The sequence below is a fragment of the Canis lupus genome, chromosome 33 (assembly GCF_003254725.2).
Source record: "Canis lupus dingo isolate Sandy chromosome 33, ASM325472v2, whole genome shotgun sequence".
Lineage (NCBI taxonomy): Eukaryota > Metazoa > Chordata > Mammalia > Carnivora > Canidae > Canis > Canis lupus.
In genome coordinates, this window is record NC_064275.1 from 3,467,166 (window position 1) to 3,611,344 (window position 144,179).

General features: G+C 34.5%; 1 long non-coding RNA gene and 2 other non-coding genes across 3 annotated transcripts; all 3 read right to left on the reverse strand.

Annotated features, from left to right (window-relative positions):
- Positions 1–1,728: 1,728 nt before the first annotated feature.
- LOC125754272 (uncharacterized) lies at positions 1,729–73,692 on the reverse strand. The gene is made up of 3 exons (XR_007408037.1): positions 73,589–73,692; positions 60,033–60,123; positions 1,729–1,940 (listed from the first exon to the last, which is right to left on the reverse strand). It is a non-coding gene; the product is annotated as an uncharacterized LOC125754272 (long non-coding RNA).
- A 33,065-nt stretch (positions 73,693–106,757) lies between these two features.
- Positions 106,758–106,920, reverse strand: LOC112641789 (U1 spliceosomal RNA). Its single transcript, XR_003124840.1, has one exon. It is a non-coding gene; the product is annotated as a U1 spliceosomal RNA (small nuclear RNA).
- Positions 106,921–125,657: 18,737 nt separating this feature from the next.
- On the reverse strand, positions 125,658–125,764 carry LOC112641693 (U6 spliceosomal RNA). The gene has a single exon (XR_003124777.1). It is a non-coding gene; the product is annotated as a U6 spliceosomal RNA (small nuclear RNA).
- Positions 125,765–144,179: the final 18,415 nt, after the last annotated feature.

Below are 144,179 nucleotides of genomic sequence, written 5' to 3' on the forward strand. Positions count from 1 at the left end.
AATAAAAATTAGTTAAGCAAAAATGGTTATCATATATATCTTCTCTCTTCCTTTTGAATGAACACAATGTTGCAAGAGTGATAGACCTGATAACAACCACAAAAAAAACCCCAAGACAGCTGTTGCCCATTTTTTTGGCAAATTCAGCAGAGAGGACATTGTCTTTGAATTGGGAGGTCATCAGAGTCAAGGTGGTGAAGACTGGTTTCCTTGATGACTCTCTTTTAAATTTAGGTTTTAAAAGAAAAAAAAATAAATTTAGATTTTAAAGCATCTGCAGGTATAATATCTGCACAGCCCAGAGCACCCACACCTGCCATCTCCCTACGTTCATCCTCCCCTGACAACCAGCTCTCTTCACTGGCTGAAGTGGACAGAAAAGCTCTCGACAAATAGACCACCATCTGCACACTGGCCCTCTGTTTCAGACATAGAATCATTTCACTTTGTTAAAGGAAATTGGGAATTCTGGAGAGTTTCCTGACTCTATGTCTTGGCTGTCTTGGTTGTTCCTGTGGGTGACATGATCATGGTGGTGACACCGCCTGTGTTAGTATGCGGGGCCGCATTGTTGCCAGGTTGCATTGTTGCTGTTCCAGCTGCAACTGGCTGTGCATTTGTACCAGAGAAGTGGTGTGGTGGGGCGGGAAGAACTGAGCTGTCCGCAGGCAGAACTAACCAAAGGGGTGTAAATGTTCTAAAGGAGGCATTACTGTCAAACATTTATATTCACTTATGGTTATGGCAAACAAATGATATAATATACTCTTTATGAGTCATGTAATTTCAAATCTACATGTGTTTAGTCCACGAAAGTGTTTATTCTCCCTTTAAGGAATACTGAAAGCATGTCATCTCTCGATGAGAAGAATTTGCTGGGGTGGGGACATGTGGTCAATAGGGGACAAGGGAACTATTGATATAATTAATACAGTTATCTCCACACAGCTTCATAACTCATGGATTTTGAGAAACTCTGTAGTCAGCTAACTTGTACAGTTATGAGGAAGATTGTCTTTCATTGATACAGGGACTTCCTCTGAATTATTTTCAATAAAGACTTAGCCAAATTGAAACAGATCTATTCTTAAATGTTCTGTTAATTCTCTGTCAAAATTAAATTATATGTGTGTGTGTGCGCGCGCATTTCCCATTAGTCCTAGGAAGACATGAGCAAATATAGAGAACTTATTTGATGTCTATTGTGCAAAACCCCACATATATATTAATATGGTTTAAAGAGCAATCGAAAAATAATAATCAAGTAGCCTAACTAGCAATATCCAGGATAATCCAAGATTATATCCATATTTTATGTTCAGCTGATATTTAGCCTTAATTCCATATCTGAAGCATTTACATGAGTATATAGATTAGTGTTTGACTGAATTACAATGGGCAGGATAATGGTCATCCAAAGGTGTCCATGTCCCAATCCTCAGAACCTATAAATTGGTTATCTTATATGGCAATGGGAATTTTGTAGATGTGATTAAATTAAGGTTGTTGAGAAGGGGAGATTATGGTGCATTAGGTGGGTAGCGTGAGGATAAGGACAAAATTCCTTATAATTCAAGAAAGGGGTAGAGGGTCCAAGTCTGAGAGAGAATGAAAGGTGCTACACTGATAGCTTTGACGAGGTGCCAAAGAACAGTATAGGTGGCCTCTGGAAGCTGGGGAAAAAAAGGAAAGAACTCTTTCAAGGACTGAATCTCCAGGATTCTGCCACGTCCTTGATTTTAGCACAGTGAAAAGCATTTCAGATTTCTGATCTGCAGAACTATAAGGATAATGATTTTATGTTGCTTTAAGCCACTAAATTTGTGGTAATTTGTTACATCAACAAGGAACTAATACGAACATCTTTAGAATGCCGCCTCTATAACAAGCTTCCCCAAATTCATTCCTGGTGGCCAGTGATCTTTTCTCTGCAGATGATCCTATATAAAATAAAGCAAAACAAAATAAATCCGGTTATTAATACAGTAATGGTGACTTCAGTGCTCCAGGCACTGTACTGAATGTAACATGCGATATCTCTGTTAATTACAGATTAGTTCTACTTTCACATGTGAAAACTGAGGCTCAGAGATTTTAAGCAGTTATTCCTACCTACGCTACTGATAAATGAGGGAACCAGGATTTTCAGTCCGATGATCTAGCTCCACATCTAAGTAGTCTTAATCATGAAGCATAATCCCTGTGGCTCTCTTGCTTAAGACACTAACCATTTTTGGAAGTCTCCTGAGGAATTAAAAAATATGCCCCCATGTACTAAACAAAAGCAAACATGCATATTCCTTGCACACAAATTAGAATTTTAACATATGCATGTCTAAAAATAAATTAATTGATATGTTTTCTTAGTTCTGCTTTGATAGATATCAGAGACTTCTGAAGAGGATGGTAGGACTGAAAATAATAGAAATAGTTGAAATTCTGTTTAATGAATAGTATGATAATCTAATGCCCTCCCTAGGGCAGTGCGATTGAACAACATGCCATTTTTCTCCACAGGCAAAAATTGATATACCCTGTGAAGATATTAACCCAAAGAAAATTTGAACTTGGGGCATCAGGACCAATCAGTCTCAGGGGAGAAAGTTCTGGGCTGGATATCCTCGAGGGGACCCATTTCCCCAGTTTCTTCTCTTCTGAATAGTGACCAGTAGCATATTGACCACTATGGATTGGACCTTTCCATTCAAACCTTCTTCGGGTTCGAGTAGCTGCTCTCCTCTCTTGCACACTGATTCCTAGGACTGGTAACGGCTCTCTACTAGCTACGGGTTATTTAATTTTCCTTGTTTGATGCCTGTAAGCCTGTTTAACAATGTAAATAACCACACTATCGAACCTGTTTTCATTGATCGAGTTAGAGTGTTCTGTCATTATTTTTTTTCCCCAGAGTAGTGACTGATAAAAATTTAAAAAGGTAAATATTTTATAAATTTATCCTATATTATCTAAGTCTAGTATTTACTTTGATTTCTTGAATGCTAATGAAGTACATATTTTCCTAGACAAAAATAGAATTACTGAACATAAATAGGAAGATATTTTCATTAGTATTTGATCAAGCCTGTCTACTTCATAAACAAGAAAACTGATGTTTATACAGGCAGAGGGATTTTACCAACTTGGCTAAAAAGAAAGAGACAGACAGGAAGATAGGAAATAGAGACAGAACATGTAATGTCATGAAGGCTGTTTTTACGAATCAGACCATGTCAGATTTCCTCCACATACTCCTGACATTTGTAAGGTTTTCATTAACTTCTATAATTGGTTTTAATGCAATGAAATGAAAAAAAAATTGTAATACTTATGGAAATAAGATATATATTTTAGTTTTAAGTGTAGGAAATGTAGGGTCATGATCATAAATATAAATTTTCATGACGTAATTAGGTGCAAATTACTATTAATTTGCATATCAATACAGAAGGAGGTTGAAATGATCAAACGCACAAGAGGAAAGTATGGTATATTTTTAATATATTGTTGAAAGTATACTAAACAATATTCAATGCAAAGTATTAATACTCATATAATTTCTGTCCATTTTTTAAAAGATTTTATTTATTTATTCAGGAGAGATACAGAGAGAGAGGTAGAGACACAGACCCCGGGATCACGACCTGAGCCAAAGACAGATGCTCAACCACTGAGCTACCCCGGTGCCCCTGTCCACTCCGTTCTTATTATCAAAGAGTGAATTGAGTTACATACATAATATAAGTTTTCAGGTTGGTAAAGTGACCAGCTAGAACGCTTATTAAAATGAAAAGCCAAAAGGAATTAGAAGACATTTAAAACTCTATTTCATCAATTTATTTTAAATTAGGTCTTGAAAGCTAACAATTAAGAAGCTTTGGATCAGAGGTGAAGGAACTATTGTTGTTGACCTTGATTAAGTTTGAAAATATTTATTGGGGTGATAGGAAGAAAAGTTTGGAGTCTCTTTCTGAGTGTCTAATTATTATCAGTATTTTCATAAATATTTTCCATGAAATTAAAACACATCAGATATGAGTTTAGATATGAGTTTTCTTTCACATAGATAAAGGCCATTTGTAATTAAAATAAGTGAGATTCTCTATAGAACAATTGGTTTAATGTCAAAGAAGGATATGGAAAATTCATTTTTCTCTATTAGAATTAAATGAAGTTGACATTATTTTTGCGAATTTAGACAATTACATTTCTAATATGGAAATGAGTAAATTATGTATTTCATTAGTTACTTTTGTTAAGTACCTTTCGTATTATGGTTTTCTATTAAACATTATTCTCAGGAAAGTCTTGAAATAATTCTTAACGTACAGATTCTTATAGTTGATCAAAAACTGGTAGTAATACCTCATAGAAAATAAGCAAAAGGAGTTTGCTTTAAGACATCCAAGACCAAGGATGAAATTGCTTTCTTAATGTTTTGTTGGAAAGTAGCCTGAATTTTTCCAAATGCAATTTAGGTATAGAAAAAAGCGTTTTTCTGGACCTAAATAAAAAAATTGCATAGTTCCAAGTGAAAATCCAGTTTCTTCTAAAACTGCTCTTCTATTTCTAAAATAATTTTCCTAGAAGCATATGTGTTTATTTGTATTGAGTAAATTTTAAAATGGGCTACCATACCATTATGTTTGGTCATTATTTTAAAATCTGCTTGAAAAATAGACACTTGAAAAGGACCAAATATAATTGTGAAAAATTATAGTTAGGAAATTCTATACAACAAATTCTTCTCTGCAAGTTCAGTAAATTAAAACATTTATATCAAATAAATAATTGTATTTAATTTCCAAAGTCAAGAGCTAAATTAAAATTTAATTTCAGTTGGGATGCCTGGGTGGCTCAGTGGTTGGGTGCCTCTCTTCAGCCCAGAGCATGATCCCGGAGTCCCGGGATTGGATCCAGTCCCACATCGGACTCCCTGCAGGGACCCTGCTTCTCCCTCTGCCTATGTCTCTGCCTCTCTCTCTGTGTCTCTCATGAATAAATAAAATCTTAAAAAAAAAAAGGAATTTAATTTCAGTCTGAGTCTTTTAGATCTTACATTTAATAGCCAGTAAATTTTAAAAACATGTATTTTTCACTATTATATACTGTGCTTTTATTTTTTTAGATTCTTAGGCTAAAAATGTCTTTGCCATTTTAAATAAAATATAACAGTGATTTATATTTTATTTTTCGTCAGACATATTTATATGTAATATACTTCTTGTTTTAAGCAAAGGAATGCAGCATGTTTGTTATTAGTTTGCTTGGATGGCTCTAACAAAGTACCACAGAACTAGTATGCAGTCTAGCGGATATTGATTATCTCACAGTTCTGGAAACTTAGAAGTTCTGAGATCAAGGTGCGGACACAGTTGGTTTCTTCTGATGGCATGTTAGGATCTGTTCCATGCCTCTCTGCTAGCTTCTGGTGGTATGCTGGAAATTTTTGGCATTCTTCGGCCTGTAAATGTATCACTCTGATATCTGTCTTCATGTTGACATGGTTCCTGCCCGTATGCATGTTTCTCTGTGTCGAAATCTTCCCCTGGTTTGTAAGGATACAGTCATACTGGATCAGAGGCACTACTAATGGCCTCATCTTAACTTGATCATTTGCAAAGACCCCATTTTGAAATAAGGTCATATTCACAGTTACTGGGGGTTAGGACTTCACATCTTTTGCAGGAGACACAACTTAACCCATAACAATATTTCAGAATGACTAATCAAGCAATCAGCTAGAAGCACTATCTGTAATAAGAGCTGTGAGAAAGAGAAAAAAATATATAAAATGTGACCTTATGACTTAGCACATTTATAATCTGAATTTGAAGGTAAGAATTGTCTGCATGCAAAATGAGAAATCAGAGAATAATGACTTCAAGTCAAGGGAAAAAATTGGTGAGGGGTGGCCTGCTTCTGTGTCTTTCTTAGCTTCCATAAACTTATGTTACTTACAGATGTGATGCAAATAATAAGAGCACCTGCCTTATCATGTTGCTGTGAAAATAAAATGCATTAACTAAGCAAAGATATCAGCAATATGCCCAGGTTATAATAAAGGGTTTACTTAATAATAATAACCATAATAATATAGCAGTAGCAATAATAAATCAAGAGCAATCGATGACCACCAAATTTTAGGTGGTTAAGTCATTAAAAATTAGATATCGGTGTGCAGTGGTATATTTCACAAAGGCTTCACAGTGCACGGAGTGAGGGTATTAATTGTGTTGATAGTTACTAAAACCAGTACAAATTCAGAATGCAGCATCTCTACTTGGCTTTTCTCACACACTCTGCTTTGCTTTTGAGTGCAGCAACTTATGAATCATCCTTACAAGTTAACAAGGTTTTCTGATAAATCACTGAGGGCATATTCCCCTTGAAATACTACTGCTCATATATGCAGCTAGTTTATTTGGATCCCATAAATTCTTTGGTCTAATTGGATAAAGGGTGAAATATTACTCAAAATCAAAAGAAAAAATGATTTTTTATGCATCAAAGAACAAAATTTAATGTGGTATTGAATATAATGTTTAAACCAATTTTACTGATAATTTGAAAGAATATTGAATATACTATAGGTGAAGAACACATTAATCCATCAGTTCTTTATCAGAGCAGTATTATAACTTTCCATCTGTTTTAATTTGTGTCTTTTACTCAGACATATTATCTAATTAGTTAGCAATTATGCTCTGGTCTGTGGTGTCTAAAAGTGCCATGAAAAAAGTTTAAATAATTCAACTTCAGTTGTAAAATTGCAATAAGCCAGGGTAGATTTTAAATTTGAAATTCAATTTCAACCTGGTCACAGACCGTAATAGAGAGCATAATGGAAGTGCTATGGCACCAGAGATGTTTTATTATTTATCATGGAATGTAAATGACATGCTGCACACCATCAACATAAGCAATTCACAGAAACTATATTATGGGCCTGAGAGTTATTTATTACAATAGGTGTTGGACTAGCATTGAAGGGTGAGGGTTTGCACTGTTCTATGAAATTGTATTTATTCTTTCCATCCACCAAGGTCACTCTAAGTGTTCACTGTTTTCAAATGATCTGTTAGTGTATAACATACATATTTCACTAAAAGTTGATTTTCCTCCTGCCTCTTTTTTGGACGCATCCCTTACAGTGAAGTTTCTTACATTGCTGGGATCAAGTTCCATGAACCAGTCCTGGATCTAGGTCATCACCTCAAAATTTGAAAAGGCACAGCAGTAAGTTTAAACATATTGCAAGGAGGACCACAGAGCTCCTTCCACATATGACACAGTCTTTGTACATGTGTACATGTACAAATAGTAGTATTTCTATAATCTAGAAATGATTATATCTTGGGAGGAAACGTAGCACTAGAACACACTAAGAGAATAAAGTACATAACTATAATTGGTATTTCATTCATTTAGAAGTAAAAATAAACTTTTCCACGAATTGCAATGCTTCTATTATCTAAATTGGAAGCTCATAAACCACATCTTCTTTATCCATTCATCTTTCTAACTCTGGGAAACGAACTAGGGGTGGTAGAAGGGGAGGAGGGCGGGGAGTGGGAGTGAATGGGTGACGGGCACTGGGGGTTATTCTGTATGTTAGTAAATTGAACACCAATAAAAAATAAATTAAAAATAAATAAATAAATAAATAAATAAATAAATAAATAAATAAATTGGAAGCTCTTTCTAGTATCACTACATATGGAGAACCAAATAATAATTAGTAGGATTCCTTTTTTTTTTTTAAGTAGGATTCCTTATAAAGCATCAATCTACAGCAAAAGGAAATGACTATTTTATTTTATTTTATTTATTTTTTAAAGATTTTATTTATTTATTCATGAGAGACAGAGAGAGAGAGTCAGAGACACAGGCAGAGGGAGAAGCCAGCTCCATGCAGGGAGCCTGTCCTGGGACCCGATCCTGGGTCTCCAGGATCACGCCCTGAACTGAAGGCAGGTGCTAAACTGCTGAGCCACCCAGACTGCCTGGAAATGACTATTTTAAAGAAATATTACAATCAGGCAATTATGAATCTTGTAAAAGAAGTTTTATCCTTTTTCCTGAAAACACAGTGTCTCTTTATCCTGAATTTTAATGAACAAATTGTTCATTTTTGAGCCAAGCCTTCCATATTCTGATTCATCCAGATAATCTCTTTTAATCACATATAATTTTTGAATCAGGGTTTAATAGGATAAATTTCCTCATGTGACACTATTACCATACTCTGTACATTTTTCATATTAAAATTAGGTCACTTGGATTAGAGTTTTGGGAATCCAAGACTTTAAAATTTCTTTCTTTTTTCAATTTTTTTAAATATAATTTTTTAAAATTTCTTTCATTCAGTCAATTGGATGGCTAACCACGTTGGTGCACGGATTTTAAAAGTTTAAATCTCAGGGGTTACCTCTTACTATATAACAATGAGAGTATATTTGTCTGCAGGACTTCAGATTGAGTACAAAAAAAAATGTGTCCTAGGATATTATAAAAGCACAAAATCCCATCAAAAGGCAAAGACAAAGATGAAAGAAATAAGAATTTACAGTGCAAGGCAATACAACCACAACCTCTACAATCGTAAGATTTCAACTATCCAGCAGTTAATATTGAGTGACAAATTAAATAAACATAATTTCACTTCTGAAATAATTTCATAATGGAAATTCAGATTGAGTCATGTTTGGATTAGGGATAGAGAAGTCACTCAGAAAATACATCTACACATCAGAAAATGATTATTATTCCTTGGGGTATTATATATTGAATTTGTAAATTACTAGATCTGCCCTAGTCTTTAGGAAAGATTTAAAAACAAAATTTCACTGCGTTAGAAGCAACAGCTAATATGTTTTAATTTAAAACCATCTTCTTCATTATTCTTTTGAGAATTTTCTTAATATTTTATTTTATTTTTTATTTTTTATTTTTAAAAGATTTTATTTATTTATTAGTGAGAGACAGAGAGAGAGAGAGAGAGAGAGAGAGGCAGAGACACAGGCAGAGGGAGAAACAGGGTCCATGCAGGGAGCCCGATGCAAGACTCCAGTGACTAAGGATCATGCCCTGGGCCAAAGGCAGACGCCCAACCACTGAGCCACCCAGGTGTCCATCTTAATATTTTAGAAAAAAAGACTTCCCATAGTCATCATGTACTTTCTTCTTTAAATTAAAGTTGAGCATCAAAATAATCTCAAATATTCAGCTTAAATACCAAATTACATACACTACATTCCTTATTACATGTTTATTTATTTGAGACAGAGCATGAGCAAGTGAGCAGGGGAGGGGCAGTGGGAGAGGGAGAGAGAGAATCTCAAGGAGGCTCCACACTCGGCACAGAGCCCAATGCAGGGCTTGATCTCATGACCTCAAGATCATGACCTGAGCCAAAACCAAGATCAGACTCAACTGACTGAGCTACCCAGGTGCCCCCCAAGTATGTTTATGGTAGCATTATATTTAATATATTGAAGGGGGCATTCTGCTTTGGAGAAAACTCAGGGTAACTTTTAATGGCATGGTATATTTGATCATTTATAAATAATACCAAAGGTAGTCGTAGCTAAGATTTTAAAATATTATATTCTTCAATTTCTCCAAGCAGTCCTTAAGTCAAGCTCCCTCTTTCTGTGTAATAAAACAATTTTGACATAGCAATATATATATATATACATATATAACATAGAAACACATATTTATGACATAGATATATTCTATATGTTAAATATAGTTTATTCTCTAAACGTTAATATGGGACAGTGAATTGATTTAAATAGTGCTACCTCCCTACCTCTCATTCCTATGCATCAATCTGCTGGATAGATAAACCGGGGATGATAAACTATGAGGCTACTGTTTTGAACTGGCAAGGATGCTAAAGAAAATGTAAAAGTAGATGCAGTGCAGAAATAATCTTTCTTAATTTGCTCCATCACATATCAAGTAGGATTAATAGGCTAGAAGCCCTTGCATTTATTATAATGCTCTGACATTCCATCTATCACATTGGAATTTCCTCAGGAAGGTGAAAACAGCACATCTCCTTCAATTTATCTTGTGATATAGTATAAGATGGCAAGTTGCTATTTTGTTCATTAACTTATAAAAGAGTTAAAGTTTCTGTAAATAGAAACTATAATGAATGTTCAAGATCATTTACTGCGCTGAAATGAACCTGCATTCCAATAGCAGCTCCGCCTCCAGGGATCAGTAAAACTCTGAAGATTGATAAGGGAAAAAAAAATAATTGAAGTTTTTTAAGGTCTTTTCTTCTCAGGTTAGGGGGTACCTATTAATTAAGAGCTAGGTACCGTGCTCCGTAGGAAGCAAAGATGAGAAAATGAGTAGTAAAGGAAGCTGGTTTCATATTTAAGTCATTTATTTTGTTTTTATTTCACTTAACCTCAAACTTAAAAAAAGGAAAAACACGCTGTATTCAGAATTAGCAGAAAACAATGGAATGATACCAGCTTTTGTCTGTAAACAGATTTCCAGCTTTTCTTGTTAACTAATTTATATATCTCCAAACCCGTACTAAGCTTTTATGCTGTAGTGTAACGTGTGCCCCTGAGCCAGAGGGTGACCTGAGGCCATAGGTGACACTGCAGGTGAGGTTGTCAGAACAGCTCCCTTTTGAGCAGAAGCCTGACCGGAATGGAGGGGGTGGGAAAGAGAATGCCTCCCCCAGAGGGGGTTCTGAACGAGGGGAACAGCAGGAGCAAGGCCAGGGCCCAGAGGGCCACAATTGACACAGTTGATCAGCAAAAAAGCCAATTAGGGGAAGGGTGAGAAGGGATTAGATAAGAGCGATGGCTTGTGTTTCGTTACCACAAAATAAAGTTTCTTTCAGATTTTAGGCAGAATGACTCCTTTTTTGCTATCAAGTAATTTTCAGCATCAGCTGGTTTGGAATGAATGGGACTGTAGATAAAATATCCCAAAAGTAGATTGTTCTAAAAATGCTGAACCTAAACACCCTACCCATTCCATGACTCTGGGAAGCCTGACAATCTGATCTCATAGACAAAAATTAAAGCTGGAGTCAGATCAAATCAGTAAGAAATGGATTTTGCTCCATTCTTGAACGAGAACAATGTGAAATGTCTGAGTTGGAGGGGGGTTTATAAGATTATAAAAGGTCAGGAGCAATCATTACACCGTCTTCCTTAAAATCCTTCAGAGCCTCCTCCGATGGCTGGCATTCTCCTTTCTCCCAACCCCTAATCTCATCTCACACCTCTCACTGCATTTTACAAAATTCTAGGCTCAATATATAAGTTATATCAATGTCCTTTAAAAAAATGGATTATGAGGAACAGATCTGTATTTGAGTACAGCCGTGTTGGTTGACTTGTTACTCTGAGGGTGAATGCACACCAGGGGAAGCAAGCCGCTTCCCAGTAACAGTCTTCACTTACATAGGAATTGTTTGATGTTGGGGGGTTTTTCTGAGGATTTCAGAAAGTGGGGATCTGCCCTGGATTGGATATTATCAGGAAATGGAGATAATGCTATAATTGGTATCTTAATATTTCTTATCTAGAAGATAGGAAGAACAATGTGAGGCTAAAGTTGTTCTTGCTAAGGAAGCAGCAGTCATTTAGATTAGGCAGAAATGGGGCTATTTGGCTATTTTTGTAGCTTGGACAATTTCTTTTTTTTTTTCTAAATTTATATGTGAATAGGGAGTGGTCTTGTTTTGTCTTGATCCACTGAGTTCCCGGAGGGGTCTCCTCTGATGTTGATGTTAAATTATTTATGAAGTAGAGCATGAGGGTAGAGCTGTGAGGGCCCTACAAGTTCTTAGCAACACCAAAGTCTTATACAAAGTACAAGGCTAGCTCCAGGCCAGCTCCTGGCTCTCAGATGCTACTTTTCTATTCTTTTAATGTATTTGTCAGGTTTGGGAAATAAAAGTGTCTGGCTTCATGGAAGCCCTCAACAATTCTTCTACCTATTTTCTAAGAGACTATTTAAGATGTATATTAAATCATTGAGGTAGACATTTGGGCCTGGAGATTTATTTGGGGAAAGGCTTTTAATTGCAGATCTATCTTCTTAAAATTAGTATTGAAAACTCAAATTTTCTATTACTTCTTTCAGTTTTTAAAAACTATGCATTTTTAGAAATGTATCCATTTCTTCTAAATTTTCAAATTATTTTAAAAATTGTTTCAAACATACTGTTGTATTTAGTACACATTTGTTATATTTTGGTGATATTTCCTTTAATATTTTATATTACTATTTTCTTTCTTTCACTTTTTCTTCTGATCATTCTGTTAAAAATATTTTAGTATTTTCAAGGAATCAAATCTGACAATATTATGACTTCATGATATGTTTGTCTTCTATTTTATTATTTCCTTCCTCTAAGTTCAGTGGGTATAATCCCCAGTTTTTATTTTTTAACTTCTTGAGCTGGGCACCTAGAACATTTCTCAAGGCATATTTTTCTACCTTGTGTATCTAAACATTTATCAGTTTATAACAAATTTTAATTTTTATTACTTAATTCAAAGTAGTTTATAATTGCCATTCGGTTTTCTACTTAGACTTTGTGTTATTTAAAACTGTATTTAATTTTCAAACATTTGGTGATTATCCATTTATCATGTAATAAAGATCTGGATTAATTTCTGTATTGCTATTGAACATTTTGTCATGAAGTTTCAATTTGTTGAGCCTTATCATCTACTATGTGATCTTATGAACATGAAAAGAGCATATATTTTGTCATTGTCAGTTGCACTGTTTTACATATGTCAAATAGTTTGTATTATTCAGAACGTCTATAACTGATGACTTTTTTATATTCTAGTGCTCTAGGTGTAATTTGGATTTTGTTCTTTTTCTGCTTTTAAGATTTTATTTATTTATTTATTTATTTGTTTATTTATGTATTTATTTATTTATTTATTCATGAGAGACACAGAGAGAAAGAGAGGTAGAAACAGGCAGAGGGAGAAGTAGGCTCCATGCAGGAAGCCCGATGTGGGACTCAATCCCTGGACTCCGGGATCACGCCCTGATCCAAAGGCAGATGCGCAAACACTGAGCCACCCAGGCATCCCTTCTGCTTTTATTTTTATTGATTTTTTTTTTTTTGCTTAAATATTTTTAAGATTGTGATAAGTTGTGTGCAAATTTTAAAATATATTCCACGTTGATTGATTCTTTTGCCCTCAAGTTGCTTTCTCTACTTCTGCTATGCCAGCAGGTCTCTATTTCTAGAAATGTATTATTTCCTAAAGTCTTTTTCAATTTTCCTGCAGATAGTGATTTAATGAAATACACTTCTCTGTCCTTTATGTCTTTTTTTTTGGGGGGGGTGCCATTTTCTTTTTTTTTTAATTTATTTTTTATTGGTGTTCAATTTACCAACATACAGAATAACCCCCAGTGCCCGTCTCCCATTCACTCCCACCCCCTGCCCTCCTCTATCTAAAAATAGCAGGTCTATTTTTAACTCTTTGAGGAACCTCCACACAGTTTTCCAGAGTGGCTGCACCAGGTCACATTCCCACCAACAGTGTAAGAGGGTTCCCTTTTCTCTACATCCTCTCCAACATTTGTTGTTTCCTGCCTTGTTAATTTTCCCCATTCTCAGTGGTGTGAGGTGGGATCTCATTGTGGTTTTGATTTGTATTTCTCTGATGGCAAGTGATGCGGAGCATTTTCTCATATGCATGTTGGCCATGTCTATGTCTTCCTCTGTGAGATTTCTGTTCATGTCTTTTGCCCATTTCATGATTGGATTGTTTGTTTCTTTGGTGTTGAGTTTAATAAGTTCTTTATAGATCTTGGAAACTAGCCCTTTATCTGATAGGTCATTTGCAAATATCTTCTCCCATTCTGTAGGTTGTCTTTGAGTTTTGTTGACTGTATCCTTTGCTGTGCAAAAGCTTCTTATCTTGATGAAGTCCCAATAGTTCATTTTTGCTTTTGTTTCTTTTGCCTTCGTGGATGTATCTTGCAAGAAGTTACTGTGGCCGAGTTCAAAAAGGGTGTTGCCTGTGTTCTTCTCTAGGATTTTGATGGAATCTTGTCTCACATTTAGATCTTTCACCCATTTTGAGCTTATCTTTGTGTCTGGTGCAAGAGAGTGGTCTAGTTTCATTCTTCTGCATGTGGATGTCCAATTTTCCCAGCACCATTTATTGAAGAGACTGTCTTTCTTCCAGTGGATAGTCTTTCCTTTATGTCCACCCATTCTTTATCTCTACATTTAAGGTATGTATATTATAAGCAGCATATGTTTCTTTTAAATGAATCTGATAATTATGTTAATTTACTTCTAAAATAATGACAAATACAAATGAGATTTATATCTATCAATTTACCATTTATTTTATTTGGATCACCTATTCTATGTTCCATTCTATGTTCCATTTTCTTTTCCTTCTTGACATTTTTGGTTAATGAAATATTTACTTATTATCAAAAGTACCAAGTCATGCTTGATTTACTAAAATCTAATGTGTAAAATAGATAGTGGCTAATAGAATAAAAGATGGTAATTATAAATTCCTTTTCTTCTCTTAAACACCTGCCATTCCACACTTCTAGATGTCAGTTCAGCCTGTCCTAGTGACTTATCTTGACTGTAAAATATGGCATAAGTGACACTGCAATTTCTGACCTACCTCCTAAGAGCAATGTGAGATTATATTTTTTCCTCTTAAATCTGGAACATTAACAACACCAAATTGGTGGGGATGTAGAGCAACAGGTATTGTCCTTCATCCCTGGTGAGAATGCAAAATGGTCCAGCTACTTTGAAAGAGAGGTTAGCGGGTTTTTTTTTTTACAAAACTAAACCTATTCTCACCATATGTTTAGCAATTGTGTTTCTTGCCAGGGGTTGAGGGGAAGGGAGGGATAAAAAGGCAGAACACAGAGGATGTTATTATACTCTATATGATTTTATAATGATGGATATATGTCATTATACACTTGTTCCATCCCATAGAATGTACATTATCAAGAGTGAACCCTAAGTTAAATTATGGACTTTGGGTAATTGTTAATATAGGTTCATTAACTATAACAAATGTACCACTCTGATGAGTAATGTTAATAATGGTGAAGCTATGCATGTGCAGGGGCAGGGAACATATGGGAAATATCTGTACCTTCTTTTTCTCTGAACCTAAAACTGTTCTAAAAAAAAAATAAGGTCTTTAAAAATTTTTGGAATATCTACGATAAGACAAATGGTTGAAAATTAATGGTGGCTCTTTTTTGGTAATCAACACAGTTAAAATACAGAAAAAAATTCCCCCAAAAGGAGGGCAATTGAGTTCCCTACATATTTTCAGACACTAGAAGTATATCTGTCTATGATATCAAAAAGGGATTCTATATTCAGTGGCAGAGTGGCACCAGCAAAATCAGCAGCATAAACAAACCTTCTTAATATTGAATTATCCCTATATAACAAATGTGTATATAATTCTCTCAACTAGAGTTTTTAATTTTGTCTGGAATAGATTGGTGAGTAAATAAGAAACCATACCAAAATGCAGAATCATTTCTATAAATGCGTCACTGAAATATTTTTAACTGTGACATTTTCATTAATCTCTGCTATAAATTAAGCAAAGGTAAGGCATAATGAATTTTATACAGCATGATTAAGCACCCGGATTCAGGATTAAACTCATTAAATTAAACTAATAATTTAATAACTGTATATAACTTCAAAAGAAAAAACTTAAATAGGATTTACAATTTTGGCAGCATACAATTTCAAGAATCTATTTTAATACATTAATATTTTCTTTGCAACAGGTCTAGATATTCCCTTATATACATTTTTCACATAATACACTGTAAGTATAGTAGATTTTGTACTCCATTTGTTCTTTATGTTTTCATCAAATATTTTTAATGGAAATATAATATATATTGAACATTAGTAATCATTATTATGTAATATTAATGAAGCAAAAAAATGTTCATCATGTTTTATCAACTATCAATATTCAAATTTACATTAACTTAAGCTGTAGGGTAAGTTCCACATTCAGGTTTCTATTTTTACTTATGATATAGATTTGGCATATAGAGAATCTTAACTCACAACTTTGGATCACTGGTAAAGATAGAAGAGTGAAGCTGACACTATTAAGGACTCTGAATCTTTAAATCAAACTGATAGTTTGAAGAGATTTGGTTTTATTTTTATCAAGTAGTCAATCTTCAATTCAAGCAGCACGTTATAAGTGTGAATGTTTTAGATTGGGAAATAGCAGGTAATGGATTTTTAATTAACTTTTTCTTTGGACATAGAAAATATTTATTTACACTTTGTTGTAGAAATACCATATGCTTGTTTAATATCCCTGACAACATATTTATGAGCATGTATATGGATTTTTTTAACCTCCCCTGCAGTTAATATCAAGTACTGTAAATATTATCTGTTGTATTTTGGATCACTACCTAGTCTTTACTATTTTTTTCTACCTAGTCTTTTAAAAAAAATCCTGATGTCTTATCTTAAAAGTCCAAGTCTTCTAGATATTGAATATATTTCTGAGATAACACACTTGAACAAAATTACTCGGAATCACATTACATGTGTCAATTTTCAAGTCACAAGTTGTTTTCTATCTTGAACTCCTATTCTTCTTAGTTGAGTATTTAAATGAGTCACTTTCAGAAAAACAAACAAAATTTAATCTAATTTTAGTAATTGTAGTAATCCTAGGTTTATAACTGAGTCACATTCAGGTATAAAACTCACATTTTCTATTTTTCCCCCCTCTCTTCCTAGTGTATAAATGAATGTACATTATACACACATATATACATTAACATATGTGGACTTATATGTTTATTTTCTGTAAATTATTTTGAACACTTAACTAATTTTTAGACCCTGGAAATACAGGATACAGATATCAATAAGTCATAAGCCCTTAATTTCAGAAGACATATTATTTGGGAAAACAAATATGTAAACAAATAAGTAAGAAAAACTCACATAGTACTCTGTAAGTGCCATACATAAAACTGAAGATCATGAAAAAGAAAGTGGAATCTATTTTGGAGATAGATATAACAGGACTATGTGACTGACAAGATAAAATGCATGGAAATAAATTAAATGTAACTTCTAAATTTTTCTAACAATGGTTGGTTATTGAGGCTGAAAAAAATTTGATAGATTGGTCTTATTATAGAATTCAAGAATTCTGTTTATAAGACTTAAGAGTCACTTTAACATTTTATTTGTGTTTTTACATTTTAGAAGAATTTAGTTGTAAAATTAACAGAACCACAGATCCTTTTTTTTTTTAAGAACCACAGATCCTTGCTATTGATTTGATTTAGGAGTGATAGGAAAACCCAAAAAGCAGCAAGTTGCTTAACTTGTTACTATTAAATAGAATGTAGAATGAAACAAAGATTATAGAGGCATTGATTAGAATCGAATAGATTAACTTGGGTGCATTATGTGAGCTTTTGCTGTTGTTCAGCTGCTAATCAGAGAAAGCCAAAACCAGTTATTTAATTAGGACAGGGGTTTCTTTTCCTTCAGTAAAATGAAGTCAGGAGACAGGGCTAGCCTGGCACTTTCATGATATCCACGGTCCAACTTCCTCTGGACGTGTCGCTGCACCATTTTGTGTGTGGCCTTCCACACTCAAGGTGGCATCCTCGTAGCTGAAAATAGCCATTATGGTTATTGCCATAATGTTTGTATTTCAGGCAGTCAGAAGAGAAACGTGGAGAGGAGAAAAAAAGATCTTTATATAAATAAGTAAATCTTCATTTTTAAGGACATTTGGAAACCATACCTGACTATCTGCTGTATACTACTGACCAGAATCTAATCTCAAGAACAATCATAGATTCTCAGAACCTGGAAACTCTTGATTTTTAGCAAGGTACATTACTGCCACAAATGAAATTATGGTTCTGCTAATAAAGACTTTTTCTTGTTAACACCATACATTAGATCCATCTGCCTTTTTGACATTTATACTTAAGTACAGTAAATATTTATTACCTTTGCACATATATTTGTAAAATAAATATTTAATATTTAATATTTGATTAATATACATCACTTAATATACCCAGAAAAGAATCTGTAATCTTTCCTCCCAAACATCTCCAACCATAGTGTTGTATGTCTTGTCAATTGGGAACACCCTTATTCTTCTTGCTAAAATTAAACAACGGGGAAATATGACTGGATTTTTCTTCTCGCATGCTACCTACTTGTACCTCTTGTTGGCTTGACCTCAGTACGTATCCATATTGCTACCACTTCCTATGGCTTCCAAGGCTAATGCCCTAGCCAAAACTCCACCTGGATTTCACAGTAGAATTCTAACTGGTCTATTCTAACTTCTGTATTAACAGGTTTATTATCAATATAGCAGCCGGACTGTGTAATCTTTTAAAGGTGCAATTCAGATTATGTCACTCCACTAGCTCTCTCTTACTACCCTCCAGCTCAATCATTCTGCTCTCAGCACTCGGTCTTCCTCAAAATTTTTTCAGCGGGACTTCAACAGTATCTATAGTGGAAGGTGTTTGTGTTGGCTAATCCTTCTACTTGAGGTTTTTTTGCCCTCAGAGAGCCTGTGGTTTGCAGCCCATATTTCTCAAGTCTTGGCTCCGATTTTAATGATCTAGCTAAGCCTTTCTCTGACTACCCTATTCTTAATATGATATGCTATTTCCCTGAATGGCATTCTCAATTCCTGTCCTTTTTCCCCCCCTTCATTTCACATATCATTATTCTTATACCAACATTCAGTTATTTACCCAGTTTGGGGTATGTCTACCATACTGGGAAGTGAGCTTTATGAGGGGAAGGGTTTTGTGTGCTAGAACCCCAGTGCCTATATTGCTTCTCCCATAATCCGTGTTAATAAGACAGTTAATAAATGGATAATTGAATAAAAGTGAATAAATAAAAGAGAAAGGAAGATTAGATATTGCATAATGGATACCATTCAATGCAACAGTTGGAAATGAATTTGAGATGCCTTTCAGACATGAAGACACTAATATTCTAAATATGAGCCTAGACTCAAGAGGAAAATTGGTATTGGAATGCTTTAGTGTATAGGTGGTGTTCAAAGTAATTGGTTAATAAATGGACGTAGAGTAAGAAAGTTTACTTTTAAAAAAACCTAAATATATACAGCACTCCATGACTCCTAAGAATTCTATTTAAAATCGTCTGTGTGTACAAAGGCAAATGTGTATTTTCTTTATTCAGGAAAGGAGTTTGAATTCGGTTATTTGTAAATTCCCACTCAAGTTGCCAAGTCCAGATCTCCCACAAAGACAAATCATCCACTACCACCTGGCACTGAGGCAACTCTAATCTCCTGGAGACATGTTTTAAATTCTTATTATTGGCAGTGTTTAAAGAATATTTCCTTGGATCTTTTCCAAATCTACAATTTTATAGATGTGAAGTAATAACAGAATATTCCAATAGTTGGTGTTTTATCTTTCAAATTCATTCATTTGAAAATGAATATAAAATCAGAGTAACCATTTTTAATTCAGGCTTCTGAAGGAGTAGTCTTATCTTTTCTAAGAAACTCATTAGAAGTTTCATAGGCTATGTGACTATGGGCCCACTTTCTAAAGTACTTATTAATAGAAGTGCATTCACTCAGCAATAGGTATAGCTTTTTCTCTGGCCATATAAAAGTAGGCAATTTTTATTAAATACAGAACCATCTTCAGGATTTCTAGCATATGCTAAAATAACCTTACTGATTTCACTAAATTTTATTTCTCTTTCCTTCCCTTCAGAAATACAGTCTGACAAACATTGGTTGGATATTGCTCTGTCTCATATATTTGATTTGGATAAGCCTGTCAGTCCACTTGTAGACTACAACAAATGCTGCAAGTTGGAACCGGCTGATTAAGAGGATAAATCTGCCTCATTTGTGGTGCTTATTCATCTACTCATGAAATTTAAGCTGCTAGATTCATTTAATTGAGTTCTTTACTATTTCGTCTGTGGTTGTATTGAAGTTACTCGCCATCCACCCGCCCCCCACCTATCCTCCTGGTGATGCTTTGGTAATTTTCCTAACACCATCAATAACAATTTCTCAAATATATCTTAAAGGGACCCAAAATCAGGATCTTTGTTGGACTCTTCCATCTGTTGCACTTTCAAGGGTGAAAGCAGAGCAATGGCCCAGAGCGGTTCTAGCTGCCAGGTTTGTGTATATGCAAATCTAGCTTTGATTGACATTTCCCACCAACAGCTGGTGGTTATACCACATTTTGGCCTCTGCATATGTGCCTACCAGTGATGCATTTTGGTATAATTGTTTTTATTTATGTGTTGCATATTCATGTTTTTATTTCTTATGTATTGTATGTTCATATTCATGAGGGTCTAATGAGCTTTGGTTGTGACCTTAAAGGTAATTAAGGACAAGTTGTACCCTTTGTGCAGAGCTCAGCTCTTGAAGGTCCCCTCATGGCTTTGAAGCCAGCTCTGAGGCCATGCCTCTCTGGCTCTGTTGTCTTTCAAGGTGTGGTTCTTAACCATTTGAGGTGGCACCAAGGTTATGGCCAGCACTGGCTTCTTCCCTCCTCAATCTTGTGTCATTAACTGCCTAACGTGTGGATTTCAGATTTCTTTCAGTCAAAAACTGTCCAGAATTATCATTCTCAAGTCGGGAATGTTAAGTTTTTGGGTTTTTAAAATTATTTTTAAAAATACTATCAATAATTTTGAAAACTTAGACTTCTTTTCCTGGTATCTTGTGTGTATATCAAGATCCCAAGCAGCACAGAGAAACATAATTTAGAATGTATAATGTTGACAGGGATGGAAAACTTGTAAGTCATTTAGTCTATTATAGAACTGAATGCAGGCATCATTTCCATAACATCACAGACACTAAGCAATCAGCTTTTTTCTTTTTTCTTTTTTTTTCTGTCATGAGAAACAGATGGTAGCAATAGATTTTACGCAATGAAACATCATTCCAAAACGAAACACGTTTATCAGGCTAAGAACCTAAGTGTGTTCATAATACTGACTGGACGATAAATAAGTAGGGGTCTATGAATCCAAACTAATTCCATCTTGAGTTTCCAGGAAGCCATTTAATTATTTGTAACTGAATCATATATTTGTACTATATACTTGTACTTTCTGCTGATACTTTTTTTTTAATTTATTTTTTATTGGTGTTCAATTTACTAACATACAGAATAACACCCAGTGCCCGTCACCCATTCACTCCCACCCCCCGCCCTCCTCCCCTTCTACCACCCCTAGTTCGTTTCCCAGAGTTAGCAGTCTTTACGTTCTGTCTCCCTTTCTGATATTCCCCACACATTTCTTCTCCTTAATGTTTCACATTTTTCTACTCAAATTTAGCTTTGTATCTTGTGTATGTTCATTTTATTATTGCCGCTGGAAGAGTAGAATTACACTTAACCCCCAAATTACCAAAATTCCATTATTACTAGTCTTCCATTTGCTTATCCTTTGGCTTACATGTGTCAATAAAATTTATGTCTGATGATTACTAATGCTATGTACTTTTATTGTCAAATTGATAGTTTTTATGACTATTTGGAATGGAGTTTATTTTCCACTTCTGTTTCAAGTTGATGATTACCAGAACAGGAATAAAATATTGATTTGTGTGTCTTTGTCTTGCATTCATCCACTTTATCAAATTACTTTATTGATTCTAGTAAGTTTTTAAAAATCTCTTAAAATTTCTGTATCTCAGCATGTAAAGATATTTTTATTTGTTATTGTATAATTTTACTAAATTCTCAGAAATTCATTTCAGTATTAAAAACAAGGTAAGAGTACATGTCAATGTTTATTCCACATAATCTTGAAAATGACTTCAGAATTTCACTGTTGTATTTCTTTCTGCTGATATTGCGAATAGTCTTTATCATTTGGTAAACTGTTCTGTTTTAGTTTAATTTAGAAATTTTATTAGAATAGCTGTTGAAATGATTCAACCTACATTTTACACCTCATTTATAAAATGCATATCTTCTATTTTAGTTGTTCGGAGGTGGAGGAGGTATTAAATAAATCAATTTTTCAAAGAATTGAGAAAAGATTAAATTTTTTAGTTAAAACTAAAAATTGGCAATCGTTTCCTAAAATCCCTTTACTAACACCAATAGGAATGTTTGAGTAAATAGTCTGTAGGCACATAAACATCTGACCATATACATCAAACGTTGCTTTCTAATAAATTTTTGCTAATTATGTATATATTATTTATTAATTACCTTTATTCCTTATATTGTAATTAAAACATTATATTGATTTTTGGTATACATAGGCATAGTTTATCTATTAATGAGTTTTATTCTAAATTACTAAAAGGAGCCTTACAAAATAAGTGTTACAAAAAGTAACTGAAATAAGTTTTTAGGAAGAAAGGAGTTGAATACTCACACACACACACACAAACATACATACATGGTAGTCACATATATGACTTTTTAAAAGTTTTAGAAATAATATTATTCTAAGGTGTAAAAATAATAGAGGGAAGTTTTCATTTTCATATGCTCTGAAATCATTTAAATAATTTTGGGAAAGACATCTTTTCTCAGTTGTAAAGCATGTAGTTCTGGTGTCTTTGTTTCAGTAAGTCTTTCCAGTCTGTTGCATTATTTTCTCTGTTGCATTATTTGGATGTTAAAGTTTCTGCCTCTTTGTGGATTGATTTTGGTAACTTACATTTTGCTTATAAAAATGTATTTTCTCTAAATTTTAAAAGATGTGTCCTGGATAATTACAGGCAGTATTTTTTTTTATAATCTTTCTAATAAAAAATCTTTCTAATAATGTCAGTTATATCAATAGTTATATTTAATTTCTTTTTAGGAATTCAACTAATTTTTATCTTTTCGATTTTTTAAAATTAACATTTTCTGTTTTTTTTTCTTTTCACAGCATTGTTTCAAAAGTAATATGTACAAGAGGAATAGAAATTTCTAGAATGTTAAAGAAATAGTTTTAGTAATAGAAAGTCTAGTGACTGCCTGCTTAAACCTATTTACACTCTTGTTCGGCAGTTAATAAATTTCCTTTTATCTTCTTTCCATAGCACTTTTGATTTTATATTTCTAGTTCTCCAGGGAAATGCTTTGAGATATTAAAAACTCATAAATTCAAAAGGAACAAACTGACCACAGGATCTTTTGTTTATTGCTCTAAGCTTCTTTGTTCCTGTTTCTCAAAGGCACAGAATAGGGGTGTGTGTGCATGTGTGTGTGTGTTTGTATGTGTGTATTTCTTAACTCAGACACTACTTCTTGTGACTTGTAGTGCAGATCAAAATTCGATAACCATCAGGTAAGTAATGATTTAAGCAGCAGAATATAAAGTGCTTAATTTGAAGGTCTTTCCATTCCATATAATTTCAGAATCTGCTAGCAATTATTATATTCTGAAATTCAGATGAAGAAAAAAGTTATCTTCAATAATCTTATATTTAGATTTAAATCTTTGATAACATAGTTTCATTAAAAACGGCAATGATTTTTAACTTCATTTTTGTTTTTTTACTTTCATCAACATAACTAGTATTTTAATTTTGTGGCCTTGCAACCAGATTTAATACAATGGTATAAATGAATATAAATCCACCATCAGATTTATTTAAAAAGTGTTTCAATACATTGGAACTTAATAGAATTCTCCGTGATGAGTCTTCTGGATGACATTTGAAATATTGACAAATAAAGATGAAGTAAAGAAGGACTTAATTTACAGCAATTGGATAAGTTGATCAGGGGCTGGCAATCGTTTCCTGTAAAAATATATCTGGAAAATATTTTAGGTTTTGTAGGTTTAAGGTCTCTGTTATAACTTCTCAACTCTACTGCTATAGAATGAAAGCAAGTATAGAGATTACTTAAAGAAATGGTGAGCTGTGTTCCAATAAAACTTTACACAAGGAAACAGACTATAGACCAGATTAGATGACCTAAACAACTTTTTTCCTCAAACAACTGAATTGCTGGATTAAAAGGAATGTTGAGCAATGACAACAGGAGGGAATTATAGAACACCACTTCCTCAAAATAAGAGAAATTGGAAAACCTGGAGATAAATGTTAACACATGCTTGGTTTGGGAGAATTTCCGAAAAAAAAAAAAATGCTATTGTCCTAAATCTCCTGGAACACTGATCTATTTTTTGCTCTATTTCACTTCCTATCTTCTAAAGAAACTTTTCTTTTGTCATCATTTTATATATATATATATATATATATATATATATATATATATGAGATATATAGAGGTATCTCTATATAGAGAGATAATGTGTATATATATAGATATATATATATACACACATATATGTATCTCTATATAGAGAGATAATGTGTGTGTATATATATGTGTATATATCATATCCTCAAAATATTTTGAGCTTTTTCTTTCCATTATGATGAATCTCCCATTGTAGAAGGTACACATGACCTTCATTCTGCAAAATGCAAATGCCATTGCTCTGTTCTTATCAGACTTTTGATTTCCTCAAAATTTGACAAGAGGGGATCATAACATCTTTATTCAGTTCCCCTTTCCTTTGGAACATCTTATACTCCAACATGACTGGGCTGTCATTATCTTTTCTTCATGTCTCCTCTGGAACTTCTGAATGTGTTGTCTGAGACCTCTTTATATTCCCTATCTATAAATTATGTTTAAGAAATCTCACCTAATTTCCTGGATTTAAAATGCTATATACAATCTTACAAATGCAAATTTTACTTAGATGGATTCCTCAGCCTTGACTTTACTTTCTACATCTAGTCAATATTTCTGTAACTTAAATTCCTAATAGGTGCATAAATTTTACACGCTCAAACCATGAAAGTTTACTCTTGTGCAGTGCCTCCCCATACTCACTCACCTTTCTTGATGTTCTCTCAGTCTTCCTCACAATAATCTCCACTTCTCAACCAACTAACCACTCAAACAAAAGCATAAAACATAAAAAAGTATAAAACATATTTTTGATTACCCTATTTTCCCATATATGTACATGTACATTAGATTTGATTAATAACATACCAGGCTGTCAATACATATTTGCTATATTATATACAATAATTCTAAAAATTAAATGATACAAACCAAAACACTCAATTTAGTAGATAAGCAATGCTTTAATCTACAGTAGAGTGTAGACATTATTCACTTAACTTTGTACTTGCCATCCACATATCCTCCCTTTCTCAAAAAAATAAGACTTAATTAATTTTATATTTGAGAGAGAAAGCTTTTATAGTAGCTATAGAGCATTTTATTAAGAACACAGATTATGACACAAAATGAGTCTAATTACATGGATTCTTTCATAAAGAAAATATCCTTAAACACTTGTATATCTACATTCAGCTAAGTATATGAAAAATACCTTGCAACTACTTTAGGAGGTGCACACATTAGTAGACAAAAAGTTGAAATTAGAAAGTGCAGACTCACTATAGGTATTTTTCTTAATATCTATCAATATATTTCTTAATATATATCAATGAATGCAATTTTTTAAAGATAGTGAAAACACACATTTCTACATATTGGCTGGCCTGAAAATTAATTAAAACCTATGTTAAATACAGTATTAATGAACGGTTTGTCTAACACTGAGGATATTTTCAAAGTATGAAGCAACACTGAAGTACTAGATTTGATAACAAAAAAATCTTGATCAGGGGCACCTGGCTGGCTGTGGGAAGAGCATGCAACTCTTGATCTCTGGGTTGTGAGTTGGAGCCCCACGTTAGGTGTAGAGATGATTGAAAAAACAAATAAACAAACTTTACTAAAAATAACTTGATCATAAATGTGTAAAGGTGTGCATTTATTTATTAAAGGTATAATGTTTACAGTAATGTGGATATAAAAAAACTTACTGAAACCTTTATTTGTTTAGTACTGGAATTTTTAGACAACTAGTTCTAATGTAGAAAAATATGCACTATAATAATTGCAATAACTATTTATAATAATTCAATTACAATGGCTTAACTGAAAGGATATGATATTAGCAAGTTTAATGAGAACTATTTACCCTCAAATGCAAAATTTAAATAATATTAATTTTACTTAGGAGTGATTAAATATTTAAAAAGTGCATAATAATCTTCAGTTACATTGTAAACTTAAAACAAATACTTTCAGATTACATACCAAAATGGATATTTACCGGAAAAAAAATGTTTATGGGAATAGGACAACTGTGTATGTTAGACATATTGGCAGACTTTTTACTATATGTGACTGTATTAAGATAAATACTATTTTTCAAGTATCCTGAAATCCTGGTAAATAGTATGGAAGTCAACGAAGTCATAGCAGGTCTGAATCCTTTAAAGAACTATTAATCATTTAAAGAATTAAAAAAACTAATATCATATTCAAACTAAAAATACCATGGAACCAATGCAGATTTTAATTTCTTTTATTTGTAATGGTGCTCAAGGCATTTATTGACATTTGAGTTGTTCCCTAATCCAATGAACTAATTGGTACAATAAGCTACTCCTATGGGAAGATACTAAGTGATGTCTGAGTTTTATTTCAAGGATGGTTTTTTATTCTAAATTTAGAGATTAATATTCTTATAGAAAGCTGCCCAATTATATTTTAATTTTTACATTGAGATTACAATTTCTGCTCAATTTAATTGTTTCAAATATTCCTCAGTGCCTTCCCAAGTTTAGCTCAGCTATGACTTGTGAATCAATTATCTAATGCTTTCTAATGTGCAAAACAGAGCTTGGAATTCAGACAAGCAATTTCTACACCATAAGGACAAAATTCAGCATTTCTTGAGCTATAAGAGCCTTTTTTTTTTAACCAAATGAAGTTTTTGATTACTTACTTTAATTAGAAAACTAAGTTGGTCCAAATTTATGTATACCCTGCATTGGAAATACAGATGTTTATTTCTCACCAATGTGGAGAGATTTAGTTTAGTGGAAAGCTCCCTTAAAAAGAGTACATTCCAATAAATAGTAACCATTTGATGATTCTGTCTCAAGATTCTCAAATTATCTGATCCTCCCCAGACGTTATTAAAAATTAAAAATGTCATTTTGGAAATACTGGATTTAAGTAATATCAAAACTGTAGTCCAGAAAAATTATCAAAGTCCTGTTGGAAAAGTGGGAGAAAGAATGGGGACAAAACAGAAACAAATTATTTCACAGTACTAAAGTGTCTCTCTAGCTCTGTTAAATTTCCTTAATATTAGAAGGAAAGAATCAGTCCATTTTAGAAAAAAAAAATTTTTTTAATTGTAAACTAGAGAGTTTAAACACAAACCCCTCCCAAACACAACAAATTTTGATGTCATAGCTTAGATGAAGAGATATTATTTTTATAAATCAAAGAATAACTATCAGAAAAGCATCTTTTAATACATTACTGTGAAAGGATAAACATACAGCCTTCTTTAAATGAAATTGCAATGCTTCTAAATCACTTTATTTCCAAGGATTTAGCACACATATGTTATGTGTTTACTATGTTCAAGGAAGAGGACCACGTTCAAAGTAAATAGTAATCTCATGTGGGAGAGAAAGCAGAGAAAACAAATGAAATATGTTGAGATAAATTCAAACTAAGAAGGTGCAGCAGTAGTACAAGATAATCTGAAATACCTTTTACACACATTTGCTTATTGTTTGTATTTGGCCACATTTGTTTGTTGTCCAAATGTAATATAGTACATATATAACATAAAGCATTAGCCCTTGTGGTTGAATCACAGCATGTACCCTTAGTATTTGGGAGGCAAAGTCGGGCCTCATTATCTGAGGACAATTACTCTTCTTTTGAGAAACAACTTTCATCCTCTAGGCCTTAGTAGAGAATAAAATATTAATCCTGAGCCCCAGTTACCCTGTGATCTGAGCATTATCAATTGGATGCCATCTGACACAATTAGCGATAAAGTTGGGCATGCACAGCAGCGCTTCATCAAATACGAGGGGAATCACACAAGCCTGGACTACATACAGCAGGCCCTGAAGGCACAAGTGAATTACCGAGAAAGTGGACTAATGTCCAAGATCCTCATTCCTGCTGAATTACCTTCTCTCTCCCAGCTTGCACCTACAGTCTCAAGGGGAGTTCCCTACAATCTGCTGACTGAGGAAAAGAAAACTTGGTGGTTTCCAGGTGGTTCTGTGTGATAAGCAGGTACCACCTGAAAGTGGAGAGTCCAGCACCATAAACTCACTTCCTGTGACATCCCTTGAAGGACAGTGAAAAAGGAAAACCCTCCCAGTGGGCAGAGCTTTGAGCAGTGCACATGATTTTTCATTTTACTAGCAAGGAGAAAACAGTCAGATGAGCAATTGCATACTGATTCATGGATTCGGGCCAAATGATTTGGCTGGATGATCAGGGAGTTGGAAGGAAAATAATTAGAGATGACAAGAAGGTCTAGGGAAGAAGTATGTGGAAACACGTCTCAAAATGGGCAAAAAAATGAGAAGTTATTTCTATCCCATGTCAATGCTCACCAAAGTGTGACCTCAGAAGAGGGGGATTTTAATAATTAATTTTATAGGGTGATGCAATTTGGGAATACCAGTCAGCCCCTTTCTCCAGACCATTGTATTATTGCCCAATGGGCTCAAAAAGACAATGGCCATGATGGGAGGTTATGCATGGGCTTAGTAACATAGACTTCCAATCATCAATGGCAGACCCGACAGCCACTGCTGAATGACCAAACAGCCAGCTATGGAGACCAACACTGAGTCCCCATTACAGCACTATTCCTCAGAGCAGTCCGCCAGCTACCAGATTTGTAGGTTAATGTTGTTGGATGGTTTCCATCATAAAAGAGGCTTTTTACTGAACTAAGTCTCTCAATCTGGATACAGGTTTACCCTCCCTACATGCAATGCTTCTGTCAAGACTACTGTTTGCCTACATGCAGAATGCCTTATCCACTGTCAGAGTGGCACTGCTTCTGCTACAGGAACTCACTTCACAATGAAGAAGTGTGGCAAAAGGCCTATGCTCATGTGATTCTCTGGTTTTACCATGCTGCCCATCATCCTGGAGCAGATGGTTTGAGGAATGGTGGAATGACCTTTTGACCTTAGGAAAGCTAGCCCTCTGTGAAGAAGTAAACAATTTGAGCACTAGCATACATGGGTCATTTTTGGTCCATTGTCATAACAACCCCTACCTGAGTTTCCAGCATGTTGGATTGCCCTACAGATTTTTTTTTTTTTTTTTTTTTTTTTGCCCTACAGATTTTAAACCTACTAGTCCCAACAATCGTATCACGTGTGTGTGTGTGCATGTGTTCTTAAATAACCTCTAGGATCCTTGTGTCCCACTTACCTGCCCTGACTTTAATGACATGTAATAATTTATCTTGATCCTTTGTCTAATAAGCTAGCCTTCTTGCAACTTGAAAGCATGCCAAGCCCGATCTTCCCTTAGGATTTTGCACTGCTGTTCCATATCTGCTAGTAATGCTCTTCCTACATATATCTGTGTGGATCATGACTTCACTTCTTTTAGATCTTCCTTCAGGTCTTACTAAATGTTTGCCTTCTCATGAAACCTTCTTTTAACATATTCCCAAATTCTATTCTTTTTCCTTGCTTTTTCTTTTATTCCTTAGCACTTAACGTTATTACCATAAGTCTTTCTAATTTATCTCATTTATCATTGTTTCCCTCATCAGAATATAAGCAGGAATCTTAGTATATTTTGTTAATTTCTGTTTCCTAGAGCCTTGAAAGGAGCCTGATACGTAGGAATTGATTTAAAAAATTAATTAAATTATACATTTTTACAGCTCCTTGCTATGCACACATGGAGAATACAGATGACTGATTCATCCAGAGTTGGTTATTTACATGCAATTGTGAAAAAGAAGAGGTAATTAAGAGAGATGAGTTAGTCATATGGAAAATTATTAAGATGAGAAATCATGGAATCTGTAATAAATAAGAAGAAAAATATTTGCAGGAAAAGGCTGATAGATAGAATGTCATAGAGTTGCTATGATATCCCTGAATTTTATGTATGAGGAGAACTAAGGTCCACAGTTTTACCGCCTTGCTAACATTTACAGATACAGGCAGGGATAGGGTAGAAAAGTGACTTTTGTATTCCTGAATCCTAAGACTAAAACTTAAATGTACAACCTTTTATTTTTCATTCTCGTTTAGCTCTATAAGAGACGTGAGAGAAAAAATAAATAAATAAAATTTTCTTGCTATAATTGGGCTTGAATAGCAAATAGATGTTTTCATATTGACTTTTAAGTCAATGAGAGGATAATGTCCGTTTGCTCGTATTTATTTTGGATCATAAGATCAAGAATATAGCAGTAAAGTTACATAAAAACAAACTGTAGAATTTTTATATTCTTCTGCCCACGTAGGCAAATGTAATATGATATGTGTATGCTTCACCTTTATGAGTTCTCAATATTCTATATGTAATGAAATTTTCTTAAGGAAGAAAGTAAAATCGCAGAATTTGGAGACAGTAAGTTCTTACCTTTGTCCCTCTTATTTTTTAAAACATACATCCAAATAGCATCTTAACTGCTTGGAACAGAGTACCCTCTGTGAGTGGAGGGGTGGAGGGTCAGGGGAGAGCGATCTATCATATTCTTCAATTTCTACCATATTTTCCTTGAGTGGTAAACAAAGGACATTTTGCATATTTTTCACATACTCTAAAAAGCTGTGTAAGGAAATAGTGGTTTGACATAGAAGTTCCTTTAAAATTGGCAGCTTTTCCTCAGTAAGAATATTGGGTTATTGGTATAATCTTGACTTTTATTTTCTCTTCCACTGTATATTAACATGAAATTTATTAATTCAGGTGTCAGTTCAGTATCCTAAACTTCCTTAATAAACATATGATCATCAGTGCCTAAGTGACTTGTAGTAGTAATCAATCTCTAAAATACGAATGGTTCCATTATGCACTGAAAGAGTTAATATGTCTTTTCAACTGAGTTACTTACTCCCGGAGAGTGACTTATGGGGTCTATTAACTTCAACGAGATTACAAATGAACAAAAGGAATTGACCTGCCTTGTTTGAAGTATATCCTAATCTGTTCCATTCAAGTAGGAAGTATGAAATAGATTTGTATGTAATTTATAGATCCCAAATTATCTGCATTTAATCAATAGTTATTGAACACCTACTATGCAAAACACATGAGACAGTCACATTGGAGAATACAACTATATAAAACACGCTGTCCCTATCCCGGATAATTTAGACAGTTTGACTTCTTCAATAATGTCTCAGAGTGTACTCTAAAGGTGTAAGAAAACATTAATTCCAAAAGGAAGAGAAGGGAAACAGGAAATAGACAAAGCTAAAAGCACTGAAATAAGTACTTTAATGAGCAAAAATAGAAAACATTTAAATAGCCTCAAAATTTTATGATATGTTTATAAAGTCGCAGTGCTGTTTAAGTCTGTGTGTATAGTAAAGCAGTAAAGCATTGAACTATGTGCATTTCCCAAACATATAAAGGGTACAGACACTGTAAAGAGTTTTTTGCGGGGGGTGGGAGTGGGGGTGTGAGGAGGTCAGGAGGTGAGGAGGATAGTATAATGAGTTTTTAATGAAATTTTATTTTCTCTCAATTTATAGGAATAGAGAATAAGCACTAAGAGAATTTACAACTATTTTAGTTTTTAATTTTTTTAAAGATCTTATTTATTTATTCATGAGAAACACACACAGAGAGAGGCAGAGACACAGGCAGAGGGAGAAGCAGGCTCCCTGAGTAGAGCCCGATGTGGGACTTGATCCTGGGACCCTGGGGTCATGACCTGAGCTGCAGGCAGACGGTCACCCGTTGAGCTACCCAGGTGCCTCAATTAACAACTATTTTAATTCACATCAATATTTTAGGCAATTCCCAACTACGTAGATTCTAGTATCTTGAAGAATAGGTAGCAGGTAGTGAGTTCTACTTGAATTTTTATTCCATCTTTAAAACTGAATTTCCACAGTGATAGTGTATCTCCAAATAAACAGTTTTTTTCTTCTGTACCTCTGGTATTAATTTTTAATATATTTTATTAGTGAGACATATTCTACTTTCAACCTTTAATAAGTTCCGATTCCCTATTCTTTCTGTTTATTGAATGTCTTGCATACTACATATCTACTTTCCCTGAAGTCGGGCAGAGTATACCAGAACACAGTGAAATGCACAAATGTAGTTAATTTAAGAAACTGTTTAAATTTAGAGGTTTCAATATCAATAATATCACTAATATAGAATTACAGTTATTTTAGAGGTCCACTTCAGGAAATAATATTAATCAAGAAGGCCATTGGAAGTATAGGAATTTGGACGCCCGGGTGGCTCAGTGGTTGAGCATCTGACCTCAGCTCAGGTTGTGAGCCTGGTACCGGGAATCAAGTCCCACATCGGGCTCCCTGCATGGAGCCTGCTTCTCTTTCTGCCTATGTCTCTGCCTCTCTCTGTGTCTCCCATGAATAAAATAATAAAATCTTAAAAAAAAACACTGTAGGAATTATGAGGATGTTCAAACATACAGAAAAATATTCATAAGTCAACAACCCCAAACTATGAACATTTCATTCCAAGTCTTTAAAAAAAATGTATTTTTATTAGCATATGTAAGACCACCATAGATGTCTATAATTTTGTTAAATCATTTGATCAGTATTAATGGTTTCTAGTCACTACCATGCTATTTCATGATCACCTTAAATCAATATCCAGCATAGTATTCATTGAGAAAACATTCATATCGTCACTCACGTAAGAACCCAAGTAAGGGATTGTTGCTTTCATCAACATTATATAACATTTATTTGTAAACTTCAGATTGAGAAAACTATTACATCCTTCTGCTTCAATTTGGAAGCTGCACATTTAGAAATAAATCCATAGACAGTAATCAGAGATGCGCACAAGGTTGGTTTATCATATGTACTAATACTTCAATCTAGATGGATTGTCAAAGATTGCTTAGTTGGACTTTTTTTTTTTGACAGGGAAAAAATGTTTTTTAATTACATACTCAATCCATTTGGTGTATTTCAAAAGGTGCAATATTTTTCTTCATTTATCAGTGAAAGAAGTTAGAAATTAACTTCAAAAAAAAAAATTCAGTAAATGGCAAACAAATTTCCTTGAAAGTCACAGTCACATATATAGTGCATCCTAGAAAAGAGGAGGGGCAAGACAGGTTCCACCCACTTTCATGAGTTTCATCAAATACTGGACCTATTCAAGGGTGGAGTGACAATTATGCATTATTATGTGACTAAAGTCTCAGTGTATATGCTAATGAATTGATCTTGAGACGTATGAAATCATGAGAGTAGCAGATTATCAATTATAATAAAAATAGCAAAGTTTATTTTTAATATAGTAGCAAATATAGTTTGATAAAGACAAGAGCTCACAAATTTAACATATTTTAAAGGTAGGGTATTAGAAATAGATTAGTTACTAGTACAATAAGGATGTGATTAGAGGCCAGCTTTCTTCATGGCCACAGTATATTTCCACTTCAACTAGGTTAGCTATTGACCACACAACCTACTGTCTTTTCCTGGAACACAGAAAGTCTTGCTAAGTTACACAACAAAAGACAATACAGGGCATGGGGTCTATCACATAAATGCATACATGCATCACTAAAGGACTAGAGGAAAGCTGTAGCAGTCAGATCTGTGTTATTTGTATTGCTGTGTCTTAGGTTTCAGGTGTTTTTTTTCATATTTAATATCAATAGGAAAATGTGTTTTTCTTGGAACTAAGTTGCTTCATAATCCTATTGATTTCAGGAAATTTGTATTACAGAGCAGAATACAAATAAAGTTAACTTCGTAAGTACATCCAGTGTAGTTTTACTTTGCAGATTTTACAGAAATAATGAATATTTTATTAATTTTCATCATTAAATTTATTTCTTCTAAGATTTATTTGATGTGATTTCAGCTTAAATGCGGGCTCTTTTCTGTGATAGTGAGATTTTTAATTTGCATTCAGACAATTCCTTTTCCATTATATATTAAATATTGTGCTTTTTTCTTGAAGAATACTCAATACAGGTACTCAAGTAGCTATCCTTTATCTTCAGCTTCCTCAAATTCTGCCTATTTTTATCTCCACATTTTATCTGTTTATTCTGGGGGGAGGGTTATTTTCTGGCTTAATTTTCTTCAGGCTCCATCATGTACTTCATTCACACAGTGTATTTTATTTCTACATTTTAATTTACTGTCTACTTTATTTACCTTCCTTTTGATTGATCTCATCCCCTCTCTGTTTTGTTTAGAAATTAACACTCTTATACCACTCAAATTATAATTTTCAATCATTACTTCAAAAATGTCTACTCTTTCTGCCTCCACTATTTGCAGTTAGCATGCTTTAAAATTTTAGCATTTCTAAATCATTCCATGTTATCTAAGACTGTCCCTTTTGTCCAAAGAATATGTCCAATGTCTCCATTTTAGTGCTCACCAGGGGTGGCAGGGTCCCAGTCCTGTTGCACTTTTCTCTCCACGGAACTAAGAGTGTTAGCTGGAGTCTTCTTTTTCCGAACAAATTACATAATTTTTTCCTGTTTTATTTCCAAATTTTAAGGATATGGTGTCTTAAATATGCTAAAAAATATTTGTATCTTTATGAAGTCTTCACATCTTTAAACGTATAAATGGGCTAAAATAAGATTTTTCTCCAAATTTGAAAAGTAGAGGAAAGGAAAAGGATCCTCCTCCCAGACACATATACATTTTCTTTTTAAGTATAGCATGTAGAAAGAAAGAAGCACCAAAGCTTTTAAGGTAAACATTTTAAAAATCACATAAAAGAGAATGAGAATCACAAAGGCAAGGAGAATAGTCAACTCAAAAAACTGTAAACATGGAAAACATTCTTACCACCAAACAACAAAATAAATTGTGTACTGAATGAGGAGGTTGGAGGCAGAATTTGTATTCTGATCACGAAAGGTGATATGTACACTCCAACTCTGTGTGCAATTTTAAGACAAGGATGAAGTTTAGTTACCAAGGGGGGTGCACATACTCCACAGCCTACTCCTTCCGAGCCCTGGATAGAGTTAAGATCTAAGAATAGTTCACAAATCCTCTCCTAATCTCCTGGCAGGATGTACTTTCCCTCTTTAATTCACTGCTCCAATTTAACATCCCCGGTGCTTTCTCCAGCCAAGTGCCCTGAACCTTGACCAGGATAACCATAGTCATCACACCGAAAAAATTATTTTCAGCCCGAACGCTTTCATCGGCTCTCAACATTCATCAGTCCCCCCGAGCCACTCTTATTCCCTCTAACACATTTCAAATCACTGCAGCATAAGCGTTTGATTCAGAAAACAAAAACCAATAATAACCAACAGACTTTCAAGAAATCTAAGCGTGGCGATGCGGTTCAAAAAAGGCAATTTCTCAAATATATTCTATGGACTTAGATTTCAAAAATGTCTTTAACAATTTGTTTGTTTGGGCATCATCGTTTTTGTTCCTTGGTGTTTGTTGCCTTTTGTGCCTAGAGTAGATAATCCGTTGCCTAAAGTTTAGCACAACCACTCTGTCAAATGGACATGCGCTTCAATGACCTCCCTTTGACTGAATTTTTAGAAAAGGCTTTTCTGTAAGGACAGAGATTTACTCATTTTTTTGCAACCTTCTCTTGTGTGCAAAGTACAGACAAGAGTTCTCTTGTGGGTACATTTTTTATGAGTTCTTAAAATTATTACTTAACAAAGTAATAATTTTAGGCCTTTCCCTCCCTGAAAGGTTTGATGATACAGCAATCCAAAAAAGTACACATTTTAATTCATAATATCCAAAAAACAGGAAGTAGGCCACTTGCTGGGAATATTAATCTGATGTCCCGTCAGTCACGTTTTATTCACTCCCCTCCTTCCCAATCTTTTCCTTCCCCTCTTCAAACACTTCACTTGATCCACAAACTAATCAAATGCAGTTTTTCATCACAAACTTGGGAAACTCAATTTAGAACTTTCTATGTCACAGCATTCAAGTTCTGAAGCTTCAGTCTGTGACTTATAATTATCTTCCTATTCAGAAAGTATTAACTAACATCAAATTCAAAGTCATATACATCATACCCGATCGTCACTCCATCAGAGTAGACTTTTGTATATATAAGCTTAATTTTTGTTGACAGGGCTAAATTGGAATTTAACTTGTAGCTGTAGCAGGAGAACATTTAAATGTAAATTTACTTTTTCAATGATAAATTTTCAGAACTTAGCCAGAGAATGTGAATCTAATCAAGGTATCTGCACACACAATTTCCTGTGCAAAACAATCATGGGACTAAATTAGCAAGCACGCAATACCATCAAGTTGCAAACATCTTAACTCCTACGTCTATAAGGTAAAAATTTCACGTGAAGTAAACTTTGAATAAAGAAACACGATAAGGGGCCCCTGGGTGGCTCGGTTGGTTAAGCATCTGCCTTCAGCTCAGGTCATGATCTCAGGGTCCTGGGATGGAGTCCCGCATCGGGCTCCCTGCTTAGTGTGGAGTCTGCTTCTCCCTCTCCCTCTGATGCACCCCCTGCCTGTGTTCTCTTGCTTACACACACTCTCTCTAATAAAAATCTTTTAAAAAAAGAGAAAAGAGAAAAAAGAAAAGACACATGGTAAGGAAAAACAAACGGATATATGATGCAAGTATCCTTAGAGGAAAAAAAAACAGTTTGATTAATTAGATATATGTATAATTAAATAATATGCATATATACAATATCAATCCCGAAATATAAAGCCACTCTCAAGTCTATAGAAGATTAAAGGAAATGTGACTTGCATTAATAAATGACATTTTCGGGATCCCTGGGTGGCTCAGCAGTTTAGCGCCTGCCTTCAGCCCAGGGCCTGATCCTGGAGAGCCGGGATCGAGTCCCACGTCAGTCTCCCTTCATGGAGCCTGCTTCTCCCTCTGCCTGTGTCTCTGCTTCTCCCTCTCCCTTTCTCTCTCTCTCTCTGTGTCTCTCATGAATAAATAATAAAAAATCTTAAAAAAATAAAATATAAATGACATTTTCCAAAAATATTAATATTGGCACTGGGAAATGCACAGGATACAACCCCAATATTGATTATATACTAACACATTCTCTCATAATTTGATACTTATATTTCAGCAAATTAATTCAAAATTATAAACTATAACAGAAACAATAACACTAGTTAATGTTTGTATAGCACTTCCAGAAGGTAGATTACTCTTTATAACTTTAGAAATAAAATATTGAGGGACATCTGGGTGGCTCAGTTGGTTGAGTGTTGGACTCTTGATTTCAGCTGGGTTCATGATCTCAGGGTTGTGAGATCCAGCCCCAAATGGAGCTCTGTGCTGGGCATGGAGTCTATTTCAGATTCTCTCTCCCCCTCCGTATACCCCTCCCCACTGCACAAGCACACACACACCGCCCCCTCTCTCTCTCTAATTAAAAAGAAAAACAGAAAGAAAAAATATTGAACACATCGTGTATGGTTTTATCTTTTGAATATGAGTAAAGTTATTTGGAAAGAAAATATATATACAATTTATTAATTCCAGGTTTACACTGAAATTATAAAGTGCATTTCTATCTTATTTTAAATATAGGATCTTGGGTTTTAACTGTTTAGAATCAAAATAACCAGCAATTTGTTCAATTAAATAAAAATCAACAAACCAAAGAAATTACAAATTTCATTTGTAGTCACAATGACCCCTCACAAAATGCTGACTAGGCATTTCTTTAACTTTTGAATAGGTAATTGTTTTTTAAGATTTTATTTATTTATTCATGAGAGTCACACAGAGAGAGGCAGAGGGAGAAGCAGGCTCCATGCAGGGAGCCTGATGTGGGACTTGATCCCAGGACCCTCGGGTCACACCCTGAGCCAAAGGCAGAAGCCCAACCACTGAGTCACCCAGGCTTCCCTATCTCTTCATTTGAAACAGCTGTTTGTCCTTACAATGGCCTAAAATTGCTTACCCACCATTTAATTCTGTTTCAAGTTTCAAAGCTACTTTAAATTCCACTTTACTTTAGTATTGATAAAGGAGGAAACTGAACTTTCAGGTCATTTACTTATCTACTGAGTTTCAAGAATGTAGATAAAACAAAAAATGCATGGATTTATTGAGTTCCTTTGTTAATACTGTCAATAATGACTCTAATTTACTTGGTTGTTTTTTGTTGTTGTTGTTGTTGTTTTAGGATTTTATTTATTTATTTCAGAGAGAGAGAGAAAGCATAAGCAGGGCAAGAGGCAGAGGGAGAGAGCAAAGGAGAAGCAGATTCTCCACTGACCAAGGAGCCCGACACAGGGCTCAACCTCAGGACACTGAGATCAGGGCTTGAACCAAAGGCAGATGCTTAACCACCTAAGCCACCCACTCGCCCCACTAATTTACTTGTTATTAGCCAAAACAGCAGGTTCTGTATTTGTCTAATTTACATATAAGTGCAATGATATAAATATGGCTGTTTATTCTATGTGTTTTCATATATTTCCACAGAAACTAGAAGACCTACAATATATTTTTAAAATTTTATTCATGTCTTTCTTTTAACACATTTTATTCATACCAATCTTTTAAAACATTAAAAAAAATAATAAAAAGAGGAAGGAAATCCTGCCATTTCCAACAACATGGATGGACCTGAACCTGGAAGGCTTCATTCTATGTGAAGGAAGCCAAACAAAGAAAGACTGCTGGTATCACTTACATGTGAAATCTAAAAAAAAAAAAAAAAAAAGTAGAAAGTTATTTCGAGTGAAAAAAGAGCAGGGAAATGAGGAAATAGGGAGAGGTTGGTAAACAAACTTTCAGATGAAAGATGAATAAGGTCAGATGATTTAATGTATAACATAGTGGCTATAATTGATAACACCATGTTGTATAATTGAGATTTACTAAAAGAGTAGAACTTAAATGCGCTCCCCAAGATATAGTGAGAGATATAGACAAACACACACACACACACAGATATGTAGACACATGCACATATGCTTGTGAGGTGATAGATGTGTTAACTCAATGGGGATGATCCTTTCACGCTGTGCATCCATCCAATCATCACACGGAACACCTTAATTATCTTACAATTTTAGGTCAGTGATACCTTCCCAAAAGAATTACATAAATAAATATATAAACAAATCGAATTCATGAATACATACAGCGCAAATGCATTTTGTATGTGTATTCGAAGGCTATATAGGAGTAAGGGTAGAGGGTTGGAGGCAGAGTATCTAAGATCTTACTGTAAACTGGATTTAAAGGAGCTGGAGGTGCTCAGGCTGAGCACCATGAACTGTTTGAACCCTGGATCTGCCTCTTCCCAGTTCTGTAACCTTGCCATTTGGCTTAACATCTCTATAGCTTTTTTTTTTATTTCAGATGTATAAGGAGGATGGCAGCAGTGCTCATATCATGCGGTTATCTCGAGCAGAGATAAATTAATAGAAGTAAAAAGACTGGAATAAATAATAGCAAGTGGTAATTGCTCAATAAATGTCAGTTGTTTTTTGTATTAATATCAATATTATTATTATTATTATTATTATCACAGGATAGCTTTCTTAAAAGCAACTGAAATAGCTTTGACTTCACAAATATGTGGAATACACGAGTGTGTAGAGAGGGATGTGCAGCCAGGCATAACTACTCCATGACAGGTCTTGCGATTTTACCATAAAACCTTGTTCCTCTGGATTTGAAGTCTCCAAATTTATATTCCCTTAACAACATGCCACGGTGAAGCAGAATAGAAAATTATCAGTTATGCCTTTACAGGGATGAACTGAACAAATAATCAAAATCCATATGTGTGCCAAGGGAGGACAGGCCCTGAGGGGTGAAAGGGAGCCAAAGACAAAATTAACCTAGTTTTCATTTTCGATTTGAACTTTCCAGAATGGGTAGTTTCTCTAGTATTGCGTACGTTTTCAAGAGAACCTGTGATTGTTCTGAGTACCAACAGCCCAAGTTCTTGGTAGAGTCCCCTTTGGTCATCACTGGTAAAAGGTCGCTAGGTCCCGTTACACCTCTGAAGGCTAAATGACTATTGGCCAGACAATAATTCCATTAATTATCTGACATCATTCGCTCACAGAACCCCCCAGAATCCCAGACCAGCAAGTTCCTTATTAATTTAACTTACATTTAAATGCAATGAGATAAATATAGTCATTTATTCTAAGAACATGGATTTCTTAGATGACACTTGACTTTGCATTTCAAAGAAATGGCATACTAACACAGCATGTAGAAGCTCAAAGTTAGACCTACCTTAGACTTCTTGAAGTCCCTTTTTGTTGCTGAAGTAAAGTAGTAAACACTTAACTGAATCAAATACTCAATTATTTCACTCTATCCATATAGACGAACTCACTAAGATCGCTAGTCATCCCTGGAGAAGCCAGTCCTCCGGGAATGTAGCACTTAATAAACAAAGACAAAAAACATTGGATGCTTTGCAAACTTCACACTTTTTATCAGTTCATGCTAAGTTCACGGTATTTTTAACTGAACTTATTTTTTGCAACGAGCTCATACTTCAGGGCCATGACTACTTGCCTGGCATCAAAAGCTTAAGTAACAGGTAATAGTGGTTGAGTTGCAGAGGCAGGAAAATGAACATAGAGCAGCTGAAGTATTAACATAAGCTGCGGGTAAAGAGCTGAACGTGTTCAAGTTGAATTACTTGGATCATGACTTACAGCAGAAGGATAAACCCTACCTAATTTTCACTGAAAGCAGCAACGGTCATATATGACCTGTATTGGGAAGAGTCCGTGGTTCTCAAGAAAATCAAGCAAGCTCAAGAAATGGAAGGAATTAACCAGAAAAGGGAAAAAGATACTTCACTTCTAGCATATAAGAGATTGTATTACTTGTATCTGAGCAATTTACAAGAGGGAAATAGTTAAAAGGATTTTATCAAAATAAGGCAAACACGCAGAGCATGTCTGATTATTCTAAACAGGATGGGAATCATAATTATATTATATTATAGCATTATATTGTAATCCTATTATAATCGTCTCATCTGAAAGAAAGTTAGACAACTTTTTCTTTCCCCTTGTTACGCTGCCAGTCACACTGTTTCAGACACACTTCCAGAGTATTCGTGTAACTCTCAAATGTGCTTGAATGGGAAATATTTTAAGAATTATTCAGGGGCGCCTGGGTGGCTCAGCAGTTGAGCATCTGCCTTTGTCTGAGGTAGTGATCCCAGGGTCCCAGGATCGAGTCCCACATCAGGCTCTCTGCAGGGAGCCTGCTTCTCTTTCTGCCTGTGTCTCTGTCTCTATCTCTGTGTCTCTCATGAATAAACAAATGAAATTTATTAAAAAAAGAATTATTCATTAAGTGGTAAAATCTGAACATAAACTCTTACATCATAATAGGTGTTATTTATTTATTTAGATGTAATTTGAGTAAGAAAAATCTTAAGATATTATTAAATTTCAAGTTGAAAATCTCCTTTGATACGCTTGCATCAAAAACAATTTTCCTACAGCACCAATATGTGTGTGAATGGGCCATGTCTGTTTCTACACATAAAAAAAAAATAGTTTTCAAAGTAGAACAAATTATAAAGCAAAAATTTCTCCATTGGCATTTAACATGCAATCTGTTAACAAATAATATTAATACAAACATGACTTAATAACTAGGCTTTGATGTAAATACTGATATTCTTTCCAATGTAACTTGTTACTTATAATTACTTATGTTTCCCTTTCACACAGCTTACCCTATAGACATTTTAGACAGCTTCTCTGACCATACAGCAATCATATTGTACTTTTCTAACGTCTCCATATCATAGGCATAACCAGTAAGTATCTTTTCTTACTGGCATAACCAGTAAGCCATCATCTTCCCCACCACAATTTTTTTTTCTTAACAGCATATCATACAAGGGTCATGTTCTTTTAAAAAAAAATTTGTTCACTACTGGTATATACTAAATAGTGTCCACTTCAAACTTGGATGAAGCTCTAACCACTGATGTGACTGCATTGAGAGAAAAGGCCTTTAAGGAGGCAATGAAAGTTGAATGAGGTCCTAACAGTAGGTCCCTGACCCCATAGGGCTGGCTGATGTCTTTATAGAAACAGAAAGAGGGAAAAAAAAATAAAAATTAAAAAAGAAAAAGAAAGAAAGAAACAGGAAGAGGCACCAAGTATTTCTTTGTCTTCCCACTAGGGAAGAGAGGAAAGACCATGCGAGGCTGTCGTCTGTAAGACAGAGACACCACATTAGAAAACAGCCTGCTGGCACCTTGATATTGGATTTTGAATCTGTAGAACTATGAGAAAAAAATTTTCTGCCAACATGCCTCAGAGTGTTCACATATGCTTGAACCAGTAGGAGAATGGTGGATTCCAAAAGAAGCAGTGATTTCACTCCATATTTGAATTTTTCTTTTTAAAAAATTATTATTATTATTAGAGAGAGAGAACGAGAGAGGAGCAGAGGTAGAGGGAGAGAGAGAATCTTAAGCAAAACCCACCCCCAGCAGGGAGCCCGATGCCAGGCTCCATCTCCTGATCTTGAGGTCATGACCTGAGCGGAAATCAGGAGTCAGATGCTTATCGGACTGAGCCACCCAGGGGACTCCCAATTCTTTTTCTTAAACCATAGTATATTTAGGGTCCGGAGCACTCTTTTCACTTGCCGTTGTATCGTGACTGGGACTAAAGCACTTAACCTATTTCTGGGGTGTGGATCACAGTCTTCTGGAACAGTCCTCTCCAAATTACTACAGTCTGTGACCCAGATGCCAAAGCTGCGTCCGCACAGCCTTGTCTTCTGATTCCACGTGGTTGGTGCCATCACTGTGGTGCTTCCATGGTAAATATTAGTTCTATAGGCAAATGTGGGCAAACCTGGTTTAAGTTACATGTTCACCAACCACTTTATTGAGCAGTGGAAATTCAGGTCTTAGTTTTTGAATAAACAGACAAGTTTCTCTTTATCAGCTCAGTGATAAATGGTTAATTGCAAAATAAGAGCAAGGAAACCATAAAATACCACCCACCCCCACCCCCCCCCCCCCCACACACACACAGATATGCACAACTCACTGCTACACCAAGTGGCCAGATAAGAAAAAAAGAGTGGAATACTTTTATAGACTGGGGGAAGTTTGCTGTCTCCAGCCTCTGTTGGGTACACTTTGCTTTACCAGTAAGACCTGTGCGCCCTGTGTTGGGGCCGGGGGATGCGATGGCAGTTCCCGCGCATCTGCAAAGGGTCAGAGAGCAGGGTGGTCCTGCGGGCCTTCCCTGTTCAGTCACCTGTCAAAGTGGAGAACTCTGTGATCCTTGCACCTGCATTCCCCATCAGGGACACCACGATACTGGAAACAGAAAGGGAGCTCTAAGTCGCCCTGATTTCTTTTAAGGCAACTCTTAATAGCAATAATAGTAATTACAGTAGTAATAACACATTTAAACATGGCAAGTTTGGCCCTGGCTCAGCAGGACTGGACAGGCACTGCCCTGGACAACTGCAAAAGTGAGACCTTTTTATCGATAAACGACATTGTATTTTGCCTTACTGCAAGTGGATTCCTTCCGTGGAAACCCGATTACTTTTATAAAACGTTATTTCTTTATGAAAATCATTCTAAATTAGTTTTTTTGCTGAAAAATACTTTGCTCTTTCAACTATTTCTTTTTTTTTCCTTTCAACTATTTCTAAAACAATTTAAAATTTTCAAATGCTTGCATTATAATGTAAATATTTGTTCTTTTTCATTTTTAAGTTTTTATTCTTTGGGAAACACTTTGGTAGGGATGTTGTATAAACTTCTCAGGGACATATATTTGTTACCTTATAGAACTTCTTGTTTTGTTCTGCATTATTCTTCCTTTTTGCTGTCGTTTGAAAATTTCTCCAGCTATGTTTTTATCAGCACATGTTTTTCCTTATATACCAAATTGTTCCTTTATTTTTGTAATATTTTAATTGTTCCTTCTACAGCCTTCCTGCACTCTGCTAAGACTTATGTCACCCTGTCTTCCTTTATCTTGAATCTTACATCTTTTCCTTAAATTTTTAAATAAAAATAAAATTTAAATAAAACTAAAATAAAAATAAAAAATTTAAATGTATACATTTTATTTTTTTAGGATTTTATTTATTTATTCCTGAGAGATGCAGACACACACAGAGAGAGAGAGAAAGAGAGAGAGAGAGAGGCAGAGACACAGGCAGAGGGAGAAGCAGGCTCCATGCAGGAAGCCCGAAGCAGGACTCGATCCTGGGTCCCCAGGATCAGGCCTGGGCTGAAGGCGGCGCTAAACTGCTGCGCCACCTGGGCTGCCCTAAATATATCAATTTTAAAATATTTTATTTTTATTTATTTTATTTCTAATTTTTATTTATTTATGATAGTCACACACAGAGAGAGAGAGAGAGAGAGAGGCAGAGACACAGGCAGACGGAGAAGCAGGCTCCATGCAGGGAGCCCGACATGGGATTCCATCCCGGTCTCCAGGATCAGGCCCTGGGCCAAAGGCAGGCGTTAAACCACTGCGCCACCCAGGGATCCCCAATTTTAAAATATTTTAAAATAGTAATTGTTTTCATTGACTCAGTAGCAATATTTTGGGAAGGGTAATACCCAAATGCCTTAGCATTTGCATTTGCATTTTCTGTCAATACTCCATTTTCCCTCCATTTTTGCTTATTTATTTTTCTTTTTCCCATTTAATTGTCTTCTTAGAAGAAGGTGAGCATGTTTGTGTTCTGGAAGAATGATTTAGAGTAAGTTCATTTTGTAAATGAACACACACAATAGTTTTCAAAACTATATGACTATTCTCCAAAACTCAGGGTTTGTTTGTTTTAATGTGAATTTCTTTAACTGTTATATCTCACTACCAAATGGAGAGAGAAGCTGTGAATTTTTCACAATGGAAAATTTATTTTGTGTCCCACAGCCGCTAAGAGAGGTTCATTCATGCAAATGTGGCTTGATAAATGCTTGATTCCATCTAGATCTGGGAAGTACCTGCTGTTAGCCTTGACATTCCATTCTTCCTGTTACAAATAAGGATTTGGAGTTTGCATCTGTGGATATACCATTTAGCCTTGACATGTACTTTTCTGCCTCTTTTTATGATGTAAAGCTGTAAAATTTTCTTTTAGCCTCATATTTTTGACATCTTTCTGGTTTTTACCACCTTCTGAAACTTTTTAAAAAAAATTTACTTTGCATGTGGTTTTTGTTTTCTTTTAGTTTTCCAAAATACAGTTTGTATTTTATTTCTTGTTCTCCCAATGTTTTTGGGTTATATTCATAAACAGAATTGGAAAAGGCTGACATTATTCCACAATCTTCTAACTCATGTCCTTATTTTCTGGTTATTGTTTCTTAACAATACATCCTTAAAAATATTTTAAAAAGGGATCCCTGGGTGGCGCAGCGGTTTAGCGCCTGCCTTTGGCCCAGGGCACGATCCTGGAGACCCGGGATCGAATCCCACGTCGGGCTCCCGGTGCATGGAGCCTGCTTCTCCCTCTGCCTATGTCTCTGCCTCTCTCTCTCTCTCTGTGTGACTATCACAAATAAATAAAAATTAAAAACAAAATTTTAAAAAGGGCAGCCCCGGTGGCACAGCGGTTTAGCGCCGCCTGCAGCCCGGGGTGTGATCCTGGAGACCTGGGATCGAGTCCCACGTCGGGCTCCCTGCATGGGCCTGCTTCTCCCTCTGCCTGTGTCTCTGCCTCTCTCTCTCTCTCTCTCTCTCTTTCTCTCTCTCTGAATAAATAAATAAATAAATCTTTAAAAAAATTTTTTTAAAAAATCCTTGCATTTGGGGGTATTGTTGCTAAATAATGCTCTTACAGTAGAGAATTTACCCAAGGTTCTGAGGAAAATATTCAAGTAAGAAATATTTGATACCTGCTCTTTCATGTCTACCATTTTCTGAGATTTTTAAAATTATGGTTTCTCCGAAAAAACGACACAGATGTATGCATGCAATCTGGATCCAGAAACAACTCATTCATTGAGGAGTGGCTAGGAGTAATTTCAGATAATGTTAAGTATTATTAATAGTTTAAATATACAATATCAGCACTTGTTTTATAGTAAAGCACATCTTATGTTTGAATACCATATAGAGATAATTGAATTTCAAAAATGTATAAATAATCTGGAGCTCTATTTTAATTCTTAAATACTGACAATCTTTATAAGATTATATTTTTTAGATTATAATAGGTTAAAATAATACAGTAAATTTCAAATTCCATGGATTTTATGACTTTTAAAATAGGGAAATTTGAAGTTAATATTTTCTTTCTCTTTCTTCATGCAAGATATAAAAGAAAGAAAGCTTAAAGTTTATTTTGTTAACGTACATATCCGGCATATCATTCTTTGCTGTAATGAATCTCTCAACCTACATTGTTCTTTTGTGTTCATAGTGATACTTCACGATCAGCAAAGGTTCTGGATAAATTCTGAAAGACATCTAATAATTTAAGCTGGGTTTCTTTGTTTTACAAGATTCTAGCCTAATGAAATATAAAGGTAGCTCAATTGGTTGTGTAGCTTTAAAACTAAACATCGCTAAATATCATGAATATTTGAAATAAGCATTACCCTCACTATCATACTATGAATAATATTTTAAAACCATTAAATTTTAAACAGTATTATGTTGACCATTAAAACAGTAGAAATGTGGACTCTAAATATAATGCCTTTGTACAATATGTATGTATGCATATACTTGCTTACCCAAATTATTAGTCACATACTTTTCAAAATATGTGTAAAATATGGCATTAAATTATGATCAATATATAAATTTAGTGTTAGATTACTCTTAACATATTAATTCAAAACATAAAATATGCAAACATGCATTAAATGTAGAAAACATAGTAACTTAATATGCAGTGAAATCGTTTTATCATTATGTATCAAAACATTAGAAATAAATTTTGAAAAACTTGTCTTGCTTTATCTAACCAGACACACAGCCATATTATAAGGTAACTTACTAGTTTACTGATTGAGAAGACCCAGATAAGTACAAATAATGGATTTATGCTTGACTAGAAAGCTGAACTGAAATATCTGTGAAATAGTTTTTTTCTTTTTTTTCCCACTCTGTACTTAAGTTAAAAATCCACTCTTAGCTATATATTAAAAGAGACTGACAGGCAAAAAATATTTATGAAGGCATAAGATACTCCAGTATATAACACAAAGTATGTTCTTCTACTCTTGAAAATCTTAAGACTAACACATGAAACAAATAGACAAAAGACAGAGAATAAGGAAATCATAAAATGTTAATAAAATTCTTTTTAGAAAATATCAAAGTAATAATAAGCATTCAATTACATTTGATCATTTCTTCTTTTTTCTTTAATGGTACTTCATTGCTTTATAAAATGTCCCTTAGTCTTATTTAATTTCATCACCAATATTCCATTGCCCTTAAATTCACCAAAATTTATATGTGTCTTTCTTTTTATTCATTGCAATTGGCATAAGAAAATTGAGACCTAAAACAGAAAGATTCAGCACTTGCCTATAAAATATTTATCACTATACCTATATGGGAAGAAAGATGTTTCAATTTCATCAGTCATAGCATATAAAAATTTCATTGGTTTGTAATATATTTATATACATTGGGCAAGTGGCCAATCTTTCAAAATCAAAATATATGTATGTTTATCTTTCCAAAATATTACTTTGAGTAAAAATGAATGGGGCTCTGTTCATGTATCCTTATTCTTCCTCAAACACTTTATATCTACCTTAAAGATAACCTGGGCCAACCTATAACATTATGTCTCATCTTTAATATGAGAATTTCCCGATTTATATACATCAGGAAACTTAGATGATGTTATAGTAAATCCAGTAGTGCTGAAAAATGTATGAGTTAAGTAAGACATTTGCATTGTGAGTCTAATTTTATTATAAAAAATGTTAAAATTTGACAAGAATATGTAGGAACTGGAAACCTCGTATAGAGCTGGTGAAAATGTAAAATAGTGCAACAGCCTTTGCAAATAGTCTGACAAGTTCCCCAATTTGTTAAACATAGAGTTACCAGAAATTCTACATTTAGGTATACAGACAAGATAAATGAAAACATACATCCATGCAAAAACACATACACAAAAGTTCATAGCCACATCATTTATGATAGCCAACGAGTTGACACAATCTAGGAGTTAATCAACTAATGAAGTGAGTTTACAAAGTGGTGTATCCCATACATTAGAATATTATTCACTAATAAAACAGAATGAAGTCCTCGTGCATGTTATAGTGTAGAGAAATCTTGAAGCCAACATGCTAAAGGAAACACACCAGTTACAAAAGACCACCTACCATATGACAATTCCATTGATATGATATATCCAGAATAGGCAAATCTATAGAGACAAAAAATTATATTGATGAACAGATAAAGGAAATGACAAACACACACACACACTCATAGACACACAAATACTGAAATACTACTCAGCCATAAAAGAAAATAAACTTTTGCCATTTGTGACAATATGGATGAACCATGAGGGTATTACACTAAGTAATAAGTCAGACAGAGAAAGACAATTACTACATGATTTCACTTATATGTGGAATCTAAAAAACAAAACAAAAACCCAGATTCATAAATACAGATTTCAGATTGTAAACAAGGTGGCGGGGAAGGGATGGAGTGGTGAACTAGGCAAAAGGAATTAAGATGTACAAACTTCCAGCTACAAAATAGATAAGTCACACCAAGGAAATACAAACGATTTTAAAAAAATATTATGAGCAGCTATACACCAATAAATTAGGCAATCTAGAAGAAGTGAACGCATTTCTGGAAAACCACAAACTACCAAAACTGGAACAGGAAGAAATAGAAAACCTGAACAGGCCAATAACCAGGGAGGAAATTGAAGCAGTCATCAAAAACCTCCCAAGACACAAAAGTCCAGGGCCGGATGGCTTCCCTGGGGAATTCTATCAAACGTTTAAAGAAGAAACCATACCTATTCTCCTAAAGCTGTTTGGAAAGATAGAAAGAGATAGAGTACTTCCAAATTCGTTCTATGAGGCCAGCATCACCTTAATTCCAAAACCAGACAAAGACCCCACCAAAAAGGAGAATTACAGACCAATATCCCTAATGAACATGGATAAAAATTCTCAACAAGATACTAACCAATAGGATACAACAATACATTAAGAAGATTATTCACCATGACCAAGTGGGATTTATCCCCGGGATGCAAAGCTGGTTCAACACTCGTAAAACAATCAATGTGATTCATCATATCAGCAAGAGAACAAACAAGAACCATATGATCCTCTCAAGAGATGCAGAGAAAGCATTTGACAAAATACAGCATCCATTCCTGTAGGGAGTGTAGGGATAGAGGGAACATTCCTCAACTTCTTAAAAGGCATCTACGAAAAGCCCACAGCAAATATCATTCTCAGTGGGAAGCACTTGGAGCCTTTCCCCTAAGATCAAGAACAAGACAAGGATGTCCACTCTCACCACTGCTATTCAACATAGTACTGGAAGTCCTAGCCTCAGCAATCAGACAACAAAAAGACATTAAAGGCATTCAAATTGGCAAAGAAGAAGTCAAACTCTCCCTCTTCACTGATGACATGATACTCTACATAGAAAACCCAAAAGCCTCCACCCCAAGATTGCTAGAACTCATACAGCAATTTGGCAGTGTGGCAGGATACAAAATCAATGCCCAGAAATCAGTGGCATTTCTATACACTAACAATGAGACTGAAGAAAGAGAAATTAAGGAGTCAATCCCATTTACAATTGCACCCAAAAGCATAAGATACCTAGGAATAAACCTCACCAAAGAGGTAAAGGATCTATACCCTAAAAACTATAGAACACTTCTGAAAGAAATTGAGGAAGACACAAAGAGATGGAAAAATATTCCATGCTCATGGATTGGCAGAATTAATATTGTGAAAATGTCAATGTTACCCAGGGCAATTTACACGTTTAATGCAATCCCTATCAAAATACCATGGACCTTCTTTAGAGAGTTGGAACAAATTATTTTAAGATTTGTGTGGAATCAGAAAACACCCCGAATAGCCAGGGGAATTTTAAAAAAGAAAACCATATCTGGGGGCATCACAATGCCAGATTTCAGGTTGTACTACAAAGCTGTGGTCATCAAGACAGTGTGGTCCTGGCACAAAAACAGACACATAGATCAGTGGAACAGAATAGAGAACCCAGAAGTGGACCCTGAACTTTATGGTCAACTAATATTCGATAAAGGAGGAAAGACTATCCATTGGAAGAAAGACAGTCTCTTCAATAAATGGTGCTGGGAAAATTGGACATCCACATGCAGAAGAATGAAACTAGACCACTCTCTTGCACCATACACAAAGATAAACTCAAAATGGGTGAAAGATCTAAATGTGAGACAAGATTCCACCAAAATCCTAGAGAAGAACACAGGCAACACCCTTTTTGAACTCAGCCACAGTAACTTCTTGCAAGATACATCCATGAAGGCAAAAGAAACAAAAGCAAAAATGAACTATTGGGACTTCATCAAGATAAGAAGCTTCTGCACAGCAAAGGATACAGTCAACAAAACTCAAAGACAACCTACAGAATGGGAGAAGATATTTGCAAATGATGTATCAGATAAAGGGCTAGTTTCCAAGATCTATAAAGAACTTATTAAACTCAACAGCAAAGAAACAAACAATCCAATCATGAAATGGGCAAAAGACATGAACAGAAATCTCACAGAGGAAGACATAGACATGGCCAACGTGCATATGAGAAAATGCTCCGCATCACTTGCCATCAGGGAAATACAAATCAAAACCACAATGAGATCCCGCCTCACACCAGTGAGAATGGGGAACATTAACAAGACAGGAAACCACAAATGTTGGAGAGGATGCAGAGAAAAGGGAACCCTCTTACACTGTTGGTGGGAATGTGAACTGGTGTAGCCACTCTGGAAAACTGTGTGGAGGTTCCTCAAAGAGTTAAAAATAGACCTGCCCTACGACCCAGCAATTGCACTGTTGGGGATTTACCCCAAAGATTCAGATGCAGTGAAACGCCAGGACACTTGCACCCCGATGTTTCTAGCAGCAATGGCCACAATAGCCAAACTGTGGAAGGAGCCTCAGTGTCCATCGAAAGATGATGGATAAAGAAGCTGTGGTCGGGCATCCCCAGTGGCCCAGTGGTTTAGTGCTGCCTTCAGCCTGGGGTGTGATCCTGGAGACCCAGGATCGAGTCCCACATCGGGCTCGCTGCATGGAGCCTGCTTCTCCCTCTGCCTGTGTCTCTGCCTCTCTCTCTCTCTCTGTCTGTCATGAATAAATAAATAAAATCTTTAAAAAAAAAAAAAAGTAGCTGTGGTCTATGTATACAATGGAATATTCCTCAGCCATTAGAAACGACAAATACCCACCATTTTCTTCGACATGGATGGAACTGGAGAGTATTATGCTGAGTGAAATAAGTCAATCGGAGAAGGACAAACATTATATGGTCTCATTCATTTGGGGAACATAAAAAATAGTGAAAGGGAATAAAGGGGAAAGGAGAAAAAATGAGTGGGAAATATCAGAAAGGGAGACAGAACATGAAAGACTCCTAACTCTGGGAAATGAACTAGGGGTGGTGGAAGGGGACGTGGGGGGTGGTGGGGGTGACTGGGTGATGGACACTGAGGTGGGCACTTGACGGGATGAGCACTGGGTGTTATTCTATATGTTGGCAAATTGAACACCAATAAAAAAGAAATTTATAAAAAAATAGATAAGTCATGGGGATATAGTGCCCAACATGGTGAGTAAAGGCAGTAATATAACATTAACTTTGTAGGATGACACATGGTGACTAGACTTATTATGGTGACCACTTCACAATTTATACAAATGTCAAATCATTATGCTCTACACCTGGAAATAATAGAATATTGTATGTCAATTATACATCATTAATATAGAAAAACAGTACATTACAGGTTGCATAGGGCTAGGGTTGGGGATCATGGGGGGATTAGATGGGGAATAAGGTGTGAATGCTAATGGGTACATACCCTCCTTGAAGAGGGAGAGGATGTTGTAAAATTCAGTTTCAATGGTAGTTTCAGAAGCCTAGGAATTGTTTTAAAAGAGAAAAGAACTGGGACACTTGGGTGGCTCAGTGGTTGAACGTCTGCTTTTGGCCCAGTGCGTGATCCCAGAGTCCCACAATCGAATCCCACATCGGGCTTCCTGAATGGAGCCTGCTTCTCCCTCTGCCTGTGTCTCTGCCTCTCTCTCTCTGTGTGTCTCTCATGAATACATAAATTAAAAATCTTTTTTAAAAAAGCGAAAAGAACATTAAATTGTGTACTTTAAATGGATGAATTGTATAATACATGAGTCATATCTTTAAATTTTTTTTTTAGATTTTATTTATCTATTCATGAGAGACACAGAGAGAGAGAGAGAGTCAGAGACACACAGGCAGAGGGAGAAGCAGGCTCCCTGCAGGGAACCCAATGTGGGACTCTATCCCAGGACCCTCGGATCATGCCCTGGGCTGAAGGCAGGTGCAAAACTGCTGAGCCACCCAGGGATCCCTGAGTCATATCTTGATGTAGGAAAGAAGGTTAGGGTTTGAAGCCAATGGCCCAGAAATAATTCTTGAGATGTCTTTGGTGCAAAAAGCACAAGGACAGGAACCATGGGCAGAAAGAGCTGCTCCAGGGTCACGAGGAGTGGTCCATTATATACATTCAAGTTGGGAGGGGGTTAGGGAATAGCAGAAGTCTCTAAGGAATTTTGGAAGCAAGGTTTCCAGAACCTTGAGGAGGCTAGCTGTTGTTGGGAAAGGGCCATTTATTCCACCTAATAAAACCTGAGTCATGAGACCCTTCAGATGTATATATTGATGGGCCATGTGCTTGGGGGTTGATTGCCAGCATGCATCTTGGGGGTTTAGAGATTAAAGGAACTTCTAAGGGAATTTTAATAAGCTTACAGGATCCTGCAGGGGGCCGGGGGTGAGGGTGTGGTGCGGGGGTTGGCTAGGCATGATTTTGCCCTCAGCAAAGTGTCAACATCAAGGCAGTTGAGTCCCTAGAGGACGGTCACTCTGTCTGTTTCAAAGACTTGTCAGTGGGCTGTAAGTGGCGAGGAAATTTAATATTTTTTCTTTTGCCTTTGTTTCCCTCATCATATCTCAATAAAGCTAATAAATATATATAAATATTTCCCCTGGGAATCATTTCTTTACATTTTAAAAATCATTATATTTTATACTGCAATTAATATTAGGTAATATACAAAATTCTATAGTGGGTTAAAATTTCTTTGAACAAATGAGAGATGATAAATGAAAGACATTTAATCTAATACCCAGTTAGACTGATACACATTTAAATAAAATTTCTAATACATTCCACATATTGCACTCTTTAATAGGTGAGCTCTCTAATACTGAATTTGTACTAAAATTGTAGAAATACCAATTAATAATTTTATTATGAAATATACCCAACCACTATATATCTAGAATTACTTAAATCCATTTAAAAAAATAAAACTAGTCCTAAAAAAATATCAGAGCCATCCTTACCTGCAACTATCCAGCGACAAGCTGAAGCTCCATCTATCGTTGGCTATTTGCCCATCCATAGTTAGCTATCCCGCACACACAAAACGTCAACAATGCGATTTGAAGAGTCTTACCATTGATAATTGAGACATGTCTCATATTGATTCAGGAAGTACTTTGCTTTATCATTTAACATTTTCAGCTTGATGTAGCAAAATAAGCATTCAATAAGCTGTTCACCTAAACAGAGAACCATGCTACTTCAATTACACTCAAGTTGATTGAAACCAATTTAATGGTAATTAGTCATTTACAAGGTCAAGAGGCTCACACTTCTCTAACTCCACGCTGGTTAAATGGTCACAGCTCAAGTGTGGATGAGAATGCCAAGTGAAGTAAACATATGAAAACTGTTTAAAAGGGGCCAGGATTTTATGCGTCTAAATCAATAATTTAAAATTAAAATTGGCTGTCTTTCATAATATTCAAGGATTTATTTTGGTTGTAGACATTCTTGCTTCTATCATTATTTCCAAACATAAATTCAAAATACCTCTGATTTATTTACAGAAGAGCAGAATCCATATCCTTTATTTTTGGTCCTTATAACTCTGCTCTTGGATTTGGTACTAAGTTTCTTCTTTAAAGGTGGAGAAATCATGTGACTTTCTGTTGTATAAATGTTTTCTTGAGAATAAAGGTCTTACTTTATTGTTGATTTCATCATGAAATTACCCAAAGACCGAAATGTATTTATGTGTAAACATGTTTCAAAGTATCAGATATAATTCAGAAATCTTAAAAAGGAGTGAGCATTACAAAACGAAAAAAATATCTAGAGAAATTAAGTTGTCCAAGGTCATACAAGGAGTAACAGAAATAGAAATAGAATTTGGCTTCTTCACGTCCCATTTTGTTAGCGTAATCATTCCCCAATATTTAAGAACAAATATTAAATATGTAGCATAAAACAAAACACTGTCTTTCTTTCCTTATCTCATGTGTTCAGTGAACACATATACCTACACACACATATGTAGACATGTAATTTATAAATCATTCAATATAATTCATTAAAATGGTGTATATGTGTATATCATCCAACATATATTTCAATGACAAAAATGGGTACTTACTTCAGTTTATTGATGACATATTTTGCATTGTATTATCAAAAATATTGATAGATAAAACTTTTCATTTGAAAAAATAGGACATAAGTAGGTACAAAATGCTTGAACTTTCCTTGAGATGGCATAACACATTTCAAGTATTTTCATTTCTTTCATTTTTTTTTTCAAAGTTATTTCTGAAGGAGCAGATAGGTTCCTAGATTTCTATAGCTTTGAAAGACATTTGGGGCTGATTTGGCTAATTAGACAATCTTTGTTGCATTATCTCACAAATATGCTTAGCGATAGAAGACTCTCTCTGATCTGATGATTTTATTTTATTTTATTTTTTAAGATTTTATTTATTTATTCGTGAGAGACAGAGAGGAAGAGACATAGGCAGGGGAGAAGCACGCTCCCTTCAGGGAGCCCAATGCAGGACTCGATCCCAGGACTCTGGGATCATGACCTGAGATGAAGGCAGATGCTCAACCAGTAAGCCACCCAGGCATCCCAAGATCTGATGATTTTAAATACAAAACATTTACCTATTTCTTCAGGCCACTGACCCATTTACAAGTCTTATTCAACAAACCTTAAGCTCAAAATTAGCCCAGCCTGGTAAATGTTTAGAAAACAGAAGACTAAAATTTTTATCTGAGATTCCTTGAATGTGAGATAGATATTTGAATTCAGATTTGCTGTCTTTTCCTTCACAGACAACCTAAAGAAACTTTTGGGCAGGAGAGTTGGGTGTGAAAATAAAACATAATTACCAAAGGGCAAATATTCACACTTCATATAGGAAATATTAACTCACTTTAAGCTATGTCCATGAACATTACTTAAATATTCTTTTCCAGGAGAAATAAGGGTTTTAAAATAACATGTTACAAAAGAGATAAATAGAAGATTTGGGGAGAAAAAAGTATTTTTACAATAGTACTTTGGTTCTTAGAAATAAAGACACTAACTTTAAAAGGAAAAAATTGTTCTTTTATAAGGATTTTCCTGTGACTAAGCATGAATTTAGAAAGAGAAGCCAGGAAATATCTTGAAGTAGAAAATCAAAATTGAAGCACTCTTGTAAACTGTTTTTTCACATGTTTTTTTCTTTGCAAGTTTTATAATTAAGCATTGAAAGATAGCTTTTAAAATTTATTGTAACAGCACTGGCAGATACAAGCATGCAATGAATCATTTTCCTTTTTTCCCTCCAAGCCCAAGGACGTTACCAGTTCAGATTTTCAATGGTTATTACTTCAACTTAATTTGAATAATTTTTCATACCCTTATATATAATAAAGTGCATAGAAACATGTTTAAATGAGTATTTGATGAAATAAAGAGCCTTTAAAAGAGTAATAATCCCTCTACACCATCTTTAGAAGTGGTCTGTATGTAATGATTTATTCTTAAAAAAGAACACATTACCCAACAGCCAGTTGTTGGCTTAACTGTGTTATACATTACAACATGCAGCCTATTATGAATAATGAGTCGAAAGCAGTGAAATCTAATCATATTTATTAGCTTAATTTCCTTGTATGTGTTTTAGGAATTCTCAGCCGCGTGATACATGACAATTAGAACACTTACGCTGAGTCTCAGTGCTTGCTATCATAGAAACACATCACTAAACAAAGGGAACGACACTGCTAAGAGTATGGAAGGGCAAACCACAGACTGGGAGTAGATATTTGCAAATCATACATCTGATAAAGGATTTATATCCAGAATATATAAAGAACTATCCAACTGTATTAACAAAAAAGCAAACAACCCCACAAAAATACTTTTTTTATTTTTTGGAAAACATACACGTCATCAAAAAAAAAAAAAAAGAAAGAAAGAAAGAAAGAAAAAAGGAAAGATTCCTAGTAATATGTCACAACATGGATGTACCTCAAAATATGATGCATAAAACTAGACAGATCAAAAAGTTTACTTATTATATGATTCCATGTATGCACTGAGCCCTTGAAAATGCAGACCCCTCTATATTGCCAGAAATTCAATCAGTGGTTGTTCAGGGAGGCGGGTGTTACAAAGAGGCTGAAGAAACTTTTGCAGGGAGAGGAGATATGGACACTATCTTGATTGTGGTTATGGTTTCATAGGTACATTACCTATGTCTAAATTTATCAAAACAAACCAATGAACTATTTGCAATTTTGTTGTATATAGATTATACATCACCAAACATGGAAACATGTTTAGGAACTACAAATTTAACATTGAATGGGTTTTTCTTTGTAGGAATTTTTAGAACTTATAAAGTATGTTTAGAAAAATCTGATGGGATCCGGGATCAAGTCCCACATCGGGCTTCTTGCGGGGAGCCTACTTCTTCCTCTGCCTGTGTCTCTGCCTCTTTCTCTGTGTCTCTCATGAATAAAAATAAATAAAATCTTAAAAAAAAAAAAAAAGAAAGAAAAGAAAACTCTGACTGGACTAAAGTCAAAAAGTATTTTCACTATCAGGCTTTTCAGAATGTATATATGTCAATATAAATTGTAAAACTTTAGGCAAATGGTATTACATAGATGATTCTATAAATATTTTTGAAATTATCTTTTATTCATGATTTCATAAGACAGCATCCTTGGAATATGTTTTGCAAAACGCTATAGAATAATGATAGCCAGCATTCCTAGGTGGCCTTATACTGTCCCATTGTGGCTAAGACGGACACCGAGAGATGACCAACTCTCCATCAAAGATACAGGGTCCCATTTAAGAATTTAATGAGAAGAGAATGCCTGGCCTGACTAGAGATTTACATTTCAACTTCCTTTGCAGCTTATTGGAGTCCATGTTACAAGTTCTTGCAATTGGTATGTAAGCAGAATTTATATGCGACATCTATGAAAAAGTGGTTTCTGCACATTTTCTTTCCCTGTCCATTGGCCGAAGGAGAGCTCTCTAGAACCCCAGAATATGATACTCTTAATTTCTGAATTGTAAGTCTTAACTTGAGTGAAAAATAAGTTCTCTAAGCTTTTGAAGTATCAATAGTACCATAAACAATAGTAAAATTTTGTCCTTGAAAGGATTTAGTTCTCATTGATCAGCTTCTGTTAATACCTGGAGAATTCTGTGAAGGTGCTCCACCGCTAATTACTGCAGTATAAGATACGTTTTTCTCTATATATTTTATGTACCTTATTTTCCTCAATATGCAACTCAGAATATAAAAGATAAGAAATGTGATATGCATCCCCAATAGGTTTATAAAGCTCAAATTCAAATCAAATAATTCCTTTACTTATAACCATCATGTGAAGAGATTAACTGAACTCAAAGCCAGCTTGATATCTTTGTCATTATTTCTGACATTGATTTTATACCTTTCATTAAATGTCCCTCAAACTATCTAGACTGAGATGTACTTTTTTTTAGATGGAGATGGACGGACATTTAAATCAAATATACATTTAAATCAAATATACCCATCACAACAATATCTCAATTAGCAACATGAGTGTGTTAATCTGTTTTAAAATGATCCTAAAGATTTTTCTGAAGAGCATTTTTGCTTTGCATTATGTAATTACTCTCTCCACCATTAATGAAAGTTTGATTGCTGACTTGATATAAACATGATAGCAAGTCTTTTTTCCTGTTATTGTTAGCAGGCAATGTTCTTAAGAAAGCTCTGGAAAGACATATTTGTATAAATAAATAAATGTGCCATTCATAAGACTAAATTCTTATCCTTCAAGTTTTCATCATATTATGCAACTTGAACTCCATGGTCAAATTACTATCAAATTTCCAAAGAAAACACATGCATTTTTACTTTTGCTAAATGCAATATTGTAAATATTATAAATTAAGTATTTTAATTTAAATATTGTAATTTTTTTCTTTTGATAAATGTAACTTTGTAAATTAGGCTTCACATTCTGAAGTCTAAACTAAGACTCATACATATAGAAATAATCAAATTTTGAGTGAAAAACATTTTTTTTAAATCACACTTGCTTTAACTATGTCAGACAGAGTTAACAGTTAAAGAAGGCATAGAGGATCCAAAGTGGCAATGCTCAAAAATCTGACACTTATTGCAGGAAAAGACATAATATAGCCATAGTATTAAACTAGGGATGTACATCACAGCCACAGGCTGCCCCACAGGAAGAGGTTCAGAGGCCACAACTGAGCTCCTGTCACCTGCTTTCTTTAAGGGACAGACATGGAAAAGATTCCCCTTTTGGATTGGAAATCACCACTGAGTGCACAGAACACCTCAGAATCAAGAAGTCCAATGTGAAGTGTTTGGGATTTATTTGATGTTTATTGTTCAATCTCATCACACATTTTAATTCCATTTATTTCACTGTAGGAGAGACTTGATAATGAAGAGGGAGCCCGGCTAGCTAAGGACAAGGCACAGAGGATATCCCGCAAAAGACCCCCACTCAGGGTGGGATCCATGTGCCATTCTTCAGGGAGCTTCCAATTTTCTTAATGTTAATCCCTTGCTAGTGAGAAAAACAATCTTTAACTTGACAATGGCAAGGCCTCCAGTATCTTGCAGGTCCTCTTTAACAGGCAAAAATCCTTTTGAAATCTCCCTTTTCCCTACCTCCCGCAACTCTACAAAGTATATAATCAGCCACCCCTCAGTCCCCGGGGAAGCTGCTCTTCCTGCCCATGGGTCCTGTCCCTGTGTTTTAATAAAACCACCATTTTGCACCAAGACATTTCAAGAATTCTTTCTTGGTTGTCAGCTCCAGGCCTCAACTATATTCCAAAACTTCGTCATTAAGAACATCTATATTCTAAATACATGAATTCTTTTAAGGAGCCTCATTTACATGGTTCTCAGATCTTTCATTCCGTTTATTTCAACCTAATCAAAATTCCAAAGGTAAACTCTGTACAACCTACACCTGAAAACAGACAAGTCTAACAGGTTTGCCTTCGTGGCACATACATTATGTACATATAACATTACAGGAAAACCAACTCAGTAATGCTACATATTTAAGACTTCACTTTCTTGGGGATAAATTCCAGATTCCTTAAATTGGCAAATCAGTTGTCACAATCTGAGTCCAAGTTTATTTTTCTACAAGAGCAAATTCAGACCCAACCAAATAAAAATCCTCATTATCGTATTGCCAACTCAGTGATTAAGACTTTTTGTTCTTCATGTGAACCAGACAGAGAGTTGTTCACCTTACGCACTCCTACTTACTCTTAAATGGCAGGTTTGGTGTCAGTTCCTTCTGATTCCTCCCTGAGCGCCCTTGTGTTTCTAGAAGTACTTGGAATGTAATCATTGTAACCTGCAACACAGTGAGACCATAAACCTTCCTCAAGTAGCAACGGCTTTAAAAAATTCATGATTCACCTGACCTGTATTGGGACTCAGAAATTTCCATTTTAAACATATATGCCTGTTTAGACAGTTGTTTTTCTTTGTTTTGGGTTTTGCCTGTTTTCCCCCTTGCATACATTAAGAAACATTATTCTAAGTAGAGTTGCTTAAAATTAGCATTTAGGTACTAAATCCTTAAGGGAAATTTTCAGTAAGTGTTCATATATTCTAAAGAGTGAACTAAAACAACATTAAAAAAAAAACTATAATTAGGAATTCCAAAAAGACTAGTAATATGTCAGGTGTATTCTTCACTATTAATAGGTATTTTATAGTTTATTCTTAATTTACTTATAAGAATGAATAAGTTATATGAAATATTCAGTGATACTCATTTGAGATTCCCCACTGCAATGAAATTATAATTTGTCTAAAGAATCCCTTCTCTCCTGGCTCAATCTGGATGACTGTCCTTTTTTTATTTCAGGATGTGATGATCTTTTTCTCCTGTATAAGCCACTCTTGTATTAATCTCTCACAGCTGGAGAGGAATTCACTGTTTCCCATTTCAGTCTCAATTTTGTTTACAATTTAGCCAAGGTCAATGAATGTAGTCCATGTGAATGAATACATTTAAAATACAACAGCTGTGATTATTTGAGTGGTATAAGAATAGCCCAGGCTTTTTAAGTTAAAATATATATTTGATGAATTCTTGCTCTTATCTCTTCAATAATGCTTTAATTGTTCAAAGCTTTTTTTGGCATTAGTTTTCAAGCCTTCATTTAACAATCTGTTACACATATGTTTTGAATGCCCACTTGAGGGTAAAGAAACTCTAGAAATCGTTTGATCCAAAAACTTCAAAAAGTCATTTGATCCAAGAGTAGTATAACTCTAGGTGACTCAACCCACCATTAATTCAGTTTGTCAGTGATTTATGTGTGCTATTATTTAGCACACCATATTAGTTTTGTAGAACTACTGTTAACAAATTCCCACAGAGTGGCTAAGAACAACAGAAATTTTTTACTTTAAAGTTCTTGAAGTCTAAAATCAGGCAGGGCCACACTCCATAGGGCTCAGGGGAAGAATCTTCCTTGTCTCTTCCAGCTTCTAGCATTTCAGGCATTCCTTGGCTTGTGGCAACAGAGCTCTGATCTCCGCCTCCTTCTTCACAAGGCCTTCTCTGTATCTCGTTTCTCTCCACCTTTTCTTATAATGACATCTATCTTTGGCTTTAGGGTTTATGCTAAATGTAGCATAATCTTATCTTGAGATCCTTGATTTACTATATCTGCAAATATCCCTTATTTTTCAGAATAAAGTCACTTTCTCAGGTCCCAGGGATTAGGATTTAAACATAATTTTGGAAGCTACTATTCAACCCATACCCTCACCAAAACATTCCTAATATCATGAAGGCTCCCTAATATATTTTTGACAATAAGTAATTGATTTATTGAAGTAAAGCTACTTCACATTATTTCTCTCATCCACCCTTTTCACACACACACACACACACAAACATACACACATACACACCGTTCTCATATATTATTATATTATTTTCGGAAACAAGATTAATACCATTGCTTTAGTTTTACTTCATATATACAATTAACTCTATTTTCAAACTTCAGTGATTATCATGGAAACAACAATTAAAAGATGCAAGTATTTAACAGGACCAGAAAGAAAACTTCGTGGTCATGATAGACAACAGCAAAAACGTCTGAACTTTCTGTAGGACTAGTAATTCATGCATATTTCCCTTTTATGTCCACAACAACTCTAAAAGAGGAAGATCAGGCATTTAAAACTCCTTTTCAAAGATGAGGAAATTTTAAGTTCATAAGATCTTACTTTCAGCAAGATCAGATGGCTAATGCAGTAGAGGACATAACAAAAGGGCATAAAAAAGCTCTAGCTCTGGACTTCAAGCTTGATCACTTCACTAGCAAACAGAACCTTGAGATAATTCCTATTCAGGGTCTTACTTCCTCCACCCCCACCTCAAACTCTGTGCTGGGTCAGTCCATCTTTATCTCAAAGACATTACCCTTTCTCAGAAAACTATTCCTCTCCTCCCAAACATACTCAGATGGTGTGCTATGCCTGAGCTTCTTGAATACATTCTCCAGGTCTGAAGGTTTTCCTTTTCAAAAACCAAAGTCCCTTCAAACATAAACAATACTTTGAGATATTTCAGGCTTGATCCTAATAAGGAGAGGTGGTTTCAGCAGATAAGATTGCAACATATGAGGTGAAGATGTATTAGGGAAAAACAGCTTTCAAAAAAATGATACCACTGATACATGTTCCTAGGGTATTCTTTTCTTGAATTTTTTCTTTAATAAAAATACTTGTTATCCAATTTAAATATATTTCTTTATAGCCCTTTTTAAAGCCATTTGGGTAGAAAACAAAATATATATGTCTTTATATATGTCTGTGTATAAAGTGTTATAGTTTTAGTAATGTTAATGCACGAAGCTATTATCTACCTGTTTGTCACGAGAATTCTCAACTGAGAGAATGAGTTTTAAATTTAATTAGAATAAGACTCAAACCTACCTGCAGGATTTTACTATTTGAGAACTTAGGAAGATTTTCACTTTGACATTCAGTTACTTAAATGGAAATAAGCATGTACAATTGGTACGGGAGAGCTTGGCTCTGGTCTCACACAGTCGAAGAATGAATCTCATGGACAAAGGAAGTGAGTAAAGGGATAGAAGTTTATTAAGTAAAGATACAGAGAAAATCCTCAGGAGTGAGAAGAGTCCCAAGAGGTTTGCCACTAGGGGGTTGATGGTTGGTCTTTTATTGAAAGCCAACCAGGGAACCTAAATCCTTTTAATGTCTCTATCGATATCATAAATTGAGTAAGGATTAGTGATAACATCTTTAATGGGTTATTTCTTCTTTGGGGTCTGGTTATTCTTTGTTGGTCACAGATGACTGTCATAAAAAAGAAACTCTCCCTGCCTACACCTGGGGCAGGGTGATCTGGATTGTTTCCTTATTTCTGGTTTCCTTACACCTCAGCATTTTGGGGATTTTTGTGATCTTGATTCTGTGGCCCCCTACCTGAGTTAAGGAGAAAGGGGGCTAGACAAGGCTGGGTAGAGAGCCAGCTTTCAGTAAAATACCAACCCTATGAGCCCTCAGTGGCAACCCTGTGGGGACCCTTTTCACCTCTGAAAGCTTTCTCTGTATCTTTACTTAACTTCTATTGCTTTACTCACTCTATGTCCACGAGATTCATTCTTTGACTCTTGTGAGACCAGAACTTAGCTCTCCCGTATCATACCTATCTCTGCTTAGCCCCATTTATCCCTAACTCACAATCTGGAGACAGAAAAAGACAGAAAAAGAATGTTCCAATTTTCAGAAATACCACAATTTGTTAAATATTACATTCTATATTTGTCTTCTGGAATTAATTCAACAAATGTGAACAAAGCCTTAACAAATTAAATAAAAGCATATTTTAATTAAATAAAACCAACAAATAAGCATTTTATTATCACATTAATAAATAAAAGAGTTTAAGTTAAATCCTTTAAATGGCTATTAATTCACTTAGTTAGACCTGAATATTTTACTAAAGGGAAATGATATTTATTGGAAGATATTTATATGACAAATTAAACTTGTCTCATAGATCATGTTTAAATATATCTTAACTTCATGAAATACATATTATTTTGTATAAACGGAGCACAAATTTCTATTTGATGAACTACTTTACTAAATTAAATGAAGGCACAATGTGAAGGATGTCAGAACATGCTACCTTCTTGAATTAAATATTTATAAATAATGTACTAATCTAATACAATCATAAATTAAATAGGTAAACATAAGAATTATTTTTTTCTGTGACCAAATAAATCTGCTACTGAACCTTTTACATAAGTTACTTGGAAATACACAAAATCTTAGCCAGCATGTACAACAGTGTTTTTGTAACAGAATATATGGCAGATATTTAGTTAATAGCTATATAGACACTTTTCATATAATTTAAAAAAATTTCCTCTTTATTTAACAAGCATTCATAATAGAAAATTGTAGATGACAATAACCTATTATATAGCTTTATATAAATAAGTTTAGTCATAACATAATATATTTCTTTAAATAGGAAGTAAAATGGAGGTGTTGATAGTCATAGCTTGGGTTTTCCTTAGAAGAAGTAAAAGGCTTTACAGAGCAGAAGCTATATAATGCATATGTAAATATAAAAAATGATAATTTTGCATATGAAAGAAAATATACTATTAAAACATAGAATCACCCTTTTTAAAAAGATTTACTTACTTATGTAAGTGAAAGAGAGAGAAAGAGTGGTGATGATGGGTGGAGGGAGACGGAGAGAAACTTAAGCAGACTCAGCACTGAGTGTGGAGCCAGACAGAGGGCTGACTGTGGGGCTTGATCTCATGATTCTGAGATCACAACCTGAGCTAAAACCAAGCATGGGGTGACTGACTGTCCTACCCAGGTCCCCTACATAGAAATAATTCTTATCATGTCTTTTAACTTCACATAAATCCAAATGCTATAAATAAGTTTTTTGTTGAGTCCTGAACTATTAAAATAAAGATAAACCAATGACATGAAATGGAAATCCGAGTTTTCGTACACTATTTTTATTTATTTATTTTTAAATTTCATTTATCTATTTGAGAAAGAGAGAGCACAAGCACAGGGGAGAGACAGAGAAAGAGATAGAAGCAGACTCCCGCTGAGCAGAAAGACTGAAGCAGGGCTTGTTCTCAGGTCCCGAGGATCATGCCCTCAGCTGAAGGCAGACACTTAACTGACTGAGCCACCTAGGCATCCTATCTTACATTATTTTAGATAAAAATATCCCCTAACACGTTACTTTTACCGCTATCTGTGATTTTTCAGAGTAGATTGAAATTACAGTTCAATCTGCATAATGTACACAGGATGCACATTTTAAATTAAGGGCACAAAGGGGCACCTGAGTGGCTTAATGGTTGATTCTCCCTCTGCCCATGTCTCTGCCTCTCTCTGTGTCTCTCATAAATAAATAAATAAAATCTTTTATAATCAATTAATTAATTTAAAAGGACACAGAAATGGTGGAAATAAAAGTAGGAAAAGCTATTCCTTGACAACATTGATTAAAAGAATAAAAGAGTATTATAAAGAATAAAAGACATTAAGAAATAGTGAAACAATCAAAGATCTAAAACTCAAAGTTTTATAGACATATACAGTTTCAAATTTAATAAAACAAAAGTTGATAAATCAAACATGCATTCATACTTCAACATAGAACACCTTTTGAACCATAGCATAACTCTAAAAATGTCTCAAAGATTGAAATTACATGTGTCTGTTGTCTAACAGCTATGACATTAAGTTAGAGCACAATAATATAAAAATAACTAGGAAATCCCCAAAGCCTTGAGAAGTATTCAGCACTCTTAAAAATCTCAAAAAAGGAGATTATAATGTAACATACAATATTATCATCTAAGTGATAATGAAAATAGAGTTACTGGGCAGCCCGGGTGGCTCAGCAGTTTAGTGCCACCTTCAGCCCAGGGTGTGATCCTGGAGACCTGGGATCGAGTCCCACGTCAGGCTCCCTGCATGGAGCCTGCTTCTCCCTCTGCCTGTCTCTGCCTCTCTCTGTGTGTCTCTCATGAATAAATAAATAAAATATAAAAAAAAAAACAAAAAAGAAAATAGAGTTACTGAAAAATATAGAATGTGGCTAAAGCATCTTGAAAGGAAATTAAATACATATTAAATCTAGATATATATTAAAAAGAAGAATGCTGAAAATCAATTATTCTAGCTTCCCACTTAAAAACTATAGAAAGAAAAGTAGAAGGATAAATTATAATGAAGATAGAGGAGGAAAACAATAAAAATAAAAGCAGAAATTAATAAACTAAACCCATATTTTCCCAACAGTATATAAGAAATTAGAGTTTATTATAAAGAAATTTATGTCAAAAAAGCTTTAAAATATATGAAATGGAAAATAACTTCAAAAATACAGCATGCAAATATTAATACAAGGGATCCCTGGGTGGCCCAGTGGTTTAGTGCCTGCCTTCAGCCCAAGGTATGATCCTGGAGACCCGGGATCGAGTCCCACATCAGGCTCCCTGCATGGAGCCTGCTTCTCCTCTGCCTGTGTCTCTGCCTCTCTCTCTCTGTCTCTCTCTCTCTGTCTCTCATGAATAAATAAATACAATCTTTTAAAAAATAGCAATATAAGAAAGTACAGATAATAAATATTTTCTTTGTATGAATGAAACACACTACACTTTGTTTAAAAATCCAACAAAGAAGGAAGCCTGGGTGGCTCAGTGGTTGAGCATCTGCCTTTGGCTCAGGGCTGACCCTGGAGTCCCAGGATCAAGTCCCACATCAGGCTCCCTGCATGGAGCCTGGTTCTCCCTCTGCCTGTGTCTCTGCCTCTTTCTCTCTGTGTCTCTCATGAATAAATTAAAAAAAAAAACAAAAAGGAAAAGAAATCCTTGCGAAGTATTAAAAAGAAAAAACACCTCACAAACAAAAATATACTGGGCCAGACAGATTTACAAGTGCATTCTTCCAGACATTTAAAGAAGACATGAGATAATTGAGTAATTCTTCCAGAAAATATGAAAAGAGAGACCAGTCCCAACTCATTGTATGTGGAGAAGCATGAGTCTGACAGTAAACCCTTGCCAATACATTTGAAGAAAAAGAAATTTCTACACTGATCTGTTTAATGAATTCAGACACAAAAATTATAAATAAAATATTAACAAATTAAATACAGAAAATTTTAAAGAAGATAATACATCAAGACTAACATTTATTACAGAAATGTAGGGTTGGTTCAAAAATTTGAAAACTAAGCAATGAAATTCATCACATTAACAACATAAAATAAAAAAAATAATAATCTCAATATATTATAAAATCATTTGAAAAAATGATTGCATGTTCATGCAAAAAGAATAGCTATCAACACACCAGGAATAAGAAGGAATATCTTTAATCTAAAAAAAATCCTCAAAAAACTAATAGGTAACACTTATTAATGAAATATTATTATCTTTCCCTCCAAGATTGGGAGCAAGGATATTTTTTATCAATGTTTTACCTCAGTAGTGTATTGGATATCTTTGGCAGTGTAATAAGTCAAAAAATGTCTTAACCAGTCCTACAAAGGAAAAAAAACCCTCATTTTTAGATGACATGATCAGGTTTATAGAATTAATACACTATTAGAAAACATTTAAAATTAGAACATTTGCCAAATAGAGTGCAACATGGAGAAATAAATTATATTTTCACATACAAAATAGCAAGCAAGTGAAAAATTAAATTTGAAAAAAAATTTCAGTAACATCAAAAAGACTAAAAATAAGGAATAAATCTATGAAAAGATACAAAACATCTCTCTGATAAAAATGACATATAATACTGAGAGAAAGTAGAAAAGACATTAGTAGATGTGAGGGTACACTCAGTTCAATATTGCCAGGATTAAAAATCTTTTTTTTTTTTTTAAGATTTATTTACTTATATTAGAGAAAGAGAGAAAGAGCACAAGGGAGAGGGAAAGAGGGAGAGAGACTCTCAAGCAGATTCCACTATGAGAGCAGAGTTCAACACGGTGTTCAATATCACAATCCAGAGATCATGACCCTGAGACCACAACCTGAGTGGAAACCAGGAGTTGATGGATTAACCGACTGTGCCACTCAGGCGCCCCCCAAGATTAAATCCAACCCCAAAGATATTTTGTGAAAACTGACAAGTTGATTTAACAACATATATGGAAATACAAAGAATCTATAATAGTCAAGCAAGTCTGAGGAAAAAGGAACAAGCCCCCTCCCCAAATTTATCTTTATATACAATTTTCTATGATATAAAATATAATTTTAAATATACCCTAATTAAGACAGTATGGCACTGGTGCTTGATAGGTAAATAGATCAGATAAGAACACATAATTCAGAAACACTTATCTTTTCAATCAATTCATTTACAATGACTATCTCAATGCAATTTAGTGAGGAAAGAGTGGGGAGTCAATAAATAATACTGGGTAGCAGATATGCATATAAAAAAAACACCAACCTTGACATTTACCTAATAATATAGATAAAAATTAGTTCATAATGAATGATATGACCTAGTTAGAAAAAAATTATTTAAGGATGCCTGGGTGGCTCAGTGGTTGAGCATGTGCCTTTGGCTCAGGGTGTGACCCCAGGGCCCTGGGATCGAGTTCCACATTGGGCTCCCTCTTCTTCTTCCTCTGCCTCTCTCTGTGTCTCTCATGAATAAATAAAGAAAATCTTTTAAAAAAATTCTTTTTTAAAAAAAGAAAAAATATTTTAAAATGACACACAAAAATAGATGTTAGATAAATGATAATAGATTAAGTAGATACAGAGAGGGTTCCATCATTTCTGCAGCTTCATATATACCTCATAGAAATGCAGGTGCATACTCATTAAAAACATTTAACGTGTTCCACAACATGATTTGTAATAGATCCAAGTTGGAAAAAGACCAAACATCCATGTAGAACAGAATGGATTAATAAATTGGGCATATTGATAGAATGTCAGACATAAAAGAGTCCATGCTTTATAACTTCATGTATGATGTTCAAGATAAAAACTATATGTTAAGGCAAAACTAAACTATACTCATAGAAGATCTAGCTTAGTGTGGAAAAGTATTAAGTTAAAGAACCTTGTTACTTGGTGAATACTTAATTGAAACTAATTGTTTTGATAGGATAGGGTTCCTGACAAGAAACAAATGCTATGGTTTGACTTAAAAGGATTTTACTACTATTTTATAAACTTACATATAAGCTTCTATAAACTCGTGGATTTTATAATTTCTTAAATGCGAATCACTCAGTAAAAACAAGATTATCTTAAAGTTTTCTATTTTTCTGGAATGGCACTTTGTGAGAGTTCTTTTAAAATTTTAATGTTAAACATATATAAATAAAATAATTTCAAACTGGAAAGAAAATATATTTTTACATCAAATGTTTAATTATAATTAATTTTAATAGAACAGTTGAAACTTTTTCCTTTTGTTTATACTCTTTTAAACATTTTTTATAGGATTGATATTTTAAAAATTTATATAAATATATATTTACATACGTATATATATTCAGAGCTTTCAATGTATGAAATTGCCGCATATATTTCTCAATTTATTACTTATTTTTGTTATTTTTGACATAGTAATATTTGAATTTTATGTAATATACATATATTGCATATACCCCCAAAGCAGAAAATATTCCATATTTTACTCTAGTTCGTTTACCCATAGCTTAAAGAATATTGATACACTATGGCACCAATTATCAGTATTTTATTTACAAAATATAAGGAAACTGCTAAATTTTATTAGATATAATAAGTATCTGTGCCTAGTTCTATCCCTTTTTGGAAGAAATTAGTATCAAGCATTCATAAGTGTTCTAATCCCTTTCAATTTAATAGGCAAAAAAATCAATTATTTTTTTCATACTCTCGGGTATTCTTGACCAGATTCAAAGCAAGTGAGATTGTAGCAACACAATTCTACAGGCAACAGAGGAGCCAAGATAAGACATGAAAGAATATAAAACATTAAATCCAAGGGGAGCCAAGAAGTCCAAGGAACAGTATTCAAAAGACCTCAAATCTTAAAGTGCTCAAGGACGATTATAACAATGGTAGTTTCCAGTCCAAATGTGATATCTAAATTCCAACTGAAAATAATGAATTGGTTCAATGCTCTTTGTCCATTTATAGAAATCTGACCAGTGATGAAAATATATTATACACAACATCCAATTTCTGTTGAGACAGAAAAGCAAATATTAAATAGATTCAAGAGCCAGGACAGTGAGGGTGCTCCAGGGGGGCATTAGGAATCTTTGGGAGTATAAAGAGTGACTAAACTTTATGGTCTACACAGACATTCAGTAGTGATCAGGGGATGCATGGACAGATACAAATGTAACTTCACAACTCCCCAAATGTTGGACAAAAGGTTTTCTTTTTTTTTTTTTAAGATTTTATTTATTTATTCATGAGAGACACAGAGAGAGAGGGAAAGACACCGACAGAGGGAGAAGCAGGTCCCTGCGGGGAGCCCAATGTGGGACCCAATCCCAGGACCCCAGAATCACACCCTGAGCTGAAGGCAGATGCACAACCACTGAGCCACCCACGTGCCCCGGACATAAAGTTTTTAATAAAGTCTCTCCCTGACAATGTTGACAAAGGAATTAATTAGTGTGAGTCACAAACACTAGAATAAAAATAAAGCTGGAAAGAAGAGTAGAAGAGTGGTTAAAAAAAATAGCATCCATCTAATAATAGTCAATATCTTCAATGGCTGACTGCCTTTTCTTTTCACTATTGGTCATATTCTCTTGCTTTTTTGCATGTAAAGTGATTATTATGGGATCTGGTCATTGTGTACATAAGAGCTGTAAAGCCTCCAGAAATGCAATCTTGCACGGCAAGATTTATGTCCAATCCTCACTCTGCTACCCCTACAATTCTCTTTATGTGTGTATGATTTTACAGGTTTCCATGTCTTTCGTTTATATTTATTTATTCCCCTTTTTGGAAAACAAACGTCTCCATGGGTATTAGCTTCCTAGGGTGGCTATAACAATTACCACTAAGTAGATAGCTTAAGAAAACAGAAAATCATTCTCTCAATGTTCTGAAAACCAGAAGTCCAAAGTCAAGATGTCAGCAAAGATTGTTACTTTTGCGAATTTTGAGGGACAATCTGTTCTATTCCTATTTCCTACACCTGGGACAACTGGCAAATCATCGGCTTGTAGATGCGCCCTCCAATCTCTGCTTCCACCTTAACATGACACCCTCTCTGTACCTCTGTGCCTTCACATGGCTGGTTTCCCTCCTCTTCTTATAAAGACAATATTCATACTGGATGAAGGGCCCCCCTTCCTCCTGTATGACTTCGTCTTAACTGATTACATAGGCAATAATCCTGTTTCTCAATAAGATAATATTCTGAGATACTTGGTATTAGAGCTGCAACACATTTTGGGGATGGGGGAATCACAATTCAACCTATAAAAAAGTGTTTCACTTTGTATATTTTGCCCTGACCTCTCTTCCAGCTGAGTAATTCTGTTTTCTGCTCTTTAAACCTACCAATTACAGTTCTTGAAGTTGCTTTTGATTTTATTTTAATAGATTATAATTCTTTAGTAAAGTTCTCCATACATTTATTCATTTCTTCCAATTTTTATTTTAATTTTTTTACACATAATTATATTTATTTCAAACTCCTTATCTACTAATTTCAAAACCTAGATTACATTTATTGTCTGCTTTTCTTTTGCTTTTTGGCTTGTATCACACATTTTTGGTGATTTTTTAAAGATTTATTTGTTTGTTTGTTTACAGATGGGGAGGGGCAGAGGGAAAGGAAGAGAAAGAAACTTAGGCAGACTCCCCACTGAGCATGGAGCCCAATGTGAGACTTGATCTCAGGACTCATGACATCATGACCTGAGCCAAAATCATGAATCCAGTGCTTAACTAACTGAGCCACCCAGATGCTCCTTGGTTATTTTTATTTATTTTTTATTTTTTAAAGATTTTATTTATTTGTTCTTGAGAGACACAGAGAGGCAGAGACATAGGTGGAAGGAGAAGCAGCTACCTGCAGGAAGCCTGATGTGGGACTAGATCCCTGGGCCCCAGGACCATGACCTGAGCCAAAGGCATATATGCTCAGCCACTGAGCTACCCAGGTGCCCCTCCTTATTTATTTTTAATAAAACCCAGAACACGGTAAAAATAATTTTAGGGTCTCTCTTAGGGTGATTTCTCTGGAAATAAAGTTTGAAATAGATTGCCTGTGAAGAAAATCCCATAATGAAAGCAGTAGGCAAGATAGGTAAAAAGATAGCTGAGTAAATATGTAGCTTCCAGTGATGTCCAATCTTATTTTAATCCATGGAGGTAAGTCTCAGAAGTATATATTACATAGGACCATTGGACCCACTTGAGGAAACAGGCCTGCTTTTTGTACCTTTGTAAAATACAATCATTGGCTATGTTTTGACCCCATGGTAAGGGAAGGTAACTTCCCAGAAAATGAATATCTCATTAGCCAAGGGAAATACTTTGGAAAACTCTTTGGGAGTTCTGTTAATTATTAGCAAATAATCCTATTAACAACTAGGGGTATGCACATATTGTTGAAGATGATGTGACACCAAAATACAATCTGTTACAGAGGCCAAAGTCTATATTATTATCTTTCAAGGACAGTTTACTCTTTTTTCTGCAAGACAGACACACTGGGGAAAATTCAGCTCCACGATCTAGCTGATTTGATTTTGATACTGTAGTTTGATAAGCCTCAATGTGTCTCCAGCTGGCCTTCTTCCTAGTGTTGATGCCTAAAAAGATACTAGTGGGAAACTTTACTTCTTCCAGGAGGTCTTACCTCTTTGTCTAGCCCTGAACTCAACTCTGTCTTCTCAACAGTCAAACTTTAGAAAACCCCACTTTACTTTTAGAAGTTTTAAGTAAAAACTTATATCTTTCAGTCATAAGACTTCAAAATTTGGCAGACATCTGAAGAGGGCACATAACACTACATATTGGAATCCTCTAAAATTCCTTTTACTTTTCTCTTTAGCCCATAAGATGAACAAAACCCTCAATGTTGTGATCTCCTACAAAAGTCCTACTCTGCCCAGGCAAATTATATTTTGAGCTTCTTGACAATGACCAGGATTCGCAAATAGCCTCAGGAAAAAAAATGTGTCTGCAGATTGTTGCTCATCACTATACCATTCTACCCTCCAGAAGCTTAACTCCTCTCATCCTCATTACTTCTGATGTCTTTATTTAGTTTTCTAGGTTTTCTATTATTCATGAGAGGAGTATTTGTCGCAGCAAATTACTCCATCTTATCCAGAAGTTACTGTGCTACCTTATAGCCCCTATTTTATCATAGGATAGGGCAAATAAGTAAAATAAAAAGAAAAATAGAAATACAATAGTCACAGAACATAGAGATCAATTCTTAGGGCAAAAGAAAAGGTGACAAATAAAAAGTAACATTTGTTTCAGGCTTTATAGGTTAGGAAATTTTCCAATAAAAGTAAAAGTAAACACTCTAAACAAAGAGAACAGTAGAAGCAAAGCCATAAAGATATATAGAGTTCTGGATTGAAGGAATGTATAAGCAACAATAAAAGATAAAACTGTAAAATTTGGTGGTGTCAAGTTCTGGAAGATTGGACTGGCACCAATAATTTAATTATTTTAAGTATTAAAATAAGCTGAACATTGTTTAATATTTCTTAACTATAGTCAACACATTCCAAAGTTATTCTGTAGAAAACTTACCCAGCCCTAAGGAGTCATGTAGGTTAGAAAATTATTACAAAATCCTTGATGTCATGAAGGAAGTCTAGAGGATTAGAAATGAATAAAATGTCCAACTGAACCTGTAGACAGAAAGAATTATAATTGCTTTTCAAATGTTTATGTAAGAAAGAAAATCAATATTATATTACTCAAATTTTTCTAATTTTATATAGCACATTCCTAATGTCCACCCAAAATGTGTTATTCCCTTCATGTGTGATGATAATGAATTGTCTGAGGATATGGTCACGCAGCTGAGGACTATTCTTTGTCTCTTTTGTACATAGCTTTTTATGGCCATTTGTCTCAAGTCTAATACACCGAAAGTGAGGGGGAGTTCTTTAACTTTCTTGATCTCTTGTTTTGAAAGGAAATTGCTTGCCCTAGACTCTCACTCTCTTTTCTTCCTATGGATTGAATGGCCAACATACTGGTAATTCTTGCTCCCTCATGCAAAGAAGAATTCCTCCAGCCCCAGTGTGAATGATCATGGATAGTTGAGCTTCCCTGAGAGCCTGAACCACTTGCCTCATGACTTATTAGTAAGAGTGAAATAAAATTGTGTTTCATCTAAGCCAGGAGCTCTATGTATAGTAGCTTAGCCTGTATTCTAAACTATGTAAGGGTAACTGAAGAAAAAAAAGTTCCAATTTGTAGAGATAGATAACAGAAAAAATAGAGAAGGTTTATATGTGGTGAAAAGAGGGGTAAAAAAATGGAACACACATCTCAGGTCTAAAGATTAATTTTTAAACACATACAAAATCCAAGTAAAAAATAGTTACCAGGTGATTAATGAGAATGAAAAAAAAAATCATGAAAAAAATGGAAAATAATGTAAAATTCAAATGGGAAAGCCAAATTCAATTAAAAAATTAATTCTATGTTTATCCATAGGATGTATTTTTAATTTTAATAAATTTTTGTATTGAGACTAAATCATTTAGCTTCAGCAATAACAAGCAGAAAGAAAAACTGTAATCTCTTTTTTAAATTAATTAAAAACATGTTAACTATGTATTATTTTCATTTTTCTGTTCATTGGGTTTTTGGGTTTTTTTGAGCCCAAATAGGTCTTTTTGAAGAAAAGATATTTTACTTTGGCCTTATGATGGCTCTATTTCACAACTGATAAACATTTTATTATAAATGAGAAATTAAAGGATTTTCTTTACCTTCACGATAGCTGGTCATTGTTCATTGTATTAGTATTTGTCATTACAGCACAATGGAAGCACCAATATTATTAAATATTAATTATTCTATCTCTATTAAGACATTGTAAATATCTATCTCTTTGTCCCAAAAATATATTTGAAAATCTGAACTTTTCTGAGGATCACCTGTAAAACATTGCCCATTTTTATGCTACCTTAAAAAGCATTTTATTTCATGGTACACAAAAAGAGTTCATTTTTTGAGAGCCATTATTTACAAATAATTGAATTTGTTGCTATACAAGCCATTTAGGAATTACAGATACCAATATCCTCTGATAGCATTGACAAGCAGAACAAATTACCTCAGAATCATAACATGAAGCTGTTTTAAAGATGGTCTGCAAGATAAAAGCTTCATTATTATCTATTTGAAATAGAACTGTAGATTACATTTTGATAAATACTATCTAAGGTACATATTAAATTTTAATATCTACTTAATATTAAAAATATATATGGGTCATATTAATGTAAATGAGTTAGAGAAATGGAAAAAATAAGTGAATATCTTGAAGCAAAAATTTATCTTTTTATTCATTATATGTTCTTGGTTGTAAAAAATTCCTCACTCTCACTTTTTATCAACCCTAAAAAAATCAGTTATCAGAATACTACTTTTTAAGAGTTCACCCAATTAATTATGCCTGGAGGGAATACTAGAGCAGTGCTGTAATGGGGACAACTGTTCCCCTGAAAATACAGCTTCTTTGGGTGAGATCCTCATAGATGACTTTTGCCTAAGGTGTTGGACCCTCACTCCTCTAGGAAATAATTATAAAAATCCCAAGAGAAAGAAAGAATGTCATGATTATAGAGGTCAACTGCAGACTGGGAATAGGTCACATCATTGTTCAGACTATCCTAACTTAAAATATTCTAGCATTTTTGAAAAATACATCAATTGATTTCCTGAGAAATAAATAAGGAATTTCCCCAAACTTCCTGCATACTTTTATCAACTTTTGCCAATACCTTGGTGTTTATATTATATAATGATATAGTTACATGCTGGAAGGAACATAACAAGAAACATTATATTTATTTGTTTTTTCAAATTGTATTGCTTTGAGCTATAAATATGCAAATCATATTTATCCTAAATTGTTTAAAGAATTTAATTCTACATAAAATCAATCAGTACATTGTATACAATATTGCAGATAAAACATTAGTTGGCATTTATGTTTTTTTAATAAAGATTTTATTTATTTATTCATGAGAGACACACAGAGAGAGAGAGAGAGAGAGAGAGGCAGAAACACAGGCAGAGGGAGAAGCACGCTCCATGCAGGGAGGGAGCCCAATGTGGTATTTGATACCAGGACCCCAGGATCATGCCCTGAGCCTAAGGCAGACGCTTAAACACTGAGCAACCCAGGCGTCCTGGCATTTAAGATCTCCCACAACAAGTAGAATGCAATTTTAACAGATATTTGCCAATATACATTTTTAGTATTTCTTGTTAGGGAATGAGTGTAAGGGAAATTGGGAAAATAAATAATCACTGTAAATTTAAAGTAAAATTTAGTACAAAAAATCTAGAATAATGAGTTAAAAACCATATAAATCAATAAGGCTTTAACTAATTCAACAATAAGTAAGAGTATGTGTCTATAAACTACCAAGTGAAGTGCTAATAATAATTACTAAGGAGAAAAACAATGTAGTAGGTATTTTCTTTGAAAGCTATTCAGTTTTTTGCATATTATACAACTAAAAATGTGCATTTATGGCATAGATTATGGTGACAACCATTCAAGAATAAGACACTACTGAGAAAATCCTAGGACATGGGGTGAGGGTGATGTAACCCCCTATACCACAAAGACTGCATTAGAACTCTGGCAGAGGCAGGTACACATTGACTGCATTGTCTTTATTCCAGAACAGCAGAGCAGTATGCAGAGAGGCCTCCCCTGAACCTCCAGCTTCTTTAGTGGAAACAGAGAATCCAGGAGGTACAACCAACCCCCTTCACCACATTGTGAGCTGCTTTGCAGGAGCCCCTACTCTGATCTCACACCACAGGGATTGCAGGAGAATCTTCAGAGCTGAACTACTAGGAATCTGACTATAAGCGAAGAACTTGAAACAATCAACACATAGATCTTGTCAAACCACATTTATACCTGCATGAGCCCAAGTAGCAACACCAAACAAACATTTCACTTGTTGGTAAAATCAAGATGGGGGTCCATTTTAACCAGGGAACCCTATAGGGTGCCAATATGCCTGATTCATATTGTCACATGAGGAGGTTTGTTCACCCTCCAGTCTGGTTTGCCCATGGCCAGGTAAAGGGCTGACTCACAGCAAGTCGATGTAATACATCACAATAGTAGAATGACAGAAAAAAAAAAAATCAGTAAACGAAGAAAAAACATTTGACACAATTCGAGGTCCATGTATGACAAAACTTCTTAACAAATTAGACATAGAAAAGGTATATTTTATATCACAAAGGCCATGTATGATGTCACATAGCTGACATTATGCTCAATGGTAGAAAGTGGAAAGCTTTTTCTCTCAGATCAGGAAGGAGACAGGATGTCCAACCTTACGCCCCCTACATAAGCCAGTATGACAAGCCTTAGCCACAGCAAAGAGGCAAGAAAAAGAAATGTTATCAGAATTGGAAAGGAAGAAGTAAAACTGTTTCCATTTGCAGATGACCTGATTTCATATACAGAAAATCATAAAGATTCAGCCAAAAAAACTTATATCTAATCAGTGAATTAAGTAAAATTGCAGGACACAAAATTAATGTATAAATATCAGTAGCACATCTACACATTAATAACAAATTTTCTGAAAAAGAAATCAGGAAATAAATCCCATTTATGATAGCATTGAAAATAAGAAAATAGGCAAATAGGGACATAAGAAATAGCTACACTGAAAAGCTATAAGACATTGATGAGAAAATCAAAGAAGACACAAATAAATAGAAAAATATCTTGTATTCGTGGATTAAAAAATTAATATTGTTAAAATGTCAGTACTAGCAAAAGCTGTCTATAGATTCAATGCCATGCCTATCAAGATTCCAATATCAGTTTTTACAGAAATAGAAGAAACACTTCTAAAGTTTATATAGAACCTGAAAAGATGTCCAATAGCTGAAGAAATCTTGAGAAAGAACAAAGCAGGAGGCATCATATTTCCTGATTTCAGGCTATCCTATAAAGCTATAATCATCCAAATGTATGATATTTCTATAAAAATTGAAAAAAAATAGAACAAGAACAGAATTGAGAGCCCAGAAATAAACAAATTCAAACATATACAATCAGCTAATATTTGACAAAAAAGCCAATAGAACTATATGTATTTAAAAAAAACATTATTTTCAACAAATTGTGCTGGAATATTTGGATATTCACGTATAAAAGAAGAAAATTGAACCCATATTTTACACCATTCACAAAAATTAACTCAAAATAGGCTAACAATTTCAATGTAAGACTTGAAACTCCTAGAATAAAACACAGAAAGAGTTTGTTGACCTGGGTCCTGGTAATGATTTCCAGATATGACTCTTAAAGCATAAGCAACAAAATAAAAAGTAAGGAAGTGAGATCATATCAAAATAAAAAGCATTTGCATAGCAAAAGAAACAACAAAGTAAAAAGGGAAACTCATGGAATGGGAAAACATATTTGGAAATCATACACCAATATACAAAATATTTAAAGAACTCATACCACTCAATAGCAAAAAAAACCTAAATAACCCAATTAAACAATGGGTAAAGATCCCAAATAGACATTTCTCCAAAGAAGATATATAAAAGATCAATAGGTATATGAAAAACTGCTCCACAACACTAGTCATTAGGGAAGTGCAAATTAAAAGCACAACGAAATATCCGAAATATCCCCTCATGCCTGTTAGAACGGCCATCATCAAAACAACAAGAGATAACCAATGTTGGCATGGAGAAAGAGAACCCTGTGTACTGTTGGTGGAATTGTAAACCAGTATAGATACCATAAAAAATAGTATAGAGAATTCTCAAAAAATTAAAAATAGAACTACTACATAATCCAGTAATCCTACCTCTGGAAATCTATCCAAAGGAAAGAAAATCACTAACTTGAAATATGTCTCCACCACCATGTTCATAGTAGCATTAAAATAGCCAAGAAATGGAAACAACCCAAGTGTCCATTGATGAATTAATGGATAAAGAAATTGTGATATATGTATATATATACATATACATATACATATACATATATATGTGTGTGTGTGTATACGTGTGTGTGTGTGTAAAAAAAGTAAATTGTGACAACATGGATGAAGTTTGAAGGTGTTCTGCTCAGTGAATTAAGTCTGGCGGAAAAAGACAAATATTATATCATCTCACATGTGTAGCCCATAAAGCCCAAACTGAACCAAACAAACCTCACCTAACTCAGAGAAAAAGAAATAAGACTTTTTTCACTTAATATGATATACTCTAGCTCCATCCACGTTGTTGTAAATGGCAAGATTTCATTCTTTTTGATGGCTGAATACTATTCCACTGTATATATGTATATACACCACTAAACTTCTAGTTATAAGACAAATAGTGCTAGGGATATAATGTAAAATAAGAGGACTATAGTGAAGTGCTGTAGGACATATAGGAATGTTAGTAAGAGAGTAAATCCTGAGAGTTGTTATCATCAGAAAAGTATTTTTTTTCTTTTTTCTTTCTTTTCTATCTTTTTGAGGAGATAGATGCTAGCCAAACTGATCATGGCAATTATTTACAATATATGCAAACCAAACCATGATGCTATACGCCTGAATCTGGTACAGTAATGCATGCCAATTACTTATTGATAAATCTGGGGGGAAAGAAGTTACCTCTACGAAAGGTGGGAAAGAGGGTCCCAACCAATGGGGTGTGGATGAATGTCCTGAAGTGACAGCCTGAATGGGAAATGAAAAAACTGTGTGCGTTCCTGGATAGCAGGTTTTGAGATGGCTTAGAGGAAAATCAAACCACACAGACACAAGACAAATAAGAAAGGCTTACAGAATGGTCATTATTCACAGCTGGGGAAAGCGGACATGGGGAGTTGTTTAATGAGTACAGTTTCAGGTTTGCAAGAAACTTGTGAAAAATCTCGAAGTCTGTCGCATGACACTGTGAATATGCTCGACACTACTGAACTGTACACTTAATAATGGACAAGAAGGTATATTTTATGTTATGTGTTTCTCACCAAAATTTAAAATAAAATCATTATGGAGAAAAAGAAAGAAGGTGGTAGTGGTAGAAGCAGTTAACCCCCTCCACATATTTATAAATCACATATTTATAGATCACAGGCCTATCTGATTCACTAACAAAAATGGTTTAGAGTCAGGGAAAGGAATTATATTTGAAACTTGATGTAAGTATTTTCCTCTACATAGTTTACCCCTTGAATAGTTCGGGTGTCTTACAAATTATGAGACACCATTTCTACATTTCCCTATGCATGTGCACATTTCAGTAGTTCTGTTTTTTTTTTTTTTAAGATTTTATTTATTCATGAGAAACAGAGAGAGAGAGAGAGAGAGGCAGAGACCCAGGCAGAGGGAGAAGCAGGCTCCATGCAGGGAGCCCGACGTGGGACTCGATCCCAGGACCCAGGGTCACGTGCTGAGCCGAAGGCGGTGCTAAACTGCTGGGCCACCGGGGCTGCCCAGTAGATCTGTTAACAAACCAAGCTTTCAGCAAAACAGTAAGCAAATCGTCTGGCAAATGCTGGTTTGAAGATGTGGTAAATCTTGACAAAAATTTTGTATTAAAATATCAAAGTATTATTTTTTATTGAAGTTCAATTTACCAACATATAGTATAACACCCAGTGCTCATCCCATCAAGTGCCCTCCTCAGTTTCACTCATATGGAGGATATAAAATATCAAATTAATATTACTGCTTTTAATTTTAGTTTTTATCTTCAGTCTCAGGATTTTATAATTTTCTTTGCTAAGTTGGAACATTTAACAGACACAGAAAAAAAAACCCGAATGTTTATAGGATATAACAAAAACCACATTAGAATGCTTTCGTGAGCTTTACACTACAAAAAATAGTATGTAAACTTTTAAGCATAGTAAACCTACAAATATAGTCTGAGAAATAATTGGACATAGACAAATCAAAAGTCATTTCTGATGATGAATTTTAGTACTGTCATTTTATGTGAGATCATGATAAAAAATGTCACTTCCTTTTGATTTTTAACAAATAAGTTATAAAACAGCAAACGCTGGTATCAGGATTTTTTTCAAGTAATCATTCATTATTGTATTTTCATTTTCTAGCTGGGATATTCTATAGTTTTAGTCATATTTCTCTCAAGAATTTAATTATTCTATATCTTTATTGTAATCAATAATATTGCATGCATTTGACTAGAAATGATTACATTGCTATTGGAAAAGTTATAGTCAGTAATAAAAAAATTTGTTACCATACCGCAGTCTTAAAAATCCTCAAGTATAGGTGAAAATTGTCATGAATACCTATATGTGTACATGTTTGTACAAAATTGGTCATACTTTGCATTTATTCTTATAGTAGAATTTCTCTGTTAAAATGATATCATAAATATGAGCGTGCTTATAAATACATTTATACAGTATTTTTGTAATATTTGTTTAGTCAACAGCACAATTTATTCAACTAATCCTATATTGTATTCTTTGATTATTTCCAGTTTTCAGTATTATTAAAAGGTAATATTACCACAGTTAAATCTTGGTGAGGTGATGACATTCATGGTTAACTGTTTTATTGAAATGTTAATTTTAAGCAAGAATTATAGTTTATGTAGTAGAGTTATGTACTTTTGTGGTGTGTGCATGTATGCATGTATTAGAGGAAAAATGAAAGACATACAGAGATAAAGAGAGAAAATATTAATCGCTTTATTTGGGTCCAAAATTATTGTTCTAAAAGTATTTTTTTTCCTTTAAAATCTTTTTGCATTAAATATGGGTAAAGGAGTGACCGTTAGGTTGCTGGAAATATTTATTATGTTTCTTACATGAGATATTCTGGTCTCTGATCTGTATCTTAATAAACTTATGAGTCTACACTACTGTGCATTAAAAGAAAAATGAGGTAACCCGGGGTGCTTAGCGGTTTAGCACCTGCCTTCAGCCCAGGGCTTGATCCTGGGGTCTCGGGATTGAGTCCCAGGTCAGGCTCCCTGTGTGGAGCCTGCTTCTCCCTCTGCCTGTGTCTCTGCCTTTCTGTGTGTGTGTGTGTCGTTCATGAATAAATAAATAAATAAAAACTTAAAAAAAATAAAAATAAAAAATAAAAGAAAAATGATCCTTTCAAGTTAATTCTGTCTGCTAACAACTTGCAAAGGGTTATATCATCACATAAGTATTATGTTTACTTATAATTATTATCCTGTAGTTAAGATTCTTTTATTATAGCTTAGAAATTTAGCTTTATAATTTTCCATATGTAAAAACAGAATCCTTCTATAGTCTCTTTTAAATGTGAATACTTGTTTAAACCCATCAGAAATAACTAAATCTTTCATCCAATCATTCATTATTTATTTGGGTTATCATTGAAAATCTCCACTACACTTTCAAATGCTAGAATGGAAAAATAAACATCTCTTAGGCGCATGGAGCAGTACAAAATTGAACTTGCTTTGTGTTTCCAGCTCAGGTGAATACAACACGTGAGTGCGTGCACACACACACACACACACACACACACACACAGGAGATGTTTACCATCAGGAAGAAACCGGCATGTCCACTTTCATTGAGGGTGATTGCATCGATTGGCAAATCAAACAATGAGGACTGTTTTCAACATCAACCATTTCTTTCAGTCAGAGTCACTACATATTTTTGAACCATTGACTTAAAAAAAGGAACCATGTCATTGCATAGAGGAGAAGAGCACTAAATTATTCTTAGGAATGCAGTCAAGTTTCAGCCCTGTTCTACATGAGCTTTCCAATATTGGCCTCGATACATACTTTGTGTTTCCAATAATTAAGTTAACATCTGTAATTATGATGACATAACAGGTGTGAAATTTAAAAATTTATCTCATTTTGTAAAAACCTTATTTAAAAATTTCTATTTCTACATTGGCGTCTTGAATCTTTGCTTTATTCACAATGTCATTTTTTTTCTGTTCAATAAATAAGCATAAGGACCACCAAAGTCCACAATAATAAGAGGTAAAAGATATTGTTACAGTGTATATCTAGCCACCAAATTATTCTAAGTTTCAAGAAGATAATTCTTTTTTGTTTGTTTTTGTTTTTTAAGAAGATAATTCTTATGAATCCATGGATTCAGTCCAAGAATTTTTTGGATTTTATTGGATTCAGTCCAATAGAATTTTTTGTTCACTTATTCATTAAGTGTTATCATCAATTAGATTGATCACTCATTGTCTACAGCATCATTGTAAAATGGCAGAAATTGCCTCTTAACTTTAGTTGATATTTATGATTTACATATGATATAAAATTTTACGTGTTTAAAATACTTAGTACAATATATTATTATTTTTTACCAATATATGATTTCCCTGTATTTGAGAGCTGTTTCTCACATTGCAAAAAAAAAAAAAAAAAAAAAGAATTACCTATACAGAGACCTGCCATGCAGAAGTGATATTTTCCCTAAATGTCTTTCTACTGGCTCAATATGAATTAATAAAAGCTAATATTTATTTTATATTGACTTCCAAATAAAAACGCCAAGACAGTTTTTATGAAATTTTCAAAAAATCAATAAGAAAATCTACAATATTCAGAAACAGTTTGCAATATTAAAACATAATATGCAAAATTATTTGACCATCCATAGCTATTCAAATGAAAATAATCCATAAGCACAATGCTAATTTTTGTTATATATGCATATACATATAAATGTATAAATATGCAATAAGAATACAAATATTACCTATATGTGTATCCACAAAATATACAAAAATATTTTCATTTTTGATGATTCAAATTATAAGGTAAAATACTGCTAATTTAATAATTCAATTCTTTTTTTCTTTGTTAGAGGTTTTTATATTATTTATTTGAGAGACAGAGCATGCCAGGGCAGAGGAAGAGGGAGAAGCAGACTCCCTGAGGAGCACAGAGCCCAACACAGGACTCGATCTCAGGACCCTGGGATTGTGACCCAAGCCAAAGGCAGATGCTTAACTTACTGAGCCATCCAGGAGCACCAGCAATTTAGTGGTTTTTTTTTTTCAATTTTAAGTTTTTATTTTAATTCCAGTTAGTTAGCGTACAGTATAATATTATTTCAGGTGTATAATATAGTGACTCAGCGCTTCCATAAAATACCTGGTGCTCATCACAAGTGTCCTCCTTAATCCCCAACACTTATTTCACCTACCCACCTCTCCTCTGGTGACCATCAGTTTGTTCTGTATAATTAAAAGTCTGCTTCTTGGGGTGCCTGGGTAGTTCAGTCGGTTGGGCATGTGCCCTGGCTCAGGTCACAATCCCAGGAACCTGGGATCAAGTCCTGTGTCAGGCTCCCTGTTCAGAGGGGAGTCTGTTTCTTCCTCTCCCTCTGCCCCTGCCCCTGCTCATCATCTTTCTCTCAAATAAATAAATAAATAAAATATTTGAAAAAATAAAAAATAAAAGTCTGTTTCTTGATTTGTGTCTCTTACTCTTATTTTCTTTCCTTTGCTTGTTTGGTTTCTTAAATTCTACAGATGAGTGAAATTATATGTTACTTGTCTTTCTCTGATTGATTTTGCTTAGCATTATACTCTAGCTCCATCCACATCATTGCAAATTGCAAGATGTTATTCTTTTCTATGGATGAATGATATTATATATATATAAATGATATAAATGATATTTAGGAGATATATATATATATATATATATATATATATATATATATCCGTATCCATTTATCAGTCGATGGACACTTGGGCTGCTGCCATATTGTAAATAATGCTATAAACATTGGGGTACACGTATACCTTTGAAATAGTGTTGTTCTTGTATTCTTTGAGTTAATGTACAGTAGTGTGATGTACAGTAGTGTGATTACTGGATGATAAGGTAGTTCTATTTAACTTTTAGAGGAACCTCCATACTGTTTTCCACAGTGGCTGCACCAGTTTGCATTCCCACCAACACTGTACTTCCTTTTACTCCACATCTTCACCAACATCTGTTGTTTCTTATGTTGTTGATTTTAGTCATTCTGACAAGTGTGAGGTGATATCTCATTGCAGTTTTGATTTGTATTTCCCTGATGGTAAGTAATGATGATAATCTTTTCACGTGTCTATTGGCCATGTGGATGTCTTCTCGGGATAAATGTCTGCATGTCTTCTGCCCATTTTTAATAGGATTATTTGGATTTGGGGTGTTGAGTTGTATGAGTTTTCACATATTTTGGATACTAACCCTTTACTGGATATGTCATTTGCAAATACCTTCTCCTATTCCATAAATTGCCTTCTTGTTTTATTGATTATTTCCTTTACCGTGCAGAGGATTATTATTTTGATATGGTCCCAATAGTTTATTTTTGACCTTACTTAATTTGGTTATCAGTTCTGGCAGTTTTTTGGTGGAGTCTTTTACATTTCTATATAGAGTATCATGTCATCTGCAAATAGTGAAAGTTTAATTCCTCCTTCCTGATTTGAATGTCTTTTATTTCTTTACAGTGTCTGATTGCTGTGGCTAGGACTTCCAGTGTTATGTTGAATAAATGTAGTGAGTGTGGACATGCTTGTGTTGTTCCTGACCTTAGTATCAGCTGTGGGGTTTTCATATATGGCCTTTATTATGTTGATGTATGCTCCCTGCAAACCTACTTTGTTGAGGATTTCTATCATGAATGCATGTTGTATTTTGTCAAATGCTTTTTCTGCATCTATTGAGAGGATCATATGGTTCTTATCCTTTCTTTTATTAATGCTGTGTATCACATTGATTGATTTGTGAATATTGAACCATGCTTGCAACCCAGGAATAAATCCCACTTGATCCTGGTGAAAGATTTCTTTTAATGTATTGTGGGATTCAGTTTGTTAGTATTTTATTGAGAATTTTGCATGTATGTACATCAGGGACAGTGGTCTCTAGTTCTATTTTTAGTGGTGTCTTTATATCTCATTTTGGTATCAGAGTATTGCTGGCCTTGTAGAATGAATGTGGACATTTTCCTTCTTTTTCAGTTTTTTGGAATAATTTGACAAGAACAGGCACTAATTCTTCCTTAAATGTTCAGTTTAATTCACCTGTGAAGCCATCTGGTCCTGGACTTTATTTATTTATTTTTAAAAAAGATTTTATTTATTTATTCATGAGGGGGGAGCAGAGACACAGGCAGAGGGAGAAGCAGATTCCACGCAGGGAGCCCAATGTGAGACTCGATCCCGGGTCCCCAGGATCACGCCCTGGACTGAAGGTTGCTCTAAACTGCTGAGCCACCCAGGCTGCCCATTCCTGGACTTTTATTAACAATTTAGCTCTTAATATCTGTCCCTTTTTTTCAATAGTATTTTTTCCCACTCAAATCCCAAATGCTTGAATTTTTCTTCAATATTACCTATCAATGCAACAATAGGGCACTTAAGTGTCATCTTCTTTAAAATTAATAAAGCAAAATAAGTGGAAAAGGTTTAGGGTGCTTGAAATGTGAAGCAGTAAGAAATGCCTCTTCTTATTCACATTATCATTTGTCTTTATTAAACTCCATGCCAAAGTTGAGGCAGATGTAAAAGCTTGAGCCCTTCTTTTGTTTAAAAGTAAAATCATACTTATTCCATAAAAAGTATTGTGAGGAACAATAATTTTTAAATACATTATCTGTCTTTTGGGTAGTAAGATGGACAGATCTCAAAAATTGTCATCTTAAATTGTATTTTGTTTCACATTTAATGCCCATTGACTGATAATTTCATAAAATGTACAAACTCTCTGGTTAAAACTTGAATAAAATATGAGAAAAATGTATGAACTTGTTTCTTTCTGAAATCATTTAAATATTTAATATTTTCATTGTTGCTTAAATTAGTTTCTGAAATTATGAATATAAAATTCTCATGTGTTTCATCTCATTTCCCTGAAATGAAGATACTAATAGAAGACACTAAGAGAGCTGCAATGCTGTATATTCATCTGTGTATATATTTGGAATTGAATATATTGGAATTTATGAATATATATATTCAATATATTCTATTGACACTTAAGTACATATCACTGGATAATTGCTAATGTGATACTTTGGCATCATCATTATAATAAATTTGTGAAGTATCTTCAATTATTCTGAATATAGTTAAGCATAATTCTTGTTAAACAGTATAATCCCTTTTTTTAAAAACAGTATAATCCCTTATAGAAGCATGAGTGTGATGGAGATCAGTGGGTTCCATGATCAGCACTCAGATTAAGAATTTTTGTGAATACAATATCACTAAATTGTCTTCAGTCTATATAGTCTACGGTGGTGTGAGCACGAAGGACAGAATCTACTTTTGACATAAAACAAGTGCCTTTCCATAGACATGGAGAGAACACAAAAGACCTGAAACTCCCACTGCAGACATAATACTGGAATCTTCTGTTGTTTTGGGTTTTTTTCTCTAAGTACATAACAGCATGTTTGAATTTTAAACCTGTACATTCCAGTCAACTTGATGATCTGTGAAAGCTTTCCATACAGGGGTACCTATCAAAAAGATCACCAATATGTATTACTAATAAGGAGAAAAATGTTTATTAATGATTTATTAGTCCATAGCCTTATAATAGGATTTTATAAGCATCATTGAAATAACAAGTAATCATTACCATGTGAATTAGAAGTAATGTATTCCTATTTTTAGATTAATTTTTAGGGAGAATTTAAATCATTCTAAATATATCAAAGTTATTCCTTGGTATTTCCAAATTATTAATATTCTAAAATTGTATGTGACAGAACATCACGGTCATGTCACTGCTATAAAAGTAACACTTGTTAGCTATCCCAAAGATTAATACACATTGAAAAAACTCAGTATTATTTATTCAAAATTCAAATAATTATTTATTCAAGAAGTCTTAATGATCTCCATTTAAAATCATACAGATAAATATGAAAATCATTAAATTTCTGTTTTGCACTACACTGCTGTGTCTATATTTCTAAAGAAATTATGTCCTCAGGTTCAATAATTTCTAGTTTTCCCTGGATCAAAAATAATTTGTTATTGTTAAGAAAAGAGAAAAAGTAAAGTCTGTTCCTATTAAAGAAATTCTATCAGGAATATAAGCTAAAAGGAATGATATTGGCTGCAAATGCAGACAAAATAATGTCAGTGATGTCATTAAAATATTAAGGGATCTTCTCATTTGGTAGTTATAGATATTATTATTTTTTTAATTTGGAAATTAGACAATAGCTATAAACTGTGGTCAAAATATATACACATACACACAAAACCTAGTTGGAGGCAAATAAAGCATGGAAAATCATACAGGTGAGGGTAGTAAGCATTAAAAAGGAAATGGTCTTGGGTTAGATTGAGTTTTAACGCCAGAAGGAGGGCATCGACTACACAGTGTAGCTTGAACTCTGGAACAAAATCCACAGTTTTTGTGCTTTGACGAAAGCGTGGACAGAGTTTGGGAAAATCACAGCCAATGGAAATAGAGAAGCACAGGAGAAAGACCCCTGTGTTGTCTACTTTTTGTGTGTAAACTCTACCCAAATATCTGGATAACTCCCTAAATATGAAAACATAGGACAGAATCCAAGCATTTCAGCTGAGTAGATAGATATAACTGAGATTTGAGATGCTATTGAGGAGAGAGAGTTGATATTTTGAATTCAACAATGGCAAGAGTTTTTTAAAATAACAATAAAATGAAAAATGTTCAGAATCTAAAATCTCTTCAATATAACATTTTCAATGTTCAGGATACAATCAAAAAATTATTCTGTAAATGAAGAAATATGAACATGTGACCCGATGTCAGGAGGAAATTTAGTCAACAGAAACCAATTCCCTGGGAACAGAGATGCTATAATTAGCTGACAGAATTTTTAAAACACTTTTTATAGAGAAATAGAAACTATGAGAGGAAAAAGCAAATAAAAACTCTGAACCTAAACAATATGATCTGAAAGAAAGTTTCTTTTTTTTAGAGTATTTATGAATTTTATTTTATTTTTTTATTGGAGTTCAATTTGCCAACATATAACATAAAACCCAATGCTCATCCCATCAAGTACCCCCCTCAGTGTCCGTCACCCAGTCACCCCCACCTTCCGCCCACCTCCCTTTCCACCACCCCTTGTTCGTTTCCCAGAGTTAGGAGTGTCTCATGTTCTGTCTCCCTCTCTGATATTTCCCACTCATTTTTCTCCTTTCCCCTTTATTCCCTTTCACTATTTTTTATATTCCCCAAATGAATGAGACCATATAAAGTTTGTCCTTCTCCGATTGACTTATTTCACTCAGCATAATACCCTCCAGGTCTCTCCACGTCGAAGCAAATGGTGGGTATTTGTCAGTTCTAATGGCTGAGGACTATCCCACTGTATACACAGACCACAGCTTCTTTATCCATTCATCTTTTGATGGACACTGAGGCTCCTTCCACAGTGTGGCTATTGTGGCCATTGCTGCTATAAACATTGGGGTGCAGGTGTCCCGGCGTTTCATTGTATCTGTATCTTTGGGGTAAATCCCCAGCAGTGCAATTGCTGGGTCGTAGGGCAGGTCTATTTTTAACTCTTTGAGGAACCTCCACACAGTTTCCCAGAGTGGCTGCACCAGTTCACATTCCCACCAACAGTGCAGGAGGGTTCCCTTTTCTCCACATCCTCTCCAACATTTGTGGTTTCCTGCCTTGTTAATTTTCCCCATTCTCACTGGTGTGAGGTGGTATCTCATTGTGGTTTTGATTTGTATTTCCCTGTTGGCAAGTGATGCGGAGCATATTCTCATTTTCTTGTTGGCCATGTCTAGGTCTTCCTCTGTGAGATTTCTCTTCATGTCTTTTGCCCATTTCATGATTGGATCTTTTTTGGATCATTTCATGATTGGATCTTTTTTGTTGAGTTTAATAAGTTCTTTATAGGTATTGGATACTAGTGCTTTATCTCATATGTCATTTGCAAATATCTTCTCCCATCTGTAGGTTGTCTTTGAGTTTTGTTGACTGTATCCTTTGCTGTGCAGAAGCTTCTTATCTTGATGAAGTCCCAATAGTTCATTTTTGCTTTTGTTTCTCTTGCCTTCATGGGTGTATCTTGCAAGAAGTTACTGTGGCCGAGTTCAAAAAGGGTGTTGCCTGTGTTCTCCTCTAGGATTTTGATGGAATCTTGTCTCACATTTAGATCTTTCATCCATTTTGAGTTTATCTTTGTGTATGGTGAAAGAGAGTGGTCTAGTTTCATTCTTCACATGTGGATGTCCAATATTCCCAGCACCGTTTATTGAAGAGACTGTCTTTTTTCCAATGGATAGTCTTTCCTGCTTTGTTGAACATTAGTTGACCATAGAGTTGAGGGCCACTTCTGGATTCGCTGTTCTGTTCCATTGATCTATGTGTCCGTTTTTTTTTTTTTAAGATTTTATTTATTTATTCATAGGCAGAGAGCGAGAGAGAGAGAGAGAGAGGCAGAGACAGAGACAGGCAGAGGGAAAAGCAGGCTCCGTGCAGGGAGCCCGATGTGGGACTCGATCCCGGGTCTACAGGATCACACCCCAGGCTGCAGGCAGCGCCAAACCGCTGCGCCACCGGGGCTGCCCTATGTGTCTGTTTTGTGCCAGTACCACACTGTCTTGATGACCACAGCTTTGTAGTACAACCTGAAATCTGGCATTGTGAGGCCCCAGCTATGGTTTTCTTTTTTAAAATTCCCCTGGCTATTCGGGGTCTTTCCTGATTGCACACAAATCTTAAGATAATTTGTTCCAACTCTCTGAAGTCCATGGTATTTTGATAGGGGTTGCATTAAACGTGTAAATTGCCCTGGGTAACATTGACATTTTCATAATATTAATTCTGCCAATCCATGAGCATGGAATATTTTTCCATCTCTTTGTGTCTCCATTTCTGAAAGAAAGTTTCTATATGATCAGTTACAATAGGAGTGGTCCCTGCAGTCTGTGTAAGGGCTTGGTGGAAGTGAAGACATGTTATATATATTCAATCCTCAGTGGTATTCAAATATGTGCTGAAATGTGATATAGCACTTCAGTAATGGCATTTACCATTGGCATTTGGTCAACAAGTTCTTTAAAATTAAGGACTTTATGATGAATAATAGATAATAAGGAATTAACTGTTCTGGAAGATTCTAAAGCTGAATTTATATTCAAATATATATTCATTCATTTGCAGTCAATCTCATATATACAGCTTCAGTACATCCAGCTTCATTTGATATTCTATATTGATTCTAAAGGGAAAACTTGATTTAGAACTACCTTTATGCCCCTGAAATTGTACTACCTTGGTTAAATGTTGCATTCTTTTAATACAAACTATTTGATATGTATTTTCAGGAGTTAGAGCAAGGACTCTCAAATGTTTAGCACTTAACAGACCTTGATGAAAACATTTGTTTGAAAATGAGGACCAGACTATCTTTTCTAAAATGCTTCTGTATCGCAAAACAAAACAAAAACAAAACAGGGATGCCTGAGTGGCTCAGCGGTTGAGCATCTGCCTTCCACTCAGGGGTCAGGGTATGATCCCCGGCCTGGGGATCCATTCCCATACCGGGCTTCCAGCTGGGAGCCTGCTTGTCCCTCTATCTATGTCTCTGGCTCTCTCTGTGTGTCTCTTATGAATAAGTAAATAAAATCTTAAAACTAAACAAAACAAAACAAAAACAGTAAAAAAATGAAAAGGTAACCTGCAGGATGGGAGAAAACACTTGCCAACTATATATTGGATAAAGGAAAATATCCAAAATATATTAAGAACTCATACAGCTCAAAAACAAAAACCCAAACAGATTTTAAAAATTGAGGGTGTAAATAGACTTTTTTTTCCAAAGAAGACATATAAATGATCAACAGGTGCATGAAAAGATCCTCAACATCACTAATTATCAGGAAAATCAAACCAAAATCACAATGAGATATCTTCTCATACCTATTCGAATGGCTATCATCAAAAAGACAGGAGATAACAAGTGAAGACATAGAATTAAAGAAACTCTTGTACCTTGTTGGTGGGAATGAAAATTGGTTCAGACACTATAGAAACATTTTTAGATTTCCTCAAAACATCACAAGTAGAACAACCGTATGAGCCAGCAATTTTCATTGCTCTTGATCCACAAATACTGTCTAGAAAAGGCCCTAAGTTGATGCCAACTTCTGATATTCACATTGTTTTGTAACATCCTCCCCCTTGAAACTGAATAGGGATGTGGTTTGTTTCTAACCAAAAGGCTGTGGCAAAAATGATCAAAGGGCGCTCCCATAATTATGCTACATCATGTAAAATCCAATAGTGGTAGCAGATTCACTGTATAGACTCTCTCCTTTGTCAGCTTTGTGGAAGCAATCTGCTTTGCTGTGAGCGTGCCTAAGGAGAAGGCTCCATGGGAAAAAACAAAACAAAACAAAACAAAACACAGGTGGTCTCTACTTGTGGAGGGTGGCTTCTAGTTGTAGAGGGCAGTCTGCAGCTAATCACCACAAGAAGCCAGTGCCCTCATGCCTAAGGTCGCAAAGAAAATAATTCTCACAACAGTTCAAGTGAGCTTAGAAGTAGACCTTTTCCTAGTCAAGCCCCCAGATGAAGGCTGACATCTTGGTTGTGGTCTTAGAAACGCTAAAGACTGAGCCAAATAATGTCCAGACTCTTCACCCACAGAAACTTCAAGATAGTGAATGTGTTGTCTTAAGGCATCATTTGTAATAATGTGTAAGACGCAATAGATAGTAATATAAATGCTGTTCCTCATACACATTTGCGTTATTCAACATCTCTCCCAGTACCTTTCAGTTTCCACTGTTTCGCTCTATTTTCTACCTGCCTCTATAAGCAAATTTAATTTTTCCTGGATTTGTTTCAGGTTATTTCAGTGAAATATAATTTATTTCATGAAGATATTGATGAATGATTTTTATGCTTTCAATTCTCAAGTAATTTCACTGACATGTGACACAGCATGACTTTCCATCTCAGCGCCACCTCCACTCACCTGTAGATGTAGCTAACTTTCTGCTCTGCTGATCAGTCTTCTAGAATAATCTAATTTTCTGCTTTGGTGGATGAGCAAACTAAACAAATTCTTACCTTCACAGACAAGCTTTAAAAAGCAGCATTCCTGATGAAACATAATCAAAGATTCAACCGTTACCCAAGAAGGTGGAAATGTAACTACTTTTTCAGATTTATTCATCCTATTCATGTCATCTTTGATAATTTATTATAAAAAGTGACAATGGAAGAAATAAGATTTGAATATATATCTTTTTATATTTTGCATTAAAATTTACTGGAAATAATTGAGACCTCAAAAGTTTGCCACCCTTTTTTAAAAAAATCAAACAATTGGGACGCCTCGGTGGCCCACAGTTTAGCACTTGCCTTTGGCCCAGGGCGTGATCCTGAAGTCCCAGTATTGAGTCCTGCATCGGGCTCCCTGCTTCTCTCTCTCTCTGCCTGTGTCTCTGCCTCTCTCTTTGTGTGTCTCTCATGAATAAATAAATAAAATCTTTAAAATAAATAAATAAATAAATAAATAAATAATAAAAAGCAAACAAATTATAGCCAGTTTTTTCTTTAACTTTTAGATCTGGAAAACATAGCAATACACAATAAGTACAAATTCATTGATTTGATAAATATATGTGGGTATATAGAATGATCTAGGAAATATGAACACAACGTAGTTTTCACCCTTAAGAAGTATACAGACTAAGAGAGAAACCATGGCACAATGATGGCAAAGTATACACCAAAAGTAGATGCTTTCAAACAGCTATAAACAAAATTTTATAAAATTTCGTAGATTAAAAATAAATCTAATTATATATAAAATTATTCTATAAAATAATTAACAGTTAAAATGCTGTCTGAGAAATAAAATACACTGTAATTGGGAAAAATATTTTTGAGAGCTTAAGAGCCATTCTACTTTTTTCCATAAATAATGTGCATAAGTAATAGTACTGCATGTATCATAAAACCTTAATTGTTAGTGTGAGTGTATGTATTTCAATTTTAGGCAATAGATGTACAGTGTACAACTGTTGATTTTTTAGAAATAGCTAAAATGTTTGGGTGACTCCATAAACAATTTAAATTATTTTTGCTAAGTTGCCATAACTTAGCAAATTATTGCTAAGAATTATATGCTCATATCCAAGGTCCATTTTAATCCCCTATTATTAATCCATAAGTATCCATTCAACTTTGTACATGCTTATTGATTTAAATTAGTTGTTTGGTTGATGATTTTTCTTTGTTTCCAAGATGGTTTACCACAGTCATGATTTATTTATTTTTATTTTTTACTTTATTTTTTTTTTAATTTAAATTTTAGGTAGTTAACATACAGTGCAATACTGGCTTCTGGAGTAGATTCAGCGATTCATCTCTTACATACAACACCCAGTGCTCATCATAACAAATGCCCTCATTAATAACCATCACTCAGTAGTCAGTAGAACAGACTAAAGAAACTACGAGCTGGTTCTTCAAAAGAATTAATAAAATCGATAACCCCTCACCAGACTTATCAATGAGAAGGAGAAAGGACCGAAATAGATTAAATCACAAATGGAAGAAGAGAGCTCACAACCAACAATACAAATAATTATAAAAATAATTATAAGAGAATACTATGAAAAATTATATGCCAACAAACTGGGCAAACTGCAAGAAATGGACAAATTCCTAGAAACTTACAAACTACCAAACTGAAACAGAAAGAAGTAGAAAATTTGAACAGATTCATAATCAGCAAAGAAATTGAGTCAGTAATCAAAAATCTCCCAACAAACAAAAGCCCAGAGCCAGATGGCTTCCCAGGGGTCTGGAGAGAAACGTGGGGAAAGAAGCTGATCCCAGCTTGAAGCCTAAATAAGAAGTTGGACTTTGACCTTTTGGCAAAAGATGTACAATTGCAGGCTAGAGAGCAGTCAGAAGTGGTTGGAGCAACAATAATGATGTCCAGCATTATTATTTATTCAGTGTGTGCCCTGTGCCAGGCTGATGTAATCAAATAAGGTCAAGTTTTCTTCCTTAACATCCAAGTAAGGGTCTTGTGCCTGCAGGGTGTTTCTGAGGACTCTCATGTCATTCATGGTCTCTACATAGCTGAATATCATCTCCTCCTTAGCTCCAGTTGTCTCCATCTCTTCAGTACTTCCTGGTGCATCTTTCCCACTCCTACCTTCTCCTTGAAAGACAACATAGCACAGTGGTACTGAGCGGGGACTTTGGAGCCATACCGCCTAGACCAGAATCCCAACACTAGTGCCAAGACCCTGGACAAGTTATTTAACTTTCATGTGACTCTATTTCTTCATCTGAAAATAGTAGCATCTGCCTCATTTGCTCAATGCATTCTCCATGATCTCATCTAATCCTAATTACCTCCCAAAGGACCACCTCCTAATACCATCCCATGAGGGAGATCAACATATGAGGGTTTCAACATATGATTTTTGGTAGGACACAAATATCAACTCCATAACAATATTTTATGCCTGTCTTACTCCTTTATTATGCCATTACTGTGTATTATGTATTTATGTAAATTAGGAGAGCCAAGACTCAAAGAGATCTTATCAAAAGTATGACAAACCCTGCTTGAAGATTTGGGAAAATGTTCCAAGCAGGACCCATGACACTTAAGTGCCTTCAATTTCCCCGCTTTTGAACAGGAGCATCTATAGTAGCTATTCTTTATCTGTCTTATCATTATATGAAGCATGTGTGGGGACAGATTAACTTTTAAAAGGACTATATTCAAGGAGCTATAGTTGTGGATGCTCATTTGTACCTGGACATCCTAGATAATGCCATAAAAAGGTGAGAGTTGGGAGTTTTGGTGAAAGGGATGACTATATTTTCAATGTAAGATGGTTTTGAGTTATTATGACCAGACAGAGGACCATTTCAGACTGTATTTTTCAAAAACAGACATACTAATAAATATTCCATCCTACATCATCTTCTTTTCCACAGGGAGAGAAGATTCAGGTCCCCTCCCCTTCAACTTTGGAAGACTTATATAATGATCTTGACCAGTAAGATGTGTCAGACATCTGAGTGATTTACAAGTATAGGTCATAAAATATGATGTGGCTTCACATGATTGTCCCTCTTGAGACTTAGGCGCCCTGAGATAACATATAAGAAATATGAGTATATGGAAGACACTATGCTGGAGAAAACATTTTGAGAGATCACAGAAAAATGGAAAAAGCTGCCTGGGAAGCTGTGCCAGGCTCCAGCTCTTTGAATCTTCCTAGAATCAATTGCCAGACATGTGAGTGAAGTAGCATTCAAATATTCTACTCTCACCCTTTGAGATCTCCAACCCTTGTACTGGACATTGTTAAGTAGAGCTAAGCTATCCTTATTGTGTCAGGTCAAAATTTAGTCACACTCATGACATAATGTGTTGTTATCATACAACTGCATTTTGGGGTAAGACGTTATAAAAAATACCAATGATTTTAATTATAAATCTAGAATAAAATATAAAACTTTTGTTAAACTAAATATCAGGGGAGGAACTGGGTGATGGGCATGAAGGAGGAGGGCATTTGATGTAATGAGCACTGTATGTTATATGCAACTAATGAGTCACTAAGTTCTACCTCTGAAACTAACAATACTCTATATGGTAATTAATTGATTTTAAATAGAAAAAAATATCAAGGAAATATTTGGTACTGAATTAGCAGTTAAAAAAAAACAGTTATAGTCTGGTCCTACTGCTGAGTAACTTGTGGCTTTGGACAACTCATTTAATTTGGAAGACATTACTATCTTTTCTGCAAAAGTAAAAAAATGGACACAATTATAGCTAATTCCTAGAAGCCCTTTTGTGGTGGATATTTATATGAAACATTCCAAACTTTTTCTAAGTTTAACGTTATACATGATATATTATAGAACAGGACACTGCAAAACATGGATATTACTTGGTAAGAATATGTGATTGACAAAAGAAGTAATTATAATTATGATAAATGCCAATTTAGATAAAATCACTAGGGCAAATTTATTGTAATTTAAGTAATTGCTATGTAATTAAAGATCTGTTCAGTTTTATAGAACTTGATGGCCATGCTTATGTTCATGTTACTAGTGAGAATGGACATTTTATAACTTTTTTTTTTTTTAAGATTCTTCGGAAGATCTAGATTAATACTAGGCTATATTCACCAAATGATTCAGGCAGGAAAATAAATGGATTGGCCTCAGTGGAGGTCTTTTTGGTAAATGGGTAGAGAAACATTCTGGTAAATAATTCATTCCATAGGATGAGTCCACAAGGTTCAATCTGAGTGTCCCACTGTTAGAAGAGAAAGGGATTTTCAATATAATTTAAAGTATTTTACTTAAACATCTACGAATTTAGTGGCCACGTGAAAGTAGCTGCTCTCATTCCTGAGATACCAAATTTTGCCCAGTAGTAGGAGAAGGGATGCAAGTGAATGGCAAATTATCGTCAGGGATTTCTTTGTAAAATCTTTCAGGGAAAACACATCAGATATCAACATAGAGATAAGTACAAAAAGTTGGAGGAGATAGAGCTAAGAGGAATACTTTCTTTTTTAACATAATCTTTTGTTCCCAGTCCAATGTTGTCCTGGGACATCTTTTCTAGATAAGTTTGATTAAACATAGTTACTAGAAACGCTTCAATTGATCCTAAATAATTTATCATGCAGTTCAATTGATGGTTGTTAATTTCATATATATAAAAATTCTCTAATCTTCAAGTCAAAGTTCAGGTTTAAAAAATATACATGTATGAACATGCATATATATGTATGCATATGAATATGTCTGTAATTAGTACTTTATTGTTGATATGACAGTATTTCTTTTTATTGTCCACAAGATGCCAGATATTTCATTCTCAAGATATCTATAATTGCTATAAATTTCATAAAAATATTATAAGTACTTGACATGACATTTTGTTTAAAATATTTTTATTATTCTAAAGTTAGTGCATGGTTGTTCACATTGTACGCTTAGAGCTCTAGAGAGTAGAATGATTGAACTACCTATTTCAGATGTCTATAATAGTTTTGCTTATCTGAAACATACTAATCAATCATGGCAATCTTTTCCACTGAGCCTTGAAGAGGCTTCACAATATTTCTCAAAACACCACCCTGGGCAATTGCTATCAATCTACTTAAGCTAGCATTGGAAATAAAAAATATTTTTCCTTCTCTCGGTTACAGCTACTCTACAGTAATAGTTACTCTCTTGATTTAGCAGTGCAGATACAAGACTTACTCAGAAAAGGCATAAGAATGCAAATCTTTTTCAGCCTGTCTATTTCCTAACACGAGTGATTAAATAAGTGAATTGCTAGAGTTCTGGGAGTATATTTCCACTATTCTTGCTATGAGTTCTCCTCATCTCAAGGGTACATGGTTGGATTGCAATTTCTCTCCTCTTTTGCGGTTGGTTAGGTACATGTGACTTGTTTTTGCCAATGAAGTGTAAACAAAAGTGGCGTATATCTCTGAGCAAGAAGTCCCCATGCCCTTGTCAATTTTGAATTGTTTGTGGCAATGTAGCCTCCGTTAGCTTGAGTCTAGAGTAGTTACCACGAGAAGAATTCCCTGCCAACATACCTTGGGTGAAGTAGAAGAGAAATAAAAACTTACTGTTTCATGCCGTTGAAGTTCAGGATCGTTTGCCAAGGAAAATAACTTAATATCATGTTTATTCAATTCAGGAAACTGGTATCTAGAAGTGAGTTGCTGGCATTCAAAACAGCAATAATGATCAAACTAAAAGGCAGGCTCTTGAGGTAGAAGCTGAGCAGTTGGTGGTTTGCGAGCTACTGTCAGAGATTGGAAAGACGGCAACCCATAATAGCCACTGCAGAAATGCTTAGTGTCTGTCACTCATAGTAATTTTGGAGGTAGAGTATATGATTAATGAATTTATATGTCTAGAGAAAGAGATCAGGAAACAATGTTTTTAGTATATTTCTGGTCTATGGCAGCTATATTTGGTAAAGTGTGGGACTTTCAGAAGTTGGAGTGATGACGTCTGTGAGTTTACTCTCTCACATAAGAAATAAAAATACTGCCAAACTATGCCAATCAAACATTTTGGAACTTTTGCAAATAACCAAAGGCACAGAAAAAAAGCTGAAAAGCATTTATTGAGAAAAACTAATGAAACTTAGTAAGAATAGTGGGACCTTTGGCATTTTGCTTAACTCCATGGTGTGGTAGTCATTAGGGTTGGCACATTCATAGCCAACAGAAGGATTTACCTCTTTGGGAGCTTGTTAGAATCCCCGTCTTCAGAAAACAGGTAGTATTTTGAGCTCTTGAAAAGCCTCATCCCCAACCTTATCGCTATTTGACCTTATTGCAAGCTCTAGTCCCTGGAAAAAGTCCTATCCCTGGGGGCTTATTGAACACAGTAATGATCACCTGGAGTAGTTAACTTCTCAGCTGAAAACTTATGTTCACACAAAAGTCTTCATGCAAATGTTTATCCATGATTGGCAAAAATTTCAGGCAACCAACTTTTCCTTCAATGGGTAGATGAATAAATAAACAATGGCACGTTTATCCAATGTGTGTTATTTACTGAGGAAAATAAATGCCCTTTCAAGCTGCAAAAAGACAGTTTAATTTGTAATTCATATTGCTAAATCAAAGAGCTAGTACATAAGGGCTATATTTTACATGATTATATTATGTCAATCTGGAAAAGGCAAAATTATACACGCATTTGAAAGATCAGTGGTTTGCCACAGGTTTAAGGTGAGAAGGAGAACAGAATAAGTGAAGCACAGGGGATATTTTTAGGATAGTAAAGCAGTTATATGATGCTGTCATGGTGGGTATATGACAGCATGCATTTGTCAAAACCAATAGAACTTTACAGTCAATAGAATAAACCTTAACATATGCAATTCAAAAAATCATTTTGCAGGTCAGCAGATCTCAGTATGGTAGGAAGAATGTGACAAAAGATCCTAAATACATTAGAAATATGGGAAACATGGGACGCCTGGGTGGCTCTGTGCTTGAGCATCTGCCTTCAGCTCAGGGTGTGATCCCGGGGTCCTGGGATCGAGTCCAACATCGGGCTCCGTGCAAGGAGCCTGCTTCTCCCTCTGCCTGTGTCTCTGCCTCTCTCTCTCTGTGTCCCTCATGAATAAATAAATAAAATCTTAAAAATATATATATATAGGAAACAACTTTACTGAAGGAAGCAGGGGAAGCAATAGTGAGCTGAATAACATCAGAATGTTTAGACCCTTAAAAGCCAAAGGTAAAGAGACTACAGATTTGTATTCTAGACAATACAGTTGTTTCCCATTAGGCAAAAGTTAAGAATTCTGAAATCACTGTATATCTATACTGGAGCAAACAAGTAAGTAAAGAGAGGGCACATGATGAGAGGCAGGTTTTTCGCTATTGGAGTGAGAAGTTAGAAATAAACAAGGGGAGGAGTGAGAAAGATCAGTGTTGTAATAGAGTTAGATGCATCGGTATAAATTTATGTTTAGCTTAAGATAGATCCTGTAGATTACATAAAAAAGGTTTTGTAGGTATATATGCACACAGAAGCTAGTACACACACACACACACACACACACACACACACACATTTCCTTGCCCAGTCAGTTGAGTGGCCTAGAAATAATGGCACTTCAGGAGCAACTAGCACTTCCAAATACTGTAGCAATCATCTTAGCTTCTAATACTATTTTCCAATAAAAGGAACCAGAGCTCTTTGGAGAAACTGATAATTCCAGAACAGGGGCAGGAAATAAATAAGTTGAGCTTGGAGCATGTTATATTGCCAGAAAGTGAGTGTTGAGAAACATAAACAAATGCAAAAAAAAAAAAAGATGGAAATATGTCACAAGAATCAACTGAAAGAGCTCCCAGTGGCCAAGGCTGGAATAATTTTAACAAAGTATAACCCAAAGTATAAAATAAATATCTGTGTGTCCATACTGATGAAATAAGTGATTGAATAAATAAATAAATAAATAAATAAATAAATAAATAAGACAAATCCCTCATGTAGAGTTCCAAACTATCTATCTATTTATTTATTTATAAAGATTTTATTTATTTATTTGAGATAGAGAGTGCACGGGCAGCAGGTAAGGGTAGAGAGAGGGGGAGAAGCAGACTCCCCGCCGGTCAGGGAGCCTCACCTGGGCTCCATCCCAGGGCCCTGTGGTCGTGACCTGAGCCGACCGCAGATGTCACTGACTGAGCCACCCAGGCCCCCTCCAAATAACTTATGTAGTATGCTGCTTTATTTTTTTTTTATTTTAAAAGATTTTTATTTATTCATTTGAGAGAGAGAGCAGGAGTTGGGGGCAGGGGCAGAAAGAGAAGCGGCCTCCCCCTGGAGCAGGAAGGCTGCCGCAGAACTCGATCTCAGGACCTGGAGGCACGACCTGAGCTGAAGGCAGACGCTTAACGGACGGGGCCACGCGAGTGCCCTGGATATGCTGCTCTTAGAAATGTGGAGCATAGCTCCCTGCTTCTGGAGCTTGACAGACACATCATCACTTCCTTCAAAAGAGAAGATAGAAATCAGAAAAAAAGTGGAGACACCTGACCAACACTATCTTAGCCAGGTGATCAAGGTGAACATCCACCGTGGTGGCATTTTGATGACTCCTAGTATGACCCGATGAAAATGTCCATTTTACTTCAATTGTCTCCTTTGCCAAACCTCATCCTCAATCTAATCATGAGAGAATTATTAAACAAACCCCAGCTGAAGGAGACTCTACCAAATACCAATGAATCATAGTCTTCGAAACTGACAAGACCCTCAAAAGCAAGGGAAGAGTGAACCTCCCGCTGTGGGCACAAGGCCAGAGGATTGAATGGAATGTGGGGTGCTGGCTTGGGTCAGAAACATGACTCAGTGAAAGCGAAGGGAGTCTGAACACAGCATGGACATTAGTTAGACGTGATGCAGTGTGTAAGCTATTTACTGTAAGGAGCCGACCACATTAATGCCGCCTGTATGATGTAGATTAACAATAGATGAAATTGGGTGCGAGGTATGTGGGAATAACTGGTACTATTGTTTTCATTTATAGTATTTTTAAAGGTTAGTTATATACACATAACAAATGCAACATTTCAAAGTATATGTTTCCATGATTTTCAGCATATTCTATGTTGTGCAACCATGATCACTATCTAACTCCAGAACATTTCAGTGAACACAAGATGAGCTACTTACTAGCATTTAGTCTCATTTTCTCCCTTCGTCATCCCTTTTTACCCCATGGCAGTCACTAATTGATCTTCTATCTCTATACATTTCATATTTCATATGATGGAACCATAGAATGGTCTTCGGGGTCTGGCTTCTTTTACTTAGCATAAGGTTTTCAAAGTTTATCCATGTCGTAGCATTTAACAGTGCTTCAGTCTTTTTATGACTGAATATTATTCCATCATTAAAGATATACCACTTTGTGTTTATCTATCAGCCGATAAGCACTTAGGTTGCTTCCACTGTTTATAAATTTTATAAATAAAATAATGCTGCTATGAAATTCAATTACAAGTTTTTGTATGGAGGTATGCTCTCATTTCTTTTTCTTTCTTTCTTTCTTTTTTTTTTTTAGATTTTATTTGCGAAACAGAAAGGGCACGAGTGAGAGAGAGCAAGAATATGCTTTCATTATGCTCTCATTTCTCTTGGATTTGTAACTAGAGTGGGATTGGTGGCTCAACCATAGGATAATTCTGTGCTTAATTTTTTGAGGGATTGCACAACTGCTTCAAAAGATGACTTCACCAATTAATATTCCTACCAGCAATTGACACAAGGATTCCACTTTCTCTGCATCCTCACCAACGCGTTTTATTATCTGCCTTTTTAATTCTAATTATCCTACTGAGTGTGAAGTAATCTCTCATGGTAGTTATGGTAGTTTTGGTGGCATTTCCCTGTGGAACATCTGTGCCTATGCTTATTGGCCATTGTAAATCTCCTTTGGAGAAATCTCTAGTCAAATCTTTGTCCTATTTTTTTTTTTTATGAGTTGTCTTTTTTTGGGTGAGTTGTAAAAGTTATTTATACATTCCAGACACTAAGACTGTGTCAGATACATGATTTTTCAAATGTCTTATCCCATCTATAGGGTTTGTCTCCTCACTTTCTTGATAATGTTTTGGACACACAAATTTTTTATTTGATGAAGTCCAATCTACCTATTTTTATCTTTGATTACTGCATATTTGGTGTCATATCTAAAAGACATTGTTTAATCTAAGGTTATGACATTTTTCACCCATTTCCTTCTAAGGAATTAATAGTGTTAGCTTTTAAATACATATCTTTGATCCATTCTGAGTTATATTTATTTGCAGTGTACGGTAGGGCCTCCAAATTTATTCTTGTGCTTATGGGTATCCCATTGTACTAACCTCATTCATTAAAAAATACCTGCCTCCACTGAATTGGCCAAAACTCAATGAACCACACTGCACTGGTTTGCAATATTGTGCTAGATCTAACACTGTTCTAAAAGAAATAGAAAATGTATCTAAAAAAAGCCCTTTGGGATTTCTATTGGAGTTTTTCCTATAAGTAAATTTAGAAATAATTGACATAGAAATAGTAAGGTTACTATTTCATGAACATGGAATAACTATTTACCCAGGTTTTTAATTTCTCCCAGAAATGTTATTTTTTAGTTCTGTATATAGAGGTCTAACATTCTGTTTTCAGTTCAGTTTATTTGAAGTAGTTTAAGTTCGTTGGCATCATTAAATTGTTTTTAGCATGCCATTTGAATTAATTGATGCTACTAAAATATTATCTAGTAACTAGTAGATTTACCTAGTTTTAGTAGTTGTTTTGAGGATTCCTTAATATTTTTGACAATCAGATATTCTGCAAATAGAGAAAGTTTTATTTCCCTTTTTCAAGTTATCATGCCTTTTTAAAATCTTCTCAGTTTCAATATTTAAACACTTTAAGACAATATAGAACAGATTTAACAAGTACCACTGACACATTCCTAGTCTGAGAAGGAAAGTATTCGACATACAAATGGTTAACGTAATTTAATTGTAATTATTCAGTGTGAAATTCTGATTTAAGATCACTAAAGAACTATTAAAAATTCACATTTAGAGGTTATCAGATAAAACTTCCAATTAAATATCATAGAAAAATATCACTTCAGTTTGGCTAGATAACTTAATAAGATTTGAGAATTTTTTTAAAGATTTTATTTATTTATTTATTCATGAGAAACACAGAGAGAGAGGCAGAGATACAGGCAGAGGGAGAAGCAGGCTCCATGTAGAGAGCCCAATGTGGGACTTGATCCTGGAACCACGGGATCATACCCTGAGCCAAAGGCAGATGCTCAATTGCTGAGCCATCCAGCATCCCAAGATCTGAGAATTTTTAAATGAAAATCTCCTTTTATTGAAATATGTATATATAATTCCATAAACAAATGAAACATCGCAATTTTTAGAAAGGAAAATCGAATTGTACTTTTTTTTAAAGATTTTATTTGTTTGAGAGAGAGAGAAGATCAAGAGAGACAGTAGGAATGAAGGGGCAGGCAGAGGGAGAGGTAGAAGCAGATTCCCACTGAACAGGGAGCCAGATATGGGACTCGATCCCAGAACCCTGAGATCATACCTGAGCCAAAGGCAGATGCTTAACCAGTGAGCCACCCAATCGCCCCTGAATTGTGCTTTTAAATGTGAATATTAATTTCTTACAATTAAATGTATAGGGACTTCTATAAAATTGCATTGAATTTGATATTATATTGAAACTTAATTTATAGGCTTATAAATTATAAACATGAATTCAATACAGTTTAGACCTGCACTTAAAATGTTACTCTAATGGTTAAATATCTTTACAGATTTAACACAGGCAAGATACACAAAAAGGTAATATAAAAATAGAAACCTAAAATAAGTAGCACAGCGCAGTGTTGTACAGAGCATGGACTGACTGTAGGGCAATATGGCCTCAGTAAAATTTCCCTGGTAAACTTACTTTCTCTGTGCCTGAATTAGATCATTATAAAATAAAGATAATAACTGTTCTATGTAAAGATAATAATTGCTTTAGTTGTTGAGAGAATTAAGTTATATGTGTGTACACACGTATATAAAATACTAACAAGGGTAAATGATACATAGTAATTACTATATAAAGGTATTAATTATTGATATTCTTAAAATATCCACATACTAATTAATTTACTTAAACCTCAATAAGGATCAAAGGCATTCATATTAACATATTAAATGCCAAGTTCTCAGGCACAGTTGCAAAATTTCAGAATGCAGACCATTCTGTATATAATTTTGGATGTCGCTGTCAGCACAAATCATGTTCATTTCACCTCAGTTTCTGCTTCTATTCCATGGCTGTTGTTTTAAATCTGTGCCTTCCTGATTTTTGATGACTAAAATATATTTTGCTATTTTTGTTGACTCAATGTATTCAACTTCTGCCAAGGAAAAGTAAGATGCAAAGCCATCACAAACAGGGTTAATATAATGATAACCCCTTAAAAGTTACTTACAGCAACCACTCCATGGTTTTTAGGATGATTTCCCACCATATCCTACATCACAATTTATTGGCTCAATTTTCTCTTTTATATTTGATAAATATATCACAGCTTATACAATTAAACTCCCAAAGTTTATAAGAATATAAAATGTTTCTCTACATATCATTTATTTATCTTCCTCTGATTGCTTTAAATATTTATATTATCTCAAAACCATTTGGACATGAAAAATTAAAGCATTCAACACTTTGTAATTGTAATTAGGGGCACAGAGAATTAATATGAAGGTAGCATTCAACAGGGTAGCTGATCTTGACCGTGTGCCAGAATTGTGGTTAACATAGTGAAATAGAATTTTCTCAGGCCATTTTGTCAGTATTTTTCAAACCCTGGGTTGTGACCCTGTGTCAGCACAGAGTGTGCGATCACAATTTTTACATGAAATGATAGTTACTATTTGGTTAACTTTGTCTACATTTTGTGGATAGGAAATAGTGTTGAGGGATTGGGGAGACCCGAAAAGTGTGAATGTTTCCTAAGGGCTTATTTTGCTTAGGGCCACTGGATATGGATATTGATATTTTAAAAGTAGATATTATTATGATCATACTATACCTTGAAATCTACTCCATTAGCTACATTTCAACGATTTCAGCAAATATAGGCTATGTGAGATAACTTAACCTTCACTTAACGATGTCAGACCGATGCTCAGGTTCAACTTTTTTGTTTGTTTATATTAAAAATGAAAGAGAATTAGATCAGCTTATTTTGAGTTTACTATTATTTCTTGGCATCATTTTAATCATAGCATTCCGGAACCAACATTATTATCACACGCAAAGGAAAACTGCAATTATTTGAGGGTTGAGAGGATAGGGAGAAGAATACCATAGCAATCTTTTTTCTTTAAATATTTGCTTCTGCTCTGCAAGACTGAGATTCAGAAATGTCCATCTGATCTTGTTTATTACTTTTTTTCATGTAATACAAACTCTCTTCTTAATGCCCTAGCATATGAGACAAATATTATCTCTTACCTACCACCCCTGTCCCTAACACTCATAGACACACACTCTCATTCTATGGTCTATAATGTGGCCTCTGTGGTCTAATCTCACTGAAGTCTTTTTATTTTTATTTTTTTATTTTTAGGGGAAAACAAGATAGCAGTCCTCCATTACCACAAATTATATAGTCTACTATCCCACATTTGGGGAAATCATAATTTCAGCATATTCAGAGTGTAGTGGGTAAGCATCGCCCTGGGAAAACCACTTTCTTCATCATGGTATCTCCCCTGCCCGGTAAATATCATGGAATTCCTTTTATATTATATTCCTGTATCCATGTATTTGCTCAAACTATTCATTCTAGAATATCCTTTCCCCTATCTTTACTCGATGACTTCTCTGTATATATCATTGAGAAATTATTTTAATTTTCATTTAAAATATGTTGGCATGTTGAGCATCTGTGCAATACTTAGGCTTGTTAAACAATGAATAATAAGATGTGTAAGTTTACTTCAGTGACAGGTATAGGGAGTATAGTAGAAAAAGCTTTTCAAAATAAGATAGAAAAATATATTTAAATATCCTTCTAACTTTCTTCAAAATTAAACAGAAAAATATAATTAAGTGCCTCTTCTAATCCATTTAACTGCCTAAACCTATGTAATCTTGGACAAATTCCTTCATTTCTATGAAAACCATATACCCATTAGTAAATTTTAAATTGTAAAAGAGCAACTAGTAATAATTAAAGTAAAATTTTAAATTGATAAATATGCAGTTATAATTTTCAAATACATTAATTAAAATATTGCAACACTGTATCTTTCTTATACTAGCCTGAATATTCACTAGCCTGAATTTAAATATACTTCCTAAACCAGTTGAAACATAAATGGTTTGATAATAGAAATAAATGATCAAATTGAAGCCACAAAATTTGATTTTAATAATTAAGAGTAGTGACCAACATATATTTTTTAAATTAAACTCTTAGCAGAAATTTTATTCCAGTGATAAAAAGGTCTACACTTGTTTTTACCTTTTGAAGCAAAGGATATTTATTTATTTATTTACTTATTTCAAAGTGAATTAATATTTCACAGTTAAATAATCATATCTTGTTCTATATATTATATATGAAAACTTAACTCTATAAAATAATTATGACTTCACTGGAATATTATTCATGAACACTTACTATTTTTCTAAGCATTTAAGAAAAATTACACTATTTTTTGTAAATGTATTAACTCAAACCTCCAGTTGCAACTTGGGGCTTGCTGGTTAGTTCTTAAACTACCAGCAAACATACAGCAAACCATCCTAAATGCCATAATGTAGTCAGTAAATTCATTTGTATTTAATTCACGCACAGCATTTTTCTAGAATGTGGGTTCTAATTAGAAAAAATACAGATAATGAATAGTTTGTGATTATTGATTATGAAGGCATTTAGTTAAATGTGGTCTATGAAGTGCTCATTCACATTGTATACAAAAGTTCAAAGAAAGGTAACTTAGAGTCGAGAGCATAATTTTTTTTGTCACCAGTGTTTTAACTACTTCAAACTAAATTTAAAATTACTGTCTTTTAGAAAAGATTTTATCTTTTGAACAATCTAAAAACAATTAGGAAGGGTATTTCTTGGAAACTGTCTAAAGTATTTGTCTTTATGGCTTGTTGACATAAATGCCAAGAGAAATATTCTGTATTCTCTATTTATATCCTAGTGGATACCTGATTGTAATGTCTGCCAAATATTTCTGCCAAATTACAATCTTGTGAAGTTCAAGGATGTTAATTATTTTATTTGTTATTTTTGTATAATAGAAGCTATAATTTTGCATTCAGTTGAGTAGCTTCGAAGAAGACTCAAACCAACCCGTATAATTATGATTCACACACACACACACACACACACACACACAATTTATTACTAAAAAGGTATTGCTAATATCTTTTTGAGCACAGCCTCACACCTTAAAATTTTGTCTCGAATTCTTAGAAGAATGCATTTGTTATGGACAGTCACAACTGAGGAGATAGCTAATTAATATTGTTTAAGAGATGTTAGGGAAATTGTATAGGTGGTAAAGTAGCATATCCCAGGAGTATGTTAAAATATAACAAATATATCAGCTGAGACAAATGATCCACCTAATCCAGTATTCTCTATATTATGGTTACTAAAGGTATTTTAATTGTTTTATGAGCTCTAAGCTAAATGACCTTCCATGAGTATCTGTTATGGTGATCTCTATCCACAAGGCAGGACCAATGTACGTTAATGACAACTCTATGTCCAGAATGGTTGCCAAAGACACTTATTCAATGACAATCTTCTAGTTCAGAGTCTTTGACAAAAAAAAAAAAAAAAAAAAAAAAAGATTTAATTCTGTACAGTAGGGACTTGGTTTTAGCCAGAAATGTTGTAATTAAGTCAATGTTTTTCTTTTCTTTTCTTTTAAAAATTTTATTTATTCACTTGAGAGAGAGCATGAGAGAGAGAGGGAGACAGCAAGCAAGCATGGGGCTGGGGCGGGTGGAAGAGCAGAGGGAGGAGAAGCAGGCCCCATGCTGAACAGGGAGCCCAACTCCCAGCTCCATCCCAGAACGATCTGAGCCAAAGGCCAACACTTAAATGATTGAGCTACCCAGGTATCCCAAGCCAATGGTTTTCTTTAAATATTTCTTCCAAATTGCCATTGCTCATTACATGTTCATAAGTTTTTGTTGCTTGCAATTTTATCACAATGATTACATTTTGTTAAAAGTCTCTTATATTAGTTTGTATTTATTCATTGAATGTTTCTTTTTGAAGGCCTTAATGCCATTTTTTCCTGGTTGTTTCATTCCAATGAAATGTATATTTTTCTGTATTATAAACATGACTGAACAGAAAATGAACTATTAAGCCTTAAAGTAATGCTCTTTTGAGGAGTAAGTTTAAAGTTCCAAAAAAGACAGAAAAGTATGGATGATTCAGTGATAGATATGGTAGATAAAAGAAGGAAGGAAGGCAGGCAGGCAGGCAAAATTCATCAGAAAAATAATTGTAATTGTATCTAGGTAATGGGTAATAAAACATAATGGTGATTCTGCTTTTATTTTTCCTTTGTTATTTTTCCCAATTGGATGTCATCAGCATTTTTATAATTTGTACTTCAAACTAAATGTTACAAAACACTACTTTTTAGATATTAGCGCAAAAATAAAAAAGAAAGGGCATGTATGTATGTATCAAAATAATTTTAAAAATGACTAATATCCAACACTGTAAGGTTAAAAAATAAACTGAAGCAGTTTTATGTTTGAGTGTAGAAAAAAACAAACTACTAACTTATCTGGCATCAGACAATTCATTGTTCATATAAGGTTTTATTTTTTTTAAGGTTTTATTTCTATGAAAGAAGTAACCAACACATTTTTAGATATATATATATATTTTTAAAGAAGCCAGGGGCACCTGGGTGGCTCAGTAGGTTGAGCATCTGCCTTCAGCTCTGGGCCTGATCCTGGGATGGAGCGAGGGGTAGGGATCTCTGTCCAGTGAGGAGCCTGCTTTCTCTCTCTCTCTCGTACCCTCCCTCACCTTTGCACATGCTGTCTCTCTCACTGTGTCTCAAATAAATAAATTTTAAAAAAATAAAAAAAATAAAAAGAAGCCAGATAAATCTGAGTTCAGACACCCAGATATTAAAATAAACCCATTAAAAAGTATTTTATGATCATGACTATAAAAAAAACTTCTCTGATCCTGAGTATGGCAATTAAAAAAAATGAAAAATTGGATCAGATGGATGACTCTAATGCTCTTATCAGCTCCAGCAGTCTCATCAAAGTCACTCCCAGGATTTCTATGCTTTTAGTCTGATGGTCCAACACAGTCCTGAAAATGTCTCAAAGTAAAATTTACCAAAGAATGAAAAAGTCTGCACAGTACTATGAAAACTGATATATTCTAAGACAACTACAGATGTCACCCTGTAGGAACTGTGTACTTTGACTAAAACAAATGTTAGACTTAATGAAACAATGTCAGTATTCATGCTGCGGTAAAACCCGATGATGCTACATTGGCTGAGAGAATGATGGACATGACGCATTATTATAATATTCATTTTGATGTTAAATTTTCAGTTTAAGTCTTTAAATGAGGTCAGAGACAATTTATGCACACCCATGTTTCTCCATTCCGTCAGTCATTATCTCTCCATTTAAAATGTGGCATCCAGCATTTAATTGAGTTTCTAAAAGGGACTAATTAATCATGAAATAGGTTTTTAGCCAGGTTTTCAGGTTGAAAGTCATTTATGCCATATCTGCTTGAAAGCAAAAGATTATACCCGACTGGAAAATGAACTATGCTATTATCTCACCAGAGAATGAGGCAGTAAGGGCCATTCTCTTGAAACAGTAAGGATTCCTTCAAACATATGCTCATGATTAAAATTAGGTTCTGCTTAGCATGGAAACCGTGGATGATACATTAGCACTCGGTCCCTCATAAAACAATCCACTTCTCCTATTTAGGATTAAGGAATATTTTATTTCAGGAGATTATATTTTTATTAAGGTACATTGTTTTGATATAATTAAAGAGGTTTTATTTGTTTCTAAGTGTCCGTCCTGGTTTTTAACTACAGAGACATAGGGGCACCCGGGAGGCTCAGCGGTTTTGCGCTGCCTTCGGCTCAGGGCCTGACCCCGGGGTCCTGGGATCAAGTCCTGCATCGGGCTCCCTGCAGGGAGCCTGCTTCTCCCTCTGCCTGGGTCTCTGCCTCTCTCTCTGTCTCTCATGAGTAAATAAATAAATAAATACCGAGGTATAAATAGAATTGATTGGACCTACTTTTCCCACTGGAAGGTCTGGTCATATTCATCTTGTGTGTACGACTGTGCAGCCAAGGGCGGGGTGTGGGGGGGGAGCTTTCCTCGTTCCCTTCCATGAACTGGAGAGAAGAACCATGCATCTCAGGGCAACAGAATTCCATTAGCTCATTATTTCAGACGTTACACAGAAAATGTTAAATTTCAAGACTCAGTCTTCTTCTTCCCTGCCTGTACCCTGTACTCCCTTATCAAAAAGAAAAGCAGGGGAATTTTGTGTAAATAATTAAAGACTGAAATTGTTGTTGTTGTTTTGTTTTGTTTTTGCTTTGGACTCTGTTTCCTAATTAATGATTGTATCCAATATCATAAACATAGCGAATACAAAAGTGAAAAAAAAAATAAAAGAAATAAAAGAAAAAAAATTAGCAATATGCTAGCTGCCAAAATTGGTTATTGTTAACATTTTGTTAAATGTTATCACTACTTTTCATTACTCACCTTGGAAATTATTTTGTTCATTTACAAGGTTGCTATTATTCTATTGGCCATATTTTGTAGTCTATTATAATTTACTATATATATTATATATATTTTATATAAATATAAAATATTTATATTTCTAAAATATAAATATATCTCTCTCTCCATATATGGAGAGTATATATGTTTTAAGGAGTATATGTTTAAGGAGTACTCCTTAAAACATATATACTCTCCATAACACATATATATACACACACATATATATACATAATATATATATACTCCTTAAAACATTTTCTGTAAGATGATTTTGGTGGCAACATAATATTCCCTAAAAGCAATTTTTAAAAATTTAAAATTTAAAGATTGTTGCTGTATTTTTAGATATGCAGAAAGTTTTATATACTCACTGCTAAAAAATAACAAATTTAATGTCTCTACTTAATCTCTTAATTTTTGTAAGTAGTATGACTGTGTCTAAGAACCTATTCATACTTGATGATTTTGCTATGTATTTGCATTTCTATTTAGAACATATTTTAGTTTCACTTACTTTTGATTTTATTCTCTCCAGTTGTAGAGGCATCTATATCATGGATTGTGTATTACTGCACCTTCTTCTAAGAACTTCAGTCTCCCTTGCCTCTCAAGTGGCTATCCAAAGGCCAGCCATATTCTTTTTTTTTTTTATAAATAAAGTTTTATTTATTTATTATTTTTTATTTTTTTATTGCTGATTTATTTTTTTTAATTCATTTTTTATTGGTGTTAAGAATTAACATAAACTGGATCGATGAGCCCTTATCTAGATCATACTCCCCAATGCCATTCTCTGAATTAGCTCTGAAAGAAAATGGCTAATTGAAATTATTTCATTAGGCAGACTTTGGTGTAGTTAAAAAGGCTGAACAAAGAAGTCACTCTACTGCATGGGAAATAAATCCACAAGTGAGTCCCACATAAAGCTCTCATTCAAAAATCTATTGTACTAAGTTACAGTATAGTTGTCCAAAAAAAGTGCAAGATGAATGAAAAAGCAAATAGATGCTTAAAATGTTAGCAAATTTATATGAAAATTTAATGAGACTTTAAAACGAGGTTTTCCGAAGGGTGGAACGATGTGAAACTAAAATATAAAATAATAGTAGAGGTAAAGTATCATTCATTTATTTGCCCAGAGTAGAAGAGTGGTATTGATTAATTTTGGAGACAATCATGTTAAACCTAATTGCTTAAATTTATTATAACCACTAAAATAGCGGATATAGCACATAATGCAGAAGCTTGGAATGCACTTTCCACAGATCTTAACATGATTCATTCTCTTTTATAGGTGTTTTCCTTGAAGTATTCCCTGATCATCATAACTTTATTAAGTAATCACTTACTATTCTTGGTCTTCTTTACATACTTTATTTCTTTTCATAGCACTTACTACCACCTGGATTTACATCACATATTCAGTTAGTTTCTTTCTTTCTTTCTTTCTTTCTTTCTTTCTTTCTTTCTTTCTTCTTTTTTTCTTTTTTTTTTATTTTTTGGTCTATTCCAGGAATGTTAGCTCCACCAGGAGGGGAATTTGGCATCTTCCATTTCGTTTTTTATTCAAAATACTTATAATGTTTCAAGGCAAATAACACATGCTCAATCTAAGTTTGTTGATTGAATAAAAGATTGAATATATAATTAATTGATTAATCTCTTTAGTTATATTTATTCATATTTAGTCTCTGATTTCTGGAATTTATTTCTCAAATTCGCCTTTCATTACACAGAGCTGGAATTCAGCAATACTAATATGGTTGAAGTCTTTTTTTCTTTAAATTTGCGTTATCAGCATTTACTTTTCTTAATTTGTAAAGTCCATCAAATGACTATTTTAAATTTAGTTTTGTAGTTTGACTACCTCAAGTATCAAAAACTTGATTCTCTCACCTTCCCTTTTATTGAATACTTGATATATTCTAGGTCTTCTTCCTGTTTCCTAGAATGAATCTGCAAACAATTCTTTTGCAAATATTTTGAATCATTAATTAATATTTTAAGCTTGGATTTCATAGGGCCAATGTCTTATTAGCTGATGTTTTTGGATCCCTTTTTTCCTTTCTTAATGAAATGCACAAATAAGTTGTACTAAAGATAAATTATAAAATATCAAGTATTATAATTTTTATTCAATTTTAATTATTTCTCATGTTGCATAGATTTACCTGAACTTGGTATTTGATATGAACAGAAACACTCTATGTCAAACTATAAGGACAGGACAAATTTAAGTAGACTTATTAATACTCAGAAAACACTGAGAGCTACTTTTATTTTGGGTTATTTAAATAAAATGTCACCTATTGAGGTAGAACTAGTGAAGTATTATACCACAAGGGAGGTAGTCTTAATTAATTAAAAAGAGATATAGTGAATTTTGATGATTTTATTCTTTAAAATTATTGAGTAATCCTTTATAAATGGCTTTAAGGATGGATTTAATAATTCTGATTTAAGGAAAACCAAATAATATTATGATAGACAGGATTTATAACTGTCTTGCAACTTTTGAACACTCTAGTCATATTTGGAAATTTGGAAATTTACATCTTTCCCCCCAGACTTTCCTTTTCTTTTTTCCCTCATACTTTTTAAAACCAAATTTGTTTAGATCTACTCTCAATGTAGAAACCAGAATTAAATATATATATATATATATATATATATATATATATATATATATATATATAATTTCCCTACTCTGTTTCAGTTAGAATGTTAGCATATTATGTAGGCTCCATTTATATGATACATTCATGCAAGACTTCCAGGGAAGAACTGACTTGAAACCTATTGCATGTGAATCTGACAGCAAATGCATCTAACTTTCAGGAAATTCTGTGTTTACAAACTCAATTTCTCAGCATAAAAGTGTCATTAATGGACAACAAATATTGTTTTCTGATGTTTGGTGGGGCTAATGCAGTAAAATTTCCTAAGGCAATTTCTATACAAGATTTTGTACATTATTTCTAAAAATTTAATCTAGAACTTGGTTCTCTTGCTTTTATAATTCTTTGAGAGACTCAATAAGATGTTTCTACTTCTTAAAATTAGTGTCAGCTTTTTCTTTTCTTTCATCTAAACAAAAGCCTAAAGAAATTATGTTTCTTCTCTTTCCATATGCTTCTCTATTGGGGGATATTTTGTTCCATCAATATGTTTGACTAGTACCTGATTGTATTAATGATCATTATGATCATTTCATGAATACTGGTGGGACAGTGGAGTTTATGCCCTTAACATCTCCTGGTATTACTTCAGGGTGGCATAACTGGATATGTAATAACTATACTTTTAATGAAAAATGAACAGGGGTGATAAATATGAACATAATGTTTGGAAAATATTTTCAGGAGAGTCACAGAGAGAATGAAAGCAATAGCAAGCTGAAAGGAAAGTTCTCATAGTCATTATTAGTATTATATTTCCTCTCTTTGTGTATATGTGTTTATGTTCCTCTCTTTTCTTGTCAAATACAGATCTAAGACATGTCATATACATTTAACTTTGTATCTCATTTGGATTGCATTATGCTGGATGCATTGCAATCACTACAATGTTTGTTACATGAGGGAAAACAAATCTGTTCTAGGTCCTTCTCCAGAGTCTCCTGTAATCCCAATTGAATAACTTATTTATGTTTCCAGAATCTGCAAATCTTCGGTATACAACTGTCAGTGGCACATAAAGCCAAGACAGTCTTTCACGGCTAATTCTGAGCAACTCTAAGTCATAGTAATTGCTTTGTGAAATAGTACAGAACCAGTTTATTTTAGATGTGCAGCCCACAGCACTTTGCTCTTCTGGAATACTGTAAGCTGACAGGGGGTTTTTGAAGGTCTGAGAAAAATCCAGAAATAGTATCAAAAACAGTATAGTAGGGAAAATTTTTCAAAAGAGACTTTTCAAGTAAAATAAAGCAAAATGAACGTCAAACCATCTTAATATTATGAGTAGATAAAAAGTCATATTGGATTAAAATATCATAAAATATTATGTAAATAAAACAAACAGATTTTATAACTAAACAGATAGTGTTTTAATTCAGGAAAATCACATTCATGAAGGGAAGCATGAACTACTGATACTTTTTTTTTTGAAAGATTTTATTCATCCATTCATGACAGACAGAGACAGAGAGGCAGAGACACAGGCAGAGGGAAAAGCAGGCTCCATGCAGGGAGCCTGATGTGGGATTGGATCACAGATCTCCATGATCACACCCCAGGCCAAAGATGGTGCTAAACCGCTGGGCCACTGGGGCTGCCCTAATTTTTTTTATCAAGTATAAGTTTTAGTCTAAGTAGGTGTAATGGTCCTATAGACAAGAGGCATTGGAATGATGTTTGCTGGCTCTGAGCAACAACAGCAATTCACTTTAGATCAGTCCATATGAAGATTAATAATAGCAGAAGAAATATGATCACCAGTTTAGCAACTTTCCTTTTTTTTTTTAAATTTTATTTATTTATTCATGAGGGACACAGAGAGAGGCAGAGACACAGGCAGAGGGAGAAGTAGGCTCCCTGATGCAGGACTTGATTTCAGAACCCTGGGATCATGACCTGAGCCACCTAGGTGCCTGCAACTTTTCTTTTTATTTCTCACCAACAAGATTTGCCTTTTCCTCCAGACTTTTCTAGTGTTTTCATTTTTTTAGTTCTTTACCCTTCTAGGAACAATGCCCCCATAAGTTAAAGATTGTTACTTAGAGTAACAAGACACCTAATCTTTCAGAAATGTTTTCACGCATATTATATTAAATATTATCATCTATTCTTTTTTAAAAAATATCATCATCTATTTAATTTGTCTACTTGTAGTCAATATTTAAGTTGTTTACTTATTATCATTAAAACGATAATGAACTTCACAAATTCCCACACATGTTTAGGATCATTGCCTCCAGCTTGATTTCCAGATGTGAAATTATTCTGCTAAAGAGACACAAAATTTTTAAGCATTCATATTGGTAGATTGCTTTCCAGAAGGAAAGTGAAGATGCACTGAACAGGAAACCGACATTACATTGAGTCATATCAGAAATGTCTCCCATAGGACATTTTTCTAAATATCCAGACTAGTCTTAGTGTTCTAGATCATGTAGTGGTTATTTTGAGCTTTATATAATTACTATCTGCCCCAAAACTTCCCTCATCTAAAAAATATTGATTTATTGGTGTCACTTAAAAGCCAAAAATTAAAAGAAAAATTAACATTTAAAAAAAAATTAACATTTATGGTATAGGTTATATGGTATATGGTATATGGTATATGGTATAGGTTCCTTAACCTTTAGTCCTCACAAGAGACTGAAGAGTTGTTATAGTTGTATTCATTGTATAGAACATGAAATTCATGGTCAATGAGACTAAATAAATCGTCCAAGAAAGCAACATTGTTGGCAAATATAAAGTCTGGGATTTGTATCTAGCTATTTGTGGAGACCTAGTTTATTTTTTCTTCATTATAGCACACTGACTACCCTTTCTTTTTTTTTTTTTTAAGATTTTATTTATTTATTTGAGAGAGAAAGTGTGTGTGAGAGAGAGGGGGGCAGAGAGAGAGCATGAACAGGGTTGGAGGAGGAACAGAGGGAGAAGCAGATGCCCCCCTGAGCAGGTACTCCGACTCAGGGCTTGATCTTGAGACTCCAGGATCATGACTTGAGCCAAAGGCAGCTACTTAACCATCTGAGCCACCCAGGCGCCCCCCAATTACCCTTTCTTTAAGGTCCAGCTTATTTGCAAATTTTACAAATGGATGTCTCACCTTTTTCAATTTGTCTTTTGTCTTAGATAGGTAAAAGTAACCATTTTCATGTACTATTATAGACATAAGAGTGATTCTGAAACTTGTGCTCAAAGCCATAATTTAATAGCTCTGGGACAATTGGTGAACCATCTGAACCTCACTGGGCCACACCTTATTTAAAAACTGTGGTTATAATAATATGTCTGCCTCACAGGTTATTTTGAGAATTAAATTGTTAATATATGGAAAGTGTTTGGAATAATATCAGGTATTTAAGTGTTTGTTATCATAATTATTATGTTGTTTTTTAAAACTTCCATCTTTTGGGTTGCAACATTTTAGACCTACTTCTTCCACTTCAAACACATTGTCTTTGCTGTCTATAGAACAAATGAAATCATAACCTTCCTTTGTCACAGAGAATCCAATAGTGAGTTGAAAAATTCAGTAATGATTTAATCTTTTGAAAGGTAAAAAAAAAAGGCAAAACAAACAAAAAAACATATTCCTAGATATGCCCTCTTTTTTTAAAAATGTCAATTTCTCACCTTTCAGTACTAAAGTTGGTCAAATGAATAACCAGCCTGAGCAAAATTAGTCTTGGCTTTTAAAACATCAGGAATGTCAAGAAAAGTCAAGAGTAGAACATGTGAGATTTTGCTATTTTGGAAAACATCTCAAATATAGATTTGAAGCTATAGAAAAAGATAGTATAAAATATTCATTAGTCAAAAATATGTGGCTAGTTCAAGGTCAGAGTTATCTATTAAAATGGACAGAAGAATAACACATGTAATGTCTGAAAGCCAGCTCTAGAGAAGTCTATCTAATATGGAGTCAATATTGCACACATCTGCACCAATCATGTGAAACAGGGCTTTTGGAGTAGAAGATGTAGCTGTTGACACTGGGTTATTGGTAATTTAGCCAATTTGACATTATACAAAGAACAAACAACAACAGCAAAAACACCTGTTGTAAATTAAAACTTACATTTTACTCCCACGATGGGCTAATAAGTTACCTAAAATTATAAGGTACCAAACATAAAGAAGAAAATGAAACGCAGGGGCCAGAGTATGTCAGAAGCCACAGCTGCCTTGAAAAACATAAAACTCTAAATTTTAACCAGAAACAGAAGGAAAGAGAAAATTCCTAATGTAGTAGATAGGAATTGGGTTCCCCCATAATGCTAGCACAAAGTGCAAACATCTCAATGAAAGGGGAAAGTATTTAATAAAACAAACAAACCGAAAAACCTGCTTTCAAAAACTACTTACAAAGAAGCAATTCTCACCCAAATGAGATAGCAGGTGAACAAAAGAGTACATCCTAAACATTTGATTAAAAAGTGTTCTATTACTTAGCCATTGAACAAGGATGAGATCTTGCCATTTGCAACAACATAGATGGACCTAGATGGGTATTATAACGTTAAGTGAAATAAGACAGGAAGGGAAAGACAAATACCATATGAGTTCACTCATGTGGAATCTAAAAGGAAAATAAAACAGATGAAGAAATGCATAAAGAAAAGGCAGAAAGAGACCCATAAATACAGAGGACAAATTGATGGTTGCCGGGGAGGAGGCATGGGCAAAAAGGGTGAAGAAGGGTGGAAGATACAAGCTCCAAGTTATGGAATTAATAAGCCCTGGGGATAAAAGGGGCAGCATAGGAAACATAATCAATGATACTGTGAATGCCAGACGGCTGCTACACTTGTGCTGAGCATAACATAACATATGGACTTGTCGATTCACTATGTTGTACACCTGAACTAATGTAATATTCCGTGTCGACTATACTTCAATTACAGAAACATCCTCTTTCCAGGAGTTTTGTATTTGAAATCTGAAGCTGATTAATAAAACTAAAACACTTCCATATTGGAAATAATCACAAGAAGTTTTCAGAGGAATGGGCTTTAATGTAAACTCACAGAATCCCCACTAATATCCATGAAACACAAGTCTGTATTAAATATGATGTGGGATTAGTATATATATAAACAGGTGTTCAAATAATGGAGGAGGGGTGGAGAAAAATAGGAGAGGGATGGGAGAAAACTTACTTAAATTGAAAGGGCATTTTTTATTTTAGAGATATATACTTATTATTCACACCTGTGTAGTTTTACTGAGAAGCTCAAATCCAGAATTAAAATTTCAGTAAATTTAATTTACAATGTGAATTTCTTACTGTTATGCTGTCAAAGCCACCTACAACTTCGAAGTCTAGCTCGGTAGATCTCACGTGCTGAAACTAATATCTTTTTTTGTTTTTTGTTTTTTTGTTTTTTAGTAACAAATATTGTGAAACACTCTCTTCACTAATTCAAACATAATACATCTATAGTTCACATTTAAAAAATATAAATGTACATGCATATGCATAAGGCTTTTTTATATAATAAAAAATAAAATTAATTTTGGTAAAATTATATGTAGCTCAACATGTAACTGTTGGATCACATTATTAGTGAAATACTAATGGTTCATAACCTACCTGTGGAATCACCCCGAAAGTACAAATCCAAGTGTAGTCGATACAGGTATATTTTATTGGTGAGTCAAATCAAAAGTACAGGAAATAGAGTTTAGATCTGGTGATAGGATTTCCTGAAGCTATAAAACAACTCTGGGTTAAATCCAAATACAAGGAAGATAGACTTTTCTCAGTATTAATCATTCTTTTTCACAAATTATTTTCATATAATAGAAGAAAATCTGATTTTTTTCATTCAAAATCAGTTTACTTACTTCTTTTAAAATATTTTTTACTAAGTAGTGATTAAACAAAAATCTCCTTGACTCTCCTTGCCAGCAATGAGCACATTTCAAAATAATTGTTAATGTCTTAAAACTATCAGCTACAGAATATGTTTGTTACTTAAATAACAGCCTGATAGTTTAGAATGTGCCAAAGCTAGACATAGTTTTGTTCAGGCAATCAAATAGTTGCCTGGAAGTCGGAAATACAACTGCAAAGAAGTTACACTTGGCTCCTGTTAGTTTGGAGCTCATAGTCTAGTGGAAGACAGAGAAATAGAAATTAAGAACCTTGAAGTAAAAAATATTTTATTCATCTCATCAAAACCTAGCACTAAAATCATACTGGTGCATAAAACAGATATAAACAGGTAATGCAACATTGGCTAGTTTTTTTTTTTTTAAGATTTTATTTATTTATTCATGAGACACAGACAGGGAGAGGCAGAGACACAGGAAGAGGGAAGAAGCAGGCTTCACCCAGGGAGCCTGACGTGGGACTTGATCCCGGGTCCCCTGGATCATACCCTGGATTGAAGGTGACACTCAACCACTGAGCCCCGCGGGCTGCCCAGTAGAGATCAGAATAAAGTACCCTTTTGGTGTTAGAGAATAAAACATTCTGAGGGTTTGTGTGTGTGTGTGTGTGAACATAGATGTACAAATACATTTAGTAGCAAAAAAATAGTTGAAGTGTGATTTTTAAAATATCTGCACAAGTGAAATCAACCTTTTTAGAAATGTCATAAGTAATGAGATTGATGTTTCTGATATGTATAAATGGCCAATCCCTATTTGTCAATTTATTTTACTTATTCATTTATGAAAGGTCTTAATACTATATTTAATAATTGTGCAAGACAGTATACCTATTAAGAAAACAGTATGTGCAATCACATGGAAGTTTCACAAATGAGGATATGCAAATTATTATTATTATTATAAAGATTTTATATATGTATTCATGAGACAGAGAGAGAGGCAGAGACACAGGAAGAGGAAAAAGCAGGTTCCCTGCGGGGAGCCCGATGTGGGACTCGATGTGGGACTCGATCCTGGGACCCTGGGGTCATGACCTGAGCCGAAGGCAGGCGCTCGACCGCTGAGCCACCCAGGGACCCCCATGCAAATTATTTTGAAAGATAGACAAGGGTGGATATGGAAAGGAGAGAAATGAAAGACCGGGAAAATGAGGTTCTGATCATAATGGATGCTGCACGTCATTTTTCGAGCTGGAAATTTATCCTGAAGGTATAGAGGGATTGAGAAATTTTAATGAAGAAAATAGCATGTTCAAACTTTTATTTTAGAAATATAGCTATCAGCAGTGGAGGATAGGGAGGATGGGGGACCACGTATATAGGAAAACCATTTTTCCCATGTTGATAATTTTAAGAAATGGAGACAAAATATTCAGGACCAGCAAGAGGAAAAGAGGAAGAAATTTGTAATAGAACCAATACAGGAGAATCTAAACTCGATTTCCTGTTATTTTCAGAAAATATAACTCCTATTTTAACCATAGTGTAAATATGGCTGTTCACTTTTTTGTTTTTAAGATTTTTATTTACTTATTCTTTTTTTAAAAGATTTATTTATTTATTTATTCATGAGACAGAGGGAGAGAGAGAGAGAGGCAGAGACACAGGCAGAGGGAGAAGCAGGCTCCCTGCAGGGAGCCCGACGCGGGACTCGATCCCGGGTGTCCAGGGTCAGGCCCTGGGCTGAAGGCGGCGCCAAACCGCTCAGCCCCCCGGGCTGCCCTGTTCACTGGTTTTAATTGCCCTGTATATAATCAGATTCCATATATCAAGCCCGAGGTGGTTTAAGTTATGTCGAATCATGATTTTGTGTTGCTATTCAAAAAAATAAATAAACTGCTAGCTCGACTATTACATAGTGCTAAATTGCCATTGATTGTAGAACGGATTCCGATTTCACAGATAACAAAATGAGACAAAATGTACATCTTAGAATTGATAAAATACATTTTTTTTTCATAATATGAGCCCACGGCTTCTCAAAAAACATTTTGTTTTAAAAAGCTCCTTTGAAAGAATATATATCTGGAATTAATAAAAGATGTTACGGGTGTAGGGGGATCCGTGGAATTTTCAGATGCTGAAATGTGCAGGTGAGGGCTCCCAAGAGTAAGAGAGCTCGTGCAGAATTCCTTCCTCTGCTTCTTCCACTCAGGCAGGGCAGTAATGCCCAGTTATTACCACCTTTGTTTGCAAAAGATACTTGCATCCTTAATTTCATCTGTTTCTCAATTAAAACATCTTTGGTGCCTTTTATTTCCACTTCCCCTAATTGTGACCATTTTTGCCTTTGGGGTAATTGTTGTTTTCTAAGATTTATTATTATTATTATTATTATTATTATTATTATTAATTTGAGAGAGAATCAGCAAGTGAGAACTCTGAGGAGGGGGAGTGGAAGGGAAGAAGCAGACTCCTGGCTGAGCAGGGAGCCGGATGGGGGCTGGATCCCCAGACCCAGACCCCAGGATCATGAACTGAGCTGAAGGCAGATGCTTAACTGAGTCCCCCACGGGCCCAGGTCATTGATTTGATAGGTGCCCGTATATTGCACATGACTCCATACATGTAAATGATCGCTTCCTAATTGTCAATTCAATTTATTCATTCATTTATGAAAAGCTCTTTATTTTACATTATGACTAGTTACCGGCCACAAATTGCTTGTTGAACTAATACATAAGTTAATGAATTCTGACTCCTAGAGTTTTCCACTAACCAATAAACAATGAAGCTCATTCGATTTAAGTAAACATTCAAACTGAGAAGTTTTAAAATTTCTATGCAAATTTAAGAGTTTTAGCCATTACAAATGCTTTGTGGAATAAAACAAATTTGAAAAAGGATGAAAAGTGTAGGATCTAAATAGAAACCTCAAATTTGAATAGCTGCTCTTACCTGACATAGTCGCTTTCAAATATCTTCTAGTAGCAAACAAACAAAAAATAATAAGATTTTTCCATAGGATAAATATACTTTGGGGGAAATAGTGAGACAATTGACAAATGATTTTTGGGGAAACCGTAAAATTCTCAAAGTTTTTATTATGGTGATCTGGGGAAAAATAATATTTAGTAGCACAACCAATAAAATTCCAGGAAGTAATAATCTAGATTATTTCCGAGCACATAACCCTTCTAGTTTTAATGCAGTACACATTTACCAAATTAAATCTTCCAATCAGCTATTTAGTGTCTGCAAATCATTCTGATAGTCTCAACGATGCCTTTTAAATCTCTCTCCCTCGTCAGCTGATATGCTAGTTCCCTGACCAGTTTCCTGCCAATTGGCCCAGTATTTACAGTTATCTGTCTAAATTCATGTGTTAATTATAGGATTTTCGAAAGTGATCACTGATCACTGATTTCTTTTTCACGTCTGCAAAAGGACTTAACGGTTTCCATATTAATTCGTTTTCATGATATCTCATTTCAAACTGGACCCCGCAGTATATTTTACTTTTACTTTGAGCGGCAAAATAGACCACTGATGAAAGAGGATTCATCCAATTACTACGAGCAAAGTAGCTCTAACTTGCTTCAGATATCCACTAGCAAGATATAAAATGACACTTCCCGGACACATCAGTAGCACAATAGGGCCTTTATTGATTTTCATATCATGTTCTTCAGTCTGAAATGGCTCTCTTGAGGACTCCACTTCCCAGCAGGAAAAAATTGCCTTTTCTACGTTTGAATTCTCAGGTCTCTTAATGCATCCCTAGCTGGAGACAGTGTCATTTTAGTTCTATTTCTTTGTAGTTGATGTGTCTACACCTTGCTATTGTAGTGCCCTAATGGATCCTAGGGTTGTAGGTCAAAGTATGAAAACAAAAAATGAAATTGCTTAGCCTGCGAATCAATAAAAAAGACTCTTAACACTTTTTCTAAGTATAAAATGTGCAACCAATGAAGTGTGATAAGTGCATTCAACCTTGTACTAAAACTATAAATAGAGTATTTCTAAGTCTTGGCATTTATATACTCAAAATGAAGATAAACGGTTACTTTTGTTGCTCAATGTACGATACCTAGATCAAGAGAACCAACGAAAGTGCATTTGTTATGTTGACTAAAATGTTGAATTATAATCTCTTCGAAAGTTACCTGGGAATGGCATTGAATGTCATTCTATTGTCGTCCACCCTAAATAATCTAATTTGATTTAAAATTCTTTGGAATAAAACTACTTCAAGGAGAACTGTCTTCATTTTTTAACTTGACCTTCCTGAAATCATCTATTAGACAGCTAAAATTGCTTTTAGTGATTGCTATATAATAAAAAAATTCGGTTTGATATTGAGATAAAATATAGAGAGTAAAAATAGCACCATAATATTTCCATGTGAGAACAAAAGCCTTTATCCATAGTCTTCAAATTTACTTCTAATAACTAAATATTTTACAGAGTTGACATTTTTTATTATCTAATAATTTCATTAGTCAACAGTTAATGGATTTATTATATAACCACTCTATCCCCTAGAAATAACCCACAAGTTATTATCAAAGGAACAGCAGTTTCAGAAAAATCTATTTTTTCGCCAATTCAAGTTCTATATTAACCTTTTTTCCAAGAGTTGTTATAAAACACAAATTCAACAAATTTTTATTTCTGTTCTTTCCATTTCTAATTTCTTTACAAAATCTGAACTAATTGCCTTACTTAAAATATCACATAAGTGAAAAATCCCTACAATAGGTGCAATAAACCTCTTTCAATTATTTTTTAAAAGATCTTTTTCTATGGCCCTTTAGTAATAATAACCATCTAACTCATATTGCCTTTTAATTACCTGAATCCTCATTGACCCCTCAAAACAATCTTCCTTAAAGGAATAGTAAATATTTTTGAAATCTTACATGATCATATCAGTAATTGAAATAAATAACCATTTTAATATGTAGGCCACCCTAAGCTCATGAAATGTTATAGAGAACTTTATAAATTAATGTCACCAAACACACTGGCTATTTTGAAAAGCATAATCTTTTATTAATTGCTAATTGTTAATCCTCACATATATTTTTATAGTAATGGTTAGTTTAAGGGAATGGAATTGTTTTTTGTTGTTTGTTTGTTTTTTTTTTCTTGACGATAATGTGCAAAAAAATGGAAGACTTCATGAATTTGTGTGTCATCCCTGTGCAGGGGCCATGCTAATCTTCTGTGTATCACTCCAATTTTAATATATGTGCTGCTGAAGTGAGCACTTGGTGTTTTTTACTAAAACAGGTTATGTAAAAATGTATTTAGCATACAAGTGGTTGCTCATAGTATACGTAAACGGGAAAACATGCCTCAGACATCTAGAAGTAAATTAATACCACTATTCTAACTGTGAAACTTTTGGGAAGAAGGCATATTTGAGAACAGTAAGAGAAGTAATCAGAGGGAAGAGTATTTGTTTCATTGAGGGAGCACATGCCTGAGACATCACGCCTACTCAAAATAGGAGTGAATGTAAAACACCTTGACTGGCCACTAAAAATTGTCTTAGCCATTCAGATAGAGATGTAAGTTATATTTAAAGACCTGAAGGACACCTGGGTGACTCAGTGGTTGAGCGTCTGCCTTTGGCTCAGGGCAGGATCCCAAGATCCAGGGATTGAGTCCTGCATCAGGCTCCCCACAGAGATCCTGCTTCTCCCTCTGCCTGTGTCTTCTCTCTCTGTGTCTCTCATGAATAAATAAATAAAATGTTTTTAAAAAGACACCAAAGAAAAGCCATAGAGTTTTCATGCAAATTAACAAAAAACAAATGGGTACCAAATTTCTCTGGACTAAGGATGTGATTGAGAAATCATCATGAATCAAAATGCAATGTTAACAAAAATAATTGCAAAAGAAAAGCATATAGAATATTATTCAAATAAAAAAAAAGAATATTATACAAATCATTACTGGCCAAGGGCTTAAGAAATCGACTTAGAATTCTGTGATACCATATCGGGTTTTTTAAAAGATTGTATTTATTCATTTGACAGAGAGAGAGAGTGTGTGTGTGCATAAGTAGAGGGAGTGGCAGGGGGAGGCAGAGGGAGAAGCAGGCTCTCCACAGAGCAGGGAGCCCAATGCAGGGCTGGATCCCAGGACCCTGGGATCCTGACCTGAGCTGAAAGGTTAGGGTTAGACCCATTGAGTCACCAAGGCACTCCTCTGTGAAACCTTTCAATGCCAGTACTATTGAAATCTCCATTTGGTCTTTGTTGGAAGATATTCAAAATAAGGAAAGCATCATGATTGAAAATTTGAGTCTTATGAAAAGTTGATGGGTATTGATGACCATATAAAATAGAAAATATACAATTTTAATAAAGTGATGTCTATTTGATTTCTCTTGGTAAGTAACACCCACCACCTAAGACCAGCAGCTAACCATAATCACTATAGTGAATTGGCTATAGCTTCTCTTTTAATCAAACTGTGCACTGAAAATATGTCTTCCAATATTTCCAACATTAAAACAAATGTGTTTTTATTAAAATAAAATAATGCAATCGTAAACATGTACTCATTTCTCATTTAGCATTTACTTTGGGTGGTATTATAAAATTTGAAATTAAGGGATTCCTGGGTGGCTCAATGGTTTAGAGCCTGCCTTTGGCTCAGGGCATGATCCTGGAGTGTCGGGATTGAGTCCCGCGTCTGACTCCCTGCATGGAGCCTGCTTCTCCCTCTGCCTGTGTCTCTGCCTTTCTCTTTCTCTCTCTCTCTCTCTCTCTCTTTCTCTCTCTCTCTCTCTGTCTCATGAATAAATAAATAAAAACATTTAAAAATTTTTGAAATTACATACACATACACAAAAGTGTTAGATAAAATATTTCAAACATTTCATGCTTCCTTAAAGATAGAATCAAAGATTTTAGGAAAGGTATATAAATATTACTATTAATGTTTCAGCCAAAATCCAAGAGAGGAAAATCTGTTTCTCTAAATATTCTCCAACAGTAAACTTTTTAAACTGGTGAAGATAATATTTTGAGCAAGAAAATGCAAGGCTTTTAAAGAGGAGAGGAGCAACTGAAAATGAATGCGATGGCAGGAAAATGGTTGCATCAAAATGTTGATTGTTCCAAATGGCCCCAAACAGTGACTTCAAACCCTGAGCAATTGGGCAAAATCCCCAGCAATGAATGCAGTTCATTTCTGTGGTTTGTCATGCAGAGCGTAACTTTCAGAATGCTACACAATATATTTCTTTTTTGAAAAATGACCTTAGAACACAAAGAATAAACACTGCTGATGACACATTTAAGAGAAAGTAGAGAAATCTGAAAATAGTGAGGGTACTTACCCAGAAACAAGTTTTGTTTTAACATATAAAGTGTTTAATTTGGGGAAAGTTCAAATAGAATCTTAACCTCAACATGGCTAGGTCATTCTCTTTACAGAAATCCGAAAATCATGAGAAGATTATTTTTTATATTTTTTATGGCACTTTATTAGGACAATTGTAGTCCATGAGGTTAATTACAAATTTAGAATTTTTCAAAGGATGCATTTTTGTTTAATGGGATGTGCTAATGGTTATAAAACAGATGCCTCTATTTTGCCTTTGTCAGTTATGGGTAGGTAATTACTTTTTACCAGCTTTATTGAAGTATACTTGACAAAATAAAAATCGCATATATTTAAGGTGTATGTACAACCTGATGTTTTGCTATCCCTATACATTGTGAAATGATCACCACAATCTAGCTCATTAACAGATCCATCACCACACATAAATAACATTTTCTTTTTTTGTGTGGTGATTAAAGTCTACCTTGTTAGTAAAATTAAAGTATATGATCCTGTACTGTTAACAGTAGTCACGTTGCTGTCCATTAGATCTCCAGAATTTATTCATTCCGTGTAATTGACACTGTACCTCTTGCCCGGCATCTCCATATTCCACACCCCCCACACCCCATCCACTCTTCCCATCCCACACCTCCCACCTCCACTAGCCCTTGGCAATCATACTCTCTGTGTCTCTGAATTTGACTATTTTTAATTCTACATATAAGTGAGATCTCGCAGTATTTGTTTTTATTTGGCTTATGTCACTCATGTTCTCTAGGTTCATCTATATATTTGCAAGTGGCAGGATTTCCATTTCTTTGAAGGTTGCATAATATTCCACTATAAATAACATTTTCGGTATATATGAATATGTATGTGGATATATATCACATTTCATATATATACATATATATGAATACATACATTTTCATATATATGCTTTCATATATAAAAAGATATATATTTATATACATTATATGCTTTCGTATATATATTTCATATATATTTTCATATATATTTTATATATATATATAGCATTTTTGTCATCCACTTTTCTGACAGTGGAGATTTAGGTTGTTTCCATATCTTGGCTATTAGTGAATAACGCTGCAATGGATATCTCTTTGAGGCCCTGATTTCATTTGGTTTAGATATATGCTTAGAAATTGAATTTCTGGATCATTTGGTAGTCCTATTTTTAGAATGTTTTTGAAGGACTTCCATACCGTTTTTCATAATGGCTGTACGTTGCCACCGATAGTGTACAAGAGTTCCAAGATCTCCAAATCCTTGCCAACACTGATTATCTTATGTCTTCTTGATAGTAGCCATTCTAATATCTTATTGTGGTTTTGATTTGCTTCATTTATGAACAGAAAACCAAGATTAAGTTGCACATATCACAAAAGGATAAAAACTTCAGTGGCAAATGGTATTTTTAAGTTGCTTTAATAATGCCATTAATATTTCTTGACAGTGTATAATAACACACGCTGCCAGAAAGAGACAAAACATCCTAAAGGAAAGACCTAAGGCCGCAACTAAATACCACAGTCAGAAAACAAAAAAAATCAATCCAAATTTATATATATTTTTCTTAATAAAAAGAAAGACTACAAAAGTTTACAAGCCTTCTTAAATATCAACTTGGATAGCCAAGCTGAAGTGCTTTAAACCCAGCCTTTATTTCAGATCTTTATTAAATGTTTCTTTGGAAAAAAAATGCATTCCTCCCGTAGTAATTTTTATCCTCTTTTAATATGTATATTCACTTTTTTTTCTTTTAAAATTTTGATTTAAATTCTAGTTAGTTAACATGCTACGCAATATTGGTTTCAGGAATAGAATTCAGTGATTCATCACTTACGTACGACACCCAGTGCTCCTCAGAGCAAGGGCCCTCTTCAACACCCATCACCCATTGGACTCATCCCTCCTTCCTGGCTGCCCGCTGTCAACCCTCAGTTCATTCGCTATCTTTAAAAGTCTCTTATGGTTTGTTTGCCTCTCTCTTCTTTTATTTTTCACCCCTCCCCAATGTTCATCTGTTTCATTTCTTAAATTCACATGAGTGAAATGCTATTTGTCTTTCCCTGACTGACTTATTTCGCTTAGCATAGTATACTCTAGCTCCACCCATATCATTGCAAGTGGTAACATTTCATTCTTTTTATGGCCGAGTAATATCACTTCTTCCTTATCCTTTCATCAGCCCATGGACCTCTGGGCTGTCTCCATAGTTTGGCTGTTGTTGATAATCCTGCTATACATCATGGTGCCTGTAGCCCTTCAAACCTGTATGTTTGTAAACTTTGGGTAAATAAAAACCCAATGGTGCAATTGCTGGATCACAGGGTAGTTATATTCTAACTTTTTGAGGAACCTCCAAACTGTTCTCCAGAATGACTGCACCAGTTTGCATTCCTACCAACCACCTAATAGGGTTCCCCTTTCTCCACATCCTCACCAACACTTGTCTCCTGTGTGGCTAATTTTAACCATTCTGATAGGTATGAGGTGATATCTCATCATAGTTTTGATTTGCATTTCCCTGATGAGTGATGGTGAGCATCTTTTCATGTGTCTGTTGGTATATGGATGTCTTCTTTGGAAAAGGATTCATGTTTTCTGCCCACTTCTTAACTGGGTTATTTGTTTTTTGGGTGTTGACTTTGGTAAGTTCTTTATAGAATGTAGAGGCTACCCCTTTATCTGATATGTCATTTGCAAGTATCTCCTCCCATTCCATTCCACTGGCTGCCTTTTAGTTTTGTTGATTGTTTCCTTTGCTGTGAAGAAGCTCTTTATCTTCATGAAGTCCCGATAGATCTTTTTGCTTTTGTTTCCCTTGCTTCCAGCAATATGTCTAGTAAGAAGTTGCTATGGCTGAGGTCAAAGAGGTTATTGCTTGTGTTCTCCTCTAGGATTTTAAAAAAATATTTTATTTATTTATTCATGAGAAACATGGAAAGAGAAGCAGAGACACAGACAGAGGGAGAAGCAGGATCTCTGCAAGGAGCCCAGGACCCTGGGATCACGACCTGAGCCAAAGGCAAATGCTCAACCACTGAGCCACCCTGGCATCCCATCTCTAGGATTTTGATGGTTTCCTGTCTCCCATTTAGGTCTTTCATCCATTTTGAATTTATTTTTGTACATGGTATAAGAAAGTGGTTCAATTCCATTCTTCTGCATGTTGCTGTCCAGTTTTCCCAACATCGTTGGTTGAAGAGACTGTCTTTTTTCCATCAGATAATCTTTCCTGCTTTGTCAAAGATGAGTTGACCAAATAGCTGTGGGCCCATTTCCAAATTTTTTATTCTATTTCATTGATTTGTATTCTTTTGTGCCAGTCCCATACTGTCTTGATGATTAAAGCTTTATAATATAGCCTGAAATCTGGCATCTTTATACTTTTTCTTTTTGTTTTTCTTTTTTAAGACTGCTCTGGCTATTTGGGGCCTCTTATGGCTCTATTCAGATTTTAGGATTGTTTTTTTCCTAACTTTGTGAAAAATGCTGGTAGTATTTTGATAGGGATTGCATTAAGTGTGTAGATTACTTTGCGTAGTAGAGACATTTTAACATTTGTTCTTGCAATCCGTAAGCATGGAATGTTTTTCCATTTCTTTGTGTCCTCTTCAATTTCTTTTTTTTTTTTTCCTCTTCAATTTCTTTTATAAGCATTCTATAGTTTTCAGAATACAGGTCTTTTATCTCTTGGGTTAGGTTTATTCCTAGGTGTCTTATTGTTTTTGGTGCAATTGCAAATGGGGTCAATACCTTGATTTCTTTTTCTGCTGCTTCATTATTGGTGTATAGAATGCAACAGATTGCTGTACATTGATTTTGTAACTTGCAACTTTGTTGAAATCATGTGTGACCACATTTTTTTTTTTTTTGGTGCATTTCTTTGGATTTTCTACATAGACTATTATGTTGTTTACAAATAGTGAAAGTTTGACTTTCTCCTTGATAATTTGCATGCCTTTTATTTCTTGTTGTTGTGTGATTGCTGTGGCTAGAACCTTCAGTACTATATTAAATAGCAGCGGTGAGAGAGGCCATCCTTTTCTTGTTCCTGACCTTAGGGGAAGGCTCTCAGCTTTTGCCCACTGAGGATGATATTAGCTTTCATATATGGCCTTTATAATGTTAAGGGATGTTCCTTCTATTCCTACTTTGTTGAGGGTTCTTACCAAGAATGAATGCTGTGTTTTGTCAAATGCTTTTTCTGTATCTTTTGACAAGATCATATGGCTCTCATCCTTTATTAATATGGTATATCATGTTGACTGATTTGCAAATATTGAGCCACCCCTGCAGCCCAGGAATAAATCTCATTTGATCCTGGTGAATAATTCGTTTAATGTCTTGTTCAATTCAACTTGCTAGTATCTTTTTGAGAATTTTTGCCTCCTTGTTCATCAGGGATATTGGGCTGTAATTCTTTTTGGTGGGGTTTTTGTCTTGGTTTTAGAATTAAGATAATGCTAGCCTTCTAGAAAGAGTTTGGAAGTTTCCCTTCCATTTCCATTTTTGGAATAGTTTGAGAAGAATAGGTATTAACCCTTCTTTAAATGTTTGGTAGAAAAAAAATTAATAAATGTTTGGTAGAATTCTCCTGGGAAGCCATCTAGACCTGGACTTCTTTTGTTGGGAGTTTTTTGATTACCCTTACAATTTCTTTTTTTTTTTTAATTTTATTTATTTATTCATGAGAGACACAGAGATAGAGGCAGAGACACAGGCAGAGGGAGAAGTAGGCTCCTTGTAGGGAGCCCGATGTAGGACTCGATCCCAGGACCCCGGGATCACACTCTGAGCCAAAGGCAGACGCTCCACCACTGAGCCACCCAGGCGTCTCCTGTTTAGATCTCTTTGCTGGTTATAAGTCCGAATTTTCTATTTCTCCCTCTTTCAGCTTTGATAATTTGTATGTTTCTAGGAATTCATCCATTTCTTCCAGGTTGCCCAGTTTGTTGGCATACATTTTTTTCATGATATGCTCCTATAATTGTTTATATTTCTGTATTGTTGATTGTGATCTCTCCTCTCTCATTCATGACTTTATTTGGGTCCTTTCTCTTTTCTTATTGATGAGTCTGGCAAGGAGTTAATCAATTTTATTATTTCTTTCAAAGAACCAGCTCTTAATTTTGTTGATCTGTTCTACTTTTTTTGTTTGTTTCTATATCATTTATTTCTGCTCTAATATTTATTATTTCCCTTCTTCTGATGGCTTTTGGCTTTATGTGATGTTCTTTTTCTAGTTCCTTTAAATGTAAAGTTGTTGTGTATTTGAGACTTTTCTTGTTTTTTAAAGCAGGCCCGTACTGCAGTATGCTTCTCTCTTAGGACCACCTTTGCTACATCCCAAAGGTTTTGGATTTATTGTGTGTTCATTTTCATTTGCTTCCATGTACCTTTTTATTTCTTCATTAATTTCCTGGCTGCCCCATTCATTCTTTAGTAGCATGTTTTTTAACCTCCATGTATTTGTGGTCTTTCCAAATTGTTACTTGTGGTTGACTTCAGGTTTCATAGTGTTATGGTCTAAGAATGTGCGTGGTATGATCACAATGTTTTTGTACTTATTGAGGGCTGATTTGTGACCCAGTATGTGATCTTTCCTGGTAAATGTTCCATGTGCACTTGATAAGAATGTGTGTTCTGCTGCTTTAGGATGAAATGTTCTGAATATACCTGTTAAGTCCAAGTGGTCCAGTGTCATTCAAAGTCATTGTTTCCTTGTTTATTTTCTGCTTGGATGATCTGTCCATTTTTGTAAGTGGGGCGTTAAAAGTTCCCTAGTACTATTGTATTATTATCAATGAATTTCTTTGTTATTGACTTATATATTTGGGTGCTCCCAAGTTGGGGGCACAGTCATTTACAATGATTAGATCTTCTTCATGGGGAGACTCCTTAATTATGATATAATGCCCTTCATCTCTTACTGCAGTTTTTAGTTCAAAATCTAGTTTGTCTGACAGAAATATGGCTACTCTAGCTTTCATTTGGCATCCATTAGCATGATAGATTATTCTCCATCCACTCACTTTCAATCTATTGATGTCTTTAAGCCTGTATGCAGCCTATAAATATGTCTTCTTTTTTTTTTCTTTTTCTATCCTGATATCCTATGTCTTTTTATTGGAGCATTGAGTCCATTTACAGAGTGATTATTGAAAGATATGAACTTAATACCATTGTGTTACCTATAAATTGGTGTTTCTGGTGATGTTCTCTGTTCCTTTCTAGTCATTGTCGTCGTCTTCTTCTTCTTCTTCTTCTTCTTCTTCTTCTTCTTCTTCTTTTTCACACTCAAAGACTCTTCCTTAGTATTTCTTGCAGGGATGTTTTAGTGGTCACCAACTTCTTTAGTTTTTGTTAATTTGGGAAACTCTATCTTTCCTTCTATTCTGAATAACAGCTTTGCTGGATAAAAGATTCTTGGCTGCATATTTTTCACACTCAGTACATTGACTATATCCTGCCATTCTCTTCTGGCCTGCCAAGTTTCTGTGATCAGAATCTGATGTTTCCTTTGTAGGTTATGCATTTTTTTTCCCCTTACTGCTTTAAGGATTCTTTCCTTGTCTGTTTATTTTGTGAACTTGACTATAATATGTCTTGGTGATGGCTGGCTTTTGTTGAAGTTAATGGGAGTTCTCTGTGTTTCTTGTATTTTGATGCCTATATCCTTCCCTAGATTAAGGAAGTTTGCAGCTATAATTTGCTAAAAAGAAAAAAAAAAAAAACCTTCTGCCCCTTTTTATCTCTCTTCATCTTCTGGACTCCTATGTTATTTGTTTTAATAAGGCATGGATTTCCTTAAGTCTACCTGTCTGATCCATTCCTTTGTCACCCTCTTCTTTTCAGCTTCATTATATTCCATAATTTCATCTTCTACATCACTGATTCATTCCTCTGATTCATCCATCTTTGTTGTTATGACATCCATTTTATTTTTTATTTTTTTTGACATCCATTTTAGTTTGCATCTTAATGGTAGCATTTTTAATTTTGGCCTGACTAGATTTTAGCTCTTTTATCTCTGCATAAAGGGATCTTCCATGCTTTTCTCAAGTTCAGCTAGTATTCTTCTAATTGTTTGAAAATCTAGTTCAGACATCTTACTTATATCTGTATTGATTAAATCCCTGGCCATCATTTCTTCCTGTTCTTTCTTTTGCGGTGAATTCCTCCATCTTGTCCTTTTGGAGGTCAAAAAAAAAAAAAAAAAAAGCAAAATAAAAAAAATAAAATAAATTTAAAAATTGAAAAAAAGGGAAGCTAGATCCTAGGTGTGTTTTGATCTGCTTATTAAGAGAAGCTTGACAGAAAAAGAAAAAATAAATAAAAAATTTTAGAAATACAATAAAACACAATTTTTTTTTAAAAATGCTCTTTCTGTATCCAAAAACAAAAACAAAAATTAAAAACCAAACAAACAAATAAACAAACCCAAAGGCTTCTAGATCCTGCTTTTCCTAGAGCTCAGGCTTTGCAGCACCCCATAATCAGTAGACTTGGTACCTGCAAGGGATTTGTGCTGGTCTTTTGGGGAAGGGCCTGCTGCTTCACTTTTCAAGGTGAACTTGCCCTAGAGGAGATGCACCCACAAGGCTCGGAGCGGCGAGGCTGGATGTGGTGGCTCTGTTCTCCACTTGGTGCTGTTTAACTCACTGAGGTCAATCAGTGCTGGTGGGCAAAGAGTGAAAATGGCTCTCCCAGCCCTCTCATCTCCAGAGGGGGAAGTTAGTCCCTGCCACTCCGGGGAGCCCTCACAGACATGCAGTCAACCTTCCTGTGTCCCTAGCTTCCACCAGATTCCCACCCTGACCCAAGGTGCCCACCTGCCAGGCAGTGCAGCGTGCCTGTTTTATCTCAGGCATAGCTGTGTTTCTAACCCCTACATTTCAGAGAGCCCCACAGTAGAGACACACGCTGATCCTCTGGAGGAAGGTCTCACTGTGCTGTGGCCGGTGCTGGCTTCTCCCAGAAAACAGGGGTGCAACCCCACAGCAGTTGGGAGGTTATGGTAAACCACAACACTGCAGCCAGCGCCAGCCTTTGTTGCCCTCAGCCAGCGTCTTGGCTCCTTTACTGATGAAGGAGGACTCTCAGCGGTGCCTGCCGGGCCTTTTGCCAGAGTAGAGGCCCTATCACCTCTACCAAATGGGCTCAGAGCAGGGAACTGCTTCTCCCTGTGCAACCGTGGGAATCCTCCATCACAGTGCATTGCCTGACCCCACCAGAGCAGGGCCAGGCCTCCCCTGGCTACAGCACTGACCTCCCAAACTTCAGATTCTGTGTTCCACTGATTATTAAAAAACTAGTGGTTTTGAAACCCTCTCCTTTTTCCCAGTGGTTTTTAGAAACAGTTTTCTTGTGGAGTCCCCTATGTGTGTTTTCACTTTTTCCTCTCATTTCCTCTTGCAGCTCTCTCCACCTTCTGCAGAGTCCATGGCTCTTTTCTCCCACAGACCAACTCTTCACAGTTCCTACCTTCCACAGGTCAGTTTTGCTGTTTGTAGACATGCAGCTTTGCTCTCTAAGACTTCTGATCAATTTCTTGGGTGTTCAAAATGATTTGATGTTTATTCAATTATGTTCAAGGGAAGAGGCAAGCTTAGGGTCACACTGCTTCTCTGCCATCTTAACCCTCTCCTATATCCAGTATTAATATTTACATTCATTGCATATATGGTGATCATCTAGAAATTAAAAGTGGAATTAAACTCCTATACTAAACCAAATTAATTTTATTCTTAATTTTTTAAAATTTTATTTAAGTTCAATTTGCCAATATATAGTATAACACTCGGTGCTCATTTCATCATGATTAAGCCCTCCTTAATGCTCATCATCCAGTTACTCTATCCCCCACCTATGTCCCCTTCTGCAACCTTTTTAAAACCACTTTATTTTATAAAAACATAAAATCTGCCTTCTGACCATCATGAGAGGTGGAAAGAAAGAGAAATGGAAAACAACATGAATCCCATGGGGGGGGGGGAAACTAAGGTATATTTGATTTTTCTACCTCTTTCATTATTCCACTGAATTTCTACTCCTCTGGCATATTTTGAATGGATTTTTTTTTTCTGTAATATCAGTAGACTTGAAGTTACAAAATAGAGCCAAAAAAAAAAAAAAACTACACTTATAATGTCAAAAATTTTAAGTAACATATTCTCTTTTAGGATACAGAAGAATCTAATTTTAAAAAAGTTAGCTCACCTATGGCAAGATAAGAAAGTTGTGTGCTTTTCTTTATCTTTTTTTAAGATTTTATTTGTTTATTTATGAGAGACACAGAAAGAGAGGCAGAGACACAGGCAGAGGGACTTGATCCCTGGTACAGAACTTGATCCCAGGACTCTGAGAACATGACCTGAGCCAAAGGCAGATGTTCAACTACTAAGCTACCCAGGTGCCTGCAAGTTGTGTGATTTTCAAGGGAATGAATATACCATTCTCAAATCAAGCAATCCTAATGCATACATTCTTCTTAAATTGCAAATTAACAGATTAAAAATTACTTGGGAAACCCCCACTTTTAGAAGTTTTGTGCTTTATTTTATTTATTCAACATTGCCTACAAATATCCATAATTTGCTTCTGGCCAACTCTACATGAGCTTGCAATGGTTTTCAGTCCAAAATGCATTTACAAATCATGCATATTAATATGCCTAAAGCTTCACTTTAGATATATCATTCTTAAATTGTGCAAAGGCTCCATTTTAACGACACGTTGACTGACCATCTAATTGTAAGGTATATGTATCCATTGTTTTACAAATGGCAAAAATGTGAATTTTCTGCAATTAATAAAGTTATTCCTTATTCACGTCAATAAAGTAAAAAGAGATTATAAAATTATGTAATATTTTCATATTTATAATGCATTTTCCAATGTTTAGAATAAAAGAAAATAAGGTAAAGAATATTTTTTAAAGAAGTCATTGAATAAGAGGTCATTCAGCTTACAAATTAGCATCTGAAGCTTTGCAATTTACAGGTGAGGACTGTTGGGGAAGTGCAATTAAAAACAAAATCTCGTCTCAATCCAGAAAACTTCTCCACAAACAGAGGCAAAAGAAAGTTTTCTTACTGAAAAAGCAATAAACCAGAAAGTCATACACATCAAAGCAGTCCACTAAAGAGGTTACAAAGTAGAACAAAATCTTCTTTTATATAGCCAAGCAGATGCAACCTGTTACTACATGTTCTCATGATAAACAAGTGATCCCCAAGTAAAAGGGTTTCCCAGCACAACTCGTTACACATAGTTCATCTTAAATTTCCTTGGCAATTGGGATGTTCCTCTGTGTAACTAACTGGATCTATCCAGAGGATTAATAAACACCTTATATCTTCATAATGGCAGGTAGTTTTGCAATGTGTAGAAAGTGCCTGTGGGAGTTAGACTCCTAGATCTCACGGAAACCAGAAAAAAAGGGGGAACTATCATCGTTGATGATTACATTTAAAAGACATGGTTCCCAGATTCTTGAAAAAGACATTTCTGGATCATAAAGTTGTTAAGAGGTTTATTTAGCTTTTTAAAAGATTTACATATATTTCAAGCAGAGAGAGGGAGCTTACAGTTAGAAGTTTTGTAAAGCAAATGCTTCAAAAACAGAAAGCAGAAGGAGTCTTCACTTATTTCAACAAGGGAAGTTTTTTTCTTTTTTTTTTAATTTGTACGTACCCTTACAAGACTACCTGTCCATACCTTTCATAAACATCAACTAACATAAAGTCCCATAACAAACACTTAATTTGCAAATTGTCAGCTCTGGTATTTTTATCTGTACTTTTGCACTGTTCATACTTTTTTATACTGCTTGCTCCCTTCAATAATATATAAATCTGTTATAATGGACAGCTATTTTAAAAAGAGAGATAATAAGTGTTGGTGAGGGTGTAGAGATATTGGAACCCCTATATACTGTGAGTGGTGATGCAGAATAGCACAGCTACTATGGAAAATAGTATAAACGTTCCTCAAAAAATTAAAAATAGAACTATCATATGATCTGGCAATCCCACTTCTGCGTACATACTCAAAAGAATTGCAATGAGCATCTCAAAGAGATGTCTGCACCTCCATGTTATTTGCAGCATTATTTACAATAACCAAGATATGGAAACATCTTGAATTTCCATGGGCAGATGAATGGATAAGGAAATGTGATATATGCATACAATGAAATGTTATTCAACCTTTAAAAAGAAGGCAATCCTGCCTCTTGCATCAACATGGGTGAAACTGGAGAACATTTTGCTAAGTGAAATAAACCAGTTTCAGAAGGATAACAATCTCACTTATATGTAGGATCTAAAATAGTCAACATCGTAGCTGCAGAGAGTAGAATGATGGTTGCTAGGAGCTGAAGGGGGGGATGGAGTTGTTCAATCAGAATAAAGTTTCAGTTATGCAGGATGAAGACATTCTAGAGATCTACCGTACAACATAGTGGCTGTAGTTAACAACACAAGATTGTGCTCTTAAAATTTTGTTAAGCAGGTGTCACATGAAGCATTCTTAGCACATATAAAAACAAGGGACATAGGAAACTTTTTGGAGGTAATGGATATGTTTATTGCCTTGATAGTAGTAATAGTATCACTGGTGTGTACATATGTCCAAACTCATCAAATGTATACATTAAACATATGCAGTTTTTTGTACCAATTACATCTCAGTAAAGCTGATTTTAAAAAAAGAAAAATTACAGAAGCCTGCATTTTTCACAATCTTCTATTTTTTTAAAAGATTTTATTTATTTATGAGAGACACAGAGAAAGAGAGAGGCACAGACACAGGTAGAGGGAGAAGCAGGCTCTGTGCAGGGAGCCTGACGTTGGACTCGATCCCTGGTCTCTAGGATCATGCCCTGGGCTGAAGGCAGGTGCTAAACCACTGAGCCACATAGGCTGCCCTTTTCACAATTTTCTAAAAGAACATTTTTGCAAGGACCATATGAGCTCTCTATTAAGCTGTTATTTTTTAGAACTCTTTTTTCAAGAACATCAGAATAGTACATTTTAAGATTATTAACATTTAGGTACAACCATTAATACAATATTTGGGCTGCAATCATAGTTATATTTACTGTCTTTGGAAATAGTATTATTTCCTTGTTATTCTGTTTTAAGTCAATTTGAATCTCAAATAATTTCAGATTTTACTTATGATTTGTCATTAAAATCTGTACCTAGTATATCATACTTGTTGGAAATAATGATCCTGTTTGAAAACATACTGCTTGAATATAGGTGTGCATACATTATTAAATTATGCATTCTAATTAAAATCTCCTGTTGAATAAACATTTTACTATCACTAATATTTGGAAAGGTAACATGGAAATGGTTTCATACTGATTTCAATAACATTAATATTATATTCCAAAAGAAAGACTAAGCAACACTTTTCAGCATCATTGAGGTATAAGGAAATCCTCTATAAGTTTAAAAAAATATTAGCAGGGATGCCTGGGTGCCTCAGCGGTTGATTCTGGGCGTGATCCTGGGGTTTTGGGATTGACTCCCACATCAGGCTCCCCACAGGAGCCTGCTTCTCCTTCTGCCTGTGTCTCTGCCTCTCTCTCTCTCTCTCTGTCTCTGTCTCTCATGAATAAATAAAAATAAAATACTTTATATATATATATTAGCAAATGATTATATGAGTTAAGCCATTTAAATGTGGTACTAGTATTATAAAAATAGGTATCTATAGTAATTTAATAAAATCAACAACCACAATTTACTTGATAAATTCCATCAGATTTCCCCAACATTTATTTAATTAAAAACAATATACACATGTGTGTGATTTTGATTAGCTTAATGTTGATATAATTAGAATATCACAGAGATACTCTATGAATTTAAACCCATATTTTAATAATGAAGGCTATGGTATTTTAAATTATTTCAGGAGAGATGAAACTTATAATATCCTATATATCAAATGCCTACTTTTTTAATGGGTTCTATGCTTTATTAACAGTTACTCATTAAATATGATTAATGCATGTAAAATGAACATTATTACTACTCTACAGATTAGGTGAGGATAAAAAGCTTGCTTTTTCCTTGCCATTATTAACCCAGAAACATACAAGTAAGGGCATTTGAACATAAATTTCTTTTAGACACTAGAGAAATGGTGGCAGATACTGGAAAGTTGAATACAGTATGTTTTTTTCAGAGTTCATGATTAACTATGTTCAGAGACCATGATATGATGTAATTTTGGCTAGAGCTCTAGTAGTGTATCACAGAGCTCAGAGTTGACCTTATCAAAAATATTTCAGTCACTAGTTCAAAATTATAGAATCTGAAGGTGATATAAACTGTTCAGAGATGAAATATCAAATGAATATTCACATCATTATTCATAACTATATAATATATATAAATATTATAAGCACATCTAGAGTAAAGTAAACAGCCTGGGTCAGCAGAATGAAGAATAATTGTGATAAATATAAAATATTCTATCGAGTGAAAAATCAGCTGTACACCATGCAAAGCATGAAAGATATCTAAATTAACAGCAATTCACATCAAGATCATCTGAAATTCACAGATCAGAACATTACAACCACTTCAGCAGGGAATCCTTGATTGGACCAAAATTAATGGAAGCAGAAGCTGAAGAAGGGAACAGTAATGAATCTGTTGTGTTCCTTGGTTGTCAGCAGGACTTGGAGATTTAAGCTCTACAAGGCAAATTTTGAGCAGAGTATTAAAAAATAGAAGGCCATGCAGAGAAATTGGGCTACAATTTGCAAAGGTAAGGAAATCTGATAAAGTAAGGACCACTTGAAGAATCTTGGTTTAGTATCAAGAAAATGAACAATTAAAAATCATAATAATGTTCAAAAACACCGAAGTTTAGGATGGGCTTAAACAAATGCATGTGACTACAACAAATGGGTACAAATAAAAGAGGTGGATTGTGATACATTGCATAGTCATATGACTGATAATGCATTTGATTCACTGTGTAATTCTCCCATTAGTTCAGTCTCCATAAAGCAATAAGCTAGCATCTCCCCAAAAAGGGTTTTGTAATGTCTAGAACATGGTAGTACATCTCTTGCAAGTAAAAGTGGAGGATATTTTCTCAATTGCTTTATACTGACCTGTAGATGGTAGGTCTTTGGGACTAATAGAACTTTGCATATATCCTAATAGGCCATAGTTATTGTGTTAGTAATTCTTGGAAGAAATGTAAGGGTTTCAAGTGTTCTGAATGAAACAAATACTTTTGAAACCCATAAATTTGATGGGTACTTAATTACTAGCAAAATAAAATACCTATAATAACTGGGAGAAAGTGGATCTATTATATTTCCTAGACTTTCCATTTTGTTTCCAGCAATATAAAGGGCAATTGGGAAAACCTACAAAAATTTCTTTTTCACATTGGACTGATATCCATTTTCCATATTTTGCTTTAGCAAAAATATGAAGATTTAAGTATATTAATTATGCTTCAATAAAGCTGTTTGTAAAAAAAGAAAACAATTTAAGTAGATAATCTGATAGCCTAGGCCCAGAGTGTATGCTATTTTCCTTACAAACTGAATGAAATGTGACTTTCTGATCGTATTGTAAATCTCTACGTGGGAGGATATAAGATCTGTGATCTACGTGTATGGGTGTATGGGTATGTATATGTGTAGTGTATACTCTTAGATCATAAACTGTCCTTGGTAACTGGTTGATAATGACAAATTGCCCGCCTCGGGAATGTTACGACCAGCTCTTGTGTCTTCCTATGGCACAAATGTCAGTGTTCTTTGTAGGTAGCTTCCCAATGGGAGAGGCTTATTTCTATTGTAAATTCCCTTGGCGCTGACAAAAGAATGCAGCTAGGGATGAGAAACTTCTCTCCATTTTGTATCTTTCTTGAAAGTCCGAGAAAATGATGGGTCATACCTGTCAGAAAATTGAGTAAGATAGGGGTAAGGAAGCACCATCAGATGCAATTCTAACTGCTACTAACAGCGTACTGGAAAACACACAGTACGGGCATCAGTTCTTTCTTTTCCTTCTGTAATCCTTTTACCTAACAGGAGAAGCACACTCAAGAGGTGTGGAATTGTTTGTGAAAATCTTTAACATAATACCTTAATATATTTTCCCCTGAGAAAGAATAAAGCTGGTGTCATGAAATTATGATGAGGTTTTTATTTGCTTCCCATTAGTGTGAATCAGGGATACGTTATTGGTTAACAGGACTACAAAGAAATTTGCTTTGATTTTTTTTCCCCAAAGAAGGGTAAAATATTTGGCCCTGTGTCTTCTATTAATTTAAATGGTCAATGAAGGAAATAATCCAATGAATAACAAGCCTCTGATTCTGATATAACAGCCTTGAGGTAGAAAGACCAATTAAGAGTAGTCCTCCATCTAATTAGAAATAGATTTGGATGGGTAGTAGAGCCCTTACAAACAGATTAATAACACAAGGGTTACAGGGGTGCTCTATTCTTTTTGTTGGATGATGATGTGAGACCAGAGTCAGCCCTGGTGACATTTCCTGCAAAATTAAGGCAGATAATTAAAAACAGGTGTACAATATCGCTAAGTCATAATCCCAAAGGGATCATTAACCAACTAACTGTCCCAAGGACTGTTTCAGTGTCATTAACTATCATTCCTAATATATTCAGTGTGTTACTATAAACAAAGTACTGGAGTTTACATTTATTTCTGTGGAGTGTAATCTTACTATTTGAGTTGATCTTTTCCTTGTGTTTGGGAACAGTTTTCGGTTGCTGTTTTTGTTTTATTTTTTATTTTTTTCTTTTCTTGTCACACAAAGTGTTTGTACCCATCTCAGATGCATTGGTTTGGTGTCTTTGTGTATCCTATTGCCATATAGCCTATGTCTTTGTACAAATCATTAATATAAAGATTGAAAAAATTCATTCTGGGAATATATGACAATAAACTTTCATCATAGTAGATATAGAATACAATCATTTAAACTTTGATTATAGCAGTTTAACAGGATATAAAGCTATGAAATCATATTATCACATAATGTATAGCTGTTGTTGTTGTTGTTGTTTTTATTTGATAGAGAGAGAGAGCAAAGGATAGAGGGAGAGAGGGAGAATCTGAAGCATAGAGCCTGACCCAGGGCTTGACTCAGTGGCCCTGAGATGATAACCTAAGCTGAAATCAAAAGTTGGATGCTCACCCTTCTGAGTCACTCAGTCACCCCAATGCATAGTTTGATTTTTTAAAATGTGTCATACACACACACACGCACACACACACACCACACACACACCCCTCA